General features: G+C 34.0%; 2 protein-coding genes across 2 annotated transcripts; both read right to left on the reverse strand.

The window, feature by feature from the left end:
* Nucleotides 1-33,449: 33,449 nt before the first annotated feature.
* Nucleotides 33,450-112,912, reverse strand: LOC123564475 (choline O-acetyltransferase-like). The gene is made up of 16 exons (XM_053537103.1): nt 112,701-112,912; nt 65,502-65,746; nt 58,354-58,448; nt 58,128-58,227; nt 54,183-54,301; nt 53,667-53,720; nt 52,283-52,460; nt 51,829-52,006; nt 50,413-50,624; nt 48,422-48,522; nt 47,503-47,634; nt 45,647-45,769; nt 43,259-43,397; nt 40,457-40,519; nt 37,448-37,585; nt 33,450-37,038 (listed from the first exon to the last, which is right to left on the reverse strand). Exons 2-16 carry the CDS (start codon nt 65,637-65,639, stop codon nt 36,679-36,681), a joined length of 2,130 nt encoding a protein of 709 aa, XP_053393078.1. The 5' UTR covers nt 65,640-65,746; nt 112,701-112,912; the 3' UTR covers nt 33,450-36,678.
* Nucleotides 98,866-100,563, reverse strand: LOC128545867 (probable vesicular acetylcholine transporter-B). The gene has a single exon (XM_053527016.1). It carries the CDS (start codon nt 100,561-100,563, stop codon nt 98,866-98,868), a length of 1,698 nt encoding a protein of 565 aa, XP_053382991.1.
* Nucleotides 112,913-144,179: the final 31,267 nt, after the last annotated feature.

Here is a 144,179-nt window from a genome sequence, read left to right on the forward strand (position 1 = left end):
AGACCACTTTGAGCTTAATAACTAACTCAGAATTTTATTACAAAATTGCAATTTAAAGATGTGAGAAGTTTCTGATAACTACAGCCCTGTCGAAGAACATTTTGGTAATTTTAACATCAAAAGGTTTAAAAGTCTTCGACGACTACAGCCTCTTTCTAATATTACAAGCTGTGAAAAGAAATCATAAGAAGAAGTAAGCAGCATTAATTTTGCTTGTTAAGTCGTTTCAATGACAATCTGTAGACACTGACAGAAAGAGATTATTTCAACTTTTTAATGTGCAAAAAGACCCCAGGTGCTCTCCGAGCATTATTTAAGACATGAATGTACCTAAGAGGAACCAGCAACCTTCCAGCAAAATGATGTCATGAAATATATAGGGAAGGAGAGAGGGGAGGGGGTGTCCGTGGTGGTGGGGGGGGGGGGTGCATGTGACTTGAGTGGCTCTTCAACCAGTCGGCCATGGAAAGCCCCGGCAGAATGATGGTAGACCATTTAATGTACATAGTGTTTAAATATTTTACAATAATAGTATGCACGACCAGTTATGCAATGTGGTAAGAAAATAGATAGGAACGATGAAAACATTTTGTTTATACTGTTTTTGAATTTAGCTGACTGTTTTACTCACTCACCGAAATCACTCTCTCAGTAGTATATAATTATACTAATAACTAAACTATTTCACTGTTGTAGTACGGTACATTTTATACCTTATTCATTTACGTTAATCAAAAGCTGAGACAATTGCCAGAGATCTTTTCATTTTAGCTATGCCGCTTTACTGTTTCATTGATTCGTAGTCGTAAACAGAAACAGAAACACAATTCGTTGAACTAGCCTTTAGCTTACTGATTTTTTTTCTCAGCAAAATCTAAATGTCATGTAGACATATTTTTAATTCTCTTAGCTTATTTATTTTATACATAAAGGCAAAAACTATATATAGAAATAATTTTGATTTAGGTTTGCTCTGACATTACTTCTGTGAAAAGATCAAATCAAAAATGTTTTTTAAAAGTTTAATATCAGATCATTTTTTATTATCTTTATATATCTTGTCTACAAAATGAAACGCATACGTATTTGATCATTAGTTTGCATGCTGTTTATCTTCTATTTTCGAACTATCTGATAGGTTATTCAAATGCTCGTTAATCTTGAGAAATGTATTGCCTCTATTATTTGTTTCGATTGTTTGGTAAAGATTTCCTTTTACTGCCATTGATTTTGCTATTTTGGAAATATTTTGAATAAGATGGGCGGTTTTAACTACAAAAGTGCCATGCATCCAATAAGTTTCAATGGAAATTATAAATGACATATAAATTGCGTACGGATGCAACATTGATTTGGTTTTCTCAGTAAAAAAAGGAGATATACAGTTGGAAGCAGAATAATATCATTGCTGCTAAAAGCATACGCTGAATCTGTTTGATCTGTTTGAAAGTGACTTAAACTGAAAATAAACGATTTCACACTATATATAAACGCGTACGTAACGTTATGATGTAAAGCTTGAGATTAATGCAATATCTACCAAGCTGTAGAGCATGTTATGACACAACAATAATAATACTCATAGTAGATCTTAAGTGCCATAAAACCGCCTCGATAACCTTAGGTAGAGTGACCGCTCTGAATTCGGAAGGTCGTTGGTTCGCACCCTAGCCGCGTTGAAACGTGTAAAATGGTACAATACGCTTCTTTGCTTAGCACTCGGCATCAAGCAGTTCTGGGACTGGTCAGTCCGGTGTCAGTTTAATGTGTCTTGGTGGATATCATGTCACGTGTGTAAGGCTAGATATACCATTGACGCTGCAGAATAGATTTCGGTATTACGCTCATCCTGTACGAAAATTGCACCTGTTTTACAGCTGTAAAACGTCTGTAAAAGACCTGTATTTTAGAATTACAGCTGCAGAAGACGTGTAAGTGAAAAATGACCAGAAATACAGTTGCAATTTACAGGTGTCAAAATATTCACGTCTCCAAAATACAGCTGCAAAAGTCTTACAAATGAAAGTTACAGCTGTAAAGTTGTTTTGTCTCAAAATTACAGCTGTAAATATTTTTGGCGGGAAACATGAGTATTGGTGGTCATCTTTAATGCATTTTTGCCGGGATATAACTGAAATAAAGAGAGACACCACATCTTCTTAGATATTGGAATTTTAATCGTAATGGAGTAAAGTGACATGTGTAAGCACAGACATTAACTATTTACAATATATATGAAGCTGATAATTTTAAAAGAAACGGTTACAACATTGTAACATGTTTTCATGACCAGTGTTTTTCTAAACAAGATCTGAAACATAGTGTCTACAATGTAACCCTTGCAATTTCAATATTGTAAATATATTCTATACCTTTTTTGAAGTATCAGCTATCTTTTTTGGAGGATTACGATCTAACCTAAAACTTTTTGTACCTTTGCTTTCATCCCCAAAAGAATGCCTCCTTTGCAACACCTTTAACATTTCTTCAGTTGTAACATAAGGTATATTAACAGCTCTATCTAATTTGCATAATTCGCATAATTCGAACTGTTTTACAGTCGTTTTTGCAGCTATAAAATGACATCTACACCTGCTACACCTGTAAAATAGTGTTGTTATATAACATCTACAGGTGTAAATTTGAAATGATCACGACTGTAATTTTGAACAAAAATACAGGCCTTTTATAGCTATAAACTTTCATACAGGTTTGCTAAAAGTGCCTTGACAATGTAACGAGAACGGTTGTGGTAGTATGACAAAAACGTGTCATCTTTAAACAAAATACACTATGAACATTATCAAATGATGTATTTATTATGACATGAATAAGATGGAAACATTACAATAATAGAAAATACAAATGCACTCTTACGTCTTCAATGCCCGTCTACAATTATATTACTGAAATAAAATGCAGTAAAACCATTTGTCCTTTTCCTTGAATATCCTGAGTCAGCAGGTATTATGTGAGTGGCAACCTCTGATCTAATCGTAAAATTGGACTCTTCTGTATTTGTTCTCATATAACATAAAAATCATTTGTTTCATTGTTGAGATTATTCCTATTCGAACGACTTATGTTGTATATTTATAATGGTAGGATCTTGTGTGTCAGCTTCAATCACTGAATCAAATTTAATAGATAAATGTTTTATTGCAACCATTGCTGATTATGGTGAAAGGAAATATAAGTAAACGAAAAGAAATTACATACATAACTAATTTAATAGAATATCAAAAAGGTGCAAAATTAAATTGACAGATTTTTAAGACATGATTATTACACTTTATTACCTATTCAAGGCTGCTTAAATGTAAATTAGAGTACTACTGACAATTGTGCGGTCATTAACGCCCAGTTAATATATTCTTCTGCAAATATATCTAATCAATTTCACCATTTGATAATATTTATCACAATTTAGTAATAAAGCCATTACATACGTTGAATTAGTTCTAAGTGTAGGAGACATTGGTCTAATTGCCTTTTTCAAAGCGGGTCAACGCACACCTTATTGCTAGACCAAAGGAGGAGAATTAACATGTAAAGAGTTGGCGGGTGTGCGTGCGTGCGTGTGTGTGTGTTATAGAATACTCCGGCACAAGAAAGTGAAAGTTGATTTTTGGAGGAAGGTCGGAAAGGGAGATATGTGATAGTTTGTGTGTGGGAAGAGGTGGGATGGGGTGTTGTGGTACCTCTGCACAACGGCTATACAACCATCAAAGGATTAAGGAAGAAAAATCACTTAAAGTTTGTTTTTGTACCTCTGGCGACCCCTGCGACCCCTAAAACTTTTATTTTCTTTTTTATCTCTGGCGGCCCAAAAATCAGTCAAGTAAACCCATATGAACAATTTTGAAAAGGGACCCTACAAAGATGCTACAGAAAAAGTTTGGAGACGATCCACAAAGTCGAGAAAGGACCCCAGAAGAATGCTACAGACCCGCTTTGGTGATGATGCATTACGTGGTTCATTAGAAGAAGTTGTTTAAAGATTTTTTCTCATTTTCGCTTCTGCGGCCCCAAACGTCAGTCAGGCGGAACCATTTACATAAAACTTAAAAATAAAGATGATCTTCCAAGGATGCTACACACAAAGATTTATGATAATACATCGAGCTAAAATCAAAACTTTACCATATGAATAAAATTGATAAAGAGCCTTGGTAACAGTCAATTACATTTTCATGTATTGTCTAAACTATTCGGGAATATTTCTACAAAACGTGAAGGATCCAAGCATAAACCAATCTGTTGAGAGCTTAAGATTTGCATCGTTAGTTTTTGTTGCATTATCACAATAAGTGAGAATAAATCGTGATATTACAGGCAACGAATTTCCGCAATCATTTGAAATATTTCAATTGTACGTGCTTTGAGTTTGATATATTCATGAAATAATCATGATCAATGCAAAGTTTTTGAACAAAAAAGTAATTGATTCTTGCCTCAAAGGTATTGTTTAACAAAACATGTGGAGAGAAAGTCGGTCTACATTTTCTATCGAATGTGTTTGTTATTTGGAATGCGCTGGGGAGGTGTTACCCATAAGTTTTTATATAAGAAAAACATTACCGAGTCTTACTTTTGGAACTTCACTGTGTTTTCCCAAATTCACTACGAAAGTAAAATTGTTCATTTCAATAAATTTCATAAAATACTGGTCACCTTTGAAATGCGGTTTCTTCGTACTGCAGGAGATAAAGGGAGTAATACCACTTCAGTTTTTATCTGCAACATTTTCTTTGTATATTTAACTTTTGTCCCGTTAGTAAGTCGACATGTCAAAATATTGTTTATTCAAGGCCGGCGTCTCTAAAGGAGTTGGGATTTTTTTTTTTTTTTTTTTTTTGCTAAAGGGAGGAGCGGTCATTTTACATATGCTGGTTGTCGAACCTATTTCGTTAGTATGTCCTAATAAAAGCTTTTTCGAAAGACTGTTTAAGAAATGATCATTTACGTATTTATTGTAGATGCTAAAATATAGTTCCGGTGTCGCTGTTTTGATGATGTTATGCAATATTTAGAAACAATAAACGACTTGTCCCTTCGGATGGAATGGTCTATATCTCAGGAGAAGGTAGTAACTTGGATGAATGTTTAAACTAGACTGTCAGCATAAATATTTTCATTTCCACCATATTGAACGATTGCGTTGATTTAATACATATGTTGTGAATTTCTTACTGTTGTTATTAAAGGATGAAACTTAACTTGTTTCTCCTTTAATTACATAGCACCCTTTGATGTTTTTACATCAATGCTTTTCTTGTCCAAACTTGTAAACACAATAGATCCAGATACGAAGTAGATTTGAAAATAGTTTTCCCACTAACTGAGGTCGAACAACGTTATTGTCAATACATACCTATTGTGTGACAAGCTGTTAATCTCGCTTTGTAGTACAGTTGTACAAATGTTTATTTCATTAAGTGTCTCAGGTGTTGCTTTTTTCTTTAAGAAAATGTAATAAGAATAATTTACTTAAGTCCCATTTTGAAGTCTGTTTCCAGTCTGTTTAGTCTTGCCCATTGTTTTCTCGTTTAGGGCAAATCCATTTGTTTATCTGGGGATCATACGCCGCTTTTCATGGAATTGCACTCTGTGCATCATTGAAGGTTCCATGTGCACCACCGTATGAACACCTCTGCGGATGTATCTAAATTATATTCTGGTACTTATAACATGTGTAAATGTTGAATTCTGCTCAACCCGGGGCTAGAGGGCGTGGACGGTAGCTTGCATTTCCACTACCGTCCACGAACAGGTTCAATCAAACCGAGCCTGCAACAATTTCATTTATGTCGTGTTGGGCGACCTTTGGTTTTCAATTTTTTTTTATTTTAAAGCCTAGAATTAGTTTCTGTTTCAAGACATTTCATTAAATGTGATTGAATTGAAGTAGCCTTTATAAAGACATCGCACCGCGGCAAAACACGCGAAATGAAGAATATCAAATGCTTACGTTTCATTATTTCAGGTACAGTGTCTGTTGGGAGGGTGGGGTGCGGGGGGCAGGGGAAGGGTTGGTAAGCAATTCCCCATACTTCATGCAGGCAGATCTTTTTGTGTCCGTTACTTGAGCGATCTGAGAATTTTTTTGATTTTCGCATGTTATACCCTCTAGTTGATATGCTGAAGGTTTGCTTGATTATGTTATGCTGCAGAAAGTGTATTACTGTGAAATCCTTATTATTTGTGGGGGATTAATTTTCGTGGATTTCGTGGTTGAGCTCAACCACGAATTTAAGTCCCAACGAACAAATTGTGCCCACAATAATTTTTAATTGTATGCAAAGTCGCCAAAAAATATTTTGCATACTTGTTAACTGGGTAAAAAGGACGAGGCAACTCTATCAAGCATTTTGACTGAATTATGGCCCCTTTTCGACTTAGAATATGCTCATTGTAATGTTAAAGTTTTACTCATAGCTTATATCACGTTGTCCATTGACAGCTCTTGTTTTTTATTCTGTATTTTATGTGTATTTTAATTCTAGGTGTTTTATTAACATTGTGTTAATAGTTTTAAATTGGCTGATAGGTTTTATGTATGTATTGTCTCTTGTAGCTCTGTATAGAGCGGCTGTATACTTTTATATGTTAAAAAATTGACTATGTTCTATAATGTATACAGATGAGACGTAAATAAAAGAAATAAACTTATGTAAGGACAGAAGTGCTAGTAGATGTATTCTTGTGGAAATTATGTTGTTGTTGTTTTTATTTTTCTCAAAAATTGAAAATCCACGAATTTACGTCCCTACGAAACAGCCGTTTTGGATAAAAAAACCACGAAATTTCGTGCCGACGAAATTAAATGATTTCACAGTAATAAAAGTCGTATCGTCATTTTATAGTCATTCAAAACTACTTAGTGTACATTCATATTGCATTAAACATCTTTTTCTGCGACGATATCCCAATTTATGTGATACTTAATTTTTATCAGACTTTTTGTGTTAGCTTTTGGAAAAGCTGCACACATACTTGTTAAGAGGTTTCTAGTTTAACTAAAGACATTGAAGTGAAAGGAAAAATCAATTAACATTTCTAATTTCATATGTTAGTGCTTTCTTTCATTGTAATAAGTTTTTATTATAGTTAGTAGGCACTTCTCAACACCCGGTTTCTCATATTTTATAAATACATTGTCGTATTATGTTTAAAATGAGTGTCTTTTTCATGTTTGGAATAATTATACTATAAAGTATCAATGCATTTTACAATTTAAGAAGTGGGTGTATCAAAAAAGATTTTCTACCTTAATTTGTAATTGAAAATACGTTTTTCATTCCGAAATATTAATTTGTGTGTCTTATGGAAAAGACACAACTCTGCTTAAGCCAGTGCGAGGGGGCGTGAGGTTTGCTGCACTTTTCATTAACTCTCATCAACAGACCCATTTTGCTTGAGGAGAGCAATTCTATGTTGGAATCCCAATCCCTTCTATAGGGGGTCTCCTTCATTATATAAAACCAAAAACTATGTGTAACACTAATTGTAGTGTAATGGCTAGGTTATGTATTTTATTTTGGATATTTCTTTCAGAGTTTTAAGATTTTACAACTTATACAAAAAAACTGTACATTTCGAGATTGTCAAATCTTCGTAGCTTGAGGGTGTTGAACAAGTTAACATTCTTAAGTGGACAGGAAGTTGAATAATGTGTCTGCTGTGTTTCCCTGTATTGTCATATAAACTCAATATACACTGTGATCAAGAGGAGGGGACAGCCAAGGTGACGGGCTAGGGACATGGTCTCAGGTTTGACTGACAGTTCTCAGGAGCTGAAACTCAAGCATTGTTAAAAGCTAGGTTGACATATATTTATAGATAAGAAGTTGTATTAACAGAGTTGTCAACAGAACTGGTTTAAAAGGCTAACTGAACATTGATTATATCTTTGAAATTCAACTGAACATTTATAAGAAACTGTGCATTGCTCTTCGTAGGAAATAAAAAATGGTAGAAGTGTCATTATGGTGTTGTGTTTTAAAGAAAGCTTCAGGTGCACAGGCTACTACACTACATAATAAAGTTAGACCCGGGTGATTTGTCACGGGTGTGTTTATTAAATTAAGGCATACAGACATTAAATAGCCTGAGCACCGGTGAAAAAAATAGTTGTTGCGACAATAGTGCCAGCTTGAAAGGGCGTACTTTCGGAGTTAAACAAGGGGTTATTATAGCAGGAGTCCTCTTCGGTTAGGACTTCTGAGCTATTTGAATTACCACATTTCGCATTTTCCGCTTTAAGCGACTGTCTTACTTCATGCATATTCTGTTTGTTAAGGGTTTCAATGTGTTCACCTACTTTATTTGATAATCTTTGCATACCAGTAACACAGGGTGGAATTATCACAGCATGGGCCAGTAATCTAGCTGCACCTGTATTACCAATTGGGTTGTCATTACACCTAACTGGAAGCCAACATTGATTTTAGCAGCTTTTCTACCCCTTCCTTGTTTTTCAATCTCATCATAAAGCTTATAATATTTACTAATATAGCTACATTTTGAGCATTTAAGCCGCTCTCCCCAAGCTAATCCCCATTTACGAGAAGATTCAGCATCAAAATTCAGATTGCCATCACATATGTTTTCACCAGTGCAATGCCTTTTTTTTCCGAGTTAAACATTTCCTGTAGCGGCTTAGGACAGTACAATTTTTGAGTTAACAGATCAGGGTGAACCTCAGTGTTTCCTGGTGTGCTGTACTCATCCGCCAACTTAGGACAGCTGTTAAATGATCGCAGAGGTGCAACACCCGTTTCAGAGCCATGTACATCATTTAGTGTAAGTAAACCTTCGTTATCATTAACCCTTGACTCAAAAGTCTCTTTTGTAAGTCTAACATACTTTTTGCAGTAACACTTGTCTGACTAAGTAAAGAAATGTTAGTTTTACCTTCATGAATTACCCCCTTTTTAAATCCGACAAGTCTGTTATGACTTTTACGGCAAAATTTACGTGGCATTTCGCTTGAAGAGCGGCTTATTTCTTACCAAAATGATTATTTACACTAAACCTGTTTTTTTTATTTTCTAAATTATATGTGTTAGTAACAAGGCATGCAGAAACTTAACTAACATTTCAGGAGGATTCTTGTGTATGACAGTACTGAACCTGAGGAATTTCACACATTTTGAGCAGAGACCAGGTGTGCAGTATCAACACCTTTTTAGTTACATTTTGACATGAATAATTGGAGAGAAGTTGAATACCATGACCATGAGATATGACTTTAGCTATAGAATGCAAAACGATGCAGTATTGTTGCATTTGTGATGAAAAAATAATGACAATTTTTCCATTTTTTACTGAAAAATAAGCTTTTTTTAACAAAAAAGTTCACTAAACACTAATTTTGTTCTATGTTTTATGACAGTTGCATAATTAGAAGTTTCTTTTAGTGCAGTTGTCTATTCCGCACTTGCTGGTGGTATATTTGATGTAATAGATTACGTTTTTTTTTTTTTAAAAAAACAGCGTTTAATGACCATATGTGATTCAGCCCAATTTTACGGCTTAAACCGCAGTCTTTGGACAAAATGATGGCCGTACAAAAATAGTGATTTTGAGAAAACTACTGGTTTGTTTGAGCTGAAACTTGTTTTATAAGCTGAGTATAGATGAAACTTGACATAGACAGCAAAAAAGCTGAAATAAAAAAATCATATTTCCTTATAAACAAGATTTCTATATATTTATCAGTCATTCTTATTTGCCGCCACGTCTATTGCTTTTCATGCCTCATTGTTTAATAACGTCTCTGTATGCGGGAGAATCCGACATTTACTTAAAACAATGTGCATCATTCCAATATTCAGACAAAACAGAGGGTAAAGTCATGATACTGAAATATTTTATGAAACGATGTTGTACATTGATGGTCTTTTAATATAAAAATGAACATTTTCCACCTTCCAGTGCTTGACTCTGTGTTGTTATATATTCTAGACTTTTTGGACCACGGAGTACATTCGATTTTGCTGTAATAGAATTTCTGCTTAAGCCGGTGCTAGTGGGCATGAGGGGTGTTGCACATTTCATTACCTCTCACTAACAATTTCATTCAAGTTACGCAATTAATTTGCTTGGTTGCATTCTATGCTTTCGAAGGATCTTTTTCTTGCCGCAGGCTGGTATTGATTTTATCATTATTTCCTGTTTATATCTAGGGTGAAGGTCATTTAACAGCTGATTAAAACTGTACATTTTGATTGGTGAGTGAAGAATTCTACAGGTTTCCGATTGGAATAGGTAAAAGGGGTGTGCAGGTGTTCTGAGCTTTATTGTTAGACAGTAAAATCCGTTGCAAGGCTCCTGTGAAAATAGCTGTATAAGGGTCATAGACACCAATCCCCTGCGAGCAGAGTCCGACCCTGCCACTCTGATCCAGAGCGATTTACAGTCAACTCGTCCCCCAGTCAACTCGTCCCCATTTTGGTAATTTCGTATTCCTTGACGACTTCAAAAATGGTCATTTCACCCCCCACCCCCTTTACGGCCCCTCCATAATTTTTCTGTCAAAGTTTCCTAGATTATGACTTGATTAATATAATTACGATGTAAAATATGTGCTCTATAAAATATGTTTTACATAAAAACTTGAATTTTTTGCTATAAAAACTACATTTTGTTTTGCTTTATAAATACCCGATCGTATGTAAAAGTGCAGAGTGCATTTTCGTTTTTGTCGTGTTGAACGACCTGTGGAGTTTCCACTTTCTCTATTTGACTAATGCGATTAAAAATACTTCTTGTTATAGATTTTATTTGTTTATTTTACTTAGATATGAAAATTGGATAACCGCCTGTACCTGTTACACCTGTCATTGAAATGTCTCAATTTTAAAGTCTAAATGCATTACTTTTGCTGCAAGACTAAGCAAGAAATTAAAACGAAATATATGCAAATAGACAATATATCATATAACATTTTAATAGAGCTAGTGTTCTATGAATTCCATATCGGTTATAATACATGTTTTTGAAATAATGCAACGATGACGCAAATGACGGCGTGCATGATTCTTTAAACAATGAATTATGTTTTCATATTTTCTGAAATAGGAGAACAATATTGAATTCATTGAACTACGTGTAGTTTAAAATACTTAATTGAAATTGCATCTATTTTCCCCAGTTAAAATCTTTACTCCCAAAATACTACTGGTAATAACATACGCGTTGGGGTGATAAATCAGCCTGTTCCTGAATTACATAACATATACTTAACATTATTGCATTTTAACAACATGAACTTAAAGGAACAGGGAAAAAACAGAATATTTGCTATAAGCACAAACAAGAAAGGGAATGTTTCAAACACATCAAATATGAGAAAATAAAACTTAAAATGTTTTATTTAAGCAAGCTTTTAAGGCAACTGCCGTATTACACTTGCCTAATATCTTTTGATACCGAAGACCAGATAATGAAAAAGTAAAAAGGTAACGCTTATGCTGTCCGTTTTACATCAATTGCACGTGCGTTTTTAACAACTTGTGCTCAAGTAGAAAAATTGTCCTCTTTATAAACTTTGGCGATAGTGCTATCTGCAAAAAAGAATGAAACTTTGATTTTTATGACAAAACTCAGTCAAATTTAGCGCGAGCGCGCTATTGCAATGCTTCAGTGCAAGGTTTTCCAACAATTACTTTGGATATTGAACATTTTAAATATGATCAATACTCTAATCCTTGGAATAAAATTGATTTTTATTGAAGGAACTGTCATCAATTTATGATAGCTATATCTCTTATCAAATAGGATCGATGGAGGTAAACTGTGTTCATGCTTAAAATTGTAAATGCAATCAGAAATCATCTAAATCCTCAATGGCAAAATGAGCAAATTTAAACGGTTCTGTTAAATCGGTAAAGACGTTCTCCGTTTATTCGAAAACATGCATTGAAATTACTCTCAAAAGATTGATACCGACTAGCCGAATGTAAGCCATAACTGACCATTGATTATAATTGATATACAAAAGCCTCTTGCACGAAGTTATATTTTATGGAAATCATTAGAAAAAATGCCGAGGGACGGAATACATCTTACGGAATACTTGCTTTTCATTGATTACGCCATGCTATGAATAAGCAGGGATTTATCTGAAAACTGGAAAATATGGTATTTTCCTGGGACAGATGATCTATGTATTACGAAAATCCCTTTAATCATTTGCTGACGGTGTTAATCGTGTATCGATGTAGATTTAATACAATTGTGAGCTGTAGTATAAAAGATAGATTACCCAGTAAGACACGTGATTCTGGCAATTAGCTTCGGCAATATTCGCACTTGTTTGTATGCATGACTTATTATATGAAATGTAATATTTTGAACTAAAATTGCACAGCTTTGCATAATTAGTCAACATGATTTAAGTGTTAGAGATCCTACCTTACAAAACAAAAACTGCCCCATTTGTATAAACTTACCGAATGAACTATTTTCATTGATACAAATTCATACAGCTTTTTTATCCGTTTTTTTATGTTTATTTGTTTTTTTTTTCAAATTTATACATTAAACATTAATTTTATAACATTTTCATAATATTCAGCTTTATGTCTTTTAAGAAAACACTATCCCAGTTTTCAAGTGTTTCGGAATCAACTTTAAACTTTTTATGGCATTTCATTAAACCTGTTGGTTGTCTTAAGTCTCAAAAACTTATTTTTGTCCGTCTAAATTAAGTAACTTCCACGGTTAAAATCAGTTGACAATAAACATTTACAGTCTCTTAGAGTATAACTGAAAATGATATTTGCAATGGAACTAGGGTTACAGACTTTCACTTTTTCTGGAAAACTGAAAAAGACCACTGCAATCTAAGACGCATCTATATTCTTCTTCAGTTATAACGCTTTTCATCATGATATGTGGACAACGTTTGTTCAAGCTCCGGGTCAGGATGTTTTGGAAGCGGTTTCTAAAACACCATTAAAAAGATTGATACAAAAAGGTTATAACAATAGAATATTATAAAAGGTTTATTAAGACAGTAGCATGATCTCGGTTCTTGTTTTCGGCTGGAGTGATTTTTTCCATTCCGGGTCACATTCGAGCTGGAACAGCCTACTGTAATGATGACCCATTAATTATAAATCTCACACATTTTGTTTGGTGTTTTGTTTTTGTTATTGTCCGTGTCAATATTATCGGGTTTCTATTAGACGTGGCTTTAACTGCATACTTTTTCTTGAAGAACAATGATCTATAAATTTAAAAGAAGTTTACAGCAAAGGAGGTAACAAAAGAGCTTCAATCACCTCAAAATCACAATTGTTTTCAATATATTTGCGACAGAGAGGCTGGATTTGATAGACAAAAACACATCTTTAAAGAAATTTAAACCGCCTGAACAGGTCACACTGAGACACGTATTAAAATTGATATGTGTCAAGCAGAACTTTTACGCCAAATTTCATGTGGAATTCAATAACATATTTTTGTAATATACGAAAAGCAATTTCACGGATGTTAAAGTGAAATTGCTTTAACTGACATTATTTTGAAGCAATAAAACTTATTTTCGTTATAACGTTCATGCTTCTGCCAAACTTATTTTCCTAATGCATTGAAAATATAGGAGATATATATTGCAGGCATTTCTATATTAAGGCTAGAGACAATTTTTCGAATGAATGAGAATTATAAGAGCCTTCCTATGCAATTACATTTCACTTCTCTTCTCTCTATTGAAACAAAATTCCTAGATAAAGTGGGGTAAGCGTGGTATTGTATGAAGAATAATCAAGGCATTTTTCCGAACAACACTTTCAATTACTTGAGGGACAATCTTTTTTCCTAAACTATTGGGTTAAAGTAGATATTGGAAGCTTGTAATTTGATCAGACCTGACCATTACCCTGTCTCCTTCGTGACTAACAAGAATTATAAGAGGCACGCAACATAAATAAACGGGAATGAAGTCACACAGATCTGAGTTTCTGTCCCGTGTGTCTTTCATGGAATATATACGAAGTACCTAGCATTTACGTTGCCGCGGGTAGACGAATTGTCACATTGTAGCAGACAACTGTCAGTATATGTAATAATTTGAGAGGTTACGGTTGGCCACTTAATGAATACAGATTCTTCTTGAGAGCCTCAATTTTAGGCGTGTTTAGATGTGGAACTTATGTTCATAACATATCTCAAAATATCTCATATATCAATATTATGTGACCATATCATAGGTATGTAAATTTACAACTGTGTGAAAGGTTTTTAAAAACTGTATATTAGGAAATTTTCCTTTCGCTAAAATGTCAACAAAATTCTGATTTTTATTAGACTCCGATTACAAAAACATGCTTGAGATTCACATGTTTCAAATAACTTCACAAAATATAAAGCATATGCCCTTATCTTGTTTAGTTGCAAAACTTTCTTAGTATGTGCAACAACAATAAAACTATATATGGTGTAATTGTGTTTTTTTCCCAACGTGAAGTATTGAAGTACCACCTTAATACTTTGATAATAAAGATAACAACAGCTCAGTGTTTATTAGTGTTGATGAACAAAAAACATCCAGTTATGGACAGGTTTATAGTACAAAACAGATGCATTTGTATAATGGTATCATATTGATCTACTCCTAATGATTAAGACATAGCTTATATCCATTTACATGTACAAGAATACTTAAACTTTTATATTATGCAAGTCGCAGAACTAATGGGACATGAAATCTTTTACAACATTAAGTTGTTCCTTACCATATTATTAAAACTGCATCCAAAATCTGGTTCAAATATTACAGGAAGTAATTATTAAATTGCTATTGAAAAGTTACACACTTATATCTATCAGTAACAGAAATCAAATTGTGTGAATATTGCACCGGGTTTGAAAGGCTGATATGTCGCCTGAACATTTACCTGAACATCTATCCAAATGGATAGTGCATTTTTTGTTTTTATCTAACCTAATTTTGTTGACTAATATCGCATCAGAAGATAAGTTCGTGATCTAATTTGTACTTAGTACAACGGTGTAAATCACAGTTAAGTGATTAAAGAAGATGTTTCCTAATGAGATTATTCACGCATGTCGTCTAACCAATTTAATAAGGCTTGGGAATGTGGGAACATTTCACTGGCTTAACGCAATTTTTCGCACAATAAAACGTCTCCCAGGATTAATTTTCCATGCAAAAAATGTCAATAACTAAGTCGTTAATCTCACGGACAATTTAGGATCTAATGAAAACAAAATATTGATAAATTTCTGCTAATAAAATGCCTTTGGAATGGCGGTTATGTTATATCAAGCAATATAACTAAATATCTCAGGTGATTATGGAAGCATATTTCGAAATAGTGAATTAATTGATGTTAGACATTGTTTTGCTTTTTGTTTAAACAGTTCTTGTATAAGATGTACAGGGCGTTAACTATATGTTTACGTGAAATGATTTCAACATGAAGACTCCTCAATTGTAATGCAGTCACCAGATTTAGCTTATATTTCTCCAGTGACGACTTTACGCTTAGCTGCAGCTTAAAGCCAATGTCAATGTAGCTGTCGTATATCTAAACTAAACAAATATTCTTTTATTGATTACTATTTTGTGATATACAGAAACACTTGAAACATCAACATGGGAACACATTGCTTGTTTTCTTTCGTTAGCTAAGTTAGCCGGTATAACATATGATAGTTTAGGTCCAGGTTAACCTTAACCTAATGACAGTGTTGATATCCAATATTTGTTTTGGTTTGCATTGAATTAATGCTATATTTTGAAAAGCTAATCGCACCTGACGACTTTTTCATCCAAAGCGGAAACACTTGACGCTATCAAGACATTTCGCCCGTTTAATGAAATTATTTCAGTAAAATGTCCAATAAAGGAAATGACGTTATTCTTAAGAGGTTAATTAGAAGGACAAACATTACAGTTATAAAGGTAACAGACTAATTATGTTATAGCATTCAAAATCCTTTCTGTTAATCAGTTCAAACGATAATCAAATTAGATAAGAGATTAAACGATTTTACCGTGTCCGTATCGAACTTGCGTGGTATTGGAAATCGAAATTTGAGATAATATATCAAACGCATGTAAACATAGGTTGCAGTCCAGAGCGTGAAACATACCTTAATAGAATGCTTGCTTAGTTTTTGTATCAGTAAAGGTGGGGTGCTGAACATAAGAAACATTACACAATTAATGTAAAAAAGAAGAATGGGCAAAAGCACAATGCCGCAAACTAATTGTATTAAACGGAAGAAGATATTTTGCGATGACTTAAACATTATAATTGAGCCCCACCATGAGAAAACCAACATGGTGCGTTTGCGACCAGCATGGATCCAGACCAGCCTGCGCATCCACGCAGTCTAGTCAGGTTCCATGCTGATCGCTTTCAAAGCCTCTTACAATTAGAGAAACCGTTAGCGAACAGCATGGATCCTGACCAGACCGCGGATGCGCAGGCCAGTCTGGATACATGCTGGTCGCAAATGTACTATGTTGGTTTTCTCATGGTGCGGCTCAGTTATATATTACATTGTCTCTGAGAATACGTTTGGCGTTATAGACTAATGTTGTGTTGTTTTACTAGCTTATTTAGTTTCATTTGTTTAGACCATATTTATATAGACTGAGTACAATTTGACGAATATAGTTGGACGTAAACCAGTAGGTTATCTTGAAACGTGCTACAATGAATGTTCGACCAGGTTGACAAAGTCAAGTAAATATAAAACATTCATATAAACCTTTACATCTCAAAAGCAATTTATTCCCTAATGCTTAATTTGCATAAACATGATTTGCTTGCTAAAACAGAAAGTAAAACCAAGAAGACGGAAGATAATTCATAAAAATGGTACAATAATATAAATTCACCTTGTTAATGAATATCTGCTAATGCTTTATTATTTCACAGCTTCGCCAACTGTACGTGACAACGAATCCAAAATAAAAAAAAATAATGTACGTTTGCTTGTAAATAGTGGTATTTGAACGATCACGGATCAAACACAAGCACCGTAACAGCATCGTAAGCAATAATTGTTAATTGATTTTCCGGTCCAGATTTAAAGCAAAACCTTGGGGTTAATCGAACAGAAAAAGGGTTCAGTAACACTACTGTTATAAGGACACAGTCTAAAGGCAATATAACATTTACCAAACGTCATCTTATAGATCAATCCAAACATAACAAAGGGTTATGATCATGAAAATAAGGACACTTGTGGACATTTCTTGAAAAGGAATCTCGGTTAAAAAGCGAACTGGATATACGTTGAATTTGTAATGCGGACAGTTCGCGTTTAAATCTTAGCAGTTGCCTTAAGTAAATATTAATATTTCGATCTCATCTTTTCAGATCGTTCTCAACACGTCATTTATTTTGTGTTAGTGTACTGGTTGTTTTTTGTCCAGCTTGAACATTACGGTTTCGATGGCCCCAATACTCCCGTTTAAAAAGCTTTGGGTATTGTGGATACAGTGCCTGCTTTTTGTAGTTTCTGTAGTATGCAGGCTCCATATTATAAGACTCCCTCGATTTATAGTTTGTTTAGTTCTGTCCATTATTTTGTCAGAAGAACATTTAGTTCTGTCCATTGTTTTATCAGAAGAACATTTAAAATCATAAAATGCTAACACGAATATCAATGGCATCTTTTCAAATAATGTTTTCATATATCGATGACCTCTGTCAGAAACGGAAGGCAATTTCAGTAGACCTTGTGTACTTGAACTCGGTATTTTTCAATGTTTTTTTTCGGGGGTTGGGGTGGGAGTGGGGGCGGGGTCACTCGGAATCATAGAGCCCATTCAACCTTAATATTTTATACTATGGGGGATACTGCTATGTTTTGCATACTATGCTTCAAAAGGATTTCCATTTAGATTGGTTAATTGTCGTTTTATATATTGCTGCTTTGCCTTCAGTAAGCACCAGGATATTTCAATAACCTAATATTGTCAATACAATACGAAGATGCAATCTGTGTAAAAATATGATGGTTTACTTTTTAAATTAAAATCTTTCAATTCAATATAAAGCTTTGTTTTTCCTTTGACATTCGTACTAATGATTAACAGTTTTACATTTCTCATATTAACACAACATATTTTAGCATGCTTTGATTTTTAGAAGTACATAAAATTAACTATAACTGAAATGCATACTTTAGAATACCTAGTATTATTTTGTCCACATATAAGTTGACAAGCTCAAAATTTACTAATACTTTTATTTCATATCTATCTGGGACATTATCATCGTTTGCCCAGTCATTGCCTTCCTACTCTTTATCCTGATATAATAATACTTATATGCAGACCTTTTGTACGTAAGGTAAGCTTCAACCGGAATATAGTCAATCATAAATCCCATAAACTTCAGTGAATCGACAGAACGTCCACAAATATATCGTTAAGTTCCTTTACAATAGAAAATATGAACAAATTCATTTTATACTGGAGAGGCCGAACAAATTAATGTAAACCCAACAGATTCAAAATGTATCATAATTGTAAAATTTAGATACGATATGAGGAATAAAGCATAATGTGCCGTCATAGCAAAAACACAAAACAAAAACGAAATACAACAGTTTGAACAAATTCTATAATATTTAACGTCGACTTCAATTGCATCATTGTATGTACATTTTTGCTGCTATGTTAATAAGGGTCGTGATGTTCTGAAGCCACTTCGATATCAATTCTTCATTCGGCAGACGGTGAACAATCAGATATTGGATTCTTTCTATGGTGGGTGTATGCGTAACGCTACTGACGTTCGACTCTGGAGATATGATGAGTGTGCTTGTAAGATTAAAAGCTTTTCTTGACCTTTATTAATTTTCTCTTGGTCATTATACAAATTTGCCGCCATATTTATGACTTCCACGCCTCCCTGTTTTATTTTGTATCAGTCTTGTCTTTGTATGTTTTGGAATCCGAAAATTACTATTTTTATTTCTATTTACTATTTATTGTTTAACATTTGCACCATTCCGACTTTTCAAACATAGGCAAAATAACAAGAACATTATGAAACGACGTAGTACCTTGGAGGGTTCAGGCCTTTTCCATTTGAAAGTTTTATTTAGATTCGAAAATTGGGTAACAACTTTATGTTTGATAATTCTATATCAAGTCCAAATGCATTGTTTTACTTACAGGGCAAAGAGATTACTTAAAAAGACAATATACTATAAATGATTTTAGTAGTGCTAGTGTTTGCTGGGTCTTATATATTAGTTACCGTTTATTCATTATTTGCTACCACTGCATTGCCCGGCTGTGGTCAGTATATCCAAGCTGGAATCCGCGCGTCGTTACACTCATATATTGACACAAAATTTCCTTGGATTTCTATAGTAAGTTACAATGTCTTTTGAAGTACTACTACTATGATAACGTAAAAGCGAGATTGAGTGTGCACGTACAAGACATGTTTTTAATATTTTCTGAAATAAGAGAACAATTTTGAGTTCATTGAACTTTATGTAAAAATACATTTGAAATTATTAACAAAATAGGATATTAAATTGAAATGTTATTGATTCGTTCTCAGTGCGTACACTTATTCCCAAAATACTACTAAAACGTAATAACATAATTAGCATTGAAACGATAAATCAGCCTGTTTCGCCACGATGGTTCCGGAATTTCATAATACATACTAAACATTTTTGCATTATAACAGCATGTACTTAACATGATAGAAGAAAATTTAAAAAATTGCACTAGGAATAGACACGCAATAGAACGTTTCGAACACATTAAATGTAAGACAATAAAACTGTTTTGTTTCTTTGAGACACCTTTCAAAAGTTTTAACCATGCAATCTGACTCTGCTCATATTTTTCATTCAATTCTGAATCCAAATCATTTTATCAGTAAACCTAGTTCAGTTAAATGTTGTGTGACATATTTGTCTAATTTATATTGTAACAAGTAATTTATATATCTCTTACAGTGTTGATCCTTAACAAGAGTGAGCAAGCCGAAGACGCTATGACAGGCACTTACGCAACATTCAAGTATATTAAATAACATCAGAATGCCTAACAAAATTACTTACTTGTAATAAGTGAGCTGCTGTGCTTACTGGATACATGAGTCGGACTCCTATTATTTTGTTCCGGAAACGTCTTTCTAAAATGACAAAAAAAACGAAGTGTATGAAAGTCTGAATCCGCTTAAGTTCTAAAAAGCAGACATTATAACAATATATGTTTATGTATAGGGCGGCTTGACACATAAAGTATGTGCTCTTCACCACTGTACCTATGAGTCGTGCAACATCAAGTTGTAATAATGAAATGAATGAACTGGCACGCAGAAAAGTGCCATTCAAATATTCCTTATGAAAATGCAAACACAAACAGCCGTGTCCAACTGTATAAAAACAGTTTGGTTAATTCCGACTAGATATTGAAACGTAAAACTATTATCGCTTCCAAATGTTATGTATCAACACATCCTGACATGTACAACATCAGCCCGACGAACTCCCCGGAAACACTACCAGATAAATCCTTGCGAAGAATTAATGGCAAGTTAAGGCTTTTACGCGCGCGCAATGCTTTTTGCCTATCCGGCCCGAATTCGAAGCAACCCCCAAGCAAAACTGTTCACATGTCTTCTTCAAGGTTAATATCTTCCATGAAAAAGTGATTATGGAGATCTTCATAAACCATTTGTTTTAAATCATTATTCATTTTGTGTAAGAACCTGGCTAGATCCTTATTGAAGGTGGCTACCAGTTTAACCGCGCAATCACTTTGAATATCGTAGATGATAATACGAAAGTGTTTGTAGTAATTGTGATGGTAATCTAATCTGCCTTCTGTTCCCAAAAATGTTTTATATTATATGTGTCATTGGTTACTTGCATTTGATTCAGATCAAAACGGCTGCTGTTTGCCATCCAAAAAACATCTTCTGAGTCAACAAGCAATCTATCCATCCTAATATCCATATGATCATAAAACAATTCAGGCGACGAGACCACACCCGAAATCCGAAACCACACTAACCTATATCTCAACCCTAAGACAACAACAATCCTCTCCAAATTGTGACAATGCTAGATACTTACCTTAACATTATGAGAGAAACCATTAGGGCACCGCCATAGAATCATGTAAATTAAAATTCCGAATTCCGAGTATGTATCAAATTTTCGTCCGAATCTTGAACAGAATCTCTAATATTTAAACAATTATAATGACCAAAAGCCTCTGGATCATCCATTCGTCCCGACCCCCGGTCATACCGTACGAACATCACCTGCCCGAACTATTCGAACTAAACTGAACCAAGCAGAAATGTGCCGAACCACCCCCCAAAAATGCAGAGATACACCGCAACATAAAATCAAGCAGAACCAATTACCAAAGCATGTTCCGGAACTTGGAAAACTATCCCGGCAAAAATATCGTCCAACCAAAATGTTATGCCATCACCCGCAAAAACCACACGCAACGTAGCTGACCCCCAAAAAACTCAGACAAGCGTCAAATGTCAGTATCTAATCAATTTTTTTTAGTTAATATATTAAGAAATAAGGGGTTTTGCAATTTCATTATCATGAGGGACTCAGTCAAACAGAGTCGGCTAATGATTTGTTTTATATCGCTCTACGCTTCCAAATCATTTTTATACACTGTAAACAGCGGTCTTCAGTATTGTGTGGTGGCCGTAGAAATCTCCTTTCATACGTTTTAATTTATGGCCCTTTGCTATCATGAATTCATTCATCAGTCTTTAAATTCATAATGTTAAATTATTTATTTACAATGAGTCCCATAATATCTGTTGCTATTTCGTAACTAGATTTTGTCTATGAAGCGATTTACCTGTTATATATAATCAGACATATTTACCTTTCAATATGAATGATACTCAGTAGGCACGAAGTGTGATATTACTGAAAATGCTCAAAACAATGTCCATTTACAAAATGTAGTTACAACGTTCTCTTATCTCATCGCGCTTCACAAAACTTCCTTTAAATTTATGGGGATATTTTAAAAAAAGAATCTACAAACAAACATCTACAAAAAGTGTATTGAAAATTGGCTATAAATAGGAACAGAAACATTCACTTCGAAGGTAATAATTACTGACACGAGACGTCATTTGTGCATATTTGGTAAAACAATATGTTTACAAACGACGAATATCTTTTATATTGCAAGTATAGTTCGGTTTTGAGGTCAGCTTTAAATAGTGGAACAGACCGTTATTTAGGTAATGTTTACAAATCCGATATATTTGGGATAGTAATTATTTTTAGTATCATAAAAAGTGCTGTAACAGTACAGGTAAGTATAAGCAATGTAATGTTTTTATTTTATGAATGTTGGTTTGATACCCGTCAGAGTCGCAATTATTTTAGTATTTTATTCCATGAATACTCATCTTTAACATATTCTCACGAGAGATATAGATGAAGTGAAATGATTTTGAAGTATGCTGCGTATTGCAATATGTTAAAACTTTAGGAATTTGAAAATTTATCACCTATTTAAGCATCTTAACGAAAAAATAGGACAGCCATGTTGAATTCAACTTAGACAATGTTTATTGTCTTCTGATTTCAACATTTTTAACATTTGACTTAAATAGATACAATGTCCAAGATTTAACTTCCAGACACGGTCAGAGAGACTTACATCTTTAAATTTACAATTTTCCAAGAATAATTATGAACATAAATACTTCTTCATCTAGTTAAAAACAAATGCCCTTGGTAAGGCACAAATCAAGAATGGATAAAATGCATATAGTGTTTTAAGTGAGAATAGGAAATTACTAGTTGGAATCATAGCATATGTATAGAAATATATGTCATACTCGGTAATAAAACTAAATTGACGTTAAGATAAGCCGTCAATATTGGCGGGTCAATTTTATTATCAGGTTATCAACTGAACCTTCTATCAGTTTCTAACCTTATTTCATTGCATGAGTCTGTCAAACATCTGTAGTGGCATTTCTCGAAGAGCAAATACCTTAGTCCCTACTGAGGACTGAACCCCGGATCTCGTGATCTGTAGGCTGACACTCTTACCATATTGGTAAAGGGTTAATTCAACAGCAAGGCTGATGCAAATGGCATGTACACTTTCAATCAATACAGTGATATGAACATTTAAATTTTGTATCGAAACATTTTAATTAATGTAGACATTGGTTTGAAAAATACTAGATCTGTTACGAAGAAAATGAATGTTTTTTCTGAGATTAACTTAATTTATCATGGAAATAAAACGATGACACTATAGCTTAATTTGGTTTCGGTGAGATCATCTTCTCCACATCACTTTGAAACCCTAATACATAATGCATTCTCTTGAATGTCTTGTATTATTTATTATAAAAACAAATCAGAATCCGATAAAGAGAAGAGCATTCACGATCTTTACATGCGATCATCAATCCGTATTTAACGTCTGTCTGGCTATAATTGAATTTCTGTAGCAAAACGCAAACAACCAAATACGTTTGACTGTTTCTTTGATTATCCTCTATTACCCGTCAGAAAGTAGCCAGCAAGTCTGATCTGTATCAAGAATCTTTTTTTCTTTGTCAATCGCGCAAATTGGATTCTGTTGTATCTTGTCTCATTGAACATGAGATTTATTTGCTGCACCGATGAGATTTTTCTAGTCGTACACTTCAAAGACAGAAATTACTTTAGAATAAGAAAAAAAAAAAAGATTTGACAAATAGCAGCATTTTATCCAATTAAAGAAAGAAGAACAGTTACATGCTGCATGTTGCGTGAAAGATGTACAATGTACATGCGACATGGAATGTCAGTGTGCATTTTCGTTTTAATTCACATGACTATCTTCCAGTGACAAAAAGAAGACAGGCATCAGCAATCAGCAAATTATTATTTAAATGGTACGATTGATTGATCAAACATATACATATTTTGTATGTAAGCTTCCAACAACCTTTTATGTGCTGTATGTTTTTTCGAAAATCATCCGTCATTAGACAAACTAATGTTGCTGATTATGATGAAATTATGATGAAATTACATGATGTCTTAACCAAAAGAACAGAACTAAGACACTTTACAAAACTAAACTTAAAAAGATATAAAAACAAGTGAAATATTAAACGTAATCACTCACTTGCTTGGAGAAATCATGATACTTCTGGTGGAGAGGAAAACAATCTCTGCTGTCGACATATATGTCTCCAAGCATTCAACTAACGTCTAGATAAGAAAATCAAAGATAACAATTTCAGGAATATACATATGACTGTGTTATACTGTGCTGTTGGTAACTTAGATAGTTTATGTTTCCACTGCGTTGATATGACTTGACATTGATAGGGTTTGACTGAAATAAGGTGTTCACCCAACCACTTTTCATTCTAGAAACAGGTTATTGTTCTTAAGTAAGGTTGGTTTAGGGTATCTTAACATCAGGAATATCATATTCAATAAGTGCTAAGATGTTAATAAAACTATAGGTTTTACAATTCATCAAAGTAAGCAAAAACCAGGTATATTGTTTTAAAACATATCAGATTATTTAATAAACATTTATCATCCAATGCATTGGAACATGTTGCAGAAATACGTTTGTCTACTGGAAATTGTATCGAGCAAAATAACTAATCACATTCGCTTAAATCAATGGGAGTTAACTTCATCCAGTGACAGAGGCAATGAAAGTATGAATGCCCTCATTCTCTCAATTTAATTTAAAATGTAGGATAACTGTGACGAATATACATTAAATGCACGCGACGTTGCCTCTGGAAATGATCCTCTGCATTTCTCTCGGACGAGCATGTCTTCACACAGCCGATGTGCCTGAAATCGTTCAAACATAAATATTTCTAAATAAAAAGCATTTAAAATCACACACTTTAGTTATATTCAACCTACGTACTTGCCAATTATTGATGTGCTGTTTTCAGTTAGGAAGGATCGGCGTCAGTTAAAAACGATAGCACTGTTTTTTCTTTATAAGAAGTCGCGGCTAGTGCTTCTATGTACAACTTTATCTTTTTAATCATGTGCTTGTTACATTATTTTTTAAACGAGATTTGTACATTGTATTTAACAGATATATCTTTTTCCGCTTCAAAACGTTATAAAACGAATTTATACTTCATTTCAGCTGATATAACAGTAGAAATAGGTAAAGATATATGATAAAAGGCCATTTAAGCGTAACCTTGATATCCAAAGATGCATTAGATTATCGTGGATTTTGCCATACCGGATCACATTTGTCGCAAGCGCCTCGTGCAGTATTTGCTTTAAAATCATGCACTCGAGCCGAATATAACACTGCACATCAATGTACTGTTACTATAACCTATAATATGTACCATTGGAAAGTCCCATAAAATATAGATTTAATATAGATTTGGTGAAGAAGCTTTGTTAATATTAATAAAACAATTGAAGAAACTTTTACATCTGTGTTGGCAAAGAATGCCAATTTTTGTCTCAAATAAGTACTTAGCAGGTATTTGTCAGATATCCGTAATGCATCTGTTTATTTAGTTTACAGGGCAAGATACGTAGATAAGAAGAAGAATTAAATGAACTTTAAGTATTACTATCTGCCTAACGGCAAAATTAAGAGTATGAAAAACATATACGTTACTTAAATTAAGTGAGGTTATTTACTGAAACAATTAACATTTAGCAATAAATTAGTACAGGTAATGACAACTCGGTGTTCAACAGTATTTATGAAATATTGTCTTTTTAACAAAAAAAAACAAAACAACAAATTGCTACTGTATAGGTCTATGACTTAGTTTTTGTTCATTTAAGTGTGCGATATATGAAACTCAGAATACCTGAAATGAACTAAATTAGCTTTTCTATTATGCTGTTTTATCTCAGTTTATAACAAGTACATCTAAAGCTTTAGCCGCTTGCATTGCCAATAATTAAGCAATCGCTGCTTAAGGGTATAGTTCGTCGAAAATATCCGAATTTTTACAAAACATAGGTTAGGGTTAGATGTTGTTTCAGATATGACTATATTTTCAGTTCATCAATACATCCTATTTCTAAGTAATTTATAGGTGCTGAGATATTTCTTTATTTTTCTTTGTATACGTTATTTATTTTGACAAATGTATAAAAATTAAAATCAGAAACTTGACACTGGACTGTCAGATATGGCGTCTAGCATAGGTTGGTAAGAAAAGATATGATTACAAGCGCTTGTTATTTGTAGTTAGATAGCCATTACCTTTGATTTGATTACAGTTGAACGTCGATCCATATGTAAAATTGCTGAAGTCATGTATTTTATTTCATGTTCAGTTCATTTTGTTATTCAATGTTATCGAATTAGTTCATTACTTAATCTGAACACGCGCGACAGCGATGTAAATAATAATAATGAATCACTGTTAAGTGATTAAAGAACTTGCTTTCTAATTAGATTATTTACGCATGTTGCCTAACCAACTTGATAAACCTTGTGTAAAATAATTTCATTTGTTAAATGTAGATTTCACAGCATTTCCCTGCGAAAGAGATCAAATAAAGAAATCGTAAATCTCATCCACAATTTGAGATCTAATGAGAACAGAACTGTGTGCATGATGTGAAATAAAATATTGTAAAATGTCTTCGAATTATTTTTTCTACTTGCAACATGTGCACGTGCCTCTTTGTATGAGATATGCTATATTAGTGATGTAGCGGACAAACATACCATAGCAAAGAACTACCTAACATTGTATGTGTTTGTGAAATTGCTGCTATATTTAAAAATGTGTAACAATGTGTCGCGCAGCCGAGGCCGATATTTATGAAGAACGGATGTAATGGAAACGCTCAAGACATTTGTATCACTTTCAAAATACTCCATCTTTTCGTTCTAAGTTTTTCTAAGTTGTTGAAAAGTTCCTCATCATGAAAAACTTCTTGATACACATGGACCCTTTACGTTTTACGATTGGATAAGGTCGCTGACTTCAAATCACTTGCCCCTCATCGATGTTGGCTTGGTCTCACTCGGGGCGTTGAATTTGTCATATGAGGAAGCCTTGTAGCTGGCTTAAAGAAGTGATTCTATTCAGGTGCCCGTTCGTGATGAAATAATGCACGGAGGGGTACCTTGGGTCTTCCTCCACCGCCAAAGCTGGAAAGCCGCCATATAACCTATAATTGTGTCGGTGCAGCGTTAAACCCAACAAAAAATAGTAAGTACTCTATGACATGGTGCTCAGCCGTTGTTGTGAACACTACCAATATATTGTGCCTGAAATATTTTGTCAAGTGTTTTGTCAATAAAGCTTTTATTACGTGAAGATAAAGAGTTCAACATTTCGTATTTGAATTAAGGACAAAAGCAGTCATATATGATATTAAGTTATATATCATTTTTTATGTTTCTGAAAAGAACAAAGCTACATCGTGTTAACCCTTCACAATCTGTGCCAAACCTGTCATAAAAATAAGACAGCAGCAATTTCAACATTGTCCAGTCCATTCATTGATATCGGATTGATATCGGTTCTGTTATTTCAAGTGGGTAAGAGTGAGCGCTGTTGTACAGTTATTGCTTTATCACCATTCCTGTTATTTGTCATTAGCAGATTAATAGCAGGTCTCTTTATTCAATGCTGTGTCAGTGAACAACCGAAATCAACTCTACAAGAAAATCATATGGAAACATAAAACTCAGTCATGCAATGCAATATCTAAGTATGTTTATGAATTCTATGAGTTTCCCCGCTCTAGTTACATTGATTCTACCTATCTTATTGTTTTTTTCTGAATTTTATAAACTCGTATTATAAGATAACAGACGGCAATATTTGATACAGGAATGGCGGATTCTAAAAAGAGGCTTTAAGAGGGCAAAGTTAACTCTGTGATGAGAACATTCAGTGTGCATCTTTATTTATTAAAATTAATGATGATGTTTGTTCAGGGAACCGGTATTAAAACAAATATTACCAGTGTCAGAGACAAGCGTCTAAATAGCAGACTGTAAACAATATATTAAGGAATTAATTATGTCTTAATGTTAAGCTGTACATTAAAAAATAATAGATTATTTTCTGATTTTAATGAAAACCATAATGTTATTGTGTTTCGGTTTTAGCAAAGAAATCAAATCGCTCTGGACTGGTAGTTCTTAGCCCATAAATTTATCACATACAACGACAATTACGTAGACTATTTATTAATGAAATATACTCCGTGTTAAGACATCATTAAATCAAGACTAACATCATTCGCTCATACAAACACTTTATAATTACTATCTTTTATAATTCAATCACATACTAGTAGCCACTGAAATGTGTTTGGGTTTTAACGTGTTCTTGTATATTTATGTATAAAAAGCGAACAAACTAAAGAGAGGAAATAAATTTAAAAAAATGAAAAGCATAAATATGACGTAAATTATATTGTCAAGCTTCAATGAGTGTTAAGATATCTTCCGCATTAGATCGGATTTAATAAAACATCTTAAATGTGAGCATCATAGCTTGTACATACGAATTCTGATATAGAAATCTGTATACGACAAGATCAACACATTATCAGTAAAATTTTAGATTTATCTTAATGGGTTACATATATTAAATAAATTAGAAGTTTGTGTAAAACACAGTCTAGTCCGTATATTTGTACGTTCACCAAAATATCTTTTTGTTTTGAATTTTGTAAAATTGAAGAATACTGATGCTGAAACGGAAAAGGATTTGAAACAATTACTTTATTACTTTATTGATGTGACATATGAATTCACTTAAAATTGTAACCCGAAATTTTGAAGTTACTGATGAACACAAGTAATTATAGATTCTTTCAAGAAGACACATCTCTTTAAAATTCGTAAAAGCTAAAACAAGAGGAAAATAAGTATTTAGAGCATTAATTGTCAGTCAGTAGCAGTTCAAGAGCTTTCAGGCGTCATAGTATGTGATTTTGACAACAATGGTGTGTTCAGTAGAAAACGAGTACAACAGCATAAGCATGCTACGGCAGAACAGAAAATACAGATAATGGAATTTGTACTAAAACTTACCCACAAAGCTTGCATGCATCTGATATTATACATTTTGAAGATGGTGATGAACAACAGTATATATGAATTAACAAATGTTTCTTTCGTTAAAGCTAAGAACACTATACCTAAGCAAGTCATAAAATCTATATTGTACCCTTAAAAAAACAAAGTTAACTTTGTTTACCTGTTTGTAACAAACTTTGGTATATTTTTATAATATATAGAATGAATGAAATCGTTTACATTTTGGAAAGTCCATTTCAATCACGTACACATTACAGATCAAACAACACAGATCAATGCGCAGCTTATAATTTCAGAATGGTTAAGGTCACTTATGGAAATGCAAGGTGTTACCCATTATAAATACAATGTTCAGTGAATCATTTTCAATATAAACTAAAATAAAATAGATATAGAATAAAAAGGTTATTTAACATTGAACGTACAATACGAGATATATTTAGACTCAGCGGCTCGTCAAATATGGTTTTCTCAGCTGGGTACTCGTCCAAATATATCTCCGTATTGTACAGAACACTGTTAAATAACCTAATAGTATTGAATGGCTCTTGACCAAGCTTATTAAAATAATCCGATTCTTTAAAGATATGGCTGCCAGAGCTATAAATACTTTTCCAAACAACATATCCTTCTAAAGGGTCATACTGATTTTTAAGGTATTTCACAGAAATATTCTCTGGGTGAATTTCTATCAAAGGTGTTCATGATATTTTGATTTTGCAAACAACAAGGTCGCCAGATTCTAAAAAATAATTAGAAAATTCTTCAAACGCTGTTCTCAGAAATGCTTTTTGTTGTGAAGGTCTGATGAGCTGTAAATGACAATTATGGCTCTCTTGTTTATATAACATAATATTTATGAAAGAAAGTTGTTAAATATTCTTATTTAAATCTAGTGCTTGCTTTTCGATTATTTTATTGCTTTATATTTTGCTAAACGATCCCCTACGATGCATTAATTAATATTATATCAAAAATCATGTCTGTTTGATTTTCATTTAATTTCAATTTTAGGTGTCTACAAAATGAAATGATTTGTTTGCATGCACAATGATTCATGTTACTTGCAGATTCTAATATTTTATTGAAATATTCTTCAATCTTGTGAAATTTATTGCCATGTTATTTGGTTTGCCCTCTATAAAAGGCTATCTGTAATTGCAAATTAAGAACAACTAAATAACCAGTCAAACATTGATTCTGTTATGGTGGGAAAACTAATTACATTATTGAACGTTTTGTTAATCATAAACAACACTGAATATCACACTGAATATGTCACAAAGAATGCACTAATCAAAATCGTACATCGATCATCATTAAGTCGTATGTTACGTCTGTCTGGTTATCATTTATTTCCTCATCAACATCTATTACATTTTTCTTTCGGGTAGAAGTAATCATTATCAATGACAATCACTTATATGAGTAGTCGGAGGCAGAAGCAATAATTTAATTTATGTTTCTATGCTCTCAATATACAGGTCCGTCTCAAAATTTAACTAAAGAGCGAATTGTGTTATATTTTTGCATGCCTCCTTATGGTAGAAGAATGCACCAGGTGTGAATTACAGACAAAAAATTATTCTATATGTCTGTTACCCTTTACACTGCTTATATAGTGAGCAATTTGTACCATCTTTCATTTTCATAATTATTTGAGTTTTCAGTTATCATTTTACCACTTGACATCAAATTTTCTTTCAACCACCGTCTGTATTCGTAGTAAATTTACTATTATCGGCGTTAAATCTTATTTAGATTTGTTTGAGTCAAGTAGTAAGGTTACTTTGTGGTCAGTACACTGGAGAAGAATCACTATAACTAATATAAGCGTTATTGTAGTTTTTTTCTGGTCCTTGGGATCATGGAGTCCATTCAATAGATGTGTAATAGAATTCCGCTTAAGCCGGTGCCAGGGGGCGTGAGAGGTGTTGCACATTGTATTAACTCGATCAAACCGAGTCTGCTATTATTCCTTTTTGGTTGCATTCTATGCTTCTAAGGGATCCTTTTACAGATTTTATTAATATTACAAAATTAGAATTATTCTCTTTACATGGCTTTGCAGGCTCGTAATCGTGTAAAATATGATAAATTTAAAAGATTATATTTTATAAAAAAGCTTTTCCAGTTACTGAATTTAAATATAATTTCTCACTTAAGGTACTCAATGCTGAGTAGCAACATCTTTCCGTAGTTTGCATGTTTGTGTTTACATCACATATAACATTCTTAAATCACAGCAAATCACTGAATTGGTATTGTCTTTGAATGCTTTACTTGAATACAATGTATTTAATATACCCTTTTACAATAAATGTATTCTGACTTCAATTCACAAGAACGTAAACATGGGTTTAATCTTGATAAAGTTAGGTTTTGCCATTTATACACATTTATAAACTTGAATTACAATAAATTAAAGACACTGTAAACCTATCTGAATGTTTAATTTTTTAGCTTCAACATTTAGGCTTAGGCGGTTCCAATATTCCCCTTTAATGGCTTTGGGTGTTGTTTAATCACCTCTCGGATATGGTGCCTACATTTTAATTTTGTCTTTTGGCAGTTTCAGTGATATGTAGGCTCCATAATCTCAGATCCCTTTAATTTAGTTCTGCCCATTGTTCTGGGAACCATACATCGCTTTTCATGGAATTACACTCTATGTATCATTGAAGGTTCCATGTGCACCGCCGTATGATTACATCTGAAGGTGTATCTAAATTAAATTTTAGTACTTATAAGATGTGTAAATGTTGAGTTCTGCTCATCCCGGGGCTAGAGGGCGTTGACGGTAGCTTGTATTTCCAATATACCGTCCATAAACAGGCTCAATCGATCCGAGACTGCAACATTTTCGTTTACGTCGTTGGGCGACCAGTGGTTTTCCACCATTTCTATTTTAGCTGGTCAAATATGAACAAAGATGATTATATTTATGAAAGAGATATACCCGTTTGGGTGTAGTTATAAATGAAGCGTTGTAGGGGAGTGTATGAAAATTATGCGCAAATTGCTATATAATTGAATTTTGGGACGGACATGTAAATTAAAGTGCTAGATTAATGTGAAGCAGGTACGCCAGGTAACTGCCTTTCATACAAATAATGCGCTTGTATTATTTTATACACGTCATTGACCTATGATGTGTCTTGGTCGGTGCCAAATCGTAGATACCAGTTCACATTATAACCTTGACGTTCTGAAAGAACATTGCTTCAAGTCTTCCTATCGCTGATTCAGATATCTTATTCTAACATAGATCCGACACTAACATATTTTAAGTCTATATAATACTAATAATACTATCAAATGGACATTTTAGCAGACGACTGCGATTGAACGTCGGTGAAACAGGAAACGCTTAATTTTGTATGACCAGTCGTACATGTTGAGCTTGGGTCTTTTCATTGATTTGTCAAACAGTTTTTGCTATGACGGGAATATAGATGTGAAATCATGTGATAACTCACAATTATGTAAAAGGGCCTATAGTTTTAAAAGGGTACTATTATCTTTTCTGACATCATTGCTTAAAATCAAATAGGAATTTCTCATTGAATATTTCAATTTATTTTCCATATTAGTTTTGTGTTGTGTTCATACACATTTGATATAGAAATTACACATGTAACCGAATGTCTAATGCGTAGGAAAACAGATTTTATATGTAAGAGTAAGCTATAAAATTAATGTAAAATAGCAGATAATAAATCTATAAAAAGACCTTTTTGTATAGACCTAGCAAAATAAGAGCAAACTTGATTTCAGAATTTGTCCATTAAAGGCAGCAACACCGCTCATGTTCCCTTGTACGCCCTTAAGCAATATAGAATCTGTCCATTAAAGGCAGCAACACCGCTCATGTTCCTGAAGGACCGGAAAATATAACAGCGCCAAATTCAAGTAAGGGGAGACTTTTTACAGCCACTACACGGCACTTAAAGACTGTTGTGGTAGTTAATAAAACCTATATAAAGATCCTTCGGAAAGCCTTCATGTGAGTCACTTATGATACAATTTACCATGAGGTGTTTTATAATCTGTAGCGAACCATACTTTTTTCTTCTACATAGTAAATCTTGTCTAGTGTTTTGTCACCTTTCATTTTATTTTACATTCCATGTGCAGACTTCTTTCTTTTTATGAATTTTTATTTCATTTTCTGCACGTCTTGAACAGACTTTTGAAAGAATTTCAATAATCAAGTGAAAGTGTAACCTCAAGAGTGTTTACAGGCTCTTCTATGACTTGACATGGAATCCTAGTTTTCTACCTCAGGTAATCTTTTATTAAACATTCAACTGTTATGAATAGCAGGTACAATGTGTGGCCTCTTAAATGTTGGCATTATGTTGTTTTTTTATTTGGTATCGTTACTTAGATTTTTTTTACGTTATGAAACACAGCTGAACTTGACGTAGATTTATTGAAACTAAAACTTGACCCAGATTTCACAGATACAAGCATTCTCATAAAGGTCAAAGATCAAGTTGAAATCTGACGTCAGGAATATTCAAAGTGTTTGCTTCTTTGAATTAACCAAACGACTTTGTTTATGTCTGGTAACATAGTTTTCAATTTCTATTTCTAGTACATTTATAATAGATTTTATGGAGAAAAATATCAAACAGAACTTATGATGGTCAAGTAGGTAATCGATTTTAAACTTATCCAATATTTCATAAACTAACAGTGTGACAAAAACACGATGAGTATGTAGAATATGCGGCCTCTAGAGTGACTTCAAGGTCTTTCTATGATGGTTGCCTAGTGCTTGAGCTGACGTAACCGAGGTTTAAACAAGTAATTTTGTTGGAAGATCAAGTTCAGTGTGTGGCTGAAGTGTTAACAAAGTCTTTCCATGTTTTAATCGAGGGACCTATTTTTTGATCACCCAGTGTTGAACTTTCATTAGGACTTGTGCAAATTGTATGTTAACAGTAAAACATCTCAGGTGAGGTAAAAGGTTTGATAATACAATATAAGACCTTGCGGTTGAGTTGTGACAGGGTGAATGATGTTTTCCAATAAATAAATACACAGAACAATATGTACGACGAATTATGAATACTTATTTTGAAACCATCATATCAAGTTTAATATAAGTACATACCAGAATGTACGACCGAAGCTTAAGTCATATTTCAACCAAATATTGTGATTTTTCCAAATGACTTTGTCTATTGGTTCATTACATGTGAGGCTTAACACTGCGTTCCCGGGAAGTAGCTTTTCTCGTTTTTGATAAAACATTTCCGGAAGACAGACGATTACCAAGTCATATTCCTGTTCACAACATACTAATGGGTGATAAAACAAGTCATACGTTTTTGAATTTACCAACTTTTCATAACATTAAACAAAATATACATATTGTTGCAATTTATAATTGGCATGTTGGATAAATACATCATGAATGGTTACAACTGTCAGGTTAAACTCCTGAAATACACTGTACTAATAATATGCTAAACATATGGACTACATCCGATAATTTCGATCTTTGGGCAGGTTATTTTGTTGGGAATGTTAGTATACAATTAACAATACAGTTCGTAACAACCATATCAACTATTAACAATAAATAATACATATATAATGCAACAGCAATAATGAACGTATTTTATACATGTATATCACATTTGATTATTTACTGAACGATTAAGTTCCTCGTTGAACAAAAACACTAAATGCTGTAATAATGTAATAATGATAAAAAGTGTATATTGTCTACTTCTAATAAAATGCCTTTGATTGACAAAGTAAAAACCTCAGTTAAATGCTGTAATCTCATGACCTTTGACTTGCATGTGTGACACTGGCCTTGACCTCGGACCTACTGAGGTTGTACACTGTACAAGTTGTCGTCATGAGGTTTACAATTGATACTACTCTTATGAATATCCTTCCAGTGGTTTCGAAGACATAGAGCGGATACAGAATTAAGCTATTTGATCTTTGAACTTGAAATGTTGCCTAACGGCCTGGGTTGTGCACTATGCATGTCGTCATGATGAGGTCTACAATTGACGAGATACGGGGCGGACACAGATTTAAGCAGTATGACCTGAACTTAAATTTTGTGACACAAGTCATACGCTCTACACATTGTCTTGTAGACGTTTAAAAATTGATGCTAGTTTCATGAAAATCCTTCCAGTGTTGAAGAAGATATGGAGCGAACAAAAATGAAGCTTTTTGATCTTTAATCTCTAAGTTCGGCCTTGACCTTGAACCTGATGATCTAGTAGTGCACTCTACATGTCGTCTGGGTGAGGCTAATAACAGGTGCTAATTCAACGAAAATTGTTTCGGTGGTTAAAAAGATATGGAGAGGACACAAAATTAAGCTATTTTATCTTTGAATTCTGTGACCTATACCTTGAACTTAATTACCAAAATCATATGCCCTGCACATCGTCTCAATGACGTAAACTATCGATTGTAATTTTATGAAAATCCATCCAGTGTAGAAAACGATATGGAGCGGACAAGAAATTAAGGAATTTGATCTTTGACCTCTTCGTGCGGCCTTGACATTGAACCTTATAAACTGGATTATGTACAGTACATGTTGTGGATAGGGCTAACAAATGATGCTAGTTTTATGAACATTTAAGGTATTTGATCTTTGGGCCCTAAGTTTGATCGCCAGGTATAACTTTAATATTGGACCTAGAGACCCATGTTGTCTGGTCTGCGTGGCGTCTTGAGGAGTATAAAATCTTATGCTAGTTTTATGAAAATCTTGCCAGTGGTTTAGAAGATATGGAGCAAAACCCAAATTAAGATATCTGCCTTTTAAACTCCAAGTGTGAACTAGATCTTAGTGCTAGTGACCTGTATTGTGCGTCTTGATGGGGGTAACAACTGAAGCTAGTTTTATTAAAATCTTTCCAGCGATAAAGAAAATATGGGGCGGACACGATGGACGGATGTGCATGACTCCAATATAACCTCCAAATATTTTGAACCTAGAGGAGTAACAAAGCAATTTGATAAACTATGAAGTCAGCTGGTATATATTTTCTCAAGAGGTTTGATATATCTGCTGAGCCTGCGGAGATTTTCAGAATATAACGTTACAGTGATAGACTTTGGAACATTATCTTTCTCAACAGTAAAAATACATACCAAATACATCATACAGAGACAAACCCGTCTTATTTAATTTAAGCTGTCTGACCTTTTTGCTTTGTTTGCATACTAGATATATTTTCATTATTTATCTTAATTACATTACTATACAACATATCACACTTAATTATGAATGAATCTTACATAATGCCAATAATAAAAATCTATGTAATTCTTTAAAAACATCTGCATGTTTTCATTCTTCAAATAGTAACGTGAAATAATTTTCTCTTACATGACATTATTTTTTTTTAAATACGTGGTGTAATTCCACTTTAAAGATTATGATCATAGTTTGGTCAGTTCTCTATAGTGAATCGGTCAATGATACAAGTGTTTTAGACACTGTTGATGTAATATTTAGATACGCTACAAATCTTTTCATATTTTGATAACACAGAGTTACAGACAAACTTTTTTACATCAAATAATACATTGCAAAATATTTTTCTCCCTTCTCCCGCTATTCATCAGTTGGTTGGCTTCCTAACATTTCCTTCGCCTTGTAACACGTTGACACAGTGGTTCTTTGAGACATTGTTATGTTCTATAAAACCATTTCCGGCAGAATTTGGCCCATTTTTTACCGAAGTATTCCGAAGTTTTTCCGTAAGGTTTTCTAAATCTTCAGTCGTCTTCCTACACAGCTCCTGCATCTGCAGAAGGCTTCCTTCGAGAGTGTATGCAAAATAATCAGATTGTGTCTCTGCGTTCGATTTAAATGCTGTGATGCAGACGATGATGTCATGAGGATGTGGGTTGTAACAAACGCCGTAACCATCCGGTACTACCGGTCCGTAACACATGAATGTATCCATTGTCGTGTTCACCTGGAATTGAATAAAATCAAAAATATACTGTCTTATTAACTTGGTAATATTTGATTTGTTTTCTAAGTAACATTTCAAAGAACAGTATTTTAAGCATACAACCGTATCAAAGTTCAATGCACAACGCCATTTGCATATGTACGTGTTACTATGAGTTTCTAAGTCAGAATGGATGCGCTTGCATGTCTAGTCTCTGTGCTTTTTACTTTCTGATTTAACAGAAATGAGTTTTATCTTGCAAATGATTTTTTAAAAAGATCACCGAAATGAGTGGATTCTTTTCTAAGAAAAGAATTACCTGATGTAAGTCGAAGTTCTCATTACAAACACGTATAAAAATAAGCCAACATATATGACAATGGCGTATACCAATATGTTCATTACTAAATATTAAAACAGTTATACTTACCTGGCTAGTGGACAACGTAAAATGATTGGATTTCTTGTAGGTCTCGTCAGTGAATATGTCAGGTACAGTGTCATGCTGATCAGTCGCAATTTCTCGTAAGCCAAGTAAGTGACAATCCATTCCATTTCCAAGAATTGTCTGAAATGTTAAGGACGTTTCTACAATCCATGAAAAATCCAACGATATACCAGTCCAGATTAGCAACGTACGTTATCATTTTGTTGCACTATCACAGTAAGTGGAATAAGACATCAAACATGAGGAATATCTCCCCCTATCATATGCAATATTTCAAATGCAGATGTACATTCTTTGCCTGCAATATTTACGAAGTATTCATGATCAATTTAATATTTAATAAAAGTGATTGTTTTCTAAGCAAATGCTGGAAAATCAATCAACTAAACAAATAAATGCAGAAAAATCAGTATACAGTTTCAGACTCCCTTGTTACTTAGACAAGGCAGCCTGAAAGACAGTTAAATCCCCCGCCACTGTTAGGGATAGTGAAAGGGTAAACCTTTGACCTTTAGCTTTGACCTTGACCTTGAACTGATATGACTGACTTATAATTTCTGCACAACGTCTTGATGAGGTGATCATTTGACCCAAGTTTCATGAAAACCCTTCAAGGGGTTTAGGAGATACAGAGCTCAAACATTTGACCTTGAGTTGTGACCTTGACCTTGAGTTGACATGGCTGACTCATGGGTTCTGCACATCGTCTTGATGAGGTGATCATTTGACCCAAGTTTGATGAAAATCCTTCAAGGGGTTTAGGAGATATAGAGCGGACACAAAATGGAAGGCTCAACCATTTGACCTTGAGTTGTGACCTTGACCCTAAGCCGACATGGCTGACTCATGGTTCTGCATATTGTCTAGATGAAGTGATCATTTGACCCGAGTTTGATGAAAATCCTTCAAGGGGTTTAGGAGATACAGAGTAGACACAAAATGAAAGGCTCAAACCTTTGACCCTAAGCTGTCACCTTGACCTTGAACCAGCATGGCTGACTCGTAAGTTCTGCCCATCGTTTTGATAAGGTGATGATTTGACCCAAGTTTTATAAAATCCATTGAAGGGGTTAAGGAGATATAGAGCGGACACGAAATGGAAGGCTAAAACCTTTGACCTTGAGTTGTGACCTTGACCTTGAGCCGGCATGGCTGACTCATGGTTCTGCATATTGCCTTGATGAGGTGATCATTTGACCCAAGTTTGATGAAATTCTTTAAAGGGGTTTAGGAGATATAGAGCGGACACAAAATGGAAGGCTCAAACATTTGACCCTCAGTTGTGACCTTGACATTGAGCCGGCATGGCTGAATCATAGGTTCTGCACATCGTCTTGATGAGGTGATCATTTGACCAAAGTTTGATGAAAATCCTTCAAGGGGCTTAGGAGATATAGAGCGAACACACAATAGAAGGCTCAAACATTTGACCTTGAGTTGTGACCTTGACCCTGAGCCGACATGGCTGACTCATGGGTTCTGCACATCGTCTAGATGAAGTGATCATTTGACCCAAGTTTTGTAAAATTCCTTCAAGGGGTTTAGGAGATATAGAGCGGACACAAAATGGAAGGCTCAAAACTTTGACCTTAAGTTGTGACCTTGACCTTGAACCGGCATGGCCGACTCATGGGTTCTGCACATCGTTTTGATGGGGTGATCATTTTACCCAAGTTTCATGAAAATCCTTTAAGGGGTTTAGGAGATATGGAGCGGACACGAAAGTGTTACGGACAGACGGACGGAAGGACGGACGGAGACCATTCCTATAACCCCACCACCCACCCACCAATTGTGGCGGGGGATTAAAAACGCTGATGCGCTAGAATATCATAGATTTTCATTAAGAGAGTTAAACTGAATCCTGGTAATTTTTACTTACTGAGACAGTTGTATACAGCTTTATACACTATACTGAATTATCTAAATGTGTCCCCGTCTTTTGCATCGCGACCTGTTTTAGATTGATTTATCATTTTAATTGAGGTCACTGTCCTTCTAAGATAAACTGTCATATATAAAATAGACTATACAAGGTATTATGAATCTTGTCAGTAATGAGATTTCAAATGAGCTATTACAGGTTTATACTGATACTTAAAACAATTTGAACGATAGAGTATGAGAATAACATATAACAGAGACATGGTTCCGACAGAAATTGTCTATTCGTCTTTGCCCATTCGTCTATGTATTGGTAACCTATTAAATGAATGATTATTAATGATTGTCTGGAATTCCTACAGACTCACAAATAAGCATATCTCTGGCACCATTCTAAATTAATATACAATACAGCAAAGAACTTCATATTCTTAAGATATCTTTCATATCTAGACTTTTGTAGGAACATGCATATTCAGCAAAAATAGCCTTGAAGCCCCACTTTGTCGAGAATGATGATCTGCCGTTTTGACATAAGGCTGCTATTTCTTCAGTTGTCAGCAACTATATACACAAGATACTTCAATAACCTAATAACCTATCACTTATAAGCCTCCCAAATATATTAAAATCACAGTTTAGATACATTTTCTGCACCGGAACTATCATATTGTACATTTATAATCGTTGAATTCAATTCTATATTTGATTTATACTACTATTTCATAACGCAACACATTTGTTTCCCTTTCCATAGTCTTGACTATATATTGTATTTCAACAGTATGAACATATTTTGATAAAAGTTTCAACTGCAACTGATACATTAACCTTTACCTTGCTAAATTTCTAAAGTGGACTTGTCTATCATTTATCATTCAATTTGGTCAGTCTCAAATATTATTCAAAGTGTGTTCACTGAAAATTTGCTGACAGAATAGCGAACAGTGCAGACATACACGTACGTGCAGGCTGGTCTTGATCTGCACTGGTCGCAATGGCAAAATCACTTTCCACTAGCAGACTAAAGGTTACATACCCATTCTAAATGTCAATCACGTACGTTGACAAGTGTAAAGTTTTCTGTCACTTGTATTTCCGACTTACCTGAGTCATTATCATGGTTTGCCAAGCCATTGCCTTCCTAAGCAGTCCCATTTTCTCTTCATCCTGATATAAAATCCAAACACATCTATACTTTTCCGTGAATGGTAATATAGTTTTAATTGATCGTTCAAACAATCTATGCCAGTTTCATTAAATTTTGTGCAACCAATAGAAATTCTAGAATGCAATGTTTAGTTTTCTTTACCTTGTTTCTTAACTTGTGAAAAAGTTTTTTAACTGTGAGAAAAACATGTGAGCGAAGACGATTCTAAATATGTCATATTTGAAGAGCAGATACGATGTGAGGAAAAATGTATCAAGTGTCGTCATAACACTTATAAAGTACGAGTGAGCCTGATTCAATAAATCTTGTCACTTATGGCCTTCCATGGAAACTAGTGTACATAATAGCACGGGAGTATCATGTACTTGAAAACGAATGTTTAGTCAACGAATCACTGAAATATCGATAAAGATCAAATCAAATAACAATTGGCCAAGTTATACATTTTGTACACGATCAAAATGTGACTATATTTTAATATGAAATGAAATGTGAAGAACAAAAATAGAAATAGGGGCTTACATTTAAGCCCGAGTTTCTTAGTGGATCTCCAGAAGAAAACATTCTAGGAATTGTGTCGTATTCATGGTAGTTCTACAGTGGCGTTTAGGAAAAAAGTTTTTCCATTGGGTTAAACAATTCCAAAGGGACAAAAGAGTCTTCAAGGCAGTAACTGTCCAGTCAGTCATGTTGTTGCAGCAACAAACAAAAACACAAAAAAGCAATGCTGCCGTTTGGTGTATAGAATAAGATGGTCGATGTACTATTTCCCAAATAGCTCACCCTATCCATTTCAGAGGGACCGTCCGTAACATTTGTTGACACCAGAGTTAAGATTTTTGCCAGAAAACTGCTAAAATATCAAAATTGTTATCCTTAGATTTCTGAGTTGCTCATTGGGAATGTAACTTAGATTTATTATTTTGAGCCCTTAGGACACATAAATAAGAAACAATGGCTGGCTAAGTCAGATAAGGCTGGTCATTGCTAAAAGGCTAAAAAAAGTGCCAAGAAAGTTTCATATGCTATTTCCTTCAATTCAAGTGGCCCGGCGTAAAAAATTCTTAAAAACGACAGAAACCATTACAGTCAAATTCTGCAAAAAGTACTTACAGCTGTCAAAACTTCTATGAAAATGTAATAGTTTTAAAGGCATTTAGCTTATTTATGACAATACATCGAATTGTACAGCCTTTCTTATAAGAAGAATATGTTGATTAGATTGAGCACCCTGCTTATTCTCCTGATCTAAATCCATGTGACTACTTCCTATTGCCCTCGCTATAAATGTTCGCAGGTAAATACCATGCCACTAGACGTGCCTTTGGTTCTGGTTTTTCAGTGGCTAAACAGTATACCAACATGTTATGTCATGTTTAAGAAGATTTAGAAAACATGCTTGTCTCTGTGTAGGGAGAATACTTAGGCATATGATGACCAATGACAGAATTTATTGAATCGCCCTCGTACAACGGTTTTAGCAAATACAATGACATTTTCTGCATTCTTATTGACATTTTTTATGGCTATTATAATTCATTATACTGATAACCACTTTGATAGCAATTCTTCATTCGGCAGAACGAGAGCAATCAGATATTGGAATCTCGACTTTTCTACAGAGGGTCTCTCACAATAGAAACATTACTGATAACTATGTGTAACACTAATGAAGTGCTACTCTGGGGATTTGTGGCGAGTATGTTTATCAGATTAAATAGGTTTTCTAGATCTTTATCAATGTTCTTCGGGTCTTTACTGTAATTTGACGCCACCTCTATGGCTTTTCACGCCTCCTTGCTTAATTTATGACTAATCGATAGTCTTTGTATGTATGGGAATCCGACATTTGCGTTATAAATTCTGCACCATTCCAATTCTTCAGACATAGAAGGAGGAAAATGAAATGATAGTGATATACATTATTAAACGGCGTACATGTAGCACATTGCTTTAAGAAATAATTTATAGCAAAACCGTGTTTTAACACTATTTATGTACGATGGGCGTAATAATTTCACGAGGGCGTATCATCGCCCGAGTGTATAAATAGTGTTAGAACACGGCTTTGCTATAAATCATTTCGATTCTAATATGCCATTAACCTAGAACAGTTATAGACATACAGACACTAAATAGGAAAAATGGAATTCGCATAATGGCGGATACAAATAGTCCTCCGTTTTTTGTTGCTATGTAGAGCTATTTTCATTTTTTTCTTTGCAATGTTTTTGCTAAAATCAAATGACAGATCTATGCTTGACATGTAGGTAGCATTTTCATAACGAAATAACAACATAACAGAACTTTTCATGGAAACTTACACCACCACTATAATTTGGGGTATCATTGTTTAGATAATTTTGCAGTTTGTGCGTTTGACTAAAAACATTTTTCTTGCATCAAACATGACCGTCACTTTTCTTTTGATTTTTATTCAGCACTGGAAATATGTCAGTTTTATATAGAATAAAGAAGAACAGCTATTTAGTGTGTTGTAATCTATATAAAATATAGAAGCGCTCTTTCTTGGTCGCAACAAAATCTTTGACGTCGCCGCACGTTAACGTGACGTCATTCTAGCGTAAGCGTGTTTTAACAGAGACAAGCATATTAGAATTAGATGTAACTCTCATCCGAAATAAGTATTGTTTGATTTATGTAGACATGCAAATAGACAATATATCATAAATAACTTAAGTAAAATTAGCGTTCGTTGGATCTAATATATCAGTTACCGTTGATTCATTCTTTGCTACCATGGCCTTAACCCATTCTAAAGCTGCTGTCGAATTTGCCCGGATGTTGTCAACACGTCCTAGATGAAATCTGCGCGTCGATGCACTCTCATATGTTGACACAAGTGTTCCATGGATTCTATAATGAGTTATAATAATTTTGAAACGTAACAACCGGTGTGCATGTTTCTTCAAACAAAACAGTTATGTTTAAGATTTTCTGAGAGAGATCACCATTCTTGAATTCAGTTACATATTTAAAAAAAAATGGGAGATTATACTGCAGTCGAAATGCATTGTTTCTTTCCGTGTTACTGTCTTTACTATCAAAATATTACTTAAAAGTAATAACACGGTACGCGTTAGGGTGATAAATCAGCCTGTTTCACCACTATGGTTCCTGAGTTACATAACATATACTTTACATTATTGCATTTTAACAGCATGTATGTAACGTATTACACGTGTAGAAGAAAATAACATGCACGCTCCAGGAATTAAAGAAACAGACCGCTTCCAATACATTAAATGTGAGACAATAAAACAAAATATTTTCTTTATAAAACTGTGGAATCAATTCGTTTCAAACGTTTAAATCATGCAGCAATTAACTATTTGACAACGCTTACTTGGTACTTCATTTATTTATCATGTTATTAGCCTGACAATAATATTGTCTTTGACAAGGTTGACGGACTAATATTTATCGACCAATTTTCGAATTCCATATTTTACACACTTTATCAGTTATCTTAATTCAGTTTAATTTGAATTTATCTAATTTATGTACGCAACAAATAATTCTCTGAACTCTTATTGTTTTTATCTCTAGCTAGAGTTTACAAATCAAACATGCTATTCTCACGCCACATGTATAAAAATAACATCACAATGTTGATATTAATCAAGTTCTCGGAAATGTCTTTGCACAATATTTATTACATTTTAATGATGCAGTTCTTCTAGATTTAGATATTCATTTATATTTTACGGATTGAAAAAGGTCTGTATGTTCGATTTTGTACTTAAAAGTGTTATGTTTTGCAAGATATTAATTTTTCTGCGCTTGCTCATCTAACTATAATATCAAACACTTTTGAATTGTAAAATGGTCTTAAATATATACCGAAAGGATATTGATTTTACTTGGGTAAACTTTCGTTTTATTGTTATGTTCCTTGAATTTCAAAAATGGTAAATATTGATAAAGGCTGCCGTTATCCCGAGCGATTGTTTCAGACAGTTGTACCAAATGGGAAGGAGTACAAAAATCAATAAAACTAAAGATTGTAGACTGATACTTAAAGCAGCTAAAGCCGTCGCCTTAAACTGTGTTAAGTTTTATACCCCGCCTTAAACTGCGTTAGTTTTCCATACAGATCTGAATGACCTGTTTGTGTGTACCTCGGGACCAGAAGTATGCGGGTATAAATCAAAACCCAGTCTAATTTTCAGGGGCCCTCGTAGGCGGGCGGCACATTGCGTTGTTTCCACGAAGAATCAAAGCCTTGAAATATCTGAGTGTTGGGTGTTTTTGGTAGATTTATTTCTGTTTAAATGCCAGTATATGAATATACATGAATGAGAAACAAATACAAATTTAATGTGCCTCATATCTAAGATGAACTCTGCCTGACTCAGCTTGTGATGTAACCATGGGCTGGAATACCTTATCATTGATAGATCTTATATAATCTAAGTGGTCAGTGCGAGAGGATCCAGGTTGAATAAGAACTGATTGTTCATTGATAATTCATCCGCATTGTTCATGAATGGGACTATTTTGTGTAGCACATGAACATCTTTTGGATGTGATTCGGAATCAATTAAAGATGCTATGATTGTCAGAAATACACTTTAACTTTGGTAGCGGGATAAACCCGCAACCAAAAACTATATAATGATATCTAAAAACAATTCACTTGTAGTTTGCAAACTACAAATGTATACTGCAACTGATTGAAATCAGTTTCCTAATAAATGACTTAACAAATATTCTAAAGATTATCATGATAAATACAATATGTCTCGTTGTTTATTCTTCATTTTCTTCATTTGTTATATTTTCAATGAAAGATATTTACTTGTACCCGCAATGAATAAGTTCTTCTCCGCCCTGTGATACTACGTACATCAGTTTTCTTGTCTCTGTCTATACCCGCATACCTCTGAATGGTGCAATATTCTAACGCAAACATTTTGCTATAAACCTTAGCATTTATTGGCAATTACCAGCAAATATAATTTTACCAAAATTACTTTCTGTATAGATTATGTAAATTCAAAAACTAAACCGCAGTTTTGTCAAATCATGTTTCGCTTTTATAAGCTTCTTCAGTTGACTTACATCTACAATACACGGAAATGACGCCGGCGCTCCAAACTTACTTGTAATAGGTGAGCTGCAGTGCTAACTGGATAAAGGAGTCAGGACTCATATTATTTTCTTTTGGAAACTCCTTTCCAAAATGATCAAAACGAAGAACATAAAGGTCTAGGTCCGCTATAGCTCTGAAAAAAGACAGATGTTGTAACATTTTCAAGCTGAATTCCCTGAACAGCTTCTTAACATCTGTTAACATATATCTTTTAATTTGAATTTAAGAAATGCTATCGATCTCTTGTATAGTCTAGCTTTCAGACATTTTAAAATTGTTAACAATCAACAAACTTTCTGCAGTTCCGAAAACCAAACTGTAATTGGTTGATTTTTCCTACCGCAGCCGACATAGAATTAAAGATCAAACTGGAGCGGCAGATATTGCATAATCATATGCTAGGATCGTGAAGGATGTTGTACATTTTAAAGCCTATTATGAACCGAAACTGCTACTATTTCCCATGAATACGTTCTATGCTTCCAGTATAAAAACACCATTTTTCAAATATTCTATGGCACCCCGTACTTTGAATTCGCGCTCGTGCATTTTCCAGTCCATCCTTTGAGGTCATTTAGTTCAATGAAAAGTTTCGCTTAATCATAAACTGGGGAGTGCGAGAGGTGATACGCATTTCTCTCTCTCTCTCTCTCTCTCTCTCTCTCTCTCGTTAACAGAGTCTGCTAAGTTCTTGCTTCCAAAAGATCTTCTCATTTAGATTGCATTCATCAATCGTTAGCAAAGGAAGGATGCACTCGATATAATATACTTTGCGCGTTTTATCAAAATGCAAATAGCTCTACACATTATATATAATCTGGGAACTATTCTGCAGATTATGATTGAAGTTTCGTTCGATATATAGCATGCATGTATTGAAGTTTAAATAGTGTTGATGTTCAATTGTTCTCAAATTACACTCCATAGTGACCACGTCTCTTTTTCACGAGTTGAAAAAGGATTAATATCTTTAATTTTGGAATAAAGTTGTATTGATGCTATATATCAAATGAAACTTTAAAACATGCATACTAACTCTAGATTATTATATGTCAATATGAACATGTTTATAGGCAAAACAGACATACAAAATGGATAATATGATGTAATTATTACGAATACCCTGTAGGTCAGAGACCACCAATTCAAAAAGTACAGGGAACTTACTGGGAATGAGGTAAGTGTTTACCTGGGAATAAGGTAACGTCTGTGCGTTCTGATTGATCAGTCATGTAAACAAACCCAGGAAGTGATTATTTTTTCAAAATTGATATTTTTTCACTGCATTTACAGTATTTTATTATACATTTTGACAAAATTTGCTACATTTTATGTGTATTGAAAAAAAGTTTTATCAAACGAATTTCTCCCGCCATGTAAATGATGTAAACAGGGGGTCATCTCATTCACACGAAAATTTCTTAAATAAAGTATCATTATTCATATGTTTTTCATTCAATATTTTGGTAGAACTGAGATAGCTCTTGAAAACTTTGTAATTAGATATACATTTTTCGATGTATGGAAGGCCGTACACGCCATAATGTTACAATGTAAGTCTATTGGAAAACAATTGGTGGTCTCTAACCAGTATGGATACTTCTTCTGTATAAGCAATGTAACAGAAGAATATTATGTGCCGTCTTCGACGCATTCACTACAAGCCCAATAGAACTGAAAGTTCGACGAAACCTTATCGATTTTGCAGTTGATCAAACTGAGACTGTGTTGATTTCAATTGTTCCGAAGGATCTTACAGATTTTATTCTAAAGTGATATTGATTAACATTGTAAATAAAAGTTCCTTATTTAACAAAACGTTCAGTTATCGTTATAGTGAACAAATGTAAAGGCGCATTTTCCTACATGTTCATGCTAGTGACAGCTGCTTTTATTTCCGTACGGACAATATCTGACAGTTTCCATTCCAATTTGAGTGGTTGTGGTAGCTCACACAGAGACTGCATACGTCGTAACTTCTTTTCGTGTACTTCTTGCCTTTAAAACAATAACGTAAATTTAACACTGCATTAACTTCCATAGTAAGAATAGGTTTACAAGTAACACCAGTGGGTTATATACGATCCGGAAGAAGGTTTAGTACAGGTATACAACAATAAGTTGTCTCTGAGATAAGCTTTATACGCGATGCTCGATATTGTTGGTCAAGCCTGTTATCATTGCAAAACTTTAGATACATCTGTATACAAAACATTTGGAAATTTATATCGTTTATTCATATTCATAACATATTGACTACTCTTTTCTCACATAGGTTATCCCACACTACTGTGACGGACTACTTCATGCAATGAATATACATGTTATTTATATAAAATTATTAAAAGTCAGGTACCTTTATCTTTTCTCTCCGTTCCTAATAGTGTATTTCTCTATTCAAAATTCGTTACTTTATGATAAGAACGTACCGTTACGCTACAAACGATAAAACTAAAGCGGAACTTTGTTATTGTGCGTCACTGAAATGTTATGACGTCTTTTCTGCTTACGGACGTCAATTTCCCGCGTTTTAGATAGTTCCATATTTTCATGCTTGTTTTCATTGTTTCTGTTGTGGTATGTGAGAAATAGAATCCATCATTGGTGTTCGGTTAAGATCAGAAAATCCCAACCCTCGGGCGCACCGCTCAAGTCTTAAACTCGGCACAGCCTAGTTTAAGTCTTGAGCGGTGCGCCCTCGTGTTGGGATTTTCTGATCTTAACCGAACACCAATGACAGATTCTCTATATCTTAATGGATTGCGTGTTTTGATGACATACTTACATGTATTTCAGAAGATGTTCTATGAGCTGGACAACTGCAATACCTTCTGAGGGAGAATGTTCATAGTTCAGTCCACATGCACCATCTTGACAAATGATGAACTGGAAGTATTACAAACTGAATAGCTGAATTTTATGAAAACAAGGATAAATTTTCAATATAAAAGCTAGGTTGAAAGAAAACAGTCCATCACAATTATGTACATACGGATGTAAATATGGTTATCATACAGATAAAATATACAGGCAAAGCAAAACGTATAGACACCAAGAACGGAACTAATAAAGAAGGAACACATATACCGTGTAAAATCAAAGACGAAGCCTACCACACGCAACAATAACAGAAGGCATGGTATGTGAAACACAAAAAAAATCTTGAGAACCATAGACGCATGTACTACTGCCTTCGCTGTCCAGATGGACTTTAAGAAATGTCTATCATAGAGGGTCTTCCGCCTGTTCTGTCAGAGACAATCAAAGAAAAGTCATAACGTCTAAATTTCAAAGGGCTGGACACCGAAGATGCGGTACTGGTACTGATGATAAACCCGAACAGAAAATGAGGTTTTTTACCTGTAACTTTTTTATTTCTGCAAATTGAAATCAATGGTCGGTATCAAAATAAAGCTTAACCTTTGCTGAAAACTTTACATAATTCAAATTTATATTTAGTAAGCAAACTCGCATGAAGTGAGGGCCTGAAAGGGGTATGTAAAAAGGGGACTTTATGAACGCTGACTGATGATAAATTCGAACCCTTTGTCATTTACAAAACTTTTCTTGGTATTATTATATTGAAACTTTCCCCAAAAAGCTGCAACAGTCATTCCTGATCAAGTACTGAAAAGTTAACAAATGTCAGGCCTTCATGTTTCGACAGTGAGCATGCGCAAAAAAACTTTCTTCCCCAATAATTTTGGATAAATATTTTTTATACAAATTTATATAAGTCATTTATTTATACAGAATACTTACCAATTTTGTTTTTGTTTACACCAGTTGATGTTGTAAGTGGAAATTATTAGATGGTGCGTTCAATTTTATAAATAACCGATTGCAATCGAATATTTCCAAGGTGTTCGACTTTATCATCTGTCCTGGTTTATCATCAGTACCAGTACGGTGTGTCTCATTAGCTGGGTCATTGACTCTGGTAACAATTTATAACTTTAACAAGTACAGTTAATAAATTGCAACTTAGCAAAAACTAACTAAATTTGTAAACAACAACTTAACGAAAGCGAGATTGTCAGCAGTGTGTTTGAATTTCCATATGTTTTATTAGCATTATTATCTGGTATAAACCTATTTTCGTTTAACATTTTAAACTAGATAATTGTTGTTACGGTGAAATTTATCGGTTTGCAGTCTAGACTTCATAGTTTTCTAAATGGCTTGATATAATGGCAAAATATATGAAAAATAAATCAACGGCAAATCCTTTTCTGAGGCCGTCTGGTATAAAACAAGTTTATATTTGAAACATTGCCACTAAATTCAATCTCAAGATGGTGACTTTAAAATGGCTTATTCATTCATATGAATTAGAATAAAGTTCCTAGATAAACCAAAACTAATAATGGAGTGTTTTCCTGGCTCTATTTGTAAAAGGTAACAGTATGACTTGATGCATTTTGTCTACATCAAAGAATCCATTATTGCACAAAATTACTACAATTCTGACTTATCTGCATACCACCTCTATTAGCCAAAAGGTAACAGTATGACTTTAAACTAAACAGCAACAAAAAAACTTTAATATTGATGAATTTTGTCTACATCAAAGAATCCTTTGGTTATTGCATAAAATTACTACAACTCTGTCTTATTCATGTTGGGAAGTTGGCAGTTACTTGCGAAGAACAGGTTTGTACTGGTACATAATCCAGGAACACTGGTTAGGTTAACAGCCCGCCGTTATATGACTGAAATACTGTTGAAAACCGGCGTTAAACCCAAAACAAACAAAACAAAACAACTCTGGCTTACCTGCATAGTTTTATCATACCATCTGTTACAGCTGTTAACTTTACTTCCTTGCCCATGAAGCATTTGGCATAAAAGAGACACATCATCTCTCACATTCATGCTGGTCTCGTCAATACTTCTCTGATGGTTAAATGATATCGGTATACTTCTGTCTAGACACAGAATAAACATACACCTCTCAATCTGCTCCAATGAAGCTCTGTTCACGTGATCTGAAAAATAATAGCACTCAGGTTGATTATTTTAAAAAAAACACATGTGAGGCTATTTTCACATTTGTAAACAATTATTATATTTATATCTACAAACATGAGTAGTACATTTAAGTTAACAAAGTTTGATAAAAACATACATCAATCAAAATAGTACAAAAAAGAAAAAGAAAAATATTAATCGAATGGATTGGAAAACAAGTTACTGAAAACTTATATGAATTCCGCTCCATAAATTTTAATTTAATTGTCACAGAGAACGTTTAGAACCAGGATGATAGTTATAATTGGACAAGAAGACTTGTTGTAACATAAATTTCTATAATGGCATATAACATATTAGTTAATACGTGTTTGAGAAGTGATGAAATTTCAAATTAAGAATTTTTCATGTGAGGAAGCCATCCAGCTGGCTTAAGGAAGGTCGGTGGTTCTACCAAAGTGCCCGCCCGTGATTAAATAATGCACGGAGGAGCACCTGAAGTCTTCCTCCACCATTAAAGCTGGAAGCTCGGTGCGACATTTAACCAAACAAAAGAAATACGAATTTAAAGTAAACCCAGGGAGAAAACATACCAAGGTTCTTACTGGGGCTCGAACCTAGGACCTCGTGCTCCGTAGGCAGACACTCTAACTAGGTCTTTAAAGGGTTAATCCAACAGCAAGGCTGTTGTCTGTAAACGTATTATCACTACACAATAATGTATACAGGAATATTTCAAAAAAGATATAGAAACGCATTTATTGCAAAAGTATTTATCAGCCTAAATTATGTTGATGAAAATATCTACAATTTTTTTTCCTGAAATACCAGAAAATGATTGAAAACGTTATATGTTCGAAATAGACTAACAATTTACAAACGAATGATTTATTTAGCATAGAGTGCATTATTTCTCACAACTATAGTTAATTTTAAAATTATGTGAAATTAAAACTAGTACCATTATTTCAACACCCTATATTAATTGCCCAAAAGTATTTACACTCTTCAGAAAATTAAATACATATATATTTAATACACCAGGAGAATGTGTATTTGTGATTCTCAAATTAGAAGACGCAATGTAATGTTTGAAACAATCACTAAACAATACTAGCATAACATAGTTATAAGACTTTTATTGTGCCCTTTTAGTTATAGTTTAAATGATTTTACTACCTCCCAGTTAGGAGATGTTACTTGAGCAATTATGGTAGCTACCTTGCATTAAATGTTCTCTCGCAGTAGCCCAGTTTGTTCGTGGAGCCGCCGTCAAAGCACCAATATATTCTGCATTTTCAACGCCTTCATCTGCCATTTCTGCAATACGATCTAGTTGTGTGAACACATCATCTTCGCTCAGTCGTTGGAAGTTTAATACGAGATCAAGTACGAAAAACTTCAAAGAGAAAATAGAAAATTTGTTAATGCATATGAACAATGAATAACACTTCGTTATTACAAAATAATAAATGAATAATTTGTTTCTTATTTTGTTCAGCTTTTTACTCTAAAATGTCTAAAACTAGGGATAATGCACAGAAAGACAAACGATCAAGTAACAGCTAGTTATAGTATACATGTAACACTTAGTCTAGTTTGGTTGGTTTCAGTAGAAAAAAAATAGAGCATTTCGCATACCAAGATTAACACTAATACCCCTGATAGTGCTTACCTGGTTTTTGCATGCTACAATAATATGATCTGTGTCTCCATCACGAGAAGAATTTGTGACAAGACAGTCCTTTGTCTTGCCTGGAACACGGTATGATGTAAACAACCTATAATACTGTGCCATGCACAGCGGCTGGCCTTTTATTTTGTGACGACATCGATCAACAGGAAGAACTTTACTAGAAATAAATCAATATTTGTTTTGTCTGAACAGGATTATTATTTCAAGTAACGAAATGAACGGACATATTTAGAAAAATGCGGAATGCTATTATCGAGTTTTGGTATCGCGCAAATAGAGCTTTAAATTAAATATAAAGTCTACTGTTAATTCACTTGGTTGCATTCTATGTTCCAAAGGATCTTCTTATATGAGCCGCGCAATGAGAAAACCAACATAGTGGCTTTTCGTCCAGCATGGATCCAGACCAGCCTGCGCATCCGCGCAGTCTGGCCAGGATCCATGCTGTTCGCTAACAGTTTCTCCAATTCCAATTTCTTCCAATAGGCTTTAAAAGCGAACAGCATGGATCCTGACCAGACTGCGCGGATCCATGCTGGATCCATGCTGGTCGCAAAGCCACTATGTTGGTTTTCCCATGGCACGGCTCATATATTTTTGAACTTAAAACGAAACGATGTGCATCAAGCTGCAACGGAAAGTAATAACGTAATGAGAAAATTTGAAAAAAGAAGTTTGTTATTTGAGTACATTTAACATGTTATTTATCATTGCAACGTTTCATTGAAAACAAAACGAGTGTTTTATGTTATAAGAATCTTTCACAGGTTGAATGTGTGGGTGGAAATATCTAGCTTGAGGGTAATTTTTTCGTTAACGAGGCTCTGCAAATACCGCGAAACAGTTACCCGAGAGCAAAATATTTCCATCCGCATCTTCAATTAGTGATAGATACTTTTTCTTGCATACAGTATTCTATTAAAAAATTGAAATAAAACGAATGCTTTTCTTTAAAGCTCTGTTTTATTATAATAGCACAGAATTTAGGCATTCATTCATATACAGCTCGTGAGTCAACTTACACCACGGGATGTAAGACGAGTTTTTCCAGCACCGGCAAAACACGGAAAAATCATGTCTAGCATGCAAGATTATGCCTGCAGAAAACAGAGAAATAAATATCTATAAAGTTATGACGTAAGATCGTTACGACGATGTTACAAACGGACAGTCATCAGCCCAGGTTACTGTCAATAGTTATAACAAAGAAGTGAATGTCATAACACCATCTTTATGCATGTTTTGTGTTAACATAATTATACTTTCATTCGTTTTTACCGAGCAATGAATAGGGCAATACACTGTAGTGCTTAAATATCAAGATATAACTTAAAGGATGTTATTGTTTCGAGAGAATACTTACGCATCTATAATTGTTTTGTAATCTAAAATTCCTGATATTAGCCTTGCCGCATATCTGTATTAAGCAAAAGCATAAATGAAATAAGCTGCCCATAACAAATGTCACATACAACATATAAATATTAAGTTTCCTACAGGACAAAAGATTCTTACAATTCACAGCTTTAAATCTGTTTGATGTACAAAAGGATAGACGCAGCAAATGTGTAAGCCTTAAAAACGAACTTATGTCTATTGATTTTAAAGACCTTCTCCAGTCCTACCATTTAACCTTAAATTGTCACTGAAAAAGCATGAAAATCCTGACTATGAACAATGACGCCTGTCAAAATAGAGTCTATTTTATATAAAATTCTATATAAAATACCTGTGGTTTTGCGTGCTAAAGTGTGGCGCGTGCCCGTTAACTATTACCTATTGTAATCATGGGTTGCATACACACAATAGAATTTGAAAGCCGCGGAGCAGGGCTTTAAGTTAGAAATAAATGAAATCACAAAAAAACTTTAATTCTCACCTTAACTGCTGGTTTCTGTTTTCAAAGTGCTGTCGAGGGAACACCATACCAGGATTGGAGTTGATGGGAAGCGAAAGACGGGCCTTCATATACATGTCATCTAACCACCAGGAATAGGACTGTAATTGATCATATAATATTTATGTACGCTAATACTAGTATATATGGAGAATTACAATCATTACTATTTTAAATTTACAAATATATTTCTAAAACCATTTGTCAGCGTTATCTAACATTGTCTAGTACAATAAGGGGTATATTTGGACTCGTACCCATCAGAAAACAATATTGGATCGCCTCCTGGATTGTCAAATATGTTTCTTTGAATGTGCACTCATCGAAATATATCGCCATATTATACATATTACTTCTGTCCTTACATATTGTAATATGTTGAACATTACAATATGTCTGGCAGTTCGCATTATGAAATATATTGAAGAGACTCTATTGCTTATCCATAAGGTACAGAGTACAGTACAAACTTCTACCACACAACATATCCCCATCCTATATTAAGGGTAGGCTGCAAATTTATAGGCCGGATATAAACCTAAGATCAAAATTTAACGTGTAATTAATTGTGCCAAAGACTCAAACATTGAAGAAGCCATGAACTTAGAGATGCAGATACCATTGCTTGTAGTATCTGCCAGAGAACTATTTCTTTGTTCAACATTTTACAAACTGAGCAAATAATCTTGTATTGGTCGAAATTTTAATGCGTTTTGGTTTAATTTTTTCATTTATATTAAAAAATTCACACAGCAGTTTTTAGATTTGTAATTGTATATGCACATGTACTCAATATATGTGCAAAGGGGAGGCCCCTTTACAAGAGAAAGATCATTTAGAGTTCAACAAAAAAGTATTGAAGACTATTATGGAAGCTGCTCAGTCTCAGTGGGATTTTAGAAATTGCCTGTCAGGAACCTGTCCATAGTATGTCCATTTAGACACGAAGAGGACAGTCGTCGCCCTAGGACATTTTCATTGGAACAATATGTATATTTTCATATCTTATTTTAGTTGATTTCTTACTTACTGGTAATATTGTTTTGCTATTTTAGATATATAGTTGTAGAAAAAATACCACTTAAAAAACATATTGAAAAAAATTTGAAACGTCGTAAAAGCCGGCCACAACAACAACAACCACAATGATTTATGGTATATACATGTAAACACGTGCTTCTGACTTGTTGAGACAGTACATTGTATTGAAAGCCATGTTACGCGCCTTTTCTTACTTCTTGAATTAGCTTTATTTGAAATTTGAGAGGAATTTATTTATAAACTGTACATACGTTGTAAAGACCACTTAACTAAAACATTGTATGTTGAACACAGTGGATTTGATAACAATTTTCTGCGGTAACTATTATTTGTACAATTCTTTATTATAAAACAAGTCCTGGTATGCCACCACTAAGTCAGATATGCAAACTTTAAACTGTTATTGAACATGTTCCACAACCCCAGGTGTAAGACTCATTTTATTTCAGTGAATACATGCTAAACCTATTAATGACGACAGGAAGGGACAGCAAATATTCATTAAATAAATCAGAAAATCCCACTCTAACTTTTGAAATATGACAATACATCTCAAGGAGAACATCATAATTTCGACATCAATTTAGTTAGACATTCCTCTTGGATTTTCGTTTAAAACTTGCCACAACAATGGCGTGCAGTTCTACCGGATCAAGATAATCTCGACTTTTAGTCGAACTTTATCGCTGGTACAGATACAGTACACGGTTTTCCAATAAGCAATTTGTTTGGATATTGAATAAACATGATAGATACTCTCTTCCAAGGAACCAAATTGATTTTTATTGAAGCAAAAGTCATCATTTTTGTTCGCCATATCTCTTATCAAATATGATCGATGGAGGCACCCTTAGTTCTTGTCTTAAAATGGTAAATCAATATGCAACCAGCAATCATCCCAACTTTCCTTGGCTAAATGAGCAAAATTAAACGGTTCTATTAAATCCGGTCGGTAAAGACGTTCTCAATTTAGCCTATAACGAGCATTATTATTACTCTCAGTAGACAAATACCGACCAGCCTAATATTATTCAGAAAAGAACTCTGATTATAATTGATGAACACAGCCTTCTAACACGAAATTATATTTAATGGAAATCCTAAGTCAAATCGCTCAGGGGCGGAATACATCTTACAAAATACATAGTAGAGAAATATTAGCTTGCTTTTATGGATGGCTCCGTGCTATGCAATGGCAGGGATTTTTTCTGAAAAGTGTTAGAAAACATGATCCTGTCTTAGACAAGATGATTTATGAATTAGGAGAAGCCTTCATCATCTGGAAAGGGTACAAAATATGTCTATGTGTATTTTTATCTCATCATTGAACTGCGGCATCAAAAACAAAAACTTTAAGGAGGTAAGTGTTATGACTTAGCTTATAGCATATAGACGTCTGTGACATATACTCTTAATCTTTCTTTTAATCTAATTTAGTTCTGGAAATTTGTAACGAAACCTACATAAAAACCAACAAATACAAGAGGCCCAAATGGACCAAAGTCACTTACCTGAGGAGGACCATGAACATTTGACCTTTCGTCTAACCAAGTTTTGTGAACATCCTTTAAGCAGTTCATTAAAATTATTTAAATACTGGTTGTACAGTTAAGTGCAGATCCATCAAGCAGTCGTTTCAAGACTTTTTTCAATTTTAAGCTCCAATGACCGCTAAAAGGGCCAAGTTGAACCATTTCAACAATCTTGTGAGAGAACAATACAAGTATACTAAACTATTTTAAATTTTCTATCTTACTACACTATTTTAATTTCTATTTTAAGCTACGGCAGCCCTAAACGAAGCAGATTTGGACGACTTTGAGAGAGGACCATTTCACGATGCTTCAGCCCATGCTTGGTGTAATTCTGACCAGAAAAGACGTTAAAAGCAAAAATGTTGACGCAGAACGAAAGACACAGGACGCTGGACATCGATCCTCCACCTATACTTATTGCTCACCCTGAACAAAGTCAGAGTGAACGTAAAATACAGAATAATTGAGCCGTGCCATGAGAAAACCAACATAGTGGGTTTGCGACCAGCATGGATCCAGACCAGCCTGCGCATCCGCGCAGTCTGGTCAGGCTCCATGCTGTTCGCTTTTAAAGCCTATTGGAATTGGAGAAACTGTTACCGAACAGCATGGAGCCTGACCAGACTGCGCGGATGCGCAGGCTGGTCTGGATCCATGCTGGTCGCAAACCCACTATGTTGGTTTTCTCATGGCACGGCTCAATTATCAATTCAGTATTTGAGCTCTACAATCAAATGATAAGGAAATAAGTGGAGTACTTAAACAATGCTTTATCCGACGTTTATATGGATTTTATGGTTTTACGTCCAGGCACATTCAAACATAAAATGTTTATCACTATTATAGTAAAACTTATGCCTAAATCTTTTGCCGCAATAAACTGATGCAGATATAAAACAAGACCTCTATTTTACCTTAGGAAAGATTTAATGTTGCCAAGGATATAATATTCGTTTTTGCTGTGATATTAATACAATCATACTTCTAGAACTGGAGGGCCTCTTAGGTAGAGCCTTCACTTCGCTAGCTTTATTGTCTTTTAAATGAAATAATTAGATCTTGGCATGGCATTTAGGTATCAATAATTCTAACCAGGTCGATTTGGGATATATTTACACTTCTTTGTAAGCATGACCTATGCAATCTGGTTGCTTGAAAATTCAACAGGGCTTCTATCATAAATCGGCATTTAAAGTGGCGGAGGTTGGAGGTCCTACTTGAAATGGAACTTTTGTAAATAACTTGTCGGAAGATTTTACAAGACATTTTTTTCATTTATGTAAACACATACAGCTCCTATTAAAGTATCAGTCGTTTCCGCTTTACGTCGTTTAATTAAGAAAATACTTACCCAATTTTCAACTGTTTCAGAATACTTTTTCAACTTTTCTTGCAGCATCTCCCCTAAACCTCTTGGTTTTCCGAAGTCTTCAACAATTATTTTTGTCCTTCTGGAATATATGCCTTTTACAATTAAATCAAAAGTAATGGCAAAAATACTCAATTTCAAATAAATACGGTTACGGACTTTCTTTTTATTGGGAAATTAAAAGAGCCAAACGTATTCAAAAACGCACCTATATTCTTCTTCAGTTATAACGCTTTTCATCACGGAAAGATATGTGTCCAACGTTTGCTTAAGCTCCGGAACAGGAAGTTTTGGTAGTGGTTTCTGAAATACAACAGAATATAATTGATACAGTATCCAATGTAATACCATTTGTACTAACAGATACCTATAACGCTCGAGCTCAGATCAAAAGGGTAATGCATCTACTCATGTCTTGCACATCCTACTTACACATTCAATATATATATTTGTAATCATAAACTAAAATAGATGATAGTATTTACATTACATACAACTGATTTTTTTATAATGGACAAATACCATCAAAAAAAGAAAAGAGTTAGAAAAATCTTTTACTTCTCGTATTTTGCTGGGGTTTTTATATAATATTGATAAAATATACTTAAAACACCATTTTTCTGTGTTGCATTAAAATGCAATGCATTATTTGCAACTGTATTGTTTAGAGTGGCATTATGTGCATCTTACTGAAAATAGTGTTTCCGGTGAATGTTTTATAAAAGCAATTTTCGGTTGCTATGCATTTAAATATGTTAAAATAACAATAATGCCGCATAAGTATTAGAAGTTGATGCTTTAGAAATAAAGAAATCAGACTAATAAAATAATAGTTCTTTTCTTCAATCTTCTACGCAGTTATCTCCTTTAACTATAGGTAGAGAATTCTGAAGTTGAAGGGAAGCAACTCCTTTTTCTTAAAAAGACTGCCCCAGTCAAAATAAGTAAAGTCATATTTGGAAACTTATTATTTCATACTCGGGTTAAAGGCTATAATTTCCTCCACCCTCTTTACACGTACATCCGTTTCAGCTGGATTTTTTCTTGAAAACTGCGCATAATTCCACTTTAATTTTCGACGTAGTTAGTAGGCCTTTGGTCAATAAAACTTACTGGACTTATTTATACTTAAGTAAATACCATGAAGGAAACATAACGAATGCCATAAAATAGTCTTGCTAGTATTACAAGAGTACCAATAAATGAACCTGTAAAGAAATTAGCTGTAGGCTTGAGAAATCGCATTAATCAGACATAATAGCTAGTTAACTTGTCAATAACGTGTATCCGGACTGATAAAGACATTATTATATCTTCAAATGATACCTTTTTCATGTTTACTCTTCCAAGAAGCAGGTGATATATTGTGATACATGTATTAAGGAGTTGGCATGATCTTGAGTAGGTCGCTAATTTCTTTAAAGTCAATGCTACTTCATAGAATGTTGTTCTTCGTAATGTCCATGGACAATTGTTCAGGACAAGAAAGAGATGTTTGATACTGAAGACGTTTGTGATTTGAAATATACAAAAAAAAACATACAATCTACAATAATCTCCGTTTGTTAGTACCGTTAATTAAACGAATTCTCACTTAAGATTGATGACTAACTGACTGGAAACTCGTCCAGTTTAAAAAGTTTGTTAGAAAAAAGATAACAGAGGAAAATATATTTTATTTCATGTGAAATGAGATATATTTATCAATCTGAAATCTTTAAACTTTCTAATTTGGAATTCACATCAACCGATACTTTTTTCTAAACATTTCTTTTAACAAAATTGGTAAAAAATTTTGACTTCAAAAAGATATCAAAAATAAAATGAGCCGCGCCATGAGAAAACCAACATAATGGCTTTGGGACCAGCAAGGATCCAGACCAGCCTTCGCATCCGCGCAGTCTGGTCAGGATCCATACTGTTCGCTAATGGTTTCTCTAATTGCAATAGGCTTTGAAAGCGGACAGCATGGATCCTGACCAGACTGCGCGGATGCCACTATGTTGGTTTTCTCATGGCGCGGCTTAAATCTGTAAGAAGATCCTATGGAAGTATAGAACGCAACCAATCATATTGATAGCTCACACGGTCTGATGGTTTGATTGCTGGTAATGAATGAATGACACCCCTCATCCCTACCCTTTGCACCGACATTGGGGGAACTTTGTCATACTGAAGAAAGGAATGGAAACAATTATCATGATGGCCTAGAAAACATAGCATCAGTTAGTTAGTCAAAAAACATGGACACATTTTAAGGCTACCACAAAGCACTTACAAACTGCTTTGCGATTGTTTGAGATAGGAATGCAGTCAAACAGGATAAAATTAGATTAATAAGTATGTTAATATTATTGTTTAGTATGTAAATTTTATACCCAAGCGATATTTCGCAAAACAAGTACCCTCTGCATAGATATGAACGTTTTTTAACATTTATACGAGATATACATCGTCCCGTGACTATAGTGGTGTTAAGGGTGAGTTTTGGTGCCATCATTTTGTTTAAGCCCCATTACAAAGTGACTTTAACAAAGTGACTTTTGTGCACCTAAAAGTTCCAGGTAGGTATTTAAGTGTTTGTTTAGTCCGTGTTTAATCCTTTTACTTCGTTTATGCATCTGTAAATGCCAATCACTTACACATGCTATCAAAATTTTGTTCTTGGTTTAGTATACTTGAACAATTAAGTATATATATCAACAAGTTATATATTTATTAAACATTGGTAGTAACCAAAGACATTACCAAACATTTTAACAACGTATTTGAGAAAGAGAATCTACCCATTATGTTAAGAGATAAGCATATGTGTATATAGATTTTAAGCTACTTGATTAACTAATTGGAAATGATTTCAGTGTTTGTTCCTATTTAGGGAACAGAACCGATATTGATATGAAAAACAATAATAGATAATGAGAAATTATTTGAAACAATCTTCTGGAAATGAAGAAAAACTAATTTAGCGACATTATTTCGAATTTCGAATTTATTTTTCGTTATAGGGTTTATGTATTGATCAGGAAAAATCATTTGGCTAAAAAGGAAACAGTAAATGATAGCTAATCTTATTTAAATATTAATAACTGAAACTAGCATTTCCATATTTTCTAAGAGTCACTTGTAGGCTACATTGGGTAAGGTCCAGCATCAAACATGCGGCGAATCTCGTTATTTTTAGGCTGGAGTCAATTTTCCAAATGAATGAAAAATATGAGCGCATGCCTGGGCAATTATATCACAGTTTTCCACTTTCTATTTTCTAGATAAAGTTAGGGAAGCGTTGTTTTGTGTAAAGAATAATCAAAGAATTTGCCCTGAAACCACTTTCAATTTACTTGCAGAACATGGTTTCTTCTGGTCTGTTGGGTAAGAGTGGAACTGAGAAGATTGAAATTTGACCATAATTTGCGGTTTAGAAATGGGGTTTTGAGCCAGATATCTAGACTAAGTTCAAAATCCCCACTGTTTTTTTTTTTTTTGCCACTGGCCGTTCCGAGACAATACCCTGTTTTTGTTAGTATTTGTTTCTTTCATCTATGTTACTGTTGCATTATTAGTTCGTGTTAATGTGTTCATGTGCTCAGTCACTGTGTAGGTATAATACACTCATATGGAATGCTGTATAGCTACTTTCTTCGTATGTGTTTTTTTTTCCTGTTGGGCTTTTGTCCTTGTTCGTTTTGACGGTCATCTTGCATCGTTCGTACCTGACGAGAGTTATAACAAGCATGTAACACAAACGGGAATAGTACCATATACCTAATTTAGTATAGACCTGAGTTTCTATGTAGATCTCTACTATATGGAAATGCACAGTTATATGAAGTTGTTTCCAGTTTCTGATAAATAACATGCAATACAGTTTATTATAACCATGTAGGCTACGACTGGTCATTTAATAAATACATATATGTTACTGGTGGAGGTCTCATTTAGATAAAAGTGGCAGTAAAACAAGACAAAGAGCTCAGACACTGGGTTGCAAGCCCTTCAAATTACCAAAATAAAACATCTGATTTAAAAATAAGTGTATCATGTGAAAGATTTGTTTATATTGGTAACAGTTTTAGAAATAACTGTTAAACCCAGACACTTTTCTACGAACGACCGGTGGTGACTTCGAACTTCATACTTCACAGTTCACACTTCACACTTCATATATATAATGCTTAATACACATACAAATAATAGGAAAGTCTGAAGTGTGAATTTTGAAGTGTGAAATGTGAAGTGTGAAGTTCGAAGTGTGAAGTATGAAGTTTGAAGTGTGAAGTCACTACCGGTCTTTCGTAATTTTCCCATTAGTGGCTATTCCGCAGATATAAATAATGCATCTTTCTTTAAAAGGGGGTCACATGTAGTAATGTTAGAAAGAATGAAATTATTTTATTAATATTATTTTTGTCTGTTGGGTGGGTTCGCTAGATGCATCACTAAAACAGAATGTATACTGATAAAAAAATGAAGTTAAGACTTTAATAAAAAAGCTCAGTGTTTATTACAGTGATTCTCTTTGAACAAAATGTTCCAGCTAAGAACACGTGTTATAGTACATCACAGACAAGGTGTGATTATACTGATCTATGCCTAAATAGTCCAGGACGTTGATCTTACTTATTTACATGTACACTTATAGTTGAAATTACCTAATTAACTTCCATATTATGCCATACATGAGATGAGCGAAGCATTAAATATGTTTCCACACTAAGCTGATACTTATAGTGTTATATATTAAATTACATTCAAACATTTAAGCAATTGTTTTAGGCAATAATTCAGCATGTAAAACATCCTAATGTCAATGAGACATAGACATCAAAAGTCATATTTGAAAGCCACATTTAAATGCAGACTGTCTGAGTGCAAAAGATGTAAGAAATTAATCTTATATATGATTTCACTTGCACTGCGACATCTATATTTTTCACAGCTATCATGTGAGACAAATAACAAAATGATATAACAAATAATAAATTTTTATTTATCTTCTCATTGGTTTTGTCAGACATGAAAAATATAGTAAAATTCAGATACTACACATTAAAAATTTTGTGTCTAGCGTAAATATAATTACAACTGTAGAATATATTTAATTCAGAACGCAGTATCTTTAATGATATATCTTTGAAAATGGCGACTTCCTTTCCTGTTTGATATTTATCCTTGTTTTTTTCCTGACGGAACAGTTATCCAAATACACAATATAGAACCGACTTTTTTTACTGAACGGCTATCCAAATATACACTCTCATAATTCGTGTTTTCATCTAATTTCATTTTGTAATTTGACTATTATTTCATTAGCGAATAAGTTCGTGACTTAATCTGAAAATGCCACAGAGATATAAATCATGGTTAAGTGATTAAAGAAGTGCTTCCTAATTAGATTTTTCACGCATGTCGTCTAACCAACTTAATAAGACTTTAGATTGTGGGAACATTTCACTGGCTTAACGTAGATTTTTCCGCACAATAAAATGTCTCCCAGGATTAATTTGTCCTGCAAAAGATGTCAATAACTAAATCGTTAATCTTTCAGACAATTTAGGATCTAACTGAAAAAGAACATCGTGAATAATGTTAAACTAAATATTGACAAATTTCTGCCAATAAAACTATTTCATCCAGAACAACCCAATATTTAGAACCCTTATAAATTATTTAAGTTTTGAAAACTTGTACGAACAGATACATTTTTAAAATAGGAGCAATATCCACAAAGTCACATTCCAAATACAGCATCCAGACCAAACGTTTCAAAAGTCAGCAAACCAAGGCATTAAACGATTCGTATATGATTAATAATTTTCAAAATATTTAAACATATGTATTCTTATTAACGCAATCACCAGATTTAAATACACTGACGCATGTAATGCTGTCTTAAAGCTTAGTTTTAATTCAAAACTAAAGATGGTAATTTATCAGAAGTAAATTGCAGCTCTTATTACCTTTCATCAACAGACAAGAGACATATTATTGTATAGAAAAATGAGAAAACCAACAGTGCATTTGCGACCAGCATGGATACAGACCAGCCTGCGCATCTACGCAGTCTAGTCAGGATCCATACTATTCGCTTTCAAACCCTATTGCAATTAGAGAAAGCGTTAGCGAACAGTATGGATCATGACCAGACTGCGCCGGCAAAATTTATTTGGGCGGCATGAAAGAATAAAATGGGATATTTTTAGTCCGCTTCAAGCTATTTGGTATTGTTATATATAATGAAAAAAAAAAAATACCCTAGCATGTCAACATCCACCCTTATATTTGTTTGCAACCATTTCAGCTTAATTTAGATTTCAATGCATGCAATCAAAGTTAATCGAAGAAGGTGATTTAGTTTTCATCCAGAATGGATATTCTACTTTTTATTGAAAGACGTTATCAGTAAATAAACTTCCGAAGAAAAGAAATGACCTGATTCGTTACGAATATCGAAGAAATGCTGATAACGTGTTTCTGTGAATGGAAAGTTGAACAAACATTTATGACGAATAAATAAATAATGTAGCCTTTGAGTAAATCCGTTCAAGCGGTATTCAAACTAAATTAGAATCAAATGTAACTATACTTCCATCTCTAGCGTGCATGTCATTGGAAATCAAATTTTGAGATTATATATCAAAGGCATGTAATACTAATCTTAAGCCCACAGCGTGAAACAAACCTTAATATTTTGTTTCCATATGATTTTATCAGTAAAGCGGGGGTGTTGCATGACCTTGCAATCTATTTTACGGCATTAATTGAGCCGCGCCATGGGAAAACCAACATAGTGGCTTTGCGACCAGCATGGATCCAGACCAGCATGCGCATCCGCGCAGTCTGGTCAGGATCCATGCTGTCCGCTAACGGTTTCTCTAATTGCAATAGGCTTTGAAAGCGAACAGCATGCATCCTGACTAGACTTCGCGGATGCGCAGGCTGGTCTGGATCCATGCTGGTCGCAAAGCCACTATGTTGGTTTTCTCATGGCGCGGCTCAATTAAGGAAAAAGAGAAGACCTCGCAAATGCAAAATATCTGAAGCTGACTGTAAAATACAAGCTTTTTTTTTTCTTTTTTTTTTGCTTTCTGCTATTTTTCATGCTATTTTTCATTAACCATCACAAAAGCAGTTTTCATGTACTAAAGTATTTTATGGCGGTAACAAAATGCCTTCCCTTTGTTGGACTCGGCATTGTTATAGTTTCTTGTACCTGGATATTTATACATTAATGTGTGATATTTTCAAACAATTCCTAAGTTCAGTGCAGTAACCAAAGAAGCATGGTATTACTATTTCTCTAACAAGATAATCTAAATCTGATTCATAAAAAAAGCTAAAAAGGACTCGTATTACCGTAAGATCCCATTCTGGGTAGTTCTCGATATCAATAGACGCTACACGTTTTACATACTCTCTAACATGATGTTCAGCCATCTTCGTGCGCACTACAAATCGTATGTGCTTAAAATATGTTGTCCAGGCTGTGAGCATCAACGTTTAGCAAGAAAAACCTTCATCATTTGATGATATACGTAGATGGTTGTCCTTCTCAGGAATAATTGCTGGTTTTGAAATACGGAGCACAGTGACGATAGTATCTGAAATCGACAGAAAATTAGCGTTATATAATAATTCATGCTTCTGAAAGGGACAAGACCTTTCACTACTGATGTCATAACTGGTATAAAACAAACAATTGTTATTTCATGTTGCAATCAGTGACACCAGTTCCGATGATAATTATTTTTCTTTACAAAGTTGAAAGTGAAACCGTTTTATAACAAGTTGTTACTTTGCAATACAAAAGTGTCAATGTCCGTTCAGTCAAGACCGAAAAACGGTTTTCTCATCATCCCATTTTCATTGAAAATGCTGTACTATTAAACGATTTATATTCTCCGTATTTTAACGAATATACAAAATTTTGAAATTACTTATGCATTAAAGGGTAAGTACAAGGAATTTTGGACTTCCCTCAAAATGATGTCTAAAAACAGAAATTTGTACTCAACACACACACAAAATAAAAACTTGAAGAGAAAAATTGAATTAAGTCAAGCCATGATTTAACCGTAACAAAACTGATTTTGTCCAGTGTTTCAAGTGCTAACCATTAAATCTATTTTGAACAGATTATCAAATCAAATCTAAGAGCGTTAAAAACTTTTATCTGGTTGATAACGTCCAATTGCTTAAACAGACAATCATCCAATGAGTATAATTTTTCATTCTGTCGGTTCATAGAAATCCCAACGTTTTTGTCTTGGGATATTCTGGTTATCTCTGAAATCATGATATTTTATATTCTGAGAGTTCAAATGTTTTAGAAAGTATTACCTGATACTTTCAACAGAAAAAAACATTTGTTGCATTTTCTATCTCCTGGGATTACATGTACTCTGACTACCAACTTTGTCGTATAAAGAACTTTTCAGCATCTTGATTATCAAAATAGCGAAGGAGACGTTAGTATTTAAAACACAGTAAAGAAATAACCAAGTCTTGTTGTTTCTTAATTTAATTTCTAAAATTATTACTGTCGTTTCTCTTTTATTTAAAATATATATCACAACTTATTTTTCATTTAGGGTTTTAGAGACATCCGTGGCCGCTGACCTCGAATCACTTGCCCCTCATCAATGTAGATTCGAGCCTCATTTGAGGCGTTGAATTCTTCATACAAGGAAGCAATCCAGCTGATTTACGGAAGGTCGGTGGCTCTACCCAGGTGGCCGCCCGTGATGAAATGATGCACGGAGGGGCATCTGGGGTCTCCCTCCACCATCAAACCTGGAAAGTCGCCATATAACGCATTATTGTATCGTTGCGACGCTCAACCAACTAAAACCAAATAAACAATTATCTTTCATCTAAATAAAAAGACTAGTGTCTATGCAGTAGCTTTGCTTTAATTTTATCTCCAACTGGTAAAAAAATAATACATGACTGGCATAGTTTCGTACAAATGACGTTTTCTATACATTTTTTGTCGTTCACAACCGAACAACACAAAAACAATCATAAAACTAAACGTATGCCCTCAGGACACAGGTGCCCCCAAACCTGTCACTGAACATGGTTTCATAACTCTAGGCGAAATATTTTTAAGATATTTTTAAAATTCAACGCAAACTTTTAGGGGCTTATGTGACCATCACTATGGTCTAGCTGAGTGAAATCCCAAAGAGAACATCAGGTGCACAGCTTCAGTAGCTACATAACAATCCTCTAATGTTTATGACTCTATCTCAAGTACATATTGAGATACATGGGACACAAACTTTTTTTTTCACTAAGTCAAGGCCATATCAACTGTGGTCTTGCAGAGTGAAATAAAAAAAAACTCAGGTGCACAAATTCACAATCATGCTGAATAAAAGTCCTATATGGTTTCTGACTCTAGAAGAAATATTTTTAAGATATATGCAACACAAAGTTTTACAGCACTTTATGTTTATATCTTGCTAAGTCAAGGACCGTAACTCCGGCCTAGCTGGGTAAAATCACAAACAAAACATCCACTGCACAACTTTCCGTGCTTAACATAGTTCTGTGATGTTTTATGACTCATAAGTCAAGTACTTTTTGAGATAAATGCGACACAAACTTGTATGCCAGTTATGCATATTTTGATTTAATCAAGAGCCATAACTATCGTCGAACGGACTTGGATGCCGAATAAAACACCAGGTGCACAATTTCAAATCCTATTATGTATCATGGCCCCAGGTCAAATACGTTTTAAGATACGTGAAACACAAACTTTTATGTCCTTATAGGCATATTTTTGACTAAGTCAATGGCTATAACTCTGGTCTGGCTGAATGAAATCTCTAACAAACTCCTAGGTGCACAACTTCACATGCTAAATAATATTCCTGTACCTGTAATGTGTCATATTTAAATACCTTTTTTAATACATGCGACACCAATTAGGCCGTTATGTGCATATTTTTTACGAAGTCAAAGACATTGGCTGTGTGTGATCCAAATTAAAAGACCAGGTGCTGAATAACAATCCTGTGAGATTTGTTACACTGGATCAAACACTTTATGAGATATGCACGACATCAATTCGGACGGGCGGACGGACAAGGGCAACTCCAAAATAAGAGAGGGGGGGGGGGGGGGGGCACAAAAATAAAATAAAATATATAATTACTGGTATTTTTGTATTTTTCTCTAAAAGGCCATAACAATATTTAGTAACAATTCATGTGCGTATCAAATTATTAATTTACTTTTACTTGCTATGCATAATGGTACATAACGGTCTTCCATCGAACTCTTTGTTTCAGTATATGCTTTCAAAGAGCATCAACCATATATAATTACAGAAATAGAAAACATTATTCAAATTTCGCGTAAGTTTAAACTGTCACTCAGTCATGTAGAGCTATACCACAGTATATTAGAATATATTTTCCAAATTGAATAGAACATTCAGTACAAATCTGCTCCTTTTTATTAGTCACGAACATAACCGTGCTGTTTAATCCTTAAAATATTAAAACAAAGAACCGTGCAATTCATACGAAACTATCCTGTGTCTCTTTAAAGGTATAAGGAGCATGCAGTAACTTTTCTGTGCTTATACCCCGGTCACAAGAACGCTACGCTATCTAAAGGTAGGTACTGTGATCAGACGCTACGATTGTACAGAAACCGTTAACCGAGGCATTAGTTGAATAAATGGATCAGATTTTCGAAACATATTAATACACTTACAGCTTATCAAGGTCCGTGCGTCATTTTGCTCTACTTTTCTGTCTTAAGTGGATTTGTTTAATACGGATTACAGAAATTTAGTTGTTAGTATAGAGCAAAATCGAACACAATTATATAAAATTGAACAATCAAAGGACTTCGGACATTATGCTATGGATTTTGCCTAAATTTCAATGCCATTTCATGACTTCAATAGCTGATAATTTTATATAATGGCTTCAATTACGAATAAATAAGTTATATACCTATCAAACTGATACAAAAATTAATTTTATTTCATATTCGTTGTTTTGAAATTTGAGCAGTTTGTGACTGAGGGTCATATTTTTTTAAAAATGTAAAATGTGTATCTTTAGTGAAATAAGCATATGCATTTATGGTATGTCTATTATAAAGTGTTTTAGAACAAAAAATGATTTTTTACTATGCAAATTAGCAGTTTTATTAACATTTTTAAAGATAACTGAAAAGCGGAACAAAACTTTTGGCGACACAGATGTACTCCAGTTCTTTCCACCCGAGTGCTCATGATAACTGATGCATTAATCAGAGCCTATTGTTTGTTTTCTATACATCTATTGCTATACTGTACTAATAAACTTTGATAATGTGGCAGTTGACCTGAATACAATCGACACTGTTTATTGTCCAATACAGGTAAATCCAATAATTGCTTTTCAATAGATCTATGGCGGATTATCTTTGACCATCCCTGGACCTATTGGACTCAACTGCCACATTATCAAAGTTTATTCGTATATTGACACATGTACAATACTGACCGTGCATTATAGGCAGAGTTATATATTGCATAAATGAAGTGTTTTACATACATTGGCGTAGCTGGCCTTTTTCAGTTATAGCGGAGGGGTGTACGATACTGCCTAGGCCACTGTGGGTTCAGGTGTGCCTGGGTTTTAGCATTTTATGATACATTTGGACACATTCTAGATGCATCGTCTGCTCTTCTCAAGGTCCCTTAGTATTGCATTTTAGTGTGTTTAGTTTTTCAGTTTCCGAAAATATCTGTAGGCACAGTCCTGTTGTGCTTAAACAATGGTGGTTACACCACAGAGTCATGCACATTTAGTCTATATTCTTAATGCCAAGCAAACATTTAAATGTGCTTTCTGTTACTCCAATGCAAAAAATATATAAAACAACATACTAATAAAATGTAGTAATAAAATACCGCCTGATCTAATATATCAATGGAACAGAACTTCAATAGCTAGTATCAACATTAGTGTCGATATTCCTTTGGGGTCGTTACTAATATTTCTGTCGACTTCGGAATAAGCTTCAGTTCAGACGTGTGGGTGAATTGGTGTTAATTCTAGGGGTGTCTGTGTTAGTTCTGGATGCGTCAGTGTTAGTTCTTGGGGCGTCAGTGTTAGTTCTTGGGGCGTCAGTGTTAGTTCTGAAGGCGTCACTGTTAGTTCTGGGGTGTCAGTGTTAGTTCTGAAGGCGTCAGTGTTAGTTCTGGGGGCGTCAGTGTTAGTTCTGAAGGCACCCGGGTCAGTTCAGGAGTCGGTGTCTAGTGTAGTTCTGTTAGAGTTGAGGATGCTGGATACAGTGCTTCTTTGGTTCGAATTAAAGCAAAAGTTGTTCTTAAAATGCATTCTAGGTGTGCCATAATTGAATCCTACAAAGGGTGAAAAGGCATTTGCACCACAGTGGCACAGTTTCCATAGACGTTCGTCTATATCTTTTTGTCATGTTTAGGTTGAAGACACATACATCTAGTTATATATATCTAAGAAACTTGCTTGATTCATGACTTGCAACAGACGCAGTTGCCTCAATCCTCATGACACTCAATCAACGGACTTCGACTGTCAAGAGGCAGCAGACCTGATTGAAAACTTCATAAGATGTACATACAAGGACCAGTCTGCTTTCAAGTTTGAAGTTCTATGTCCCCTTTTTATTCATTTATTTATAATGTTTTCTATGCTTGAAATATTTACAAAAACGAATAAGGCTGTAGATATGTAAGATTTAGGAAACACATGCAATAAGTGTTAAAATATCTTATGTAAAATTCATTTGCTGACACCCTGTATTATTTTAATTTTTAACATTTTAACATTTCCCCGCCCCCCCCCCCCCCCCCCCCCCCCGTGACCAAGTACCATTTGTGCAACATACGTACATGATAATCATTTACAAAGGCATGTGAAATATTTTGTTGCGTCACTGGGGGGAAAGATGTTTAAAACATAAAACTGATTTATGTTCATATTTCAATAGAAATGAAAATGAGAAATGTCTACAAAATCATCTTTTTTGTTAACAAACTTGTAAAATTCATAAGAATATATCAAGAAATGCTCTTTAACTATCTTTATTATGCTATTTCAGAAGTCTAGGCCTAGGTCAGTTTTTACTTAACTTGATACTAGTAGGCAATCTGAATAGGAAAATGTCCGAGGTCCTTATTTATTATTCTAACGCTACGCTGAATTGTTAAATAGTGCAGGCTTCATTGCAGACAGTTTAATTACTTATGGAGATGATTCCTTTAACCGCACCAGAGATGTTTTGCTAAAACTATATTTCTCAATCTGATTGACATTCCAGTTGTCTTACGGAAAGTCGGTGGTTCTACACAGGTAACTGCTCGTGCCTGAAATAATGCTAGGAGGAGCACCCGAGGTCTTCCTCCACCACCAAATGCTTACAAGTCACAATATTACACGTAAGTATGTCGGTATGACGTTAAACCAAGAAAGAGATCGACCTAGCTGACAGGATATTTTGACTGCTTTTTAAAGCATGCGCAGCATGATTTACTTTGCATTATTCAAATTAGAACAATAACGTGTTATAACTATTACGGATAGCGCAGTCACTGTGTAGAAGCCTGTTCCACTGACGGCAGGGGTTCAATGTTCTAACGATGATTTCTTTTCTTTTCGTTTTAAAATTTTTAAATCAATTTCATTTTAATACAAAATACAATCAGTAATATGTGTATTTCATTAGCTGTAGCAGTGGAATCTATTACAACGACAGACACACGTTCCTAGTCAAGTATTTGAGACAGACATGACTTCATTATTATATTTGCACATGAAAACAAAGAAAACTGATAGTGTATTCCATAAAATAATTCATATGTATTTGAAACTAGTTATTACAATGCGCAAAAGACTTCATATTTACCTCATTTATATCTCTGTCAAGAATAAATTAAATAACATAACGCTATGTTATAGATTAAAATTTTTAATACGGCACTAACAGAATACAGCGACACTGTCGGATATAGAATTCGCACTACAATGTACGTACTGGTCGGCTATCAAGGCGATATATCTTATGTCGCTTAAATTAATCGCTACCCCGTATAAAAATTAAACTGATTTGTAAACATTACCAAAAAAAAAAAAAAAACAACAAAACAGACCGTTCCATTATTGAAAGTACATAAAAAACAATTGAACTGCCTATTTCTATACAAAGCCCATTTTGAATGTCAATGGTTAAGTGTGAAAATTTCAGAGCGAAGCTTTCGAGAACAATTGGGGTATTTTATTAAGTGTGTGAAGTTGGCGAGAAGTTCGACATTCGACATTGAACATTGGATAAGAGAGCGACGTTGGACATTAAAAGCGTGAAGTTGGCGAGAAGTTAAACATTCGACATTGGACATTCGATTTCAGAATGACACTGGACATTCGAACCCAGAACGACATTGTACATTCGATCCCAGAACGACATTGGACATTTGAATCTAAAACGACATTGGACATTCGATTTCAGAACGACATTGGACATTCGAACCTAGAACGACATTGGACATTCGAACCTAGAACGACATTGGACATTCGAATCCAAAACGACATTGGACATTCGATTTCAGAACGACATTGGACATTCGAACCTAGAACGACAATGGACATTCGAACACAGAACGACATTGGACATTCGAATCCAAAACGGCATTGGACATTCGATACCAGAACGACATTGGACATTCGATCCCAGAACGACATTGGACATTCGATACCAGAACGGCATTGGACATTCAAATCCAAAACGACATTGGAAATTCGATTTCAGAACGACATTGGACATCTGAATCTAAATTATTATAATAAATACAGTTACAGTTACGTAGGCAATACTGACAAAACATCGACAGACAAAACATCGACACGACAAAACGCCGACGCGACAAAAGCTCGACAAAAAACATCGACACAAACATCGACAAAACATCGACACATATTTATTTACACTTTTTCTTCATTTTCAGGGGTTAAATTACCTTGAAATATTTACACATATCTGAAAGGTACGGTCTAAATCTTCAGACAGTCAAGATTAAGACTCGAACATTTACGGTTAATGTTCAGTTAATGGGTGGTGGTATTAAAATGTGCAGTTGTGAAAACTGTTGTCAGGTACTGACCAAACTTACACAGCTGACACAAAATTTAATACCAGTTCGATTAAGTGCAACACTGATATCTTTTATGTGACAACAACTCAATTTTGATGACAAAGAGCTTAGTTTGGCCATACTAGGACATACTAGACAATTTTCGTGTCAAATAATATCATTCTATGTCACAGATAACAGCTCATTTCTGCATTTCTGTATGTTCATATTCGTAAGATAATATCTGTAATTTAGTCAATAATGAAAAAACGTCAGCAGTATGGTTTAAATTCATTCAAATTAATTGAAGTATGACAAAAAAATGATATACGTTCCCTTACTCTGCAAAGTTAAAGACATTATTTCGGTAACGTTTAAGATATTGGCAAAACAACAAAACGTCTATTTAGTGGATTAGATATGTCAGTATCGACTCATAAGTTGTTGAACTGTATACATTTAGTAATTATGAACAAAAGCATAAAACAATAAAACAGAGATAATTTGACAACCCTGTATACAATACTATCGCTTTTAACTATTTGAATATTTAGAAGGAAACATTAGCCTAAGAGTTATTGTTATAAATCAACGCCATAACCGTTTTTTACGAGTTGTCAAAAAATAACCACCGAATACTTATTGTAGTTAAACTATAGAATTTCACTAACGTCGCGCCACATTGTCTTAAACGTCGTTAATTTTGATCATCATATCATGATGGATAGATAGCCTTCAAGTAACTTATAAGAAATTTGGACCTTGTCATGGCGTAATAACACCTGTTTTTATCTCCTAGGAAGGTATTCACTTCATAATAATCGACGTTGTCTTTTTTAAGTGCAGTTATATATATATATATATACACCTTTTTCGGCGACGCCGTCTAAATTCGTTTTCGTTACCTATGCCACGTGACTTCAGTTTGCAAATCAAACTACTTGATAACGCATTATAGATAATTTATCAAAATGGAAGATTTATGCAACACTCTGCCTGATTGGACGAGAGTGGCAATTTCATTCACTCTGTTGATTGTGCTACACTGAGTGAAATGTAGACCAAGCGTTTATCCTAAACGACGCTGTTCACAGTTTTAAAGCTAACTTTGGCTCAGTATATTTTGTAAGAATATTGATACATCTCAAAATGATAAGTAAGTTTAATAAATATGATAAAAACCTGTTCAAATACCAACATATATAAAATTCAAGAAAGAGCTGAATACGGTCTGCGTATCACATGAATAAGGTAGTGATAAGAGTCTTTTATGTAGAGAAGTGCTTTTTAAAAGATTTTCCTTGTTACAATTGTCGTCTGTATATGAAAAGGTTTCTTGCTTTTGTGACTTATTCAGATTGCATATTAAAATGAGTACTTGTTTGCTTTGATATATTTGTTATAAATTATTTAACTGATTTATTATATATGAATATTTTTCTTTAGTACGGTATGCAAATATTGAACTCAGTTGAAATCTGTTTTATTATATATATGCTATATAATGACTGAATCTCATTACACTGAAATGAAGGTACGCTGCGTACAGTTTGACTATGTGATATGACTTTGTCAAACTTTGCTTATGAAACAGAAATATTGAAATAATTATAATTGTATGTTTTGCTTGACCTTCACTTTTTTATAGGTGTGACGTCATTGTCCAAAGATTCATGAATAGCGAATATGCATTTGTTAAAGCGGGATCAGTTGGCCTATTTTAGAAATAAATAAAAATAATATATAAAAAAATCCTTTAATTGATTTTTTCTCATGTATTCTAATCAAACTTGATTTGTAGCATCTTTATTAGGCCCGCAGCCAACTTTGTTCAGCTGGGACATTTAACCCCTTTTAGGGGCTGATAGAGCTAAAACTAGAAATGCCTTTATACAGCGTCTCATGAACAGCTTAGTGGATCTTTGTCATACTTGGTCTGGAGCATCATTATAATGTCCTCTTCCAAATTTATTTATATAGGAACTTGGGCCCTATTAAGGACCACTATAGCTAAAAGTAGATATGCCTTTCTTCGCATTAACCACTAAAATATAATGGATTTTTATCAAACTCGATGTGTAACAATATCGTAAGGTCTCCTGCTATTTTGTTACAAATGGGGATAGGGACCAATTTAGCTAAAAATATAAACACGTTTAATGACCTCTTCTCATGAACCGCTTGATGAATCTTAATCAAACTAATGCTGTAATTATTCGTCTAAGGATAAACGAAACAAAGTTGCAACCCTACGAAACCTTTGCGAAAAATTAAAAGAAAACCATTTAAGGTGTTAAAGTGCGGTGTTTAGTTTTGAAATTTTAAAAATGTTAGATGAAAGATGAATGTTAGATGAAAAATTCATAAACTTCTTTCCTTATTACAATTCGCCGACCATCATTTTTAAAGATATTTCTTGTTAGTTTTGTTTTTTACCTTCACTTATTGTTCTTTGATAGCTTGTTTAGCGCAAAGTTTGCAATGTTTTTATTTTAGTCTACGAACACGAATCTCACAGGTAAAAACTTTCAGCAGATGTAATTCAGTTAGTATACTTCTTAAAATATTATGTATTCAGAAAAGATCGTCCATGTATTTTGATATTTATGATCAGTTTAATCCAAAAATGTATAATACACATTTAAAAAACTCATATCCGCTCATGTTCCGTTATTTATGATGGTACAGGCCTGAAACAGATCGCGTGTAAACAATTACAATAATAACGTGCTTATTGTCACTATGATTTACTTCCAGAGTAAGTTCTTGCTTTATTTTTTAGTTTGTTTATTAGATATTGGTAATTCTAAGGGCCTCTATGATGGAGTAGCATTTTGTTCCTCGGGCATCTTCGGTATTTGGTGGTTCCCCGATGGTTACAGCTCGACCTGAACATTCTTGTATGACACATCGCCAATACGTTTTTACTACTTTATCCTTACGACTTCTGTCCGTATTAAAATATATCCATCAAACACAAGTTGTAACTTTCCTTTTTGTGAAGTAACGAACTCCATCACTATGGAGAAAGATGAAAGTGTTTTCACTCTTTTTGTACATGTATTCAATTATTTTCATTCTATTGTGACGATAAAGAAAATCAATACTTGGAGCATTTCATCGTTCGATTATACGTGCTCTTAGACTTATTCTACAAGAACGTAAATACTTATTAAATATAATCGTATGATCCAAATTATGAATTATTAATTATGATCATAAAATTATTTTCGGTCAATTTATTGTAAAGATGTTCAATAGTCGGATCATTTAGGGCATTTAGAGCTTATAATGATAATCGTATGATTAAAATCATGATCGTATGATAATCGTATCGTAAATTATTTTCGACCATAAATGCGAGAAAACGCCGACACGACACTATGCGACATATCGATCTTTTGTCGCATCGATCAATTGTCGCGTCGGCGTTTTGTCGTGTCGATGTTTTGTCATAGACCCATTATACTTTATATACTGTACGTAAACATAAAGCTACATCACAGTTGAAAGTATCATTGAAAAAATACAAGTATCATCACGGCACACTACCTTAAAGTCATACTTGGTACATATTCAAGTTGTATAGGGTCGACAGTCAGATTCGTATTACAATATTTACAGCAGAAACACATTACATAAAAATTGCCGACGGCTAAGTTTATTTCCAAAAATCTTCGTGAATCTCCGTAAATCTCCGAGAGCCTCATCTCGGACAGCGCTAAAATTAGAAATTAGCGGTCTCGCGAGAGCGCTAATTCACGTCCACGCACTAATTAGATATTTCACCAAAAATTGCGTTTGCGCTAAATTTTTGCCGCGCTAATAAATGTACGCCTACAGTATCATTTCAACCCATTAAGAACGGTCTGTGACATTTTCAGGAGGACTCACAGACTTTCAAGAACCTGTACCAAGAGAGATAACACTAACCAAGTAGTTTTTGTTTCTTTTTTAATCATTAAAAACGCTCTGCGACACTTTCAGGAACACTCGCAGACTTTCAGGAATAGATGCCAAGGGAGAAAACACCGTCCCATTAGCCTCTGTATCAAATCAGCCCATTAAAAACGGTCTGTGACACTTTCAGGAGGACTCTCAGACTTTCAGGAAACGGTGCCAAGGGAGAAAACATCGTCACAATAGTCCATGTTTCTTTTTCAATCATTTAGAATGATCTACGACACTTTCAGGAGGACTCGTAGACTTTCAGTGAACGGTGCCAAGGGAGAAAACATCGTCACAATAGTCCATGTTTCTTTTTCAATCATTTAGAATGGTCTGCGAGACTTTCAGGAACACTCGCAAACTTTCAGGAATCGGTGCCAAGGTAGAAAACACCGACCCAGCAATCCATGTGTCCTTTCAACCCGTTCAGAACGGTCTTCGACACATTCAGGAGAACTCGCAGACTTTCAAGAACTGGTGCCAGGAGAGATAACACTAACCAAGTAGTTCCTGTTTCTTTTTAAATCATTTTAAACGGTCTGCGACACTTTCAGGAGCACTCACAGACTTTCAGGAATCGGTGCCAACGGAGACTACTAATGTCGTTTTGGATTCGAATGTCCAATGTCGTTCTGGGTTCGTGTGTCCAATGTCGTTCTGGATTCGAATGTCCAATGTCGTTTTGGGTTTGAAAGTCCAATGTCGTTCTAGGTTCGAATGTCCAATGTCGTTCTGCAATTGAATGTCCAACGTCGTTCTATGTTCGAATATCCAATGTCGTTTTGGGTTCGAATGTCCAATGTCGTTCTGGTATCGAATGTCCAATGTCCTTTTGGATTCAAATGTCCAATGTCGTTCTGGGTTCGAATGTACAATGTCGTTCTAGGTTCGAATGTCCAATGTCGTTCTGAAATCGAATGTCCAATGTCGTTTTAGATTCAAATGACCAATGTCGTTCTGTGTTCGAATGTCCAATTTCGTTTTAGATTCAGATGTCCAATGTCGTTCTGAAATCGAATGTTCAATGTCGTTTTGGATTCGAATGTCCAATGTCGTTCTGGTATCGAATGTACAATGTCGTTCTGGTATCGAATGTACAATGTCGTTCTGTGTTCGAATGTCCAATGTCGTTCTGGTATCAAATGTCCAATGTTGTTTAGATTCGAATGTCCAATGTCGTTCTGGGTTCGAATGTCCAATGTCGTTCTGTGTTCGAATGTCCAATTTCGTTTTAGATTCAGATGTCCAATGTCGTTCTGAAATCGAATGTTCAATGTCGTTTTGGATTCGAATGTCCAATGTCGTTCTGGTATCGAATGTACAATGTCGTTCTGGTATCGAATGTACAATGTCGTTCTGTGTTCGAATGTCCAATGTCGTTCTGGTATCAAATGTCCAATGTTGTTTAGATTCGAATGTCCAATGTCGTTCTGGGTTCGAATGGCCAATGTCGTTCTTGGTTCGAATGTCCAATGTCGTTCTGAAATCGAATGTCCAATGTCGTTTTAGATTCAAATGTCCGATGTCGTTCTGGGATCGAATGTCCAATGTCGTTCTGGGTTCGAATGTCCAGTGTCATTCTGAAATCGAATGTCCAATGTCGAATGTTTAACTTCTCGCCAACTTCACGCTTAAAATGTCCAACGTCGTTCTCTTATCCAATGTTCAATGTCGAATGTCGAACTTCTCTCCAACTTCACACACTTTATTTTATTTAGGAGAAAATGTATAGAAAAAAACATGTTTTTCCGTTATTAATGCACGAAAATAGGTTATACGTCCGCGGAATTATTCTCGGGACGTATTTCGATTCTTATATGCCTTAATATAAAACAATATATAAAATATAGTAGCGCTCTTTCTTGGTCGCAACAAAAATATTGACGTCATCGCACGTTAACGCGACGTCGTTTTAGCGTAAGCGTGTTTTAAAGGTTAGAGACACCAATTGTTTTTCCATAGACTTACATTGTAACATTATGGCGTGTACGGCCTTCCATACATCGAAACAGGTACACTTGACAAAATTCCTAATTGGTCAGTTTATATTGTATTACTATTTTTTTAATAATGCATGTATTCACACGAAATTTCACATACCGTTGAGTGTATATCTAATTACAAGCTTTTAAAGAACCATCTTAGTTCTACCAAAATATCGGACGAAAAACATATTAATAGTGATACTTTATTTAAGTAATTTTCGTGTGAATGAGATGACCCCCTGTTTACATCATTGACATGGCGGGAGAAATTCGTTTGATAATACTTTTTTTCAATACACATAAAATGTAGCAAATTTTGTCAAAATGTATAACAAAATACTGTAAATGCAGTGGAAAAATATCAATTTTGAAAAAATAATCACTTCCTGGGTTTGTTTACATGACTGACCAATCAGAACGCACAGACGTTACCTTACTCGCAGGTATACACTTACCTCATTCCAAGTAAGTTCCCTGTACTTTTTTGAGTTGGTGGTCTCTAACCTAAGGGTCCATTACTAACGCCCGAACGAGTATTATATGAAAAACAGAGTTTGTAGCTGAGACTTCATTTTACTGAAAATATGACCCACTGCATCGGATCTGACCAAAAAGTCGTGAATAAGTTCAAGAATAACCAAAAAAAAACCTTTTGTCTATTTCAAACCGAAAAGTATGTTTTCCGATTGCTTACGGACCCGTCGCGCATCTTCGGATTTCTTTGGGAAGAATGCACCGAGACGAGGCTATACTTTATAAATTTATGCAAAATATATTATATGCCCCAACGATAACGTGATGCTAGCATAGTATGACGAACTGTTAATTGTACAGCACAAACTAGCGAATGCTTAGCACAAACTAAGAAATGTACAGGACAAACTAGTAAATGTACATAACAAACTGCTTTATCTACAAGACAAATTATTATTTGTACCGAATTTTTTTATTTGTCTTTATTTAGCACTTTTAACAAAAACAAGCATAACAGAATTTGTTTTCTGTGCAATCTGAGAGTCAGCTAACCATCCGCAATCAGCCCAAAGAGTCTTTCTTGATACCAGTTGTTTTCTAACGAGGGTATGCTGCGGTAATGAACAGACAAGGATTTCATAAACTTACATATAAATCCGGCTAGATCTGTGACCAAGAGCTCCACCTAACGGAGCTTAACACGATAGAATATTCTCTAAAAATATCAAAAAGGGACTAGAAACTGCAGGTGAAAATTTGGAGAGGGGATGGGAAGGAGTGTATGGGCGGCGGTGCTGGATGTGAATGCGGGACATAAAATATTAAGTAAATGAAATTTAAAAAAAAATGGATGTGAGAAAAGTGGGTCAAAATGTAGATGTACGGGGTGTAGGATGTGGACAGAAGATACAAAAATAGATATCAAACTGAACATAAAGTAAAACTGAATAAAGTTTGCATGCCGTAGCCGTTAATACTTTCTTACTTCGAGTTAGGAAACGAAAAAAAAAAAACCGTTAAATCACGTCCCCGTGACCTTGACATTTGCGCCTCTGGCCCGATAAATTAGGATCTTCTTTAAGTGGCATTTAGTCATTTTGTAAAATTTGGAAACCGTAATTGTTACTGTTCCCTATTATTGTCACTGTGACCTTTGAGCTATATTGCAAATAAAAAACAGGGATCCTCTAAAATTATGCTTAGGCATCCTGAATTTGAAAGTTTAAGCATTTAGGGTCCAGAACGGAATTATTGAGAAACAGACGGTCAGACAACGCAATTTCATAATACATTCCGATATTTCTTTATTATATAGGTTACTTACCGTTCCAAGGTGTTGCCCCTATTTTCAACTTGCTTTTTGTTTGTTTCGTGTTAAATGTTATGTATAATGTCTTGTATGTTTGTAGTTTTACTTGCCTTAAACCCATCCCACACCCCCTACAAAAACACTTTTACACCCTCTCTCTTTCTTACTATGGCTCGGGTTAGGTTCCCTCACTATACAGGTTTGAGCTCCTAGCAGGTGTTTTTGTCATTAGCCGTTCCTGCTGGGGTCTCTTGTTGATGCGTTTATTTAATGTTGCTTTCCTTATTGAATATTCATCCCTGTTTCCCATTTCCATTGCCCAAACACATCCTTTCGTTACACCATCACCATTTTATAATTTTCATAGTCTAAGAATGAAAATGTACTAGGTGGACATTCGGGAATAGTCCGGTTGTTGTGATTTTCCACTACAGTTTTTATTTGTGTCGGGGCTAATTCGCGATATGAGTCTTTGGTTGTGTTTGCTGTGCTCTGTTCAGAAAATCTACCATTACTTTTCACTTTTTACTATGAACTGTTTGTAAATATATGTTGTACTATCGTAACATGCAGAACATTGATCACAATTTTAGATAACTTTAATACCTGTTTACAAATATTAAATCCAGAGATAAGAAACGGGCCTTTGTTAAATTACATAATTTAACTGTCATGCAAATACTACATCCAAAGACACCTTATCATTTTGAGCGACATTTTGTTTCGAAACCGTTACGTCTAAATGGTTTTCAAATGGAATATAAAATATCCTTCACTGTTTCTATTCTTTGCGAACAGTTCTCAGACTTTTGAAACTGATGATGTCCCCAAGCTGTCTTGCTTCTGAGATTGAACATGTAATTTGTCTGTCAACCATTGTTGAAAACAAACCGTTAAATACAACATCTTAGTTAATGCAGACATCGGTTTGAAAAACTCGATCAATTACTACGAAAATGATTACTTTTTCTGAGGTAAATTTATTTCATTGTGTAAACTAAGGGATGAGACACCTGATCTAAAGAAATTCATGGATTTGAACAATATTTTTTGCAAAGGAACAACAAGAATCCATACACATGTTAGGATTTTGAACTGCTAAACATTGCCAATTGAAACTGTAAGAATGAGAGAAAATGCAATAGAAATGAGAGAGGTTCAGGGAGATATCTTTTCTAGATTAAGATTTTTTCCATTGTGGCAAAGAAAAATTCCTCGGACATGAAGCATTTTAACTTATCTTTTAACACTTGTTATCAATACCTCCCCAGCCCCCAAATTTTACAACTGCCAAGAGCCACACGGGATGGGTACAGATTTGAAATTCGACATCAGGCTATTTTTTACTAGAACTGCTCTATGCCAAAAATAAAGAGTGATAATTGTACTATCAATTTACTTGCCAACATCAGTTTTGATTTACTGTAAACATTAACGTCTAGAAATATTTATTTTCTTTATAGAACTAGTTTTTTCGCGTTATGATATGTATGAATATAGCTGTAAGTTTAAACCATATAAACAATGCAGACTTTTTTTCGGAAATCACGTACCTACTTACCTATCTATACCGACATACCCTCCCTCGTGTGATATGGACAGGAGTGTGTGCCATAATTGAAATGATATATTAAAACACTGCTGGGATAGCTCGCAGTAGATAGCAAGAACGTGAAAAGAAAAGCTGACAGCAGGTTGATTGTAAAAAATGCAACAGAACACATAGAATGTTTGTTAATGTCAAAACTAAAATAATGAAAACTGTTATACTTAAACGTAAACATAAATAAAACAAGGCAGTCTGAACGACAGCTAAATCTCCCGCCACTGCTATGGATAGTGAAAGGGTAAACCTTTGATTTTAGCTGTGACCTTGACCTTGAACTGACATGGCTGACTCATGAATTCTGCACAACGTCTTGATGAGGTGATCATTTGACCCAAGTTTCATGAAAATCCTTCAAGGGGTTTAGGAGATACTGAGCTGAAACCTTTGACCTTCAGTTGTGACCTTGACCTTGAGTTGACATGGCTGACTCATGAGTTCTTGATGAGGTGATCATCTGACCCAAGTTTGATGAAAATGCTTCAAGGGGTTTAGGAGATACAGAGTGGACACCAAATGGAAGGCTCAAAACCTTCTACCCTTAGTTGTAACCTTGACCTTGAGCTGGCATGGTTGACTCATAATTTCTGCACATCGTTCTGATGAGGTAATCATTTGACCCAAGTTTTATAAAATTCCTTCAAGGGGTTTAGGAGATATAGAGCGGACAGGAAATGGAAGGCTCAAACCTTTAAACTTCAGTTGTGACCTTGACCTTGAGCCAATATGGCTGACTCATAAGTTCTGCACATTGCCTTGATGAGGTGATCGTTTGACCCAAGTTTGATGAAAATCCTTCAAGGGGTTTACGAGATATAGAGCGGACACAAAATTGAAGGCTCAAACCTTTGACCCTAAGTTATGACCTTGACCTTGAGCCAGCATGACTGACTCATGGGTTCTGCACATCGTCTTGATGAGGTGATTATTTGACCCAAGTTTTATAAAATTCCTTCAAGGGGTTTAAAAGATATAGAGCGGACACAAAATGGAAGGCTCAAACCTTTGACCCTGAGTTGTGACCTTGACCTTGAGCTGGCATGGCTGACTCATGGGTTCTGCACATCGTCTTGATGAGGTGATCATTTGACCCAAGTTTTATAAAATTCCTTCAAGGGGTTTAGGAGATATAGAGCGGACACAAAATGGCAGGCTCAAACCTTTGACCTTGAGTTGTGACCTTGACCTTGAACCGACAAGGCTGACTCATGGGTTCTGCACATCGCCTTGATGAGGTGATCATTTGACCCAAGTTTGATGAAAATCCTTCAAGGAGTTCAGGAGATATGGAGCGGACACGAAAGTGTTACGGACGGAAGGACAGACGGAAGGACGGACGGACGGAAGAACGGATGGACGGAAGGACGGAAGGACGGACGCAGACCATTCCTATAAACCCTCCGCCACGGCGGGGGATTAAAAAGAGGTTTGAACTTACATCCAAACGTTGTATTTCAGTGATAGGTACTGCCCGTTACCACCGCGCTGCTGGGGCATTTGCTACTTTGTAAACAGATATTATGAAACAGTTAAATATTTGATGCGCAAACTGACCTATTTTGTTAGACTCCGTAGTATCACGTAACGTCACTGTCCAGTTATTGGAAAAAAGCACATTGGGCGATTTTGTTTCACTTTTGCAGCGTACGCCGTTTCGCTGCTGGCAAACGGCTGTGCATTCGTTTGGCTTCCCGGCACTACCCGACGTACGCTGATGTGCGCCGATCTTCAGAGATACATGTAGACTAAGCGGCAAATGATATATATTCCAGACATTCGGGGTTTATATCAGTAAAGGTAGAAAGACTTCGCATACTTATGAGGAACAGACCACAAAAGAAAATCATAACAAATTTGAAATTTAACTATTTTTACTTGCAGCTCAAACGGCTGACGTACGTCGCAACGTTTGTTTGTTTAAAAATCGACGAGAAGTTTTTTCTTGCCACTCACATGACCGGCGTATACCGGGTTGTGTGAAGCGAACTTCCACAGTACGAACGATCAAGTTATCATGATCCATACCCTGTGGCACATCTACTTATGACTCGTCCAAGTGTTATAATCTGAGTAACAATATAAGTGCGTAGCACTGCAAGTCAGCCAAATTTAAAAGTTTTGTTCTGTTCTATTCTGATAAATCAGATATCAAACTAAAATTTGTCGGTTACGGATTTATTGATATATGTTGAGGGTCTTAGGCGTTTACTTTTCTAGATGAAATTCATAAATTTAATGACATGTTTCAGTTCCTAAACAATTATTGTAACAAATTAAATTTCCTTGTTTCTTCATGTTAGACCAAAACGCATTCAGAAATTAAAGTTGTTAACTAGGCTTATTTAAATCTAGTGTTTGCATTGAGATAATACTTACTGTGACGGTTTTATGTATTGTAAAAAGATCAAATCACACACGATGTGTTAATTAAAATAGCTAATATTACTAGGAATATTTGCGTTTTCTTTCATTTCAATTTTCGATAATATCTAATTGTCTACAAAATGAAACGCATGAATATTTGATAATTTGTTTGTATTAACTTTAACTTGTATTTGCGGAATATCTAATATATTATTCAAATGCTCGTTAATCTTGTGAAATTTATTGCCCATGTTATTTGTTTCGACTTCTGGCAAAGATCTTTAATTGGCAAAGATAACGCGGTAACCGGTAGTTTATTGATTTTGTGATGTTCGGAGAGCTTTTGATAAGGCGGAATATGTGATCTATATAATGATACAGCCCGTCTTCAAATAAGGATCCGAGAAAACAGTCACTGGAATGTAAATACTAACATTATTGCGACTGTGTCATTATAGATATTTAGCATGTTAATGGTTAAAGAATTTGAGATATGGTGAGATTTGAACCCAGTAATAAGTTGCACACGAATCAGTCTTTAATACGTAACCACTGAGTTTTCTACCAATAACATTTAACACTTACCATGCTAAATTTCTATAATGAACTGGTCCATCTTCCAATTTGGTCAGTACCATTTATCATTTGAAGGGGTGTTTACTAAAAATTTACTGACTGAATAGCGAACAGTGCAGACCATGATTAAACTGCACGGATGTGCAGGCTGATCTTGGTCTGCACTGGTCGCAAAGGCAGAATCACTTGCCGACAGCAAGCTAAGGGTTAATAATATCAGTGGCCATTTATATATGGCATTTTTGTGATGACTTCCCAGACTCGCTTTGAGATTTGGCTATGAAAGAATTGTGTCTAAGGGTATCTTGCATAACGTAGCGCTCCTTGGCATGTAAGCTCAGATATAAATAACTGCTTAATGTGCAGCTATATATGATTGCAGTTTTATCGTGTGCCCTAAATCAGGTTGTAAGCAAGAATTTACGCAATTTGATATATTATACTTGTGTCATGTTACAGCGGTCAGAGTAACGTTTGAATGTCAGAATTGTGATAATTATTTGTATTATTATACAAAAAAAAACGTGTACTGACACGTATATTGTGTGTTCTTTGGAAAAGGTGTTGCGTTCAAATAAAGTCGATAAGAGTGACTACATTTTAGGACCTCAAAGTGAAAGGCAATGCAGCAGCCGTCTCTCTCTATCGCCCGCGGAAACAACACTATTCTTAATTACAGTACACGATTTTGTAGTAGCATCATCAAACCAAAATCAACCATTAGTTCTATATTCTAAAATTTATTTAACTCTAGAGTTAAACAATCTAAGTTAAAACATTATCAAAGAAAGATTTAGAAGAGACACCTTATAAAAAAAAGACTTCCAACTAAAACTTATATGTCCAGTTCGAAAATATAGAGATGATGAATAAGGTGATACAAACGTTCAATTCCATAAAGCCATCAGAGGAAATCAAATGGTTTGAACTTATTTCGTTGAGGTAGTGCACACAATTTTGATTACTTGGGGAGGCAGAAAACTCAAATTTGAATCCACGCTGTACATATACCCCTTCGTATGTAAAATCTGGCTATACCCGAATCAATGGTATTCGGAATCGATGTAAACGAAACGAAAACAACCAAATACGTTTGTCTATTGCTTTGATTATCGTCTCTCAGCCATCATAGAGCAGCCAGCAAGTCTGATATTTATCAAAACATCATTTCATTTCTGTCACTCGGAGAACCTTTGCCAAAATGGTAAAATTGGATTCCTCTGTATCTGATCACATCCAACATAAAATTTATTTGTTGCTCTTTGTAGAAGCAGAGATGAGATCATTTCAAGTCAAATGATTTTGTTCGACCACGTCAAAGAACGAAATGTTCTTTAGGATGGTCGGTAATTTATTTCAGTTTAAAGTATAGGCAAAGTTAACATTAGATACTTTTAAGTTAACATAGTTCCATTTCCATAAAGAATGTTAACGATAATAAGATCAAAAGTTTTGTGGAACAAGAATTTCTATCACTATAGTTCATTTATCTATCAACAACTAGTAATGAATTTCAAATAGATCTTTTTGTTATATTTTGATATATTTTACATGCACATTTCTATCGTTTACACATTGTGCCCTTTGATACGATTACGGATGCTTTGGATTCATCTGGAGGCAGTTACTTTCATTTACTAGTAGATATATCTTTTCCTCTTTCTTTGTAACAATATTGAAATAAAGAGAACTATTTTATTCACAGTTCTCCACTGAGAATTAGTTTTGCAACTGACTACTTCAAGGCGGTACTTCATGGTGCACCTTTATGTGTAAGTTTGTTCCTCGTTGCGTTAATATGTTTTTTATTTTGTATTTGCGTTTTGGTGTAAATATCCATTATATACATATCCACATAGTCCTTGTTGAGATATTCTTGTCATTTGGAGACAATGCCTCTATCCCTATTTACACACCTTTTTCAACAAGAATAAGAAGTGACCTTAGATATTTTATGGTAAAGAAAGATATATGAAAACTTTAGAAAACGAACATTTACAGGAAGTAATGAAGTAATGTACTAATTTCTTGGTCGTCATAAGATATATATTCAAGTAGGAACTACAACCCACTAAATGGTAACTAGAACGCCATCATTTATAATTCATTAAGTGTAAAGATAAATAAGGTAATATTGCCTAGTTAAGAGAGTTTTAATCTATTTGATCATTTGATTCCATATTGGGAGCAATCTGATGCAGAATAAAATATATATTGTATTGCTGTATTTATCGTAAAATAAATTATTTCTAACTGTATAAATCTTGTGATGTACTGTCGTTAAATGTTCGGCTGTGGGTTCAAGTAATCAATCAAAACTATTTACATCAATGGAAGCTTTCTCCACCGCGTCCCTAAAGCAATGTGTTAATGTATGTCTCCATTCACTCTACATGATTAAAATGCTGCAATACTGTGATGCTTATATGCCAAATTCATATGTATAAGAATAGACTTTCTCTATAAAAATGTCCTTGCATATGTTTTATACGACATTGATATATGATGTATTTTCTTTAGGTACAGAATCAGTTTCCGTGTTTATAGCCTTGAACTGCCAAATTAAATCATTCCTATTGTTTGTGGTTTCTATTCCCGATTCAGATGTCTAGTTCTGACACGTGCCTCTATAAACGCCTGACACTAAAATTAATTCATTCATTCTATCATTTGGATGTTGGCAATAGAAAGTACATGAGGTCATTTTTGTTAATCCCCTTATATCGAAACATATATGCCGCTTAGGTGACCGTGAATCGACCTGTGAGAGCCTATGATTAAGTTTTGAAAAAACATCACAAAGTCGTAAATGCTTGGCCTAGGCTTGGTAAATGCATTTTAGTAAACGACTTTCTTTTAAACTTATCAACACAATCTTTGAATGATATTTTTCATATCAGAATTGAGATATTTAGATATTCTGTGAGGCAGATATAGTTTAGGGTACATATTTGTGCAAAACACTTAGATCTACTTTTAGTTCAGATACATATCATATAATGCTAATATGTATGTTTACCAGATGCATGTAAACTTCTCAACCCTTCTTGGTTTTGACGAGCTAAAATTGCACAACGAATTCGAATCAGTTTTAGTTAACATTTACATGTTTTGAAATAAATAAAAGTCTTCTATCGGAAATGGGACACTTGTCATATTTGCTGCTAAAGAAACTACATAATTTATACTGAAATTTCATTGAAGAATTTGCATATTCTCTAATTAAGCAACCACCTATCATATGTCATGAAAAATTCTGTTGTACTTATTCATTTATCACAGAATCCTTTTTTGTCATATTTAGGACTATTTGACGCCTTATCGACCACATTTGTTGGCATAACAACAAAATAAAATGGTGCACATATTCTTCGTATCACCATCTGTCCATGTACTTAGTTTCATGAGGATAACAAAATGTCATGTACTTTTAAAGTAATCGCAGGATCCCACTTTGTGAACTGACTGATGGACAGACGGACGGACGATTGAAAAGCATAAGTCCCTTCTGGTGAAACACCGGTAGGGGATTAACAAAACCCATTTCCAGTAAGCGTTTGTATCATAAACAATGGATTGTTACTTCATAATAATTCATTTAAACTATGAATAATTACACTCACTGTGTATTTATAGAATGGAAAGAACTTGATTTATATTCGTATGAACAACTTTAGCCATAATATCAAAGGCGGCTCTTTTCGCGATATCAAACTACGATCTGACGACATTCACAAAAACATAAACATAATGGCATCGTTCAAGAAAAGTCTTTAAAAAATAGACAATCAAATTTTCAAAAGTATTCGGAAGGCGAAGATTTATAACATGAGCCGTGCCATGAGAAACCAACATAGTGGGTTTGCGACCAGCATGGATCCAGACCAGCCTGCGCATCCGCGCAGTCTGGTCAGGATCCATGCTGTTCGCTAATGGTTTCTCTAATTGCAATATGCTTTGAAAGCGAACAGCATGGATCCTGACCAGACTGCGCGGATGTGCAGGCTGGTCTGGATCCATGCTCGTCGCAAACCTACTATGTTGGTTTTCTCATGGCGCGGCTCACATAATTTTCTCATATTAAGTAAACTACTGTATAAATGTAAATATAAGGATTAAATGTTATTTCTTGCGCTTTTATTCGCAATTCATGGATTTTCCAGAAGTACACAAATCAGATGTGGAGGACGAATGATCTCAGACACAAAGTCTTCTAAAAAATAGCCACATATACCTCGTCTGATCGAACTCACAATCCCGCGGTCCGTAAATCACCGTTCTCCCTTTTGAAATTACCATTCCCGAAACTATATGACTGCCCCACGTACATACATGTATACGTCATTATAATAACCAGATCAATCCAAAACCATTCGCACAACTGGAAGGTAATTTTTGTCACCCCTATGTATACCTTTAGCTCTGGCGGCCATTTTGTGCAGCGAAGCGGAACGTATCGGCGTGTGCACAACTAGGCTTGGTACTGATCACTCCTGTTAAGTTTTGTCGAAATCTGTCCAGCAGTTTGACCTGTAAAAGCCGGACAAGATTTTTTCTATTTTAAGCTCTGTTGGCCATTTTGTACGGCGAAGCGGAACGTGCCAGCGACATGCACAACTAGGATTGGTACTAATCACAACTGTGAAGTTTCGTCGAAATCCAGCCAGTAGTTTGACATGTGAAAGCCGGACAAGATTTTTCTATCTTCAGCTCTGGCGGCCATTTGGTGCAGCGGAGCGGATCGTGTCGGCGATATGCACAACTAGGCTTGGTACTGATCACTCCCTCCTGTGAAGTTTCGAAATCCAGCCAGCAGTTTGACCTCTGAAAGCCGGACAAGTTTAATGTGAACGGTCGACAGGCCGGCCGGCCGGACGGACGGACAGACAGACGGCGAAGGCAAAAACAATATGTGGGGGAAACGTAATTGTTATTCAGTTACGACGGGAGTTCGGGAAGTTCGTACACTACTCGGTCATAAAAAAATATAAAAAAAAAACTACAAAATAGATAGAAAATTACACCAAGATATAAATATAACTCGGGTATTCATTTCCAAATTATGCAAATATTTAAATATAGACTTACATTAACAGAAAGAGGTTAGGCAATGCTCGCCCATATTTAATTTGATTCTGTACAGTAAGGCGATATACCTAGAATCTTAACTATACGAGTCCAAATATATCCCGTATTGACAAGACAATGTTAAATAATATTTTAACGCTTTTCTTCTTATAGTTTTCAGAAAATATGACAACAAGCAGACGGACATTTTTTCCACTTTTAAACTTAAATAAAAACATCGCATCAATAGATCATTGAATTATGCAGATACATTTATCGGTCAACGGCGTGTATGGTTAAATTAACATGGAGATTCGAACTACAGACTTGTTGCATCGTCCAGTACGAAATATATTCTATCCAGTATGACAGTATATTGGACTGCCACGTGGTTCAAATGCGAATTGCTGTGACGGGTATGGACTAAAATCAAACGTTTAGCTTTAGCAAAATGAAAAATGAGATTTAAAAAATAATGTGCTACCAAAAAGGCAGAAATATCTGCTTTCTCTGATCACTGTCTTTGAAAAAAAACAACGTCTTCCGCTCATTTCCTGATTTTATCCCTGATTTGCCAATGAAAAATCTAAATTGTGGTTGCCATCTGAAAAACTGTCATTAATCTATTGCAGGAGTGTTCAAATCATATCATTTGAAGCAGTTCCAGAACTGATTTTTGTGAACAGAAACATTACTGTATGTTGTTCCTAACGCGCATAAATTACATTCATTTGATAATGGCAATTTAATCTTCCTTAACAGACTTAACTAAAAAAACTATTCATTATTACTTTTATACGTGAATATATTATTAGAAGTTTTTATAACCATTGCAGGTAATTTATTTGAAACTTTCCCATTTTTCTTGAACTTTTATTTTTAAATTCCTTGAAGCGCATTTTATGTATATGCCCATTTGACGTGGTTATAATAAATAGTTATCATTTCTAAAATTGTTTTAATCGAATTCTTACGATATAGATTTATTGTATTGCCGTCATGTATAATCATTGCTCCTTTTTCTCGAATGATTATGCAAAGCATGTGTCTGTTATTGACTGACCTGCACAATAAATGTCAACCTTATTCCATCAAACGTCATATTTTTACGATTTCCTATGCTGCCTGCACGCACGATTTTCTTTAAGATAACCAACCAAAGGCTATGAAGCAGGTGGTTTCTATGGTGTTCATGTATTTTCTTGTCAACAATCAAATCGATCTTCAGTCGAACCGAAGCAGCATTATTCCATTTCTTTTATCAAGCCTGTACTGCACTGTAACTCCATATGTATTCGATACATACCGATGTATTCTATTAACATAGATATGTTTTATATTCCTACATGCCTCTCAACTGTAATGAATGATTAAATACAATCACTGTCCTGTTCATAGTTTTGTTCAAAAGTTTTTGCCATGTTATTTAAATTACAAAATAAGAAGAGCAATTAATCGCGCCAACCACACAGCATTACCATGGTAACGTAGACGTAGACGACCTACTATTTGGCGCCATATATGCACCACAAATATGGCTCCCCTATTTAGTCATGTTTTTACTAACCCATATTAGAATCAAAGTAATACAGAGCATAACCATGTTTCAATACGTTTAGACATTCAGAATCGGTTATACGCCGCATAATGTATTTCGCACGGGTTACCCTCTTACCCTCTTTGTCGTGTTTAAAGATATTATAGCACGGGTTTTCCGTACATTGTTATGAATACAATAGTATTCCGGGACAGTAATGTCAAGTTTGAATTCATTCAAGCTTTATGTCACGTATGACGTCAGCATTTTGCATTTCATCTTCATATCTTACAAATATTTGTATTTTGTAACATCTACAGTATGTTGTTTCAGAAACAACTGGTGCAGCATATCAACATTTCCCTGGTAGGATATAATTAAATGGCTGATTATTCATGTGTCGTCTTGGATGCCTTTATTTCCAGATTCTACAAAATGTTTTCGTATCTCCAAAGTTGGGGGCAAGCTATAAAGAGCAGCATGCTGGAGGCTCGTTATGGAAATGTATTTGCACAATAAATTAATTTTATACTGTTAAATAAATGTTTGACAAATATATTTTGATACCGACCGCTTATCAATACATAAAACGCCGGAAAATAGAACTTTAGGCGTATCTGGTTTTGTTTACTGTATTTTTCTCCTAAATCCACACACGAATTAACGATATATAACAAACATGTTGGAAGTATACATTTTCTGTGAATGTCTTGGATATGTCAAATTTCTGTAGACATAAACGATGCTTGATTATTATTATGTACACGATTAGACTGTCTCTATTGCTGCTAGCCATGCGTTAAGACCGTTAGCCCGAACGTCATTCGATTGTTTTGCACCGTCTCAAGTTTCCCACCAAGAGCTGTGGGTAATCATGTTCGAATGATTGCTATGGAACTCTCACCATTATAACATCAATTGATCACACTATAAATGGAGCGAAAACACTTGTGATGTTGCTGGTTAGAAGCTATGATATTTCCTCCGGATATGATAGGAAATCACGCCTAAGATTTTGCAATAAATCGACACAGCAGGGAAGAAATTTTGACGTTATTGTCAAAACATAACATTGTTCATTAGTAAAACATGACAAACGACAATTAGGCTGCAGATTATGTCTGTTTCTCGCATTTATTTGTAAAATTAAAGAATTTCTCATTTGTATCTTTGTTTGTGTAAAATTCTTATTCTGTGAATAGGTTTAAGGTAGTTCTGCACATCTGCTAAATTTACGTCAATGGTGAAACGTCATTTATTTGGGTAACATAGAATAAAGCTTTGAGCCTGCAAACGGAAAAGAAAATCATCCCCTGTAAATTCATTTGCAACATTAGTTGTTTTTTTTCTAAATATCTAAAATAAAACAAAAAATGATGACACATGACGTTATTCCAGATATTTCCTTTTAACTCATAGACATTTATATTTATCATTTGACCGTATAGTAGGCAATATGTTGGTTGACAACTGCGAAAAGAAATTTTATTAAAATCTACATTGTAGTAGACTCCTATTACGAAAACTTGTATGAGGTCCAAAGTTTCAAACGACAAAAATCAAGCAGACGACCCTATTTTTTATATTTTACAATTTTTTAGAATATTGTAAAGTTTTGAAAAAGCAGGGTTCAATCAAATTCTACATTGTAGAAATGTTTATGATAACTGCACGTGCAGACCTACATTAAAATCAGACATGTAAGTTCATACTCTGTCCTTTCTGAATACATGTCAGTGTGTACACCTGATTCAACGTCTGACAAAGTACGCCACACAGAAATTATGAATTTGCATACCAAATAAATAGGCTGTATTCATATAAAAAGTAATCAAGCTTAGAATGCTCATGTTTTCCACATTTTTCGTTACATCAACTTGTAATGCCGGAGCAACGCAATAAAAGCAGAGTTGTAACCTATACGTCTACACCACTAGGCACTTCGAAGACAGCCTGCATAAACCATTTACTTAAGTTAACCATGATACTGTGGAATCTGCTGTTTGTTATTGTCAGTTCGGCTTCTTTGTCATGAACTTAATACTAGATTCTGTTTCTTCCATCCAAAAACACGCTTAAATGGGTTTATTTATCTATTTCATATATTTCGGATATAGACCACTGACCGACCATTACACCAGTCATGTCCTTAATGGCCAGTTTGATCCTATCAATCATTCAATGTCGATGATAATAATGTACTATAACCATTTGCACAATGTTCTCAAATCACCCAGGGATAAAAGCATAACAAGCTAAATAATGACGTTTTACTGTGTTTCCTGATGTCTAAAGGCTATCTTGGCTCATTTACGTGTCTTCATGTAATCATGCTATTTTAGAAATTTTAGATTTCTGCAGTAATAACAGAGACATTATCTGACTGAATTTGAACAATGTTCAAGGAGATGGTGTTCGTGATAAATGCTCTAAATATCACTATATATTTCTGGTTAAGTTTTTTTTTCAAATTATTGAAAATAACTGAAGTTTTGGTTTAGTTTTATTAAAATTCTCTTCTGAGACTCCAAACATTTTACTAAATGGAAAACAGTAATCATAAAACAAGCATGTAAAATTGTAAAATAATATTATTATTAAAACTACTTTGTTATCCTATAACAATTTCATACACTTAATTAGCAATATTTAATTCGAAAATATTAACAGGGCACGCCTCCAAATTTATGTCATTTTTCATTTCAGAAAGTTCTCTCTTTTATTATAAATCATGACTGAAAATGCTAAATATATGTAGTCTTAAATTGCTTTTGTAAGCGTACATATCATCAGCAAAATAGAGAGACAAGCTATAAAGATTAATAAATATCATATTGATTTATGATTTTTTTTATATGTTGTAAGCTTTTCATATCTGTAATGCCTATTTCTTGTTTATTTTTGTTTTGTTGATATGATATACATCTAGAGGAATGCTCTATTAAATTCTCTCAGTGAATATGAAAATCACAGATATATACATAGATGACATTCCATGAGTCCTAAAAGCAGGATAGAACACGACACAAGTACAAAGTTCTAGTGTTTGGATTTAACAATGTATCATACAGTTTTACAGTATCACACAGGTGCAAAAATAAGTTGTCCTTTTTTGTTTCACAGAACTACTTTGTGATATTTTGTAACTTGCTTAGTATAGAAGAACAGATATTCCATGAAACATATCTATGCTTCCATTAATGTCCAGAAGGTAAAATGATAAAAGAAACTGTTAGGAGAAATGCATTGCTAGATATGCCTTGTGTCCATAACCGGACCGGTAAACAGTGGTACATATATCATAAATTGTAAATTGTGCGCCATGTATTTATTTCATAAAACAATAATATACTATAATCATACTTGCACATAACTGCCCACACGTTTGCGAACATACTCTTTTATCATTTTAAACAAATTTAATGTTGTCTTTATGTAAATTAGAACATGGTTAATAATAAAACCGAGGTTGCTGAAGACAGAAATCCGCCAATAAGACGATGTTTCCATTTACTTAAAGAAAAAAATACTTCTTGAAAAAAAATCAAAGATGTAGCTGACAAAAAGTGTCGGCAGTTAGTCGGTCTAAACAATATAAACACATGTATGTAACAATGGGCTCATTGATACTCTATATGCTACATGTACTTATCCATAAATTAGCAAATAACTCAGATAAAGCATATATCCTTAAAGGTAAATATTTCATGCATTTGTTTTCAATTACCAAATATAGCACGCAATTCAACGTTACCAAAATTGTCTATGTAGCGATCCAATAGGCTTGTGTTGCTACATTTTATGTTTTACTGATAGTTGTCAACGTTTCTTTTTGAAAAAAATTGATAGTGGTATTTTTTCTTTTAACATCTGCATAAAGAGCATTTTGAAAGTATAAATTTGCATTAAAACAACATTTTAAAGAACATGTTACACGTTTTCTGAACAAAAAAGTACGTGTTGGCGGCATGACCAAAAAGCTTTAAAAGGAATATTCTCAACTTTATTCTCAACTTTATAAATGGCTTGAATAAAACAAATCAAAGTAAATCAAATAACCTTCAAATAAAACTTTTATGAAAAAAAAAGCTGACAGCAAATGATTATAAGCCAAATACAAAACCAGTAACAATGAAATACAGCCGTTTAACATACATGTTCAGGTTGACATCCTTACCTTATTCCGTCTGACTTGCTGAGACACAGTTAAGTACCACATTTTTGTCTTACATAATTATTTTAATCGTAAGTCGTTAATTTGATGTATTATTATAATACCATTAATTACATACACTTCTAAGGCTACATAAGCAATTTCTAATTACTTTTGGTGTAAATATACAATGGAACACTACTTTAGGCTTACACTCTTTTGCATATAAATGGAACATAACAAAATATTTACTAAATTGCATGGTTACATATTTTCAAGGATGACTTGTATAAATCTTAGAATAACGCAAATATAACGATTAGTAATATTACAAAATTACTACAATATTCATCTGCTAGGAGCGACCACGTTGTGAAACTATTACATTCATTTAATCCCGAGGTTGATCTGTGTTCTTGAGTTTTTGCTTTGTGTAAAATCTATATCATACGAGACCAAAGGTCGACCATGATAATGGACTTCACGCAAAATTTGCACGAAAGCAACCCTAATCAATATACTCAGGAACGTATATCGAATTTGGCATTAACCATATCTTAAACGTACGGAATACACTCAGTATGTATCGTTTTAAATGATGAATTTAATAACCACTTCAATGTGCGTAGCAGTAATGGCAGCATTCGCTGAGTTATCTTCCCACATGATTTGTTAGGTGTCGCTACGGGCGAATAGGTCCTATCATGCGTATACTCTCGGCTTTTATCATAGTTAAACTCTTTTTCTTAACCTTTCATGCATTTGACAGCTGAATAAAAAAGTAATTAAAGTATTAAAAAAATCTAATCGTGTAATTTATCAATATAATCTATTTGGATAGCTGTTTCTTCTGTTTTTAACATAAAATTTAAAGCCTGGTAAAATTTTCATCATTTCAAAATGCAGGCTTGTAATATATAACTGAAATTATTATTGTAGCTTTAATTTAAGCGAGTCACATTTCCGTACAATTTATAAGCAAAGTGGGGCTAGCTATAGTAGCTAGTTGAAAAATATTGCTAAATTTTACCCCTGAATGGAAGCTTTGTTTCAAATAGACAATGGTTTCTCTGGAAACATTTAGTTTGCATAAAATTGCCTATCCATTGGCTGCATACTGATTGTTATCATAAAAATGTACATGCCATGTGTCCCGTTAACTCTAGGGGGTTCAAGAATATGTCCTTGAAGCAGACTTAACACTTCCTGCTCCCACTTAGGTGTTAAATATAGGTCAGATGTTAATGTAATGTGTATAATAAGTTTTCTTAATACATTGCAATTTGAAATAATGTCTAATATGTCTCACATTTGTTTTTATTTTTAAAGCTTCACAGATTTGTGGTATGTGTATTATAAATCCTACGGGTGTTTTTATTAAATGTAGAGATTTATATTTTCACTTTATGTGGGCAAGTTGCTGTGAACTGAATTGACTGAAAATTAAAGAGGCAGCATCATATATTAAATTAACACGTGGTATGTCAACTTGTCAATAGAGATCATTTATGCCTCATGGATGATATTTTCATGAAATATATGAGAAAACACCTATAATAAATTAATTGGGCTGATGGAAAATTGAAGGGACATCTTATCACAAGAGTATAATTATATTCTAACATTTTACAGTAATAATTATTATATTTTCTATATTATTCAAGATCTCATTGCATTAAACTGTGTATGCAGATCTTTCCGATTAATTTGTAACTTTAGGAATATATACTGTCTAGTATACTGATCCTTATTCTAAGAATATAGTCTGAATACTTGTACAATGATAAAATGACTTTCCAAGGAGGCATTTCAATATTGAAAAATACTTTAAAGCTAAATAAAAGCATTTATTGTCACAATTAACAAACATAACAATCATACAGTCCATATATAAACTGACACACAGAAAATGCACTTTAAAACAGTCCTTACAGCTAGCCTCACAGAGTATCAATAAATATAAATAAAGCTCTTTCCTCAATTGCTCAAGGGATAAACAGCTGAATTTTGATAACATAATCGGATATTTTCCAAATCTACTAATATAGTCTGAAGTGACAGCGACTATATAATGTAAATTATGTAAACAAAATTTTCTAGGACCTATTCGCATGTAGCGCCACCTATACGCGCACCTGTTTAATCAGGGGAATTAACTGACCGATATCGCCCATAGGAAGACTTTTATTACAATATTCTGACGAGTTGTTTCTCCTATCATAACAATTTCTATATCCAAGGAAACACGTGTAAATGTAGCAATGTATGATTCATATGATCACATACTAATCTTTGAACAATGAGTGATTTCATGAAGTTGAATATAGTACTTCCTTAGTTTTCTGATGTCCTGAAACAGTCCTTTTTTCTGAAGTAAAAAGGTTTGACGAGTTGGGTATACGCATAAGCAACACACACTCACCTATATTTCTTAGAAGACTATTTTAAACTATTCTAAAACTGCATAAAACAGGCAACATGTTTCACTACGTGATTTTAAATTCTGAACAGCAAATGCATATTTACTTATAAAGTCCATAAATGCCTACGCAAAATCAGTTTGACCTTTGTTTTATAATGTTAATAACCATAGCCATCAATTTTTGTATAATCTGTATCCGAATCGTAAAAGTTACTTGTTGGTGGATAGCTGTCGATTTCATAATTCTTTCTGTTTCGGGGAGACAACTCTAAATGATTTCTTCCAATGACGTCGACCGACTTTGTTCCATCACCAAATGGTCCGCCATTTTGCACTATAGTCATGTATTGTTTAGTAGGTGGATCTGAGACTAACACATCACATTCATTCTCGTCTTCAAAGGGTTTGTATTTATATACCGTTTTCATACAAATGAGTAATGGTGCATATGCTACGTTTGTTAGAAATATTAAAACATTCATCCATGTGAAACCTATACTGTCTACAAGTTGACCAGCCACAATTGGGCCGAACGCATAAGCAAAGGAATATGATATATCGGCAATTGCATAAACACTTCCATACACAGATACATAACGTACGTCCACCAAATATCCTAGTACCGGCAGAAGTGCTGTGTCTACACAAGCTATTCCAAAACATAGCGTGGCCAATGGGAACAACACTACAAAGTATGCTTTAGCACATGGAATTATTAAGCAGGATGTTCCCTCTAAAGCTAACCCAAGAGCTGCAACAAGCCACTGGTGTTTTGGAAATAGCTTGGCCAGTTTAACTGTGAGATATACACCCAGTATGTGAGGAATGAAAGCTGGAAGCCATACAAATCCAACTTCCCATTCATCAGCACCCATCGTTTTGCCCATCCACATTGCAATGGTTGGTTCCAGAAAAGCAAGTGAAACATTTGACATTGCGAGTGCTCCTGCGGCGACTAAAATATATGGATCCATTAAAAGGCGCCATATTGGAGTCCCTTTTGGTCGATCCTCGGGCGGAATTAAAGATCTTTGTTTGCGAACGGGCTTCATTACAAATAGCACCAATAAACCATCAACTACGCATAAGAGAGCTAACAACAAAAACGGAACGACTTTCCCACAGAATTCATACAGGATACCGCCAAATGGTGGAGCAAATAGACATCCAAATGATATAAATGCAAGTGCAATTCCAAGGGCTTTATTTCGTTCACCTTCTTCTTGAAATCTGTCAGCAATCATAGCAAGTCCTGCTGTATCGGCAAAAGCTGATCCAAGTCCTTGTAAACTTCGCGCAAAAAACAAAACGCCATAAGTCTTGCCAAATGCAAACACTGTTGTTGACATAAACATGATTGACAAACCAATCATCATGGGCAGATCATATCCAACTCTGTCGATAAAAGCGCCAGTAAAAGGATTTACAAGCAGCTGGAGAATAGCTTTTGACGCAAACAAAACACCAATAGATAATTGACCTTCGTTCCCGTAATTAACTGGAGGAGCTGGTACGTCTATTAGGAAAATCTTCTTCCATGTTTTATTCCAGTGACGATGCTGTGGCGGCGCGGGGGTAGATCCAGTATAATTCAGCGGATACATCGTCGTATTAAAGTATGTCAAGTTATACGCTGTCCAGTTTATTTCTTGTTGCTTGGTAACTTCTTGACCTTGTCTTAGATTCATAAGATATTCCGGAATGATCGGTACAATCACCATATATAGCATGTTGTCAAGTAACAATGCTATACAAACAATAACTAACACCAGCCTTCTCTGGTGGATCGGGTCATTTATTTTATTTGAAAACCATTCGGCAACTCTATCTCGAATTTCAACCAACTTGTAATTCATCTTTATTTATGTTTCGTTCCAGTACCTTCTTCAAATTGACGAATATACACTAATTCGATGAAAACCAAAATAGCTTACTAAATCTCCAGAAGGATATCAAGTATTATTTTAGAACAGTCTTCAGCGACTTTTAAGGCTACAGTTTGTCAAAGACTGTTAAAAAGACTGTTATCCAGATAACGTAAGAACTGTATTTGATGCAATAACCTATCATAAGTTTTTACTGTGTATTGTACGTTTAATGGTTGACGAAATCCTCCCTAAGTGACTGTAACACCGTTCTTTTCTAGTACTTCCGGTATCATTTCCATACGATCTTCAGCCCGCGTGTCTTCTCCAACCTTAAACAACGAAGAAAGTTCTAATTAGTAAGACTAAATTATTTCATAACCAAGAAAGTTCAAAGCAATTAATTATTAATGAGCTTTTAGGCTTTCTTTCTAAACCAAATGTTTCTAATTGAACACAGTAAACAAAAACTGAGTAAATAGTTTTGAATTTGATCTGTTAATTTCCAATTATTTTGTTGAACTTTCTTCGTTGTTAGTATCAATTAACATGATTATATTTTGTAATGAAACTATCAATGCAAATATTGACAAAGTTCTGATGAAAGAGGAAACGGGTTATTGGAATGATCTTGAAATGTTTGCTTGGTAGCAATGTTCAATGGCACTTCTACAAGAAGAAAATACATCAATAAACGTCCCATCGTTTTATATTCAGAAAAGACCTGTTTAAAGTAATAACCAGAATATTATTTTCATTGCAAAACAGTAGGCTATGATATAAAAGCGTTAATGAACAGAAATCAATTTAGTGTGGAAACATGAGAAAAACTCCCCATGACAACGGTGATGCAATTATAGACACAGCTAGAACAACTGAAATTCATCCAGCCGCAGCCTGTATGGATAAAGCTATATCACATCGTTTTATAAAACGACAATAAAAGACACATTGAGAAAATCAACTTGATGTGGCTATTTTGGTATTATTGTGATTTATTAGTTACATTACATTTTATGAACGAATATCATAGCGAACTTATTTTTGTTTGTAATTATTCTGATTTATGTCGATTCATCGGTTTTGTATGCATAAAACTCTTGTTCTGAACAAAATTCCATCTTTTCTTGCTCTCGTATTTAAATTAATATATTTTGATATTGATATAATTGGAAGCATTTAACCAAGTCGGCAAAACTCAGCAAACTAAGCCTGATTAATACTGTTCATGAGAGGTTTATAAAAGGCACAACAAGCATCACACCATTTGCAATGGCTACATACTTTTATTCATTTATTTTAGCTCGAGTCTTTGAAGATAAATGAAGGTAACTGCACTCGCCCCGGAATCGGTATCTATGCTGGTTAAAGCTTTTTATGAAGTCATATATATATTATTCATTACTTAAGAGATGCAAATGAAACTTGCTGTAGTTGCTCATAGTGACAACATCCATTAGTATGACAAGTTGTGCAACTCTCAACTACAAAATGTCGAGAATTATTTCCCTTCTTAACTTAGATTGAATAATGTCCAGTATCTTCTTTACTTAAGATATATATTCAATTTATCAATTTTAAACAGATGTACTTTCTCATAGTGACAATAAACTGATAAGACTTCGAGTATTAGCTAGGATAGTAGACCGTACTGTCATGAGAAAACTCCATTGTCTGTTTTCTTTCAATGAAAGATATACTATGTGCACTTCATTAAAATATTTTATCTCTAGATATGAACTTTAAATGCAGAAAATACTCATTAAATGCATTTTACGCGACTAAATTAAAAGAAAATAGCTGTGTAGTGATAACACAAACGTATACCTTGACAAATACACACTAAAACATTTTTCTTTTTTTTTTTCTACACAGGTACAATGAAGGTATTATAGATACATTTGGGCAAATGTAACTTTTAAAGTTGAAGTGTTTAGAGTATACGTTTCATCAAACGACATTTAGCTGCCTTTATTACATCTACATAGGTATTTGGGAACACGAAAATTAAAATCATTTCAGAAAATATTCTCTCGGGGCAAATACGACCTACGTAATTGCATTGATTAATATGTTACAGTAAATGAAAGTTTTCAAACAACGGAAATGTTTTGCCTACCACTGCATAACTTGGCATCATCTCATTCGAGTAAATAAAAAATAAAATTCCTAAAACTTAAACATATGCAGGCCAACACATTTTACACTTGTAGGAAAACTTTGGCCTAGTATATGCCAATATTATCAATGCAAAAATGTTTTATACAGATAATGAAAGAGTTTGCTCTGTAAACATGTTGTCTTTGCTTTTTCTGTTTGACAGATATTTATGGCTGATTTCTAGAGCTGACAAATTAGAACATTTATCGGTGTTTGATCACATTGTTATTTGTAGTATGTAAATATAATTATTTGTTAATCTTTGCGATTTCCTGGGAACGTAGCAGGTGTTTCATCATAAAAACTCAGGGTCAATTGAAATGATTACTTAGCCAGTTACTCCTCCAATTACGATCTCGTGATTACGATTATGAAATATTTGAGTAATGCAATTCATTGAATGGTAAACACTTGAAAGCGCAGTCTATACATGTAAAAATATTCAAAATGACCTAAGCAAGTCAAAAATTCAAGCCAAAAAAAAGCAAGTAGTGAAACAGCTTATTAATTAATCAGAATACGATGGTGTTCACTCCGGAATTTATACCATTCTTCATATCACGGACACTTCCTCTTGATCGTTTACCTTCGTATCTTATAAGTGAGAATCGCTTTTTTTCTGTTAAAGGTTTCTACTTTAATTTCTTGAAAAATATTTCATACATCGAAACATTATTCCATATACTTTGTTTTATGCTCAGTCCATACTATCCAAAAAATATTGTAATATACCAACATTGTATTGAAACAAACAAGATGGCCGCGCACTTCAGTTCAGTTAATGTAGCAACTTAACCTTTAGTTTGCTGGTGGCAAGTGATTCTGCCTTTGCGACCAGAGCAGACCAAGGTCGTGCAGGCTGATAATGGTCTGCTATGTTCGCTATTCAGTCATTAAATTTTCAGTGAACAACCCTTCGAATAATAAATGGTATTTCCCAAAATTGAATGATGCACCAGTCTATTTTAGAAATTTAGCAGGCTTAACCGCATCCATTATACTGTGACGAACTTTGTATTTTGAATGATATACAACTATTTAACGGCAACGTCATTACACGAAAAACCAGAGACTGCCTAAGAATCTATTTGCCTTGCTTTTGTGGTTAGGCGCATGACTATCTAATTGAGAAAATTGTAGCCATATTTGTATTTGACACATACTGTCTCAGTGTCTCTTTTTACAGAACTAAGTTATATAATATTTCACCTCATACGTCGTAAATCACCCAGCTAAACTGCACGTTGTCTTCAAATGATTTATTCTAATGTCAGAATTCTAGAATTAATTCCTTGATTGCACCAAACACCGCTGATAAATATCTGGCGGCTGGGACTAAAGTATAGGCTTTTACGTCGTTATCGTCTCGCTTTAATTGGTAGTTCCGAGATAATTCCAGGGAAAAGAACATCCGAGATGGGATAAATACCTTCACTATTTGAAGATTTATAATTTAATGAAAGAAATCGATACAAAGTGTTCCTAAATTACGCTTTTTTTTCGGAATGTATAGCAATCAAGACAAGATGTTCTGATTTAGAACGTTTGTCTCAAAGAAGTACGTTGGATTTCAAATATATTTTATATTAAAAGCATGTAACATTTTACATAAAACTTACTGTAAGTATTGTTTTATGCCTAAATAATAGCTATACATTTGATACTGAGATGGAACACGCTTAAGGATATTGAACATGATTTGATTTTAGCACAGTTTGATCGTTTCCGAATTTTCCGCTGCATTGCGTGCAAGAGCTACGATTTCATCTTAAAACTGAGGAAACAATGGCTAAAAACATGCTAGTAGTAAAAGCATAGGCAATAATTGGATATTTCTCATTTCATGGGAAAAGGTTCTAAAACATCTTGAAGAAATATTCTGACTTTTAGAATCAGTGAGAATCCTAATGACATTGGATAAGCGATACGAGGGTGATATAAGATTGACTAAATGACATTTTGCTAAGCAAGTTCAGCTTTATCTTGTTTAAATTGTTTATTTATTCACTATCTTCACTGAAGTAAGCCATTGTTTAGGTATTAATATGCAACGCTATACAACCTAAATATAAAAAAAAATACTTGCGTTACATTATGATGACGTTAAAGCATGAGGACTTAAATAATTCATCAGCAATCATATTTTTGCGTTGGCGCCTTTCCCTCTCTCTGTTTACTTTTCCAATGTATGGTGATTTTCCCAATCTATGATAACTTTTACTATCTATGATATCTTTCAATCTGTGGTGATTCTGCTACATTTTGTATTCGTAAAATAAGATTTGATATACAGCAGTTGAGAAATAATGTATATGTAAATGATATTCATTCTCGGTAACGAAGGGCGTTGCAATAAGTACCTATTTATAAGCAGTCAATGGAATTGAATTAATGTTATTATCCCTTGGGATATAAGGCTGTTAGAGCAGAACAGATAATACTTGTATCTGTAGGAAGATGGATTGATAATGAAACCTTGTTATGAAGTATTTACATGATAATATATGTAATACATCACCTCTGTCACAGTAATGCTTAACCTAACAATGTTTTCATGTTAACGTCTTTTGACAACTACAATGACTGTGAAATCGAGCAGATGGAGATAGCTGTAAGTTCAAATATTACTTTCATCTAATCTTGAGCAGTAGTTCTTATTTAGGTTTCAATTAATTCAAATATTAAGTTGATTTAGTATTTTTTACAAGTTCGTGTTAACTTGTAACATGTGTTAACAAATTATTATGGTATATCTTCTTTATAAAAAAAGTATTGAAAACTAACTAATCAGATTAATAAATATTCAAACACTTTTAAGATTTTCTTTTATAAAAAAATAAGGACTTTACCGTATTTTGTCTTGTCGATTAAAACACGTTTCGCAAAATGACCTACTTTTGGCTATTCCGGTTTACTCCCTCGAACTTAAAACCGCATTTTATTCCAGATTAGTACCCCTTCCTGGTGTAGTTCGAACGTGTTAGAATGGAAATAGATTTTAGTTTTGCGTGCTTTGTTGGCAAATAAATCATGTTTTTTTTTTTCGTTCAAATGCATCGTAATTAAACACTCCTGATGTGATCTGTGTGGTTACTACGCATCTGAACGCAAAACCGTGTTTTATTTGCCAACAAAGCACGCAAAACTAAAATCTATTCCAAATTAAAGCTGCTATATGCATTACAGCTTATACAAAATATATATATAACTTAAACAGTACATGTATTGTTTAAACAAAACATACATACAGTTTGTACACTTATATGTGACGAAAAAAACACATATGGCTTATACAAAATATATACATAAAGCTTATAAAAACATAAATACATCTATACGAAACATACGTAGTTTATACGAAAGATATATACAGTTAATACAAAACATACATACAGCTTATGCAATATTTTTTTTAAAAGATCCTTTGGAAGCATAGAACAACGCAAAAGAAGTCTGTCTAAGAGAGGTAATGTATCACAGTAAAATAAATGTACTCCATGATCCGAAAGACAGGGACATACATGTAACAACACTGAGTCCGAGTATGGCCAGACATACAGTTTATACGAAATATAATACATGTAACAACACTGAATCTCAGTATGGCCAGACATACAGTTTATACGAAATATAATACATGTAACAACACTGAGTCTGAGTATGGCCAGACATACAGTTTATACGAAATATAATACATGTAACAACACTGAATCTGAGTATGGCCAGACATACAGTTTATACGAAATATAATACATGTAACAACCCCGAGTTTGAGTATGGACATACATACAGTTTATACGAAATATAATACAAGTAACAATCCCGAGTCTGAGTATGGACATACATACAGTTTATACGAAATATAATACATTTTGTTATATAACGGATGGTTACTTTGTTACTGCTTTTTAGTGTAACTTATTTGACCAAAGTGTCTCACTATGGTAATATATTTCTTATTCGCCTTTCTTGAATATGTTCCATTGCTACGTTTAATGATTCAAATTTTAAAAATTTCATCATGAGTAAATTCGTAAATTATTATCACAAACTAATGCATGGACAATATGGCTATTGAATATGTCCTCTGTGTCATATAACATTATTCCATCATTTAAGACATCTTTGATAGCTTCAAATTCGTAATAAGTAAGCTAAATTATCACACCACTGTACAAACAAACTAAAACTTAACTGATAGAACAATCGCTGCGAATGCCGCTTATGAATATTATTCTTTTATTTAAATCTGTAATAAAATAGCGCCATATTAAGAGAGCGTTTTTTATTTGGACTCTTAGTCGTTAAACCTTCATAAAATATTAATTAGTCAGCCCTAAAGAAATCCAGGAACGAGCCTGAAATACAATTAGATAAAAACAAGAGGACCATGATGGTCCTGAATCGCTCACCTGTCCCCACATGACCCAGTTTTAAACCGAGTATGATGTCGTTTTTTTCTATTATTTGACACTGTGACCTAGTTTTTGAGCTCATGTGACCCAGTGTTGAATCTGATCTAGATATCATCAAGATAAAAATTCTAACCAATTTTCATGAAGATCCACTGAAAAATATGGCCTCTAGAGAGGTCACAAGATTTTTTATTATTTGACCTACTGACCTAGTTATTGAAGGCACGTGACCCAGTTTCGAAAATGACCTAGATATCATCAAGGTGAACATTCTGACCAATTTTCATGAAGATCCATTCAAAAGTATGGCCTCTAGAGAGGTCACAAGGTTTTTCTATTTTTAGACCTACTGACCTAGTTTTTGACCGCAGTTGACCCAGTTTCAAAACTGACCTAGATATCATCAAGATGAACATTCAGACCAATTTTCATATAGTTCCCATGAAAAATATGGCCTCTAGAGAGGTCACATGGCTTTTTTGTTATTTGACCTACTGACCTAGTTATTAAAAACATGTGACCAAGTTTCGAACAAGACTTAGATATCATCAAGGTGAACACTCTGACTTATTTTCATGAAGATCCATTGAAAAGTATGGCCTCTAGAGAGGTCACAAGGTTTTTCTATTTTTAGACCTACTGACCTAGTTTTTGACCGCAGTTAAACCAGTTTCGAACTTGACCTAGATATCATCAAGATAAAAATTCTGACCAATTTTCATACAGATCCCATGAAAAATATGGCCTCTAGAGAGGTCACAAGGTTTTTTTGTTATCTGACCTACTGACCTAGTTATTAATGGCATGTGACCCAGTTTCGAACTTGACCTAGATATCATCAAGGTGAACATTCTGACCAATTTTCATGAAGATCCATTCACAAGTATGGCCTCTACAGAGGTCACAAGGTTTTTCTATTTTTAGACCTACTGACCTAGTTTTTCATCGCAGTTGACCCAGTTTTGAACTTGACCTAGATATCATCAAGACAAACATTCTGACCAACTTTCATAAAGATCCCATGAAAAATGTGACCTCTAGAGTGGTCACAAGCAAAAGTTTACGCACGCACGGACGCACGCACGGACGCACGGACGCACGGACGACGGACGACGGACGCTGCGTGATCACAAAAGCTCACATTGTCACTTTGTGACATGTGAGCTAAAAACAAGTCTTAAACAGAAATCCAGCAAGAAATGCGAAGGCAACAAAGATATAAATAATCTTATAATGCACTGTATTTACACTTCAGTAGATGTAATAGGAGATGGAAAGTGTAGAATTATCCGGAGACATGCCTGTACATACGAGAACTGTAACTGACCAAGCATTATTGTCTGAACACAAAGACTCCAAACTAACACACCGAACAATGATCAAACACGATCAAACAGCAAGATGTAATTAATCACACTGTGTTAACAATTTCGTTAGCGATGTACTTAAAAGCACCCCCAAAAGACACCAGTGCTCACAATAATATTCTCTTCACCATAAATAGTTGTTCTATAAAGTGGACTAGCATGCCGTTGGGATATACGGCCTAATTACCATGTTTGGTGTGTGCATCTTCATTAGATTGTCAATATATCGCGTATTACGTATACATTGCATATTTTAATTTCCTCACTTATTAAATCTGAAACATTTATACTCAGACTATGTTTCGTGTCAATATAATTTGAGAAACCAAAAATTAACAAGTTTTAAGTTACTCCTGCTACTCGAATACCTAAAGTGCATAACGGAAACATAATTGCAAGCTTTATGTTTCCAACAACAAGGTTCATCGCATTCATAATGCTTCGTTTCAACATCTCAGTAAGTCGAACCAGAACTTATTCTAAAATCAAAACTTATCTCTTCTTATCTTTTATCTTCGTTCTTAAATTAACTTTCCTAGATGTGCTACGTACTCTAAAAATCTAAGGTATCATATCATAATTATTGCCATCAATGACTGACACTTGTAAATATTCGAAAATCTTCCAGAAAAAAAACTGTGTTTTGCTTACCAGACTTCTTTATTCCAAAAGTACAAATTTTCAGGTATTGTACAGTCACACGTTTGTCAATCGTATAAAACGATGTTTTAATTACTGTCGGCGAGTTGGGTTGGCCTGTACAGTGTGGTAATGATATTTATGGAAATATTCAAATATACTGTTGTTTTTTTTCTAATTTATTATTTCGGAGCATGATTTGTTTTGTTTAACTAGGCCATCCTGACCATGCAATTAATACCAATATTGCAATTCATACTCATTAAAAGCGAAACAATTTCGAATTGTCCTTGGACAAGATGTAAATTTTTACATCACAAACCCTACCAGGCCGATTCAATAACGGCTGATGCTTTATGCTGCCTCTTGAATACTTTTATATTTTAATTTTACGACAGTCACTGTATATATTTGCAATACTAAACGATAGTAATGATTCTTTGATACATATTTTTGCCATCAAATACAGCTTTTTTTTCAAAATTAATTGCAGTCCTCCGGGGTTGTGTAAATATACAAATAATCCATTTTAATTCAGAGCGTGGTAATTGCATTGTGTTCAAATACCCCTTTAAATAAATGATCTAAATATATGTTTCATATTTGTTTGCGTTAAATATCAGTGGGCTCCTATTATTGTTGTAATTGTAAAGTTATTTTCATTTTATATCAAACGCGTTTCATGAATATTTAATACATTGTTTAATTTCTTTTTCAATTAAGAAACCTACGCCCACAAAAAGTTCCACGATTCATGTCTTTCAAAAATTGAAAACTGAATTTTAAAGAGAAACATTGCTAAAAACCCGTCAACTTCAACTTGAATGAAAGAAAATAAAAAACAGAAGCGTGAGTGACCATTTCTGTCCGGAAATAGATCCATGCGATAGCAAGATTCCATTTCCTGTTTCGATTGTTACAATTTAAGACAAAAGATAAAACAGAAAGATGGCTTGCTCAATGTAAATGTCTGGATATTGCACAGGTCAACAGTCACCGAATGTATAAAAGAGCCTACAAGAACTCGGCCTGGGAAGTTGTTGGTAATTTTACTTTGTCCATAAGACATATACAATGTATCTACATTAAACACAGCTCTTTAAAACTATGAACGTTGATCGAGTTATCAATTTTCCGAAAGAAAACGAAAGTTAAAAATTGTCGGATAACAGGAACTTCCACAGTAATGCTTGTATTGAAAGTTGACAGACAAAAAAACCCCTTAAAAACAATGACAAAGATTGGAAAAAGTAATATTGACTGTGTCTGCTCATGACACGCCATTTATTCCCCGTCCCATAAAAACGGTTTCACTATGGCATCAGCTGTGTTATATAAGACATATTAGAATCGAAATAATATATAGCAGGACTGATTTTTAATGTATTTAAATACTCCAAATCGTTTAAACGCCGCTGAGAATAATTTCTCTATGTCGAGTTTAAATACATTAAAACATGGATCCGTTAGATAGTTTTTCTCAAATAGACTGACTGTTAGCTATTGAATAATGTTGACGCTGTTTAAAACCTTTTGTTTTTTTCTTTCTAGTTACATGTCTCTTCACGTTGTGCTAGCTTCAGGCAAATTCTGGTATTGAATTTAATAGACACAATAATTATACATGGTATCAATTTTTATCATACTCTCAAAGTGGTATCAGGTCTTAAAATTGCCATCCTAACTATTTCGTTTTATTCAATATATTGTATTGCTTGATTGCTTTCTATTAAAATTACAATTTTCATTAAAGAGCGTTGATTGTAAATGATAATTGCGGGAAAAGCGCGAGTTAAATTTTTTCATCTTTTAATTTTATATTGCTGCTTTTTTGCGGCTACTTGTGTTCAAATTTGTAGGTTTTTTTCTCGGCATTTTTTGCTAATGATTAGTAATTTCATTGGTGTGAGCTCCACATACAACCCATTTACATACTTAAGAGTATATAAACGGCATTGGACGATAGTTACTTATAATAGTGATAAAATGCAGTTTCTATGACAGAAATTCTTTCAAAGCATCAATGGGGGTTTTCAAATTGACTTGCCGTGTACTGAAACCATCGGCTTTGTAAATTTTATGCGTGTCGCAGGATATAATAAAATATCTTCGATATAGTTAAAATACTTTTGTTTTCATCTGTCTAAAAATGCCGCCACTAAAACATGTCACTGGATATTTGTCGTTCTAACGGTATTAAATTGTTCTTTCTGTCCAAGTTTTATTATGGCATGTGTCCCGTGAAATAACCTGTGCTTTATTATAGGTGTAAAAACATTTTCAGATCAGAAACTGTCGATGCATGATTTGAAAACTAAAACCTGTGCCAAAATATTGTTTACGTTTTGCTTGCAGCAAATATACCGTACCGGAAAATATAATGTGATTTATAAGAAACTGTACGTTAAAGCAACGGTATTTGATTACGAGCATTGTCGGGACAATTAACTTGATATGTCCATATATCAGTCCCTTAAGACAAGTAACCTAGCAGCAATCTTCGTCGTGGCGTACATGGTCGTTTGATAAATTCACAAATATTCCATCGGGACAAACAAAGTAATTTCTATTTGGCTGTTATATTACAGGGTTATTCTATAAGCGACTTTATTACTTTAAGAACTTTTTAATCAGTTTTATAATCGTATAACAATCGCCACACTAAACTGTTCTAATTTTACTTTAAAAATATGAAGAGAATTATTTTTGTCTAAATATTTTACTTCGGCAATTTGTGGCACCGACTAATAGCCTAAACCTTATACCACATAGAAGCAAAGAACATCCATGCTTTAAATTCTGGATATCCCGCTATGATAACTACAAAACAAAACATTTGTCAGAGCAAAGATTGCAAAATAAATCTGTAATATATACAGTGAAGACGGACACAATAACTGAAAATTGAACCTATGTCTCCTTTTTCCTCCAAATGATAGAAACATAACGTGAATTTTATTCATTGCGAATACTGACTACGAATTTTGCCGATTATTTACATCTAAGTGCATAAGAAAAGCTGGATGATCGTTTCACAGCCTTCCTTGCATTCTTTAATAAAATTTGACGAGTTTAATATTGTATATAAACTGTATAAACGTCATCCTATCTATTTTGAATTAAATAGCTGCGCAAAGTCTTCTATTTTTTCCATTGCTTAACCTTAAGAAGACACTTTTGTTTGTCCTTCATGTCAGGAATACATCATTTTGATATTATATATTTTCTTTAAACTAAATTGTAGTCCTGATGGAGTTTATTTTATGACCGAAACCGCTTGACTGATTGAAACTAATTTTCCCGTTGCGTTCGTGCTGTCCCTCTTTCGTTATTAATTTAGTGTTTTATTTTTTTTTGTTCGCACCTCAGTTATATGATGTGGCGGTTTTATAACGTAGTCAGAACAGCAAAATCTAAAATAATCTGTGATAAAAAAAAAATTAGAATAATAATATAATGGCTTATTTCTATTATCCACTCAAATATTAATAAAAACATTTGTACGAAAAATAAACCTAAATATAAATGCTAAACCAAAGGCACTTACTTTTAATACTATTCCATAATTTCTTTGCAAACAATTCCGCTGAAAAAGATTCCGGAAGCCGCCCGTCCTGTAGAAATATCTGATACCATTTCAAATGAACATCTTATTAAGACATGGTCACGTGGCAATATTTATTATGAAATAAAGTAGATCGATTCGTCCCGCCTTAGAAAAGTCTGCGCACCCACCTTGCCACTCTAAAGGGCATGGAAACATACAAATATAGCGAAAAGCCTGTATATGGAAGTCAATAAAACCCGACTGAATTGGCTTCTTTGTTAGTAGCTGCTATGAAAGCATAATTCTATATAAAACAAAATTTACCAATTAATCGGTGTAGAAATTTGTTTTCTCTTGAATTAAGAAACCAATGTATTTTCAGGCTTAACGATAACCGATATCAATTCGATAGCGCAAGTTTTAATGTTTGCATTTTGTGTATGGTCATATTTTTTTCAACTCATGAAAAATGCGATATATAATTGGTAGGTCAACGATGCTTAATGAACGTATTCAGGGAAAAACTGCTGCCCCGGGGGAGCTGTTACAGTCTTGTTTACTTGTTAAGCGTATGTTTACAGTAGCTGAACAAATTTGTGTGTGCTAAGATTTTTTTTTTTTATGACAAAAGCAAGCATATGCCGAGTAAAATAGCCAAGGTTGTTTTATGTTAATGCCACTTTCCGTCCTTCAGTTGATTAGTAAATGCATAGGATTTGCTTCTGAAGGTATAAACAACTATACGTGTTTTGTAATATACCGTACCTGATGAATTCCGGCTATATATAAAGTTGTTACAAGCGGACGTACCGACCGAGATAGCACATTAGACTATACTTCACTAGTTCGATCACCCAGCTTGGCAAATGTTTTATGTTATGATTAATATACAAGAAAACATATTTAAAATATAATATAAGTTTCTTGCTGAGTTAAAGTAAGTAATTGTACGAAATTAAGTAACACTGGTTAAATCAAATGACCATCATACATAAATACTTGTATTATTAAAACCAACTGTAAGTATTTACTAACGAAATACAACTGGTCACATCGTCACGAAGAGCATGTACTCCACAATACCATTAAATACGAACGAGCGGAAATAGAGCATTGCATTTGGTTATAATGATCATAAGTAAAATATAGGGAACAACATCTTTTTCAACCGTTATAGATCACTGTCATAAAGCATACTATAGGTAGTTTTTCTGTTGATATTGTACTATTTTAAAGACAATTAATTCATATTTTTTCTTTCTAGCTTGTATATTACAAGAGCTGCAGCAGCTTATAGTTGAGTTTGAGCACTACAATGTTCACCATTTGAGCCCAAAATTGGCTGCCCTCTTTGAGCTCCAAATAAAAGTTAATGCGTGCTACTTACGAGAAATGTCTCAAGCATACTTCATACACTGATCGAAAAAATTTTACTAGACATACAGTCTACATTTTGTTGTTTTACATGTCGTTTTTTTTTCGGAACAGTAGGCCCTTATAAAGCATTAAACGGGATATTATTCATGCCTCACAGGACTGCATAACAAACAGATCATTTTGAATTGTATTTGTTCGTAAGTGGCTTTAACAGTAAAATTGTACGACATGAAATTTATTTCATTCTTTCATAGATGGAAGACTCCCAAGAATATCTCATTCTTCATGTTGCTAATTTAGTCTAACGTGCTACTGGCTTAGTGGAATCGCCTACAAGAGCAGAGATTTTGGCTAGATCAATGTTTCATAAATTGTTTTCCGATGATGATATTTTGGTCTCTGTATCATTTATAGCCGAAAAAGGCACTCAACTAACGTCACTATTGATTTTAAGTTGGTTCTAAACACATGTTTCGTTGATTTATGATAAGCTTTCGTTCCAAATCTAGAAGTTCCATTGTAATTTTCGTATATAAATGTTTTCATTTTATTACAAATTCGACTGTGTGTCGTAAGTGAGTGGGATGCGTATTTCTTCGCTAATAATAAATGACACAGTAATTGGTGGCTGCTGATTTTATGAGAGGTCCCGGGCCTATTAAGATGTGTAAGTCTTTCTTAATCTATAAAGCCAAATTGTTTTCTTAATTGAAGACTGTTCCGGATGCAAAAAGCAGTAGCTTGCAACGTCAGTACTCCTACTTAACAGTTGTTTCAATTAAAACACTACAATATTTTATTTCCTGAATGGTACTACTTTCTTTTTAGATGGATTGAAATTTCCATATCTGTACAAGTAGACATTTGTTAAGGAAACCAAAAAAGTAGAAAGAGCGTTCTGAAAATGAAATTGATAGGCTTGATGTAATAATAAAATCTATAATAAAATCATTTGGAAGCACAAAATGCAACCAAGCAAATAATAGCAGACCGTTTTGATGGAGTCTGTTCATAAGAGATGCACTTGCTCACATCCCCTAGAACAGGCTTTAGCTGAATTACATTACATAAATATTGAAACGACTCCTTGATGCCAAAGGACCGGATAATTAAACGATACTGGGCTCTATGAGCGCCACATGGCATTCAAAGACTGCTGTTGTGATGGTTAATAAAATTTATAAGAAGATTCTTTGGAAGTATAGAATGCAACCAAGCAAACTTATAGCAGACTCGGTTTTATTGAGTAGTTGCATGAGAGGATATAGATAGTGCAACATCCCTATCGCCCATAGCACCGTCTTAAGCGGAATTCTATAATGAACTTACTGATACCATAAAACCGGGCAGTTTAACAACAGCAAATCCAATGCGAACGGCTTTTAATTGCTAAATTAGTATTTTATCAACGTGTTCATCTAGGCTTGGTTAGAATTTCATTATTCTGAAACTGGATATCTCAAACACTTTAACAAAAAAGTGTGAAAAAAATACTAAAAGTTCCTTTTTCCTTCACAAACTATGTATCTAAGTAATTGCAGTTATTCTCTTTTAATGGTTTAACTTTATGTTCAGTTTTTTATTTTGGAATATTAAGATGTGCTGACTCAAATATCCAACAGGAAAAAATACCTAGATTAGTTGTTACTTCTCGGTTGATGTCTGCTGTTGACTAATCGGGAATGACAGGTTACTCTCTTTTGATATCAATGTCATCCGGTCTAGGCTGATATGGGCTTAAAGGGGTGAGGTTTCCAAACCCCTTCCGCCCAATTTTTCCGAGCCTGATTAATTGATATCAACAGACAGTAGTCTATTATTCCATTTATCATATCATGTTGTCATATAATCTGCCCAGAACAACATATTTCGTTATCTTATTTCCTGAAGCAAAAAAAATTAAATTCAAATTTTATGGATTTGAAAATTCATCCGCTCCTGAAACATTTGAACGAAACAATACGGCAGCCATGTTGAACTCATAGAAATGCTATTGACTTTCTGATATTCTTATCAAAAACTAACAACTCCTACCTGCTTAAAAATCAAAAACCATCCTGGCAATTGGTATTCGGCAGTTTTGATAGTAGTTGCATGATAAAATTTATTTATCCCGTTTTACAGGCATTTCCTTTCTGTCTGTGATGAATAGCCGGATACTTTGAAAATAATACACAATTTTATGCAATTTGGTTTAAATTGAAATTAGTTTTGAGCCTTGGTTCAATACTAATCTGCATATTTTCTCTTTTTTTATCATTTTTTTTTTCTGATTTTAGCATAAAAAGTATCTTTTGAAACCCTAAGAATTCGACAGCAAGATAGTAATTTGTCATGTCAAAATGAATAAAGCCATAACTATCGACCCAGCTCATTTTGATATCTTGATGAATTGAGTCTTATTTTTGTGTAAAAACCGTATTTTTACAAATCTAGAAATTAATCAGAAATTGCAGCAATTTATTATCTTATCAGATAGGGTTAAGTCATGACAAAGGGTTCGGATTGAAGGTCCAAAAATTACTGTTAATGAGTCAATTCAGTATTTGATACTTTTTCTGGATATTATTGTAGAATAAATAGATAGTGTAATAGCTGCAATAAAATTATCTTAACTTAGAAAGCTAATAGTTCTGAATTTAATGCAGTAATATTTATTAAGCAAAAATTGTCTTTATCTTTTTATGCCCTTATAAAGTGTTTGTAAACATGAAAATGCAACCAATTATTTTATATACGCCCAATTTCTAATAAGATCTAGGCATGTGCTTACAGTTTGACTTATGAAAGCTTTTAATAAAACACCATTTTGCGACACTGAATTTGACTCCTTTTAATCATGGAACACTGTTTTACTGGTAGACCATGTGTGAGGGACTTTAAAAGTAGCATGCTTTCCTTAAAAATCACACTGTCAATGATTATGACACAATAATTCATACGTTTGACCTAGTAGCATATTTCTGTATCTGTTTAGTACTCATTATAATTCTACACAGAAACGCGTGCAAACAATCTGAGCAAACAAAAACCTAGCTACTGAGTGAGGTAATCGAAATTTCTAATTATAGGCTAGGTTACGATGCACTCAACTCAGACTCAAATACCGGATCTTAGATACTAAAACAAGTTAAAGCATAGCAAAAGTTTCTTCTAGGGCACATCTGTATAAATATATAATGATCATCTTGTAAAATTGTGGTTGCAATGTTTGTTTTATGTCAAGTAAGTATTTACACTAGTTATTTAACATAACTAATTAAATTCAACAACAAATTAAATCTGTTACCACTTACAGCAATAAGACATTGACCCGGTCAATCCATTACGATTCGATACGTGAATTTGTTGCGCATAATTTAACCATGCATTTGAAGGTAATGATAATATGTAGTTGTTTACATGTAAATTTGATGCTAATTATCTGTTTGTACATATGTTATGTTCTTTAAGAATGGAGGAAATAAAAGAAACAATAAACCATCCTTGGGTTAAGTAATATGTAATTCACGGAACACATTCAGTCAGAGAGTCGCCTCAATTAGGAAAGAATAGTTTAACGTCAGAGGTTATTTCTAAGGTCACAGAGTTTGATTGGCCTGCTTGTAATGACAACAGCTTTCGATATCAGTAGCTCAGTCAAGTGTGACTTACCGAATCATTATGTTCCTTCTCAAGACAATGAACCACTGTATTTAGATTTTGAATAAAAGTCATATATGAATACAAATTCCTAAATGAAACTTAAACGCCGATTCCTTCTTTCACGTTTTTTGAATAAAAGTTTCCTTTACTGATCATGTGTCTTTATTATTAATACTGGAATGTGAATGTTAATGTAATATACACACTGAGAAGTTAAGGAAAACTTGGCATAGAAACGAATCTACATTTATATGCAGTTTTTAACACTGCAGCGTACTGAATGGAACCTTTTCTAGTTTAAAAATCTTTATCGCTTTCGATTGAACTAAATGTGCCGGCACACTCATTAAGCAGCGGTACAATTGTATTATTTTTAAAGTTGCTTAAGTAAAACATAACCGTGGCCATCTTTTCAAGGCTAACATATTTTTGCATTTTCGAAAGAGAAACAATAATCTGTTGTAATTTGTGTAGCCTTCATCAAGAATTAATTGTTAATGTATTGAAATCGGTTTAAGGGTTCTTTATAATTATATTTTAATATCTAGCATATTTGGAGCCCGCCCGCTTTGCTCAATAGGGAGAGCACAGATCTACGGATCGCGGGGTCATGAGTTTGAACCCTGGGTGAGGCGTATGTTCTCCGTGACTATTTGATAACAGACATTGTGTCTGAAATCGTTCGTCCCCCACCTCTGATTCATATTGGGAAGTTGGCAGTTACCTGCGGAGAACAGGTTTGTACTGGTACAGAATCCAGGAACTCTTGTTCGGTTAACTGCCGTTACATAACTGAAATACTGTTGAAAAACGGCGTTAAACCCAAAACAAACAAACAAAATACATTTTTTTTGCATACCAGATAGTAGTTTCACTGCAAGTCCAGCGAAATGGATGGTTACTTGTTAGAATAATACTTGATCATGTAATTGAGTAGCTTCGCCTATCTTCAAAGGACTGGACTACAGTTTGGTTGAGACGATTTTTCTTTAAAAATGAAAATTTCGTCATGTTATAAACAGTAGAAAAAGCTTTTTTAAACTTTCTTAAAATGCGAAATCAAGAATGTCCGGCACGGAAATCGAATGCGGCAATAAAACCTTTCTTGACCAATACACCGCGGAGGAATTAATACTTAACGAGCGTAAAATATAAAGCTTTATAGCGATACCAGCAGCTTACCTCCGGTATCCCGTTGCAAGCGCTTTTGAATGGAAAAATAGTAAAACATAACTAATTCTCATGTGTTTCTATAACGTTAATTTGTCAGCAACTAAGTTTCAAAGCCTTCTTAAAGATAAAGGAATAATTTCCTGATATCTAAACATTTTCTTTTTTGTTGTTAATATCGTACGATGTGAAGGTCAGTACCTTGTTTGGTTAAAGTAATCATTTGCTTTAAATAAGAATAACATCTGATGAGTTAGAAGTGTTTAGATAATCCACCTTTACAAAAACACAATTCAAACAACGTTATTGCATATGACAAACAGAACTACGACTATTATTTTACTGGACATATATGCAAATCTGTTAAGGTCTTATACCTATGTCAACATTATAATACATTGCACATATGTATGTATAGATACATACATTTGCTAAAGGTTCCAAAAGAAGTTCATTTGATAACTCAAAGTTGATATTGTCCAAAATTTCAAGAAAATGAGGTCTATGAAGTTGGCTGGAGGATGAGTGTTGGGAGTTGGATATTCAATACCTAGTTACGTTCTAATACCCAGCCTATTCGATTTTTCTCGTCCGAAGAGAACACACAGTTTTTTCTGGCTTAGGTATTCAAATTCTTTATGGCGAACATCCTGCCTGGGGTGAATACGCAGTCAGCTCTGACTTGGGTATTAAAGAATCGTCAGTACCTAGCCGGGGTTGAATCCCCAGCCAACTCTTAAAGGTCCATTACTAAGGGAAAGTGAAGTTGGAATTTTTTTCATAGCCAGTGCATAGACTTCTGCAAGACACTAAATAATGAAGATTGGCAGGTCAAATTTACAGAAGGTCTTTGGAACTCAAAGAAATGAATGTGTATTATGTTGAAATTTCAAAGAATCGACAGAATGACCCCCCCCCCCCCCCAGGTCTTTTTAACTTTCTTCATACTTCATAGAAAAATAATTGTACATATACTGCGATTTATTTCGAATTTCTACATACCAACTTTCATTTTCCAATAAAATGAAATAGTTTCTGTGCTTTTTAAAAGAAATTAAAATGTTCACTTTCCTTAGTATTGGACCTTTAAGTTGGGTATTCAAATGATTTAAGACGAATATCCTGTCAGAGGTGAATACACAGCTAGCTCTGAGTTCGGTATTCACGGCAGAAAAAAATGAATTTAAAGCGGGGCTTGAATCCCTAACCAGCTCTGAGTTAGGTATTCAAATTTTCTAAGGCTAGTGTCCTGCCAGTGTTGAATACAAAGCTGGCTCTGAATTGGGTATTCTTGGCTATCAGAAAAAAAACAATTAACAGCCGAATCGAATCTCCAGTCAGCAAGCTCTGAGTTGGGTATTTAAATTATCAAAGGCGGATTTCTTGTCAGAAGTGAGTACACATGTAGCTCTGTGTTGGGTATTCACGGCACATCAGAATTCGCAGCCAGGTTTGAATCTCCAGCTAGCTCTGATTCAAAAAACACCTAAGGCGTTTAAAAACACCTAAGGCTATGATTTTGGTATTCAAGTGAATTCATAGCCGGGTGATAATACCCAGCCAGCTCTGAGTTGGGTTTTCATATTATTCATGGCAAATGTCCTCCTGCCAGAGGTGACTACACAGCCTGCTCTAAGTTAGGGATTCGCGAAACATCAGGAAAATGAATCCCGAGCCGCGGGGTTCAGTAGAGATTACGCCATGGAGACAGTCCTGTATATATGTATAGATCAAAAGTGTAGAAGCTTTACGGAAGTAGATGATCTTTTCAAAATTGACATCCTATATTTATCAGAAATGGTGAAACACATTTATCCAAAATAATTACTGCTAATCAAGGCTAATATGTCATAATTTGGACTTATATTTAACAACTATGAATAGTAATTTAGAAACAAAAATGTGTGATAAAAGAGATGATTTCAATTTTGAGTGACCTCATACGGTGTCTTTATTTCACAACTTATTCGTTTTGCAAGAGCTTGCTCAAAGGTGAATGATTTGATGATAGAAATCTTCATATTATTACAAGAGATTTACAACAGGTTTACCGATTTCATAAACTACGGAAGGTTTTCACTAAATTTTACCATAGATCGTCCGAAATTTTAAAGAAATATAACACAAACCTTAATTTCTGCATACAAACTACTTTTTTTACTGGATCCGCCCATGTATTATCGGGAGAAAATCGTGTACAAACAAGGCGATTCAAGTGCTGTAAATACAGGATTTTTGTTTTGTAAATGCTTTTCCAGGGCCGTATATGTATTTCTGGTCAAATTGACATCTGGTATCTGCGTCTTGTTTCTTCAATAATAACCTCTTCCTGTAGCATAAAAGATGCAATCTAATCAATGCTTGTCACTACGTACTCATCCGTACTCGAAATATATTCGTATTCAAAATAACTCGAATATAAAGTTACCATTCTTGAAATTGTGTTCATGTTTAACAAATTTTTCAGTAATATGCAAAATTATGGGTAATGCCATGTTGTAATAGAAGAAATAAAAAAAATCGTTTAAAAACCTTCAATACATGCTTTTGGTAGTACTTTTGATTTGTTGGCCCCGATTATGGATATTTAAAACATGTTTACCAAGAACAACTGAAAATTGTACAGGAATCGCCAAGTCATCACATATGAAAACACTATATTTAGTCGGCGTGTCATGTTTTGCTTTTTAGGCAAGAATAACGACAATACACCTTGGTTTTGTATATTAACGTCTGCAGAAGCCCTTGGGATATGTTTGTGACCGAGACCGAGACCGAGGCATGCTCTAAATGCGTTTAAACACCCAGTTTCCTGTGTATACATTACTGCCTGTTCAACGGCGGTGCCCCTATTTTCAAGTTGTGCTTCGTTTTTTATGTAACGTATATTGTTCTTGCTGTTTCTATCCTCTTCGCCCCCTCCCCCATTGATCCCATGCATTTACGCCCTTCTCCTTTAACTATCAAGTGAGGTTAGGTGCCATTAATATTTTTGACCACCGGCCGTGCCTGGGTGGTGCCCCAGTGTGGTTTAATCCAGCTTGTGTGTGTTTGTCTTGTGTACGTGCGTGTTCGCGCTGCTGTGGTTTGCAGTTTGTGTTTTGGAGTTGAATACTCAGTCTTGCTTTTTTCCGCTTTCCCCAACACCCTCACCTTTTCTTCTTCCACTTACCCATTTTTGTACTTTGCATAATTATATTTAAAATGTACTTGCTGTTGGAATGGCTCTCTGGCTGTGTTTGGGGTGCTCTTTGCTTCCTGGAAATCTACCCTTACCTTTTATCTTTAATGATACACGGTTGGTGTGCGCAAAATTAAAAATAATAAGCTCTAAATTATTGCATTCTTGTACGAAGACGTTGTCATTGTTTTTAATATTGTTTCCAGTTGTTAAAATCTCAAATATTTTAGCTTTTTAAATGGTAAACATGCAATAGATGTAGTTAAATGTCTGTTTTAGAACCTACTGCTTCAAAATAGTTTTCTTATTTGTGCAATTTATTCTGATATAAAAAGGCTTTAGCTTGTTTCGTTATTTTGTATGGTAAAAGTTACCTTAACATTCTATCATAATCGGTTATCACGTGCATTGAGGCTTTGAATTGTCAACACCAGATAACGCGATACCGCAGTTTAATACTCTAATCATGAAACTGAGAGCAGACCAATTTTCATTATTAACACAACTCCTTGGGTTGTTCCTGGATAGATGTTTGTAGCAGAGAATCCGTAGCAGTGTGTACAAATGATGATTTTATCGCCAAATTTCATTAGCTAAGGCCTTTAGAGAGTCGATAGCAGACACATGATAAATAGGATTAACTTGTTTTTCCAAGATAATGTTTTTAAAGTATATTCTTGATTAAACTGATTTTAATCATAAAAGAAAACACTATTAAACGATATGTCAGGCCCATATTTATATAGAGTTTTGGCGGTTGCAATAAGATAAAAAAAAAATAAAAAATCACTATACGGCAAGTACAAGATAGAAGCTACGTACACGTACACATGTAATAGCGATTCAGGAACATCCACAAGCGTGTGCTGATATGTACATGGACACGATCATTGATCACGGATACATGGAATACAGACCTTAAACAAGTTTGCGGCCAATCTTATACTAGTACTCTTCAAGGATAGAATATGTTCTTACCCTGTTATCGTTTGTTATTCTGAAAGTGTTCATTACTATAGACTATCAGATTGGTAGTTTTAGCGCGACATTAGCGGCCCAATGGTAATCAACGAAAACATGAGTGCATTTTTCTTGATGTAAAGTTTATCTATTCATTTTTATTCATAAAATGATTCATATTTTCTTCGTTTGTTTGAGAAATGTCGAAAATGATCGATATTAATGTACTTTTTAACACCTAGTCATCCATAAATGTGGTGCCATTAGTGACGTAACACACCTGAAATTTACAAGTATATACTGAAAATATTGACAGATCTTAAATTTCAACTGAACAGAGTTGAAAAATCGGTATATAGTAATATGAATTTCATCCATTCGATATGGCTGCCGTTTGGAATTTACTGATTATGTAACTATAAAGGTTACCCTACCCTAACATTTACGACTAAATGAGTTTACTTCTGATTCTAATAACTGTTATTCTTTATTATAACGAAGTCAAACTTTAGCATAGATAACAAACAAAAGAAAACCAGGTGTTAATGAATACATTTAGTCAAAGTTAAATTCATTTGATGAGGATTTTCTACATTCAAATTTAGTAATTTAAAAAATATTTTTACGAAATACGTGCATTGGATATCTTTAACATTATTACGGAAAAGCAAAGATGTTTCGACGAAATCATTTCCAACTTTAGAATGATCGTATATCTACCTTGATAATTTTAGCTCTGTCTGAAATTTTGGTCAATCGTCCTCAGCAAATTGTATTTAGATGTGTTTGTTTTGACAGATCTGTTGCTATATATATATTCCTAGCATTTTAATTTTTAAAAAAAAAATCTGTGAATTTTTTAGAAGCATAGACCGCAATCAAACAACTTAACAGCAGACTCCATTCGATGGAGACTGGTCAAGAGAAGTAATGAAATACGCAACATCCCTCACGCTCCTCTTGCACACTTAAACGGAATTCTATTAGTCAAAATGAACGTACTCCATGATATCAAAGGAGCAGAAAATATAACAACACAGAGTCCAAGTTCGGTGAGACATTTTACAGGCGCCATACGGCATTTACAGACTGCTGTTAAAGTTATATTTATTTATATGGTAGCCGCTATTGATATTGAGGTTATGCGAAGAACAAGCAAGTCTTTTATTTCGATACTACGTTGAGACCAACTATTCATGTACCGAAAATGTAGATCAGATTTGCTTTATATTGATATTCCAGCCGGGGTGCCATTTATCTTGTCAATAAATAGTCATAATGCTCGGTCCCATCTATATATTTCTGGCTTAGCCTGTGTTTGATTTTCTCTCGCCATCATAACTATATCGATTTCATAAAGAAAACGATGATTTCCCCCCTTTTTATAAGAAAGATGGGAACAATGACGTCAACTATAAAACAATAAGGGAAAGTATTTGTCAAACATAATATTTTGTCTGAGCACTAAATAAAACTCGATGTAACAAATCAAAGCTGATCATTCTTCATCTTTTCTGACATTGCAAATTACCGATCGAAAATAAATGTGCGACGTGTAAGAGAAGGTCGATTTGTAATTTCATCAGCGAATCGCCGTTTTATATAAACTTATGAGAATATTACGCATATAATGCGACTGGCAGTACGCCTTGTATCAGCTTATGCTGTACTATATCTAAAAGTGGTTCAATTGATCATTTACACTTAATTATGTTCACCGAGTCCTTAATACATGTCATATTTTCATTGGACTGAGTCCTTTTCACTAAATACTCTATGATAAGATTTATCAGAAACTGATACAAAAGTCGTTTTAAAACATAATGTTATTGCTACAAATGTACCAAATCTGAAATTGTTAACATGCATGATATTTACGTAGCGATTGTTTCTTTACGAAAGTGGTTTTGTCTGTTGAGACTGAAAATCAGTGTATCACTTGAAGAATAAAAGTTGTTTCCATAACTATTTTTTCAATCTGAGTTGCTTGACGCTAGGGGTGGCGGTAATCTGGTTCCCTGTCCAATATTGGTTCCCATTCAAAATGGCTTCCAATTATTGGATCAGGTGACCACTAAGCAAAATAGCCAAAATTGTGGCTAACAGACTGCGTCGTATAATAGTATTTGAACAAAGCTGATTCCGTAATCAAAATATATACCAGTCGAGCACCTGAATAGCTCGACCAATGAGATAGTGTCCTAGATTTTACCAACCAATGAAATCGTGTCCTTGTTTCCAAGGTAAATAAAGAATGACATATCGACAACAACAACCTGAAAACTTTTTCCCTCGATTCATTCGGAAAAATTTGAATTTCTATGACGAAAGTACTTCATTTCGTTGTATTTTATGCATGATCATCAGAGAAAAACTCAACTTATGCCTCAAGTAATAATGTCTTTGTTCAACAAATGAAGAAAAGCTGAAACTACTAGAAAATGCTGCCAAAAAGAGACACCTGCACTTTACCGGTACGCACATTTAATAAATACACCCCATTTTTTCCTGCTGCCCCCACAGCCCCGTTTTTCTTTTTTCTTTAATGAATAAATTATTGTTACAATTCATTTAAATGATTGTAATGAGCACGCCCTGCCTTTTAAAATCCTAGCACTAAAGTGCATTCTATCCCGCGCCCCCCCCCCCCACCCAAAAAAAAGGCATGCCAGTGACACATGTTGACTCTTGTCAGTCTTGAATTTTGCCCAATAAAATTTATTATATTAGATATTAACAAGTCTTGTCTTTTCAAAATAAGTTCATTGATAAATGTGCAAAGTCTAAGCTTGTCAGGTTTTTCATGCATAAAACAGTCTCCCAACATTTATAATCATCATAAATTATATTTGCCAAAATGTGACAAAACCCTTATTTATTTTCATTTACACCTGCAATAAATCCCCTCCCCAGTCTCCTTCAAAACAAAAGCAGAGACTTGCAGTTATAACTTGTCTTCAATACTGAATGACCATTCACTTGAAAATGCATATTTTGCATAAAGTGCCAATTAAATGTTCATGTACTATTAAATCACTCACAACTAGAATCACTAGTCATGATCAAATACACCCATAGCTTACACTATGTGTGTCATGCATCTTCACTACAGGAATGTTCATGTCTCATGAAGGCTGAAGACTGACAATTTTCAATGGAATGAAGTTTATCATAATGTGATACCTGCTATAAGGGCCACATTCAGTATTTTGGTTTATGAAGTTGCAAAGTTTCTTGAGGATTCCAAGCATATGACCCCTTGGAACATTGTGTAAGCATACCTGAAATGGTGCAAACTGACTTATATTTGAGGCAGTTTGAGCATGAGTTTTTTTTTTACAAAATGTCACAAGTAAATTTTCTATATAAGCAACTTGACTAAGGTGATGGCTTTTTACTTTGACAGTCAGCAATAATAAAGAGTAATGTAAATAAAGTTCTGTGAGTGATTCAGTGAAGCCAGCTGAACTGTTGTCTAAAATGATTGATGTATTAATTTTAGGCTTCAAAAATCAATGCTTGTTGTATTTTGGCCCCTTTCAGATCAGCCCATGCTTCCCCCAATAAACATCACAGTAAGATGTGCACTTACAGCACAGCTATAACTACTGAACAAATTTTGCAGTCTTGACTATCACTTCAAAGAGTATTTTTCTCTTATATATATTTTTTATTCATTTAATAATTATGACTTGGCCATATCTAAAAGATTTAATAAAACTGTCTCTAGACAGAATGTAAGTCAATATGTCAAAGTAAAAAAATGTTTTTGTATATTTACAGTTATTTTCATTTCAATTTGTTACCTATAATACATCTATACAGGTACTTTTAAACTATCTATCACAAATAGTTGGTACTTGTACATTTTTAAGATAAAGAAAAGCAACAATAATTTTATTAAGGTACATAATGCAATGAGGACAGTCACATTTCATGGTGTGAGATCCCTTAATTGTTATAAAAATGTACTGAGACAATAATGTACATTTTGGTGATTAATATGCAAGTATATGATCTTAAATTTATCATGTACTGTATATTAGTCTTTCATATTGTCATTGTACCAACAAATTATTGTGTGGGAAATTTAGAGAAAACCTGTTATGTTTTATGGTTATCTATATTATTTCTCAAAGTGTATACCAAAACAAAATTGTACAAAAATACACAATTAATGACAAAAAAAACACAATGTTTTGTAAATTGGAAGTCCAAATAAATATTTCTCATATACAAAGGCTTAGACCTCACATATAAGTTGATTTCCTTTTTGTGAAATTTGGAGACTCAGTGTTATTTCAAATCAGGAATTTTTTAATGCCATTTACTCTGGAAAAAATGTTTTTTATCAAAATTAACTAAAACTATCTGTTTGAGATTTTTCTGTATGAATAAATAGCACTTTTGGGTAAAATTTACTTTTATGTTGCTGTGCTGAACCATGATATACAAAAAAAAAAGCACTAGTCAGGAAAGGACAAACAGCAAAGTATGAGCTTAAAGTAGTATAATTTTCTGAGTAATTGTAAAAAGTCTTTTATACCTATTCAATGAAAAATGGGGAAAACTAGATTTCTGTGAAACCAGGCCTCTTCCTACATTCTTACAATTATGGAGTGTGTAGTGTAGCAGGCATTTTTTTCAAACTGGAAAATATATAATTTTTGAAAACATTTTGGCACAATAACCTTTAAATTTCACTCAGAGTATAATATTAACTGTTTACATAAGTAACAGATTGGTCAACACATTCTGGTGTTCTCCAATGAAAAACTTGCATTTGGTCAATCTCATTTAAGAAACATGTTATATATGGCATTTAAAATGAAAAATAGGCATATTCTTATACAACTGGCATCAGTTCCAAGAAATTGTAGAACATCCAAAATAATTTTTATGTCTCAGCTACAAAAAAAGAAAAAAAATCTATTCCACTATTTTCCATATATTACAAACTCTTATGCATTCATAAGTTTCCTCAAATATGAATCTTCAAAAATTACTTTGCCGAAGTGCATATAAATTAAAACCGAAATGACTTATAAAGGGAAAATAAAATGTTGTTGTTTTTTTAATAACAAAAATTATAAAAAATATTGTTTGTTTGCAGTGCTCTGATACAGATGCTTTTCCCCCATTTCTGCCAACACAGACATGACAAAAATACAGACAAAGAAAATTCGAGCTGTCAATATTGAGGCTAATAATGAATAAATTATTACATTCTACAGAAATAAGTAAATAGTTAATACATTTTTTTCTGTATGCCAGGGCTTCCTGCTAGGATTTGAATCTAGAATTCTTACTGAAGTAAGCGTGTTTCCTTACACTACAAGAAGTAACCCCATAGCAACACAGACATTTTACAGCATCCTAACACTTTCATCTATATAATATAAAAGTGCAATTAGTTCCCAAATCTGCAATAACAGATGATAACTGAAAAGACATATGCAAAACGGCAAACTATATTATATATGAGACGGTGATACTTGTAAATATTTCAACGAAACAAAATTTAATACATCATGAACTGTTGTGATATGTGCTGATAAATTATCAACACTTGTTAGTATGTACATGTAAAAATAGCAAAATGAACCGTGCCATGAGAAAACCAACATAGTGTGTTTGCGACCAGCATCCGTGCAGTCTGGTCAGGATCCATGCTGTTCGCTTTCAACGTTACGCCTCTTGCAAATAGAGAAACCGTTAGTGAACAGCATGGATTCATGCTGGTTGCAAAATCACTATTTTAGTTAGATCTATACATAGATCTCTGAATTCGGCTACCCCTGTCGGGCCTCAGTCAGATAAAATACATGCGATCAGAAGCTATGAATATATTTTGGTCTTCTCAATCTCATGGTGCAGCTCAAATGAAAGTGAATTTTGTTTTTGTTGAATCTATAAGTGTCAAAATTAAAAATATGTATCATATTTATAAACAAACGGATGCGGTAACCGGATCCCTTGACCCTATGTCTACCGGTCTGGGTATGTTATATTAATCATCAAATTTGCCTCTTTCCATTTGTTATTAAAGAATCTATAGAACTGTATGAAAAACAAATAACTATGAGGCGTTAGACTTGAACTTAGATTATTAATTAAATGATTAAATCAATTATTTGGGGACGAACTGTCAAAACAAGAGCGAGTTGACTGGGGGCGAATCGGCAGTATGCCATCATTTACGCGTATTTTTAAGACCTTCGTCTACTTAACATTAATCAAACAATGAAGAACAGTAAATCTTTAACATTAAAATGAATTGGGATTTGTAACTGCCTGTATTGATTTGAAACAAACCTACATTTCGTCAGAAAATAAAAACTCTCGCTACCTTACCTCGCAGCCGCCGCCATATTTGTTTACCAAAATCCCATCAGCCAATCAGGCTACAGAAGTCGCTGGTGGTTACCTGTCGTACTTTTTTGAAGTTCGCAGGGGACCAGTCTAGGGGTGGCGGTTTGCGAAGTGACGTTCCGTGATGCGACGTTTGGCGGGAAGATTAGCTAAACGACGTTCGACGGGGCGTCAAAATGGCAGTTGTCGTTGTATCTATGCGACATAACGGTATATCAAAATGGTAGATACCAAGTAAATAGTAACATTTTACACCTGTTTCTCTTGTCAAAATCTTAAAAAGAGATATTAGACCTAAATATCATATTAAAATGAAATGTTACTACATCATAAAACTAACATGTTTATGCGTAATAACCGTTATTATGCTGGACACGATCGATTCTGCCTTTATGGCCAGTGAACAAGATCTGCACTGTTCGTTCATTATAGAACTTTAGCAGGGTAAGGGTTAACAGTACCATGTAAACACAGTGTAAATAGGTGCTTCTACTACCACTAAAAAGTAGCAAGTTTATCAATCAACTGTTGCTACATGACATTTGATTGACTGTGACTCACAGACTTGGAGCGCCTGTGATGAATTACAGACTCCGGTATATACCGGATTCAAGCGATTTGAATAATAAGTATCTTTAATCTATATATATTGTAACCATGGTAATACTAACCCTAACCTTTAGTCAGTATATTATACATATTATACACTAAATGCGTGCGGACATGCAATAACTTGCGTAGTTTTGCCGTGCGCTTCAACTGATAATCACTTCCGGACATGCGCAGAAGACCGCTCCAGGTCTGCAATGAGCAACGTCGCATATAATAGCTCTACATACGCAATTAATTTGCATATTTATTAAAGTTAGATATAAATAACGAGGGTTTTCTACATTTGAAAGTTGATAAATATTTTTCTTTCGTGTTCCACTTATATATATTTGTCAGATCGTTACCTCTTCAGTCATGTTAAGTTTCCTAGTGACGGAGATGAGCATTACATTATCATTCATCGTAAGAGTTGCAAATGGGATTTATGATTTTGTGGCAATGATACCGGTCTATCAATCTTATAAAGTTCAACTTGTGTAAAAGGTTCTCATCAATAAATGAAACAATATAAATGCAGGTTTAGCCTTGAGACATGATAAAAAATAATTGAAAAAGGAATATGATTAAATTTCAATAAGACTGAATTTTTGTATGTCGCCACTAACACCTGTAACACCTCTTCCGATAATTACATTCAAATAAATATACTTAAGAAACAAGTTTTTTCTTATTGACGAAAATTACCGCTATGTACGCGGGATGGACAATTTATAATTTTAGATTTAAAAATGTAAGATACAGTTCCACTGTTCTAAATAAAGTATACAAGGAAACTTTGGAAGAAACATGTTTAGATTGTTAAAACAATTTGTACATTATCTTATACAATGATGGAGTAGACTTAGCAATAGTTAACCTTCTTTTGAATTTCTTTGCTTTAAAGGAAAATATTTGAAACAAAACAGCTTTTCTGGTTCTGTAAAACAGTCATCCGAGCAGTTTTGTTCTCTAGACGTTGTGCTTAGTGTAGAAAATATGATATATGAAAGTTCGTAACAAACATCGGTACTAATAACAAATGCCAAGTCTTATGCTTCACGTTGCTGGTTAATATTTCAAGTTGTTAACAAACTTATGTTAGACTTCAATGCATACTGCTCTGGATGAAATGAATTATATATCTACATACAAGTATTACAATAATAATAATTATTATTATACTTATCATAAGCTCGTCAAGGAGAAGAACGTAAGATACTCAATTCAGATTATACTAGAGTTTTTCTTATGCCGTTTTTAGCCTTCATAACATTAGTATGTAAGTACGGTGTTTCCACCATAACAAGTCGCCCTATTCTATATTATTATCGTTTCTGGTCCATTGAAATTCTGGATTACATTCAATGTTACTTTTATATGGAAATCCATTACAGCAATAGCTAGGAGACGTGTGGGTTTCAAGTTTCATTACCTGTTATGAACATAGACACATACCCGTTGCTTGGCTGCATTCCATCCACCTATAATTCTTTTTTATAGATATTCCTAATATATCTTGGACAAACAGTACCAAAACTCTCCTTGTAGATTTGTTTAATAGATCATGGACAAAGTGTATCAAAACTTGGCAAATTTGTTAAAAAGTTCTAAAGAATTACTTGCAGAGACTAATCAAAAATCACTTGAACCAGGACAAAAAAGTAAGTTCTGAGAATAATAACATTCTCGTAACAAAACACATTTCTGTCATTTTAACATCAAATGTGCGTGTGCAGACCACAATTACTGTTTTCCAGTGACATTGATGGCTTGAGCTTTAACCAGTGACGTATCGATTATGCATTGTTAGTACAAATTACGGCGGTATAAGTGTGCACTTATGGCTGTATAAATGACAGATTCCTTAAGGAAATGATTAACTTGAGTCTATAACTTAAATAAGACATGGAAACTGCTTGAACAGTTACACAATATACATTCAGGTCTACGGGAAAGCGGTGGGTATTGCAAATGTGTTAATTATAGACATTCTCAGGAACCCATGTTCAGAAGATACACCAAAGGACTTTTAAAACGCTTCATTTATGTATGGCAATTATTTTATTCCGGCATCAATATTTACTTATAATCATTCCTTCAATCTGACCCGATACTGTTTTTTTTCTGTGATACTTAAAGCTTGTTCGTTGGCGCCTCGAACCCACGACCTCCCGCACTCGAAGCGGACGCTCTACCACTAGGCTAATGAAGTACCGTAATAATGCTCTACATATATATATTTACCATTTTTACTATATATATATATACTGTAAATCTAGTACTTAAAATATTCTACAAACTGAAGCTACTTATAGCTGCGAGGTTTTACCATTTTACAAACTGAAGCTACTTATAGCTGCGAGGTTTTACCATTTTTACTATATATATATATATATATATAGTAAAAATGGTAAAACCTCGCAGTAAAAATGGTAAAACCTCGCAGCTATAAGAAGCTTCAGTCTGTAGAATATTTTAAGTACTAGATTTACAGTATGTATCTAATTTGTTTTCAAATAGAACTTTGTACGTAGTTATTTCAATTCGAAGTAATATTCAGTAATGGACTATTAAGTGAAGGAAATAAAATGTTATTTGCTTATATACAAAATGATTGCGAAGAAAATGTGCCAGTCGGTACGTTCCTAAGCTGCAGACTCTTTTAAACTTTTTAAACTTCTAGTGAATATTTCTATAGAAGTCTGATTTTACTGATCTTTTAGAAATACAATGTATTTATAAGTGTGGTTGATTTTCCTTGATCGGGATTCGCAATTTCTGTCTGGCATACTGTACCTTTAAACAGTGTCATACTATTAGCCTACCAGGCAATCAATTGACCCGTGCTAAACAGAATTAATAGTCAACATATGATATTTACCGATTGCATGAAAGATGCGTTTCAATAAATGTACAGGTATGCAATCGTGGCAAATGTATTGCATTACGCTTCTATTAAAGCTATGAATGATACCAAAATTATTACATATGATTCAAATGCTACTGCATATAATGTCCCATTATATGATTAACATGTCCTATTAAATTCATGTAGGATAAAGGGTGATTGTAAGCAGTAGAGAACACATAGTGGGGTTTACAAAATGACGACTTTACTGTTAACTGTCGTCACCTTAAGCCTTTGGAGAGTATATCAAACATATGATAGACATTTTAGTAAGCATGCGGAAAAAGAGTAAGACTATTTTGTCCACATCAACACAACATTATTATAGTATTTTAATAAGAACAAGAAATATCTTTAAAAAAGATGGTCGGCGAATTGTAATAAGTAAAGAAGTTTAAGAATTTTTCATCTAACATTCATCTTTCATCTTACATTTTTCAAATTGCAAAACTAAACACCGCGCTTTAACAATTTAAATGGTTTTCTTTTAATTTTTCGCAAAGTTTCGTAGGGTTGCAATGTTGTCTCGTTTATCCTTAGACGAATAATTATAGCAGAAGTTTGATGAAGACTCATGAAGCGGTTCATGAGAACAGGTCATTAAACGTGTTTATATTTTTAGCTAAATTGGTCCCTATCCCCATTTGTAACAAAATAGCAAGAGACCTTACGATATTGTTACACATCGAGTTTGATAAAAATCCATTACATTTTAGTGGTTAATGCGAAGAAAGGCATATCTACTCTTAGCTAAAGTGGTCCCTAATAGGGCCCAAGTTCCTATATAAATAAATTTGGAAGAGGACCTTATAATGATGCTCTTGACCAAGTATGACAAAGATCCACCAAGCTGTTCATGAGACGCTGTATAAAGGCATTTCTAGTTGTAGCTCTAGTAGCCCCTAAAAGGGGTCAAATGTCCCAGCTGAACAAAGTTGGCTGCGGGCCTAATAAAGATGCTACAAATCAAGTTTGATTAGAATACATGAGATAAAATCAATTAAAGGATTTTTTTATTTATTATTTTTATTTATTTCTAAAATAGGCCAATTGATCCCGCTTTAACAAATGCATATTCGCTATTCATGAATCTTTGGACAATGACGTCATACCTATAAAAAAAGTGAAGGTCAAGCAAAACATACAAATGTAATTATTTCAATATTACTGTTTCATAAGCAAAGTTTGACCGTAGTCATATCACATAGATAAACTGTATGCAGCGTACCTTCGTTTCAGTGTAATGAGATTCAGTCATTATATAGCCATATATATAATGAAACAGATTTCAACTGAGTTCAATATTTGCATACCATACTAAAGAAAAATATTCATATATAATAAATCAGTTAAATAATTTATAACAAAGATATCAAAGCAGACAAGTACTTTTTAATATGCAATCTGAATAAGTCACAAAAGCAAGAAACCTTTTCATATACAGACGACAATTGTAACAAGGAAAATCTTTAAAAAGCACTTCTCTACATAAAAGACTCTTATTACACCCTTATTCATGTGATACGCAGACCGTATTCAGCTCTTTCTTTAATTTGATATATGTTGGTATTTGAACAGGTTTTTATCATATTTATTAAACTTACTTATCATTTTGAGATATATCAATATTCTTGCTAAATATACTGAGCCAAAAGTTAGCTTTAAAACTGTGAACAGTGTCGTTTAGGATAAACGCTTTGTCTACATTTCACTCAGCGTAGCACAATCAACAGAGTGAAAGAAATTGACACTCTCGTCCAATCAGGCAGAGTGTTGCAAAAATCTTCCATTTTGATAAATTATCTATAATGCGTTATCAAGTAGTTTGATTTGCAAACTGAAGTCACGTGTCATAGGTAACGAAAACGAATTTAGACGGCGTCGCCGAAAAAAATAAAAGACATTCCTATATTGGATAGGGTTTCATTGTATTTGTTAATTTTATATAACTGTACTTATCTCTATTACGTACGTTAAGAAGTTCGAAGCACAGTCCTGTTATCAAAACTGATGGCTGGAACATTTTGTTAGCCGATTCTTACTCCTGTTACTTTTAGTTTTCAATACCAAACTCCCATTTATCACAAAATCTGAACATCATATATTTTTGTTCACATATTTTGCAATACTTTTGTTTGCCACTGATATTTTAACCCTTTACATGTTTATACATTTTACATTAATGTTTTTAGAGATGCTTTACAATTTATGTTTATAACCCTTTATATGTAAATACATTTTTATATAATTGTTTTTAGAGATGCTTTACAATTAATATTTTCAAAACAATTTGTTTTCGGCGATATATGGTCTTTTAGTGTCGATTCGCCGTAAAATCTAACTATCTCACTCACTCCATCATTTTAGTATGTTGTTTTCTACCTTTGAGCCTTTGATTATTCTATTTTCTTGTGTTTGTCACGATATGAGTTATATGACACCGGGAAGTGACTACGCCTAATATATCTTTATCAATGAAATTGGTCCAGTCGCTAAGATGACTATGTCTTTTACTAGCTCACCCGGTCACACCCCCACCCAACCCTCCCCAATTGTTTTATTTTTTCATTCTTTATTCATTTTTTTTCTCAAAAATTCCATGAATATTTATCAATATCCCCCCCCCCCCCGCCCCTACCACCCACGTTCCATTTCTTACTTGATTGTGCTCTCTTAAGGACATCCGTTCTTTTAAGTTCAAATGTTACCCAGTCATGAAATTATTTGCTTCTTAGTAACATCCTTAACTTTTTATATAATATATTTCTTTGCCATTCCTCACCACAAACCCATTCGGCGGGGCAAACCAATTCATCGAATTTGCTTGTTATTCTTGAAAACGTGTTCCTCTTTACCGAATCTTTAAATAATATGCAACATTATGGGTAATGTCATGGTTGTAATAACGAGAAATGAAAAAAAACTCGTTTAAATACATTTAATTATACATACTTTTGGTAGTGTTATTGATTTGTGGGCCCTGGTTATGGATATCTAAAACATGTTTACCGTTTCCAAGAGTAACAGAATGGGAATTAAAAATTGTACCGGAATCGTAAAGTCATAACATATGAAAACAATACAGTCTTCGTGTCATGTTTTTTTTGCAAGAATAACGACAATACACGTTTGTTTTGTGTATTAACGTCTTGACCCTTGGTCTCGTTCACAAACATTCCCGTGGGCTTCTGCAGACGTTAATAAACAAAAACGTGTATTATCCCTACATTACCTCTATTATGCCTGTTAGATCTATATAACAAACTAAAAGTAATTTTCCAGTAGCATATTGTAGTAAAATGAATGTAAACTGGTCAAATATGTCTGCATCATATATGCACAACATCAATGGCAAAATGATTTACATACCAATGCAACAAAGTGAAATTTATACCATTCCATTAAATTGTTTGTACTATTTATATATTGTATACACATGAATGTACATACAGCACAATGTTCATATTCAGGAAATACTTCTAATGTGACCAAATATAAATTGGGCTGTAAATTATCGCCTCCTGTTTTGACTCGTAACTGTTATTATTCCTGGCCCATTTGATTCATGGAGTCTCATAATAATGCTTAAGCCGGTGGATTGAAAGGTTTGCACAATTCATTTTCTCGCATAATCAGACAAACACAATCATACCAGTCAATTATTGGTCTGCTTAAAAAGGATTTATAAATTCCTAATGAAGTTCTTAAAGGTCTGACTTTTAAAGTCAACTTGCTCGGAAAATCAAAAAAAACTTTCTCTAATCATTGATTAATGATATCATGAAGGTATTTCGGAGTCAAGAAGTCGGGTGTAACTGGATGTCATACGTCATACTTGCGTATATTGCAGGTACAGTCTAGTGCAAAAAGTATTGGTTAAAAATGGCGGCCATCTTGGATTTGAAAATCAATAAGATGGGTTTACTACATGTAACTTTATTTGTTTGCAAACAAATATTGACCTTGTCCTTACTGATATAAACATGTCAAAGCATTTCCTAGAATATGACATCATCAATGACATCATCAATGACATTGAATAAAATTTATTATTTGTTGCCAGACATGGGTAGAAAAGACAGGACCTTACACCTGATAAGAAAATGTTATTGTAGATCTATATGAAAAGGGATTTAAACCAAGTAAGATTTGTAAAACTTTGGATATACCATACAGCACTGTGTTTAATGATTTGAAAAAGTTTAAAGCAACTGGTTCTGTAGAAAACAAATCCAGAAGTGGCAGACCTAACATTGTGACAGATGGAGCTTACAGGCTGTTAGAGCAGATTGTGAAAAAGAACAGAAGGGACAGTTTGAGAGATGTAACGTCTAAATTTAATGAAGACAGGGAAAGAAAAGTATTTTAACGTACTTTGCAGTATCATTTGAGCAAGCATGGTTTTAAAAGGAGAATTAACAGGAAAAATGTTGTGATCAAGGTGGAGAACCAAAAGAAAAGACTTTCTTGGTGTTTATAAAAGAGAAGATGGGCTGTAAATGGATAGTGGGATAAAGTTATATTATCTGATTAGTGCCAAGTTGTAAAAGGTAATAATAACAGGGTGTACGTTTGGAGAAAGAACGGTTAAGGCTATAGACCAAACTTAATTCCATCAAGGGCAAACGGAAAGTTCTTTGTTGTGGTGTGGGGGTGCATTTGCTGGTGTTGGAACTCTGACAAAAGTAATTGGAAATACCGATTCTGAAAAGAGCATTAACATTCTTGAAGACAATATATGGCTAGTAATTGCAATATATTTCCCAAATGCTTCCTACTTATTTCAAGATGACAATGCACCGGTCCACCGTTCAAGGGTTACCCAATAATATATATCAAGAAACAATATAAAAATTATGTCTTGGCCAGCACAGTCGTCATCCGATCTTAACATTATTGAAAACGTGTGGCTATATATCAAAGGAAAATTATGTGAAAGACAATATTTAATTAATTCTGATGAAGAGTTGTACAACAATATTTTTGCCATTTGGTCAGCCATTCCAGTACTGTTCATTCAGAATCTCTATGACAGCATCCCAAGGCAAATTTTGAATGTCATCAAGTTAAAGGGACATTTAACATAGTATTGAGGTAAGATTTTCACGAATGTTAATTTGTTTTGTGTTTTATATATATAGCACTCTAACATGAAATGTTTAAGCTCTGCAAACTACAAAAATTCAAGATGGCCGCCATTTTTAACCAATACTTTTTGCACTAGACTGTGTATTAAAACCTGCACCTTACACCCAGGGTAGCATTACCTCGCAATAATGCACAACAGTCATGAAGTTATTTATATTTGGCTATACCTTTTCTTATTTAAGGTAGTTCTGCACGTTCGATAAACCGGAAGTGATGGCGTAACGTCATTTACTAGTATCCGGGAAACCTAGAATAAAGCCTGGATTCGGCGTACGGAAATGAAAAGTATCTTATAAATTAATGGCAACTAGTGAGTAAATTTATTACGATGACACTGTTGCTATCTTTCTAAAGTCAAAATATGATAATAAAACAGCTGACACGTTAAATGATACAAAATAATGTCTTAAAATTCGCATGAATTGTGCGGTTCACTTTACTCATGGTCAAATATCTCAAAAATAAGCACACGGTCCTATACATTTTATTTCGCCACATTATAAGCCATATGTGTATTTACAACTGAGAAGTTTCATTAAAATCTACATTGTAGAAAAATTCTATTCGTGAAAATGTTATGAAAGTTATGATTTTCTCATAGACTACCATTATGAAAAATTGCGTGAGGTCCAAATTTTTCAAATTAGCAAAAAATCAAGCACACGACCCTATCTTTTTCATTTGATGCATTATCCAAGTATATTCTGAAATTTTGAAAAACCAGGGTTTAATCAATTTCTACATTGTAGAAAAAAATTGATCCTAACGTGCAGAAATACCTTAATTTAAAGCCAGAATCAAAATGCAGGGATATAGATAACTGTCCTGTGATGCACTTTTATAATTTTTTCTATGAAAAAAAAATGTAAGGTTACATAGAAATATACTTTATAAACTGACAAGAGCGGCACGCGTGTACAATAATATAAAAATAAAATAAAGTATTTCATTTGCGTGTTTCATATAATTCTTAAAACGTCCGAGCCTGATATCATGTTCTGAATTTTCTCTAGCACAGATCTTTGCTTTTATTTCTAAAATAATTTTGCACATGCTACACATGAAAACACTCTTTTATATTTTTCATTTGTACTTTTACGGTAGAATTGTCAGTTATTTATTGTTGAAGCTTGATAATTGCATGACTTCACTGTGAAAATTACGACAATAATATCTTGTATTTGCATTCACCATATGTTTTGTATAGAAATAATTAAGCGTTTAATTTCGAATACAATAATAGCATGACAATTTCCACGAGTATGTTCGCGCGATCTGACGTCATTCACAAAAAGCATTTACAAAATAGCATCGTTCGAAATAGATTTTCAAAATTGGAAACAAAAAAAATCAAAATGCACGTTTAATCATAGCTTAAACTTTTTTCTATAGCGGCAAAGATCAAAGCTGAATCGAATCGAATGTGATTCTTTACCTGGATTTAAGGACGTTTTTCGGCGACGCCGTCTAAATTCGTTTTCGTTACCTATGCCACGTGACTTCAGTTTGCAAATCAAACTACTTGATAAAGCATTATAGATAATTTATCAAAATGGAAGATTTATGCAACACTCTGCCTGATTGGACAAGAGTGTCAATTTCTTTCACTCTGTTGATTGTGCTACGCTGAATGAAATGTAGACAAAGCGTTTATCCTAAACGACGCTGTTCACAGTTTTAAAACTAACTTTGGCTCAGTATATTTAGCAAGAATATTGATATATCTCAAAATGATAAGTAAGTTTAATAAATATGATAAAAACCTGTTCAAATACCAACATATATCAATTAAAGAAAGAGCTGAATACGGTCTGCGTATCACATGAATAAGGGTGTGATAAGAATCTTTTATGTAGAGAAGTGCTTTTTAAAAGATTTTCCTTGTTACAATTGTCGTCTGTATATGAAAAGGTTTCTTGCTTTTGTGACTTATTCAGATTGCATATTAAAATGAGTACTTGTTTGCTTTGATACATTTGTTATAAATTATTTAACTGATTTATTATATATGAATATTTTTCTTTAGTATGGTATGCAAATATTGAACTCAGTTGAAATCTGTTTTATTATATATATGCTATATAATGACTGAATCTCATTACTCTGAAATGAAGGTACGCTGCATACAGTTTATCTATGTGATATGACTACAGTCGAACTTTATGAAACAGAAATATTGAAATAATTACAATTGTATGTTTTGCTTGACCTTCACTTTTTATAGGTGTGACGTCATTGTCCAAAGATTCATGAATAGCGGATATGCTATTTGTTAAAGCGGGATCAGTTGGCCTATTTTAGAAATAAATAAAAATAATAAATAAAAAAATCCTTTAATTGATTTTTTCTCATGTATTCTAATCAAACTTGATTTGTAGCATCTTTATCAGGCCCGCAGCCAACTTTGTTCAGCTGGGACATTTGACCCCTTTTAGGGGCTGCTAGAGCTAAAACTAGAAATGCCTTTATACAGGGTCTCATGAACAGCTTGGCGGATCTTTGTCATACTTGGTCTGGAGCATCATTTTAATGCCCTCTTCCAAATTTATTTATATATGAACTTGGGCCCTATTAGGGACCACTATAGCTAAAAGTAGATATGCTTTTCTTCGCATTAACCACTAAAATGTAATGGATTTTTATCAAACTCGATGTGTAACAATATCGTAAGGTCTCCTGCTATTTTGTTACAAATGGGGATAGGGACCAATTAAGCTAAAAATATAAACACGTTTAATGACCTCTTCTCATGAACCGCTTCATGAATCTTCATCAAACTACTGCTGTAATTATTCGTCTAAGGATAAACGAAACAAAATTACAACCTTACGAAACCTTTGCGAAAAATTAAAAGAGAACCATTTAAATTGTTAAAGTGCGGTGTTTAGTTTTGCAATTTGAAAAATGTTAGATGAAAGATGAATGTTAGATGATAAACTTCTTTCTAGTCTTCCTATATATCCAAAAAAGAGGCCTAGAAATTGCCTTTGATGGCATTTTTTGTTAATGCCCGACAGCCATGTTCATTGTTAACTTTATGAAAATTGGAAAAGTTTCAAGGGGGCTGTCGCCTTCTCAGGGTCATAGTAAGGTCACAGCACAAGGTCAAAGGTCAATAAGTGCATTTTTGGTTATAAACTTCAGATTTTCGCCATTTTTGCTAATTTTTAGTATATCTTGTACTTTTTTGGTGATGATTATGAATTTGAGAAGTAAAAAAAATTCTTCGTGTAGATATATTGCATTTGAGACTGGCAAAATTCGAAACGACTAAAGTACTTTTTCTACAACGAACTGAAATTTCCGTATGCTCTGATTTTATGTTCGTATATGAAAGCTATCTTTCTCATGTTTCTAAAACTTCCGTTTCCAGGCTAACAATCGATTGAATGTCTGTATGATTGCCTGCATGAACAGTACAGGTAGAAAAAAAATCTATGGCGTGTATTTTATAAAGACTAGTACAGCCAAACTTCGTTTGCTCGAAATCGGATTATTCGCTTACTACTATTGGTTCGACCTCATCGTCTATATAATGTATACTTCAAGTTGACTTGTACTACTGATATTGCGAACACATTTTACTTGTCCCGTCGAACTCTAGCGAACATAGTTTGACTGTACTAACAGTTGACAGGTCTAAGTATTCCTTCGGAAGCATGGAACTCAAGGACGAAATAAATAGGAAACTCGGTTTAATTAAGTCATTTTGTGAGATAGTATGAAATGTGAAAATTCTCTTAAACATTATCTAAAATGGTCTATGTTGTCAATAAAAACTCTTTTTCAGTGGTTTATGTATGTGCTGTAGTAATTTCAGGAATTGGTGGGCGTTTAGAAATACTATTTATGTACAAATAGTAGGCAATATAAAAGTTTAGATTTAGATATTAAATAACTGCAAATGTTAAATTGTCTTTTTTTTCATTCCATTAGCATGAAAATGGTTCTCTTCATATTTTTGAATCAACTAAAAAATGATTTATTTGCACATTAACATTAGGCTATAATAAGAACTGTTAACCACTCTTCAAATGTTTTCAACATCTACAATTTTGTAACTATATGTTTATGCTGGTTCTATAGATGGCATAACTTCACAAAGGCTTAATAATTGTCAGTGAATTTTGAAAGTATATCGAATGTTATTAGTGTGATCTGTATGACTGTGAATATAGGGGTAATGCATGTTTGTTTTCCTGTTAGATTTCCGAGTGATTTGTTGGTGATAGAACCGGGTAATGCAAACGCAATGTATCAAGGAGGAATCGGATGTTATAAAATAAAACAAATGTTTGAATTTTCATAATAAAATAATGCAAATATCGCATTTAAAGTTTCGGTGAAATTTCTTGAAATGTGCTACTTAATTACAAATACATAAAATATGATGATAAATGTCTGACCGATAGTAAAAAAGGAAAGAAATTACAGCAAATCAAAGAAATAGTGTATAGATTAACTAGTTGAAATCCTACAGATCTGTTCTGTTTTGTTTTTTACCGTGCATGTACTGTAAACACCTATAATGTAACCAATATTTCAGTTATTCCTCTCAAATGGTCCTGTTTAACCATCACCGCGTGGACAAAGTAACATAAATATATATCATATAATGAATCATCACCAGTATTGAAATCATTTCTTTAGGAGCTGGAGAAGCATTTCATATATGTAAATGCTACTTTCAACAATATTTCAGTCATGTAACGGCGGTCAAAATTAACCTAAATGGTATTTCTGGAGTATCTACAAATACAAGACTTTTCCCCGCAAGTATCTGCCAACTTCTCTATATGATTCAGAAGTGGAGGACGAAATTACTCCTGGCAATGTATATTATCAAATCGTTATGGAGAACATACACCTCTCCGAGGGATCGAACTCACGACCCCGCGATTCTTAGATCTGCGCTCTCCTTATTGGGCTAATAATACAATAATACTTGGTTGTATACATGACAGTAAAGTGACTTAAACTGTTTGTGTAAGAATTTTTATATGTGTGTGTGTAATTCATTGTCCGTTGTAATCTTCTTCCTCAAAACCTACCATTATTTTCTCTTTCGCACACATTTCTCAAAGGGGTTCAATATGTAAATATTCTTTTTATAGTCAGTTCAAAGCTTAAATTCAAATTTTATTGTGCCTGAAGTGCAAGAAATGCATTTGCAGTGTCATTTTATAAATAAATCATTTACTCAATAACTCCACACATGACATTTTGTTTTTATCTCTACCAAATTTTGACAGATTTGAATGAAAATTAGACACATTGTTTAATGACCAGTTCAATTAAATAAACATAACAGCGATATCAATTGCGTGTACATTCGTTGAACTAAGACAGTTGAAATAAGGTAACCCAATAATAGAAAGTCACAGAATGAATGAAACTTGGTGCTGGTCTCTATGCGGCAGGTACTGCCATCGGCGGGATCAAACAATTTTGTTATTAATGTAGTGTCATTAATGACGTCACAAACCTAATATAAAATTAATATTGTTCGGATGTTCCAACCAAACATAGTTGAACATTCAGACTACAATGATTTGAATTTCATTTAATTCATAGGATCAACGTATATTGGTGTGATTTGGAATTTACTAATTATCTGACATTTAATTTAAGCGTTACCTTATTGTTATCCTTCCGGTTAAATGAATTGAAATCAGGCTATGATCGTTCTTATGTTTTATAATAATAAAGTAATCATTAAACATTGTGTGATACATTCCAGCAAATCTGTAAAAATTTGGCGATAAAAGGAAAAAAAACAGGTGTGGAGTTAGAAAACTTGTTGAGTATATTATCAATGTACACACCATTTTGCCATCTTTAAACTTTAGAAGTCATTTTCAAAGTTCGGTTTTGACCTTGACATGTGTGTGACCTTGAAATTACATTACAATTACCGTTGGATACGACAGTACCAAAATATTTCTGCAGTTGATCCACATATAAAGATAACAAACATGCCAAGTATTACACACTTTACCATCGGATACCACTTTTCTCAGATATATATTTTTCTATATATTATAATGATATAATATGTTATATATATTTTTAAATTATCATCAGTTGTATTTACAAAATACTAAAGGGCGTTGAGACACAATATCTA

Source organism: Mercenaria mercenaria, chromosome 2 (assembly GCF_021730395.1).
Source record: "Mercenaria mercenaria strain notata chromosome 2, MADL_Memer_1, whole genome shotgun sequence".
Taxonomy (NCBI): Eukaryota; Metazoa; Mollusca; class Bivalvia; order Venerida; family Veneridae; genus Mercenaria; species Mercenaria mercenaria.

Bases quoted from the DNA above. Each gene is read 5' to 3' on its own strand.
- LOC128545867 (XM_053527016.1), bottom strand. From the start codon at position 100,563: ATGAATTACAAGTTGGTTGAAATTCGAGATAGAGTTGCCGAATGGTTT.
- LOC123564475 (XM_053537103.1), bottom strand. From the start codon at position 65,639: ATGCTCACAGCCTGGACAACATATTTTAAGCACATACGATTTGTAGTG. The intron at 52,007-52,282 runs GTAAGCACTATC...TTCTCTTTGAAG, and splicing joins TTGTAGCATGCAAAAACCAG to TTTTTCGTACTTGATCTCGT. The intron at 40,520-43,258 runs GTAACTGATATA...ATTTTATATCAG, and splicing joins TAGCAAAGAATGAATCAACG to GATGAAGAGAAAATGGGACT.